At 52.0% G+C, this 110163-nt stretch overlaps 1 protein-coding gene and 1 long non-coding RNA gene across 4 annotated transcripts; one reads left to right on the top strand and one right to left on the bottom strand.

Moving 5' to 3' along the window:
- Positions 1-29411: 29411 nt before the first annotated feature.
- Positions 29412-103490, top strand: SMAD6 (SMAD family member 6). 3 transcript variants are annotated; one of them, XM_064485493.1, is made up of 5 exons: positions 29412-31301; positions 38780-38836; positions 42419-42496; positions 91090-91155; positions 102926-103490. In XM_064485493.1, the coding sequence occupies exons 1-5, from the start codon at positions 30476-30478 to the stop codon at positions 103465-103467; spliced, it is 1569 nt and encodes a 522-aa protein (XP_064341563.1). In that variant the 5' UTR covers positions 29412-30475; the 3' UTR covers positions 103468-103490. The 3 variants fall into 3 exon arrangements, with proteins under 3 accessions (XP_064341563.1, XP_064341564.1, XP_010983421.3); XM_064485494.1 differs by lacking the exon at positions 91090-91155 and having other exon boundaries at positions 42419-42484; XM_010985119.3 differs by lacking the exon at positions 91090-91155 and having other exon boundaries at positions 29415-31301.
- LOC135321263 (uncharacterized) lies at positions 90651-95970 on the bottom strand. Its single transcript, XR_010380817.1, has 2 exons — positions 95708-95970; positions 90651-91135 (listed from the first exon to the last, which is right to left on the bottom strand). It is a non-coding gene; the product is annotated as an uncharacterized LOC135321263 (long non-coding RNA).
- Positions 103491-110163: the final 6673 nt, after the last annotated feature.

A 110163-nucleotide genomic window follows, 5' to 3' on the forward strand; every position in this document is an offset into this window, starting at 1 on the left:
GCCGCCTGCCGCTGGACACGTCCCCTCGCATTCCACATGGACTTCCTGGGAATGACCAGGGGCCTCTAAGCGGTTCCTGTTCCCAGCGGCTCACAGTCGCCAGGCCCAGGGAGATAAAATGTCCCTGAATGTGGTGGGGCAAGGAACAATATGGGGGGGTGGGTGGGCGGAGGAGAGTCACAGGAAGCATGGGAGGGGACAGCCGGGGAGCTGGCCACGGGGCTGGGGGTGACTCAGGGACTTGTGATTTGATAAGGTAAGATGACTCTAAAGGGAAACAGCAGAGTCCAGGAGGCTGCCGATACAGCTAAATGGTCAAGGTTTCTGGTACCTATTCAGACATCAGTTCTTGAGTCCTCAGTGTCTTCACACGCAAAGGACCCTGAATACCATCCAACCAGACGTGTCATAGTCATCGACCCTGAGAGGTAGATGTCCCAACTTCACTGAAAAAGAAACTGAGGGTCAGAGAGGCGAGATGACGTGCTCACAGACACACAGGAATGACACTGGAGCCAGGATGTGCAGCAGACATCTCTGACCTCAGAGCTTGTGTGCCAAGCCAGGCTTCGCGGGAGCACTGCCCCCCACCCCACCCCCGACTACCCCCAGGAACCAGTTACGCCCCCGTATTCCAGCCCAGGGCCTCTTCCTGGTTCTCCCCCTCCTCGCCCACAAAGCCAGTATCCCCATCACACCCCTTGAAAAGGTCCCCCAACAAATAGGGCCTCTTCGGCCTTAGAGCGTAGGACAATGTTAGAAACTGGGAAAAAGAACACATCTTGGCTCCTAGATGCAACGAAAACACTGCAGATGAAATGAATTATCACAGTAAAAATCATATTCGCTACAGGATCCGTAGGATTCATATGCCTTATATGGGGTGTGTGTGTGTGTCTGTGTGTGTTCAGGGGGCATCTCAAAAATAAGAGTGCTTGGGGATGAGAAAAGACTTCACCACTGGTCCTCCAGCCCCTGAGTGAGCCTTCCCCCCCTACCCCGGGGGTGTGCTGTGGCTGGGGGCGCTGTCAGCTCTCATCCTTGGAGCGGTAGTCACTTCACCTTTCTCAGCCTCCGTCCCCACTCCCCAGCCCACCCCGTCTTCTTTATCAGTAAAATGGGACCTCCATCACTAGCTTACACTGGGGTGATGGGAGGGTTAAAGAAGATAAAGTGTTCAGGGGGCCCTCCTATTGTTCTTCCCTCCTCAGGCTGCCCTGCCCAATTTCAGGAAGTCTTTTTTGGCCGGGGAGTTCTTAGGATGAAAGAATGTTGGAGGGAGAAGGCACTGGAGATAAGGCAGAGCCAGCCTCTCACGTGGGAGGCTGACCCGCAGGGTCTTCATCTCAGTTCTTGCCCTTGCTCCGCGCTTACACCCCGCCCTTCCAGCCCCAGGCTTTGATTAGGTTACAATGCGCAGTCCTCCTCCTCGTCCCCGTCCCTGCAAGGGTGCTGGAAGCAGAGTCCAGGGCAGAGTTATCTCTTTGTTTCTTTCTTTCGTGGTTTAAAAACAGCTCTGTTGAGATGCGGTCGACATACAAGAAATTGCACGTCCTTACAGTGTACAACGTGATAGGTTTTGACATATGTTTACACTCATGAAACCATCACCATAATCAAGAAAATGAACACGTCCATCAGGGCCAAAACTCTCCTCTTGCCACTTTGTAATCCTTTCCTCTCTCCCTCTCTCTCCACCCCTCACCTGAGTCCCCCCAGAAACCACCGATCTGCATTAGGTCCTTATACATTAGTTTGCATTTTCAAAAATTGCACGTAAACAGAGTCAGACAGTACGCATTCTTGTGTGTAAAGCCTTCTTTCACTCAGCACGGTTATTTTGAGACTCATTTATATTATGCATGTATCAATCGGTCATTCCTTTTTTTGTTGACTATCCCACTGAATGGATGTCCCCGAATTTGTTTATCCATCTGCTGATGGGCATTTGGGATGTTTCCAGGTTTTTTTACTCTTAGAAATAAAGCTGTTATGAACATTCGTGTACAAGTCTTTGTAGGAATATAAACTTTCACTGGTAAATACCCAGGGAATGGAAGATTCTGTCATATAGTAGATGTATGTTTAACTTTTTAAAAAAACTGCTGAACTGTTTCCCAGTGAGGTTGTACTGTTCTCATTCCAGCCAGCAGTGTGAGAAAATAAGAACTATTGTTCCATATCCTTGTCACACTAGGAGGGTGGCAATGTGTGTGTGCGCGTGTGTACATACGTGTGCAAAAGTGTTTTGTCAGTGCACGGAGCACCTTACTTCTCTGAAATGCCTCTCACGATTAGGGGGGCAGAAAAGTGAATGTCAAGTTCGGCAGACTTGACCCATGGCAACGCCCCATCCTTACTGAGTTTCTTAGGTCTATCTTTTTCTTAAAAATTCAAATAGCTTTTGCTTGATTTTCTTGATTTAATTTGGTTTAACGATGTTACTTAATATTTGTGCTATTTAAATAAAGATGATGTGTTTCAGGTAACTTATGCTCAACAAAGCGTGACAGTGGGGGAGAAGGGTCATATTTATTTGATTTCCAGGCCCATGGCTACCAGGATGAGGCGAATACCCCACTGTGAGAAGCAAGGTTGGGTTGAATGAAAACACGATTCAGAGCATGTGTGAGATGCCGGGTTCTGACCTCACTTCTCAATCTCACCTTCCTGCCCTTCAAAATGGGGATGTGAGTCTCTTCCCGGGGGCCTCCCACTGGGGATTACTGAGCTATTGATAACAGGTGAAACCTGCTCTGAGGGGCCACTCTCTTCTGCTCAAGCAATCGGCTGCAAGTCCTCAGCCGACCCCCATGTGTTCTTTCTGTGGGTTGTGAGGGGCGTCTCTGAGGCAGCGAGAGGTTCATTGTCTCGCCCACGGTCACACCCTTAGTAAAGGGCAAATCCAGGCTTTGGATGCAGGTCCTCCAGACTGCAAAGCTAGCACTCTTATTCCCATGCAGCACCTGGAGGGGCTGCTTACCTCCGCCACTCCAGCCTCCAGCACTAGGGATTTTGAGGGAACAGAGGCCCAGACTGTCCCACTGTGCAGGTTTTGGGGGGCTGCTTCAATGATCTTACAGATACTGAGGAATGAGGAGGTTTGAGGAACAATCTGAGGCAGAATAATGCTCCCCTCCCCCACCAAGCATCCACATCCTGATTCCCAGACCCTGTGACTTTGTTAGGTTACGAGAAATGGAGCATTAAGTTTGCAGATGGAACTAAGGTTACTCTCAGGGGACCTGAAGTTGGGAAGATTATTCTCAATGATCTCGAAGGGCCAAAAGAGTTCTTACAAGGGGAGCGGTGGGTGGGTGGGGGGAGCAGAAGAGAGTCAGAGAAAAGAGACATGGTGAAGAAAGCAGAGTCAGAGAGGAGGGGGACTTGATCTGCTGTTGCTGGCTTTGAAGATGGAGCAAGAGGCCACTAGCCAAGGAATACAGGAGGCCTCTAGAAGCCAGGAATGGTAGTGGGGAGGGTATAGCTCAAGTGGTAGAGCACATGCTTAGCAAACACAAGGTCCTGGGTTCAATCCCCAGTGCCCCCTCTTAAAAAATTTTAAAAGGAAACCTAATTACCTCCTCCCCACAAAAAATAAGTAAATAAAAAGAGGCAGCTAGGAAAGGTAAGGAAGTGAGTTCCTATCCTAGTGTGCCTAGAAGGGATAGAGCCTTGCTGATATTTTGATTTTAGAGGCCCATGTCAGACTTCTGGTCTACAGAACTGTACCATAATCCAGTTTATGTCATTTAAAGCCACTAAGTTTGCAGCAATTTGTTACAGCCGCAATAAGAAATGAATACATCCCAGGAGCTCTGGCCCTGCCAGCTCTCTCCCCTGTACTGGACACGCCAGCACGTTCAGAGCCATAGGCTCCACCTTGGGCTTCGTGTCCACCAACGCTCCGTGTGTTGACTTTGCTGTGTGCTGACCCTGAGGCCCTGCAGGCCTGTGGGTAATTGGGAAGAGATGCTGGCCAGCCCATGAGGAGGCCAGAGTTCCACCCAGGGCCCCGGTGGTAAGCAGCCCCTCCAGGTGCTGCATGGGAATAAGAGTGCTAGCTTTGCAGTCTGGAGGACCTGCATCCAAAGCCTGGATTTGCCCTTTACTAAGGGTGTGACCGTGGGCGAGACAGTGAACCTCTCACTGCCTCAGTTTCCTTATCGGTAAAATGGGGAGAGTGGTACATACCTCATAAGATTGTTAGAAAGATTAAATGAGTTCACACAGGTAAACCACTTAGAACAGTGCCTGACGCGTAATAAAGACAAAAAATGTGAGTTATTATTTGTATTAAGATGACCATGACATTTTTGCTGTCTTTAGGTGAACGATCCAGTGGGAAGGCACGCTTTTGTGAGCCCACAAGTGCAGGGGCAAGATGCAGAACACAAAGCAGGAGGCAGGGATTCTTTCTCTTGGGGATGGGGATTCAGGAAAGGAGAGGTCCAGTGAGGCTTTGAGTTTCCCCATCTCACATCCACATTCCTGTTCCTTTAGTCATTCAACAAACCTTGACTGAGTTCATACTATGTCCCAGGCGTGGTGTTGGGAGTAAAGGTTGCAGCTGTGAATGAGATAACGTCCTGCCTGAGCTCACGGAGCGGAACTCACAATCTGATGGACAACTCAGATAACAGAGATCAAGAAAGACATGCAAAATGTCAGGGGGACACAAATGCTGTGATGACAACCACAGAGGGTAATCAGTGGTGGGAGGTGTGCCTGGAGAGGCTTTTTATACTGGATGGTGAAGGGACGGGCAAACCATTCAAATAGGCTGAGTTGAATACCAGTTTCACATCCTAGCTCTGCCACTACTGTGAGGCCTCAAGCAAGCCAGGTCTCTCTATGCCTCAGTTTGCTCACCTGCACAATGGGGGTAAGAATAGTTATCTACCTATAGGGTTGTGGAGAGGATTAAATGACTTAATATATGTGAAGCCTCAGTGCCTGGCACATGAGTAAGGGCTACAAGTGTTGCCTTCTCCTACTTTTCTAGCAAAGGGAACAGCAAGGGTAAAGGCCTTGAGGTGAGAAAGGGCGTGTAATGTTTCCAAGAAGAGCCAGAACGTCAGGAGTAACCACGGGCAGCGGAGCCAGGGATGGAGTCAGGGAGGCAGGGGTCTGGGTGGGCTGAGGCAGCTTCCTGTCGCCGCTCCATGGCTAGTCACCGTCCAGGTTCAGGTCTGTCGACCCTCTCACTGCTCAGAAGCCTGCATGGCTCCCCACTTGGGCTCCGGTTCCCATGGCAGCCAGCGCTCTGCGCTTAAAAGTTCCTTGGGTTACCTCCTCCCGGTCCACCTGGCCTGGGCCCTTGCGAGGGCACAGCCATTTGGGGTTGGAAAACGGGCCCCAAATACCGGGGTGTCTCAGACTGAGCAAGGGACAGCTAAGCCCTGTAGACAGAGCCAGTCCGCTCGGCGTCGGCCCCGCCCCTCCTAGCCCCGCCCACGACAGGTCCTGCCCCCATCGAGCCCCGCCCTCCGCCGGCCCCGCCTCCCCGCAGCCTAGTCCGGCGAGTGCGGCCGCCTACCTGGCTCCGCTGGTCTGGCTGAGTCAGGCTCCAGGTGCCGGCAGAGTGACTAGTCATGGCTGGGACTGGAGACAGTGAGAAGGAACAGGAGAAGGAGGAAAGGGTGTGGGCAAGTCGGGGAAGGATCGCTGGACCAGGAGGCGGACCAGCCGGGCTCCCCATGGCGGCATAATCTTGAAGGGTTGGGCTGTGTGACCCAAGGAACTTGCTGAACCTCTCTGGGCTTCCTTCATTCCACGAAGGTTTACTATAGACGTGGAGTGTGCCGGGTGCTGGAGATGTGGTAGTGAACAGGAGCCTCGAGGCAATACAAGCCTTGGTTAACAGTGTGATCCCTGAATCTCTGCTTTCCATCCTACTGACTGGGCGACTTGGGGCAAGACATTCAGCTTCTCTATGCTGCCTTACCCTCGTCTGTAATTTGGGAGTACAACACCCACCTCACAGGGTTGCGAGGATTAAGTGACTGTGTACTTGTAAAGCCCTAGGAATTCCTATTAAGTGCGTAACATGCTTCATTATTAATTATTATCTTCACCCTCTTGGAACTTATATTCACTGACTTCGTCATTTTTATTTAAAATTTCCTTTTCATTATGAACTATTTCAGACATATAAAAAAAGAATAGAAACAGTGTCCCCATCACCCTATTTAAGAAATAGAGCATTATAAATATATTCTCTCTGTTCAGCGTTAGTCAGACTCTCATATCCTGTGTCCTGGAAACCTCTAGAATTTCCTTCCCCGACCCCATCCTCTTACACTATGAGTCTGTGAAAGATCCAAATACTAGACAATTTAGATCCTGCCATAATTCTGCTTGAAAACCTCCGTTTACAAACTCAAATAGATCCCCTTGACGTCCAGGCCCTTTGCTTCTGACCCACAACTGACCCTTCCCGTTTGGTCTCTGCCACCCGAGCCCAGACTTCCCCTTAGCATTTCTTAAGTGTCCCTGCTCTTTGCATATGCCAGCCCCTCTGCTGGGGGCCCTGTGTATTCCTTTTTCTCTCTCCTTCACTCACTCCAGGAGAAGCAGCATCCTTTGGTCCCCCAAGGCTCCCTGAACACTGTCCCATGGAGATATATGTGTGTGAGACCTCCCCTAGGCCATAAGCTCCTGGGAGCAGGTCCATGGCTGACTCATTTTCATCTGCTCCTAGTAAAGGAAAGGCATGCACTATACTCCACAGTTGTGGTTGAGTGTATTTGGGGCGCCGAGCTGGGGTGCAATAGGGGTGGTCCCCTCCAGCTCCATGCTTTTCATGGGGTCCATCAGCTTTGAAACTCTGGGGAAGAATACAGAGGTCATTAAGTGGCCTCATTTTAAAGAAACTCAAGCATAGTGTGATTTCTTGCAGTGCTCACCTTCCCCCTCCCAAGCCACTTCCTACTCCTCCCCTCTTCTCCCTCATTCCCTGTTTCCTCTCTCGTGAGGATGAGGGGTTCCTCACAATGAGTGGATCATCCCCAGGAACTAAGATATGGGATATGCAATGACCATGTCATCAATCCAAGAGGTTTGTGGGTTTGGGGACACCAAGTGGATGCTAAGCCTGGCTCCAGACAGCCTCGGTTCTAGGAGCAAAGAGGAGACGCTTCCAGAGTCAGGGGTCCTGGCCTGTGTTCATACTCTCAGACGTATTTGCAAAGCAGGTTGTCTTCACAGAGAGAGAGGAGTCTAAGTCTGCATTGGAAGTCAACTGGTAAGTGCACTGATTCCAGGGAGGAGGCTGGGTGCCTAGCTGGGGGGTGGGGAGGAATTTTGTACTGGGGAGAAGAGGGTTGCTTGCCTCTATGGACATTCTGAATTTTGTACCATATTCACATCTGACCTATTTTTGAAAAATGAAAACATACATTGGATGGTAATCAGAAGAGCTGGGTTCCAGTATTGTAAATACCAATTACCAGCCTGGTCACCTGGGTCTCTCTGAGCCTCACTTTAATGACCACCCAGTTCTCAAGCTCAAAGAGTAGGCACAAGGAAGACCTTTGTACACTAGACGGGGCTGGGTGCACTTAATTATTATTTACTCTTCACTCAGTTCATTTCAATAGACAATAACCGAGGCCTTCTCTATTGGCCATAATGTGTGGGTCTCTGTATACAAGTTTGGGTGTGTATGTCTGGGCGTGAGGGTGTGGGTCTGGGTGTCTGTGTGTCTGGACATGTCAGGGTGGGGTATGAGGTGCCTATGAAGTTGACCATCACAGGGTCCTTGCCCCAAGGAGCTCCTGGGGCAGCAGGACAAGTGGCCAAACAAACAACTTCCTCTGGCACTCCTGAACTCTGCTAAGGGCCAAATAAAGGGATGAAAAACGTGGCTGCACAGAAAAGGGAACGTGAGTTCAAGCAGTGGGCTTGGCCCTGGCCGTGCCATCTGCTTGGAATGCTGTTCCCGAGGGTCCTCAAAGCCCACCCGCCTTCAACTCTTTGAGCAAATGTCACCACCTCAAGCGGGCCTCCTCGACCTCCTTATTTAAATAGCAGCTCCACCCTGCACTCCCCAAACGCATCCCTGCTTTATTTTTAGCCAGAACCCTTACTTTCAATGATAGTAAAGTTACCTGTAATAAAACGAACAAAATGCTCTGTATTTCACTCACTTGTTTTGTTTAATTGACTGTTTCCCTCGCTTCCTTCATTAGAATGAAAGCTCCCTGAGGGAAGGGTCCTTGTCTGTTCACTGCTGTGTCCTCCCCCTGCCCCTCACAGTGCTTAGAGCAGTAGCTGAAACAGAGAAGACGCTTTTATATATATGTATTTTTAATTTATTTTAAAAAATCATTATTATAATTATTTTAATAGACTTTATTCTTTTAGAGCAGTTTCAGGTTCACAGCAGAATTGAGCAGAAAATACAGAGTTCCCACATAGCCCCCCCTCCCCACACATATACACTCCCCTACCCTCAACATCCCTCATCAGTGTGGCATTTTTGGTACAGGAATCGATGAATCAACATGGGCACATTATTATCCAAAAGTCCACAGTTTACATTAGGGTTCACTCTGATGCTGTACATTCTATGGGCTTTGACAAATGCGTAATGACATGTAGCCACCACTACAGTGTCATACAGAATAATTTCATAACCCTAAAAATCCCCTGTGCTCCGTCTATTCATTCCTCCCTCCCTCCCTCTCCTCAAACCCCTGTAAACCACGATCTTTTTATTGTTTCTGTAGCTGTGCCTTTTCCACAGTGTCATTTGGTTGGAATCGAAAACCTGAGACATTTTGGGGGCCATTCTGTATATCCCAGATTCCAGCTCAGCACCCATCCCTTCCCTCCACCACCCTGAGACTCAGAGCCTGCTGATGCGGGGGAGGTGAGATGTGAGGGCCCTGCTGGTTGGTTGGGGGAGGTGATGGTGGACCCATTCATGAGAAACAAAGGCCATCAGGAGGTCCCCTGGCTAGGAGAGGGTACCTGTGGGGGTGTGGGGGGTGCATTCAGAAGGGAGGAGGCAGCAGAAGTCCCTGAGATGGAGATGGCGGTGGCTCGGTGGTAGAGTCAGGGAGAGCAGAGATCTTTCTGTGAGTGTTGGGGAACAGAGAGCAAGGTTCTGACAGAGAGCACTTTTGGGACCAGGGGCCAGAGAAGAGCCTGAGCAGACACTGGGGCCTGGTTGGGAAGGGCCTCGAAAGCCAGGCCAAGTAGTCAGGATAGAATCCTGGGAGCTCCAGGGACACGCGAGGATCTGGAGCTGAGAGTAGGAGGTGGCAAAGGGAGGAAGCTATATTCAAGAAGACTTGCCACTCAGGGGTCTTAATCAGTGTGAGTGGTCCAAAGGAGAGGAGGAGACATGAGCCTTGTAGACAGAGGAGGAGGACAGAGTGGCCATTTCACTTCGGTAGTCCATTTGTTTATTTACATTTTATTAAGCACTTAATGTGTGCTGGACTCTATGCTAGGACCTGGGCATGCCACAAAAATCAGTCCTGAACTTTGACCTCATGCAAGGGAGAGGGTACCCCAAGAAGGATGTGTTAGGTCCAAGGAGGCTATGGTTGTACCCAGCTGGGAGACCAGAGAGGACTTGCAGGAAGAGGAGGCATCTGAACTGGGCACTGAAGGATGGTCAGGGGTTTGAAAGTCAGTTGATCAGGAGGAGAAGACATTTTAATCAGGAGCTCCCAACCAGGGGATTTTAATGTGTGCTATTTCATTTAGTTCACCCAGCAACTCTGGGAGGAGGAAGCCCAGGCAGAGGAGGTGACTTACCTTATAGATAAGATAAAAAAGATCTTGGGATTAAGCCCAGAGAGTGCAAGTGCCCAGCCCCAGGTCAGCAGCCTGAAAGCAGCAGACTTGGGACTGGTACCCAGGGCTGTTGGGCTCCCGGCCAAGTGCTCATTCTGTGGGTCCATTGCTGCCCAAAACTGGTTGTTTTAGAGATGGTCTACCGACTCACTGCTGCTTTCCAGTGCTGTGGGAGCTGGAGAGGAGCTGCCAGCCAGTCCCGCACCCCTAGGATCTTGATCTGCCTTTGTCTGACCCTAGAAAGAATCCGAGACATGGACCAGCAACCCAATCCAGGCTCATCCATGGTTGGCCGAGGGCAGGCAGTGGCTAGGATGGAAAAGGATTCATCAGATTTTGAGTCTGAGGGCTTGAGGCTGGTCCCAGCTGTGCTGTGTCTTGGCTGTGCAGGGTGAGCAAAGCACATCACCTCTCTGGGCCCTTCAGTTTCCTCCTCTGTCAAATGGGGATGCTGTTCACTCCAGTATCTGCCACCTCCAATCAGTGGAGAAATTGAGGACATAATAGGTGTGACCGTCCCAGATAAAAGCTATTATTATTTTAAGGGACCAGGGGTCGCCTGCACCACTAGAATGACAACAAGAATGGTACCACACTGGGCCTGTGCAAGGTAACTTTTTCTGAGTCCTTACCAGGTCCAGTGCTAAGTACTTTACATGCATTAGTTCATTGAATGGACTGTGGATTGCAGAACACTAGATGGGAAACTATCATCAATGTGTATGGTCTGTAAAGATGATGAGGAGGAGGAGGAGGAAGATAAAGACATCTTGCAAAGCCATGGAATTAATGGATTCAGAAGTCTTTGAGAGTCCTCGAGGCTTTGCAGACTGGGTGCCCTGGCCCCTTGGCACAACTCTGGGCCCTTGTTTCCTTCGTCTGAGCGGCTAACATCCTCCGAGCACGGGCAGCCAGCCCCCCACCCTCAGCCCCCCAACCCCTGGATGAGGTGTGTAGGCCCCAAGATTCCGATTCTGGGGCAGCTCGGCTGCAGCCCCAGGAGGGCAGCCAACAAGGGGCCCAGCGGCTTATCGCTCCGCAGCGACTCTCCAGCGGGCAGACTGTCTCCGCTGCCGCTGAGCCAAGCTGATAAAGAGGACAGACCCTTGTGTTTACAGTGGCCGGGAGAGTGGGGCCTCCTGGGGGCGGCCCCATCTCCTCTGGGAACAGACTGTCTGTTTGCTGAGATACCATCGCATTCCTGCAGCCCAGGATGGATGGGGGCGGGAGGGTGTGGAGATGGGAGGGGAGGAGGAAATGTGACAGCTGCCAGCCCTCTGTTCCCCTGGGACCCGCACTGAGAAGGCGGACACTGGGTCTTCAAGTGGGTCTATGGTTTCGAGCCTGATTGTTAAGCACCTCATAGAGATCAGTATTAGCCAATGTGGGCACTGCACTCTACAGTTTATAAAGTGTCTTCTCAACATTTATCTTTCTTGCTCTTCCAGATAACCTTCCATTTAGGTAGGTTGTGATGTTTCACAGAAGATGCCTAACAAGGCTGGAGCAGAGGACCAACGACATGGCCCGACACTGGGCCAGGGGCCCCGTGTGACCCTCAGCTGACCAGGCTCCCCACAATAATAGCTACCACTTACAGACTGCCTGCAGTTTGGCATTGACTGTCAGAAGCACTGGAGCTATATTAACTCATTCAGTCCTCACAAGGGCCTTTATGAGGGAGATGCTGTCATTACATATTTTACAGCTGAGGAAACTGAGGCAGAGGCAGGTTAAGTGACTTGCGTAAGCCACATGGCCAGAAGGTGGGAGGGCTGGGATTTGAACCCAGCAGGATGACTCCAGAATCCCCAATTTAACCACCGGGCTGTACTGCCAACTTAAAGCCAGCCAGACATATGTACGTCTCTGCCCTGCTTACAAAGGCCGTGGGTGTTTGCTGCTGCAGAGGCAGGAACTGGCTTTGGAATTAGGCCTGTGTTCAACTCCCAGCACTGGTGCTAATGACCCCTGAGGCTGACCCTCACCTCTCTGAGCCTCAGTTTCTTCCTCTGGGAAGTGGAAACAGGACCTGCCTTAGCATGGGTGTCAGAGATGTTGTACATGAAAGGTCTGGCACACGGTAGATTTTCATTAAATAATTACTTCATTAAATAATTACTTATTACTTTGACGGCCGAGTTGGGGAGGTGGCCTGCCTAAAACTGACGCTTCAGAGGATTAGAGGAGTATTGTTTAAAAAGAGAGGCCCAATCACTCAGCTATGGGAGCACAGGGAAGGGGTGACATCTATTGGAAGGAGCTGGGTGGCTTCAGAGGAGGCAGCAAGAGCAAGTGGTTGGGACTCTTGGCTTCAGAGTTGGACAGACTTGCGGGAAGGGCATAGCTCAGTGGTAGAGTCAGTGCTTAGCAAGCATGAGGTCCTAAGTTCAATCCCCAGTACCTCCATTAACAAATAAATAAGTAAATAAACCTCATTACCCCCCCCCCCAAAAAAAACCCAAAAAACTAACAGAGTTGGATTCAAATTCCAGTATCCAGCAGTTACTCACAGGATAGACTTGGGAAATTTCTTCACCTTTTTGAGTCTCTAAAATGAGAATGCTAATAGAACCTTCCTTGCAGGGCTGTGAAGAATGGATGAGATGGTTCAGGGAAAGAAGTGCTGGGCACATTGGCAGGTACATGGTACGTGCTCAATAAATACTGCTCATGGGGGTGAGAGCGGGGGTGGTAGACAGAATAATGCTGCCACCACCAAAGACGTCCATGTCCTAGTTCCTGGAACCTGTGACTGTGTTAGGTTCCATGGCAAAGGGTCATTAAGGCTGCTGGTGGAATTCAGGTGTCTAATCAGCTGACTGAGATGGGGAGATTATCCTGGATTATCCAGGTGGGCCCAATGTCATCACAAGGGTCCTTATAAGTGAGAAAAGGAGGGAGAGAAGGTCAATGTCAGAGTGATGTGAGTGAGAAAGACTCTACCAGCCATTCCTGGCTTTGAAGGTGGGTGAGGGGGCCATGAACCAAGGAATGTGGGCTGCCTCTGGATGATGGAAAAGGCAAGAAAATGGATTCTCCTCTATAGCTTCCAGAAAGGTTTGCAGCCCTGCCAGCGCTCTGATTTTAGCCCACTGACTCCCATTTTTGTTCAGACGTCCTGAACTGTAAGGTAATAACATTTGACTTAAGCTGCTAAGTTTGTGGTAATTTGTTATAGCTGCAAAAGGAAACTAATACAGGATGTGCGTTGGTCCTTGAAGACTGGCAGGATGGAAAAGGGCAGAGGTGGGACTAGGACACACAGAAAGAGGAAACTGTACACCCAGCGGCCTTTAGGTTGGAAAGCACAGGACATTTTGGGGTTCAGTGTGTGGTTCTTTGCAAAAGCAGACACAATTCTCCGTCCTTGGCTGTTTCCCCTTTGCAGTGTAACTAGGCAGCTCCCCCAGTGTTGGCTGGACCTCATGCCTCGCTTGTAATGAATAGAATACAGCAAAAGAGATGGGCCGACCCTCTGATATTAGGTTGTGAAAAGACCGTGTGACTTCCATTTGCTCTCCCTTTCTTGCTTTCTTGCTGGCTTGTTCTGAGGGGATCCAGCTACCATGATGTGAGAGCCCTGTGGAGGAGCCTAGATGGCATGGAAATGATGTCTCTGGTCAACAACCAGTGAGGACCTGGAGCCAGCAAAAGCCATGTGAGTGAAGTTAGAAGCAGATCCTCCCCCACTGGAGCCTTGAGATGACTGAAATCCTAGTTGATACCTTGCTTGCAGCCTTGTAAGATGCCTGGGGCCAAAGATACACAGCAAAGTGGTGCTTGGATTTCTGACCCTCAGAAGCTGAGAAGCTATAAGTTTGTTGGTTTTAGCTGTGTAATTTGTTACGCAGCAACAGGTAACTTAACATCACCAGGCTAGCCTGCTGGGTATGAGTGACATTTGGCTCAGTCACTTCCTTTCATCCAGCCAGCAGTCAGACAACCATCAGACACGAGGGAGGCTGTCCTAGACCAGCTAGCCCCCAGCCAACCTGTTCGCTGCTTGCAGATGTGTGAGTGAGCCAAGCTAAGATCAGCTGGGCCTGGCCCAGATCAGCAGAACTTCTGCTGACCTTAGCCGCGTTAGCAATAATATACATAGTTGTTTTAAGCTACTGGGTCTTGGGGTGACTTTATACCCAGCAATAGCTGATTGATATATAACCTGAATAGCCAGAGGGTTATGGGTATGGTAGCAACTAAGGCTAGGAAGCTGGGTAGGGGCCTGAATATGGAGGGATTTTGATGCTAGATTAAGGTGTCTGGAGTTTAATTTGCAGGCATCAGGAGCAAGTTTTTGAGTAAGAGACTAAGATCATGATTGGAGCTGTGGGTAAAGACGTTTCCTGTGGCAGCAAGGAATGGCATGGATCAGAGCAAGGGATCATTTAGGAGGCTGCTGTCAGGAGGCAGATGAGCAGCAATGGAGGCCTAAAGTTGGGTAGGAGTGAGGAAGGGGAGAGAGACAGCAGAGGTGGAATCAGTGGAACCTGTTCTGGATTGGGTGGGTTGAGGGCAGTGCAATGGGAGAGTGGAAATCAACACCTAGGTTTCAGTCCTGGGAGACTGAATGGTTGGTGGTGCTTTTGACAGAGAGGGGGATATTAGCAGGTGGGGTAAGGAGATGCATGCTGTTTGGAATGGATAGAGGGTCAAGTGCTAAAGAGAGCTTCTGGTAAGAGGCCCAAGGGACAGTGATTCAACACTGCAAAGGGAGCTTTATCCCCACCCCAGTGTATCCTCAGCTCTAGGGAAGAGTAGAGAATAGCACATTCAGGCTGGGCAACTGAGAGAGATGGATAAAGGACTATTTACAAAGGTTCATGAAGGGTTTGGCATTGCTGGCAGGGTGGTGAAGTACTTGGGGCTAGTGATGGTGGGGAGCTATTATCACCCCCTAGAATGAGAAGGCCCCAAGGGAGGGAGCAGGAACCAGAACCAGGAGAGGGTGTGGTACTGAGAAGGCTGCATTACAGGAGCTGTGGCCTTTGGTGGAAGATGCAGATGGCCCATGGCAACCCAGCATGGGGGACATGGGGATTGAATACCCTGACTGTCCCCTCTTCCTGTTATGGGAGCACTTTCTGGTGTCCCTTATTGGCTGAGTCCAAAATGAAGTCAGAGAGTAAAGTTGCCTATTGACGCAGCCCAGACACATTAGGACACAGAGAGGGTGGAGAAGGATAAGATGAATGGAAGATATTTAGCCACCTAACAAATGAAATTTCTTTCTTTAAAAAAATAAATTTGTCGGGGGAGGGTATAGCTCAAGTGGTAGAGCACATGCTTAGCATGCAGAAGGTACTGGGTTCAATCCCCAGTACCTCCTCCAAAAATAAATAAACCTAATTACCTCCCCCCTCTGCCAAAATGAAATAATTAAATAATACAATAATAAATAAATAAAAATATTTCAAAAAAATTTTGTTGAAGTATAGCAAATGACATTTCTCTGGCTTAAGTCAATCAGTGACCCTGTTCTAGCAAATGAAATTTGAGGGAAATCTGCTAGGGAGTTTCTGGAGAAAGATTCTTTACTTTTAGAAAGGAGATACCAGGAGAATTGTTCCTTATTGTATCTGATGTGATGTCTGGAACCACAGCAGCTATCTTGTGACTGTGAGGGAAGCCAGCCTAAGGCAAAACTGACCCATTGAGAATGGAAAAGCAAAGAGATAGAAAGAACTAGGTCCTTGATAACCTTGTGGGACTGCTCTGAGAACCAGCTCTCTTTCTAGGGTTCTTTTATTTCATGAAATAATTAAGGTTTTCATTGTTTGAACCAGTCTGAGTTGACTTTCCAGTTACTTGCAGCCCAAAGCTTTCTAATGGACATAGCTGCCATCTGCCATCTCCAAGCCCATGTGCAGGCATTCTTGGCTCCTGTAGACTATAGGCAAGTCCTCCTGTTTTCCTCTGCTGACCTCAGGCGGTACTAGGTGAATCAGATTCGGTGCAGTTTCAAATGCTTTTCAGTTTATGATGAAAGAGTCAGAAGTAGGGGATCAGCTCTTATCTGCTATGCTGCCCTGTAGTTACAGATGGCTCCTGGTAGTAGCAATGACGACGGTAAAGAGACTTCCATGGAGGCAGGTAGTATAGGGTAGTTGTGGGGGCATAGGCCTTGCAGGTTATCAGAACTGGCTTCAAGTTTAAGTCTGCTGCTTTCTAACTGTGTGACTTTGAGCAAGTTAATCAACCTCTCTGAGCCTTGATTTTCTCATTGGATGCAGTAAAGGTTAAATTAGTGTTTTTCTGTTTTTCTTTTATCTAACAGAAATCCTAGACCTGAGAAGCTGCCCTCAAAGGCCTTCATCTCTCACTCGTCCTATCCCTTTCCGCCTCTAGGTTGGATGTGATGGAGTTTGGAAAGGGTCCAAAAGGATGTTGGCAAGAGAAGCAATCCAGTCAAAGGAAGGATGTGAGCTCCCAGATAGCCATTACTTGACTTGCCACATAGAAGTCTCCCCCTTCCCTGGGTATTTGAAATATAAATGTATTGAATGAATGAATGAGTGAGTGAAAGAAAAAAAAGGAAAGAGTGAGTAAGAGGGCTAAAAAGATGAAGAAATTTTACCCACAGAGGAACAGGGTGAAGGAGGGCTTTATAAATTTCCAGTGGTCAATATCCTGGGTGCAGATGGCCTATCAGTCAGGATAAGCTAGATAATGCTGTGGTAACAAACATCCCCCAAATCCCAGTGGCTTTACAACAGCCATGTTTACATACTACAGGGTGGGTTATCAGGGTGCTGTATTCTTCCAGATCACTCAAAGATCCAGCTGTAGGGAGCTCCATGTTGCTCTGCTTCCACAACAACAGCTGCCAGGAGAATACGGCAAATCGCACACTGGCTCTTAAATCACCTGCCCAGAAGGGTTTCACATCACTTCTGCTTATATTTCATTAGCAAAGCAAGTCACATAGACACACTGGAGTTCAGTTGGGTAGAGAAACACAATCCTACTGTGTTCCCAGAAAAGAGAGGGCTGGCTGGAGGCAGCCTTGGGCTGAATGCAGCTTAGACATGATTTGTTTGGCTTGTTCAACTTTAAAAATAGTTTTATAAGGTTTCCAGCATGTATGACATCAGCTATGTCATATACATATCTGTATAATCTGGCTTAATTTGAAAAATTGGACTAGCTGGTGATAGAGAGTCCAGGTGTATTAGTTAGGATTAAGTTGGGCAGATTATAACAGAAAAGCTCAAAATAACAGTAGCTTAAATAAGCTAAATGGTTTTTTCTCATATAAAAGGAGCCAGGAGATAAACAGGCAGCCCTGGGGAGGTGGATTCAAAAAGCCATCAGGGGCTTAGGTCTCTCTCTCTGCTTTGATGTCTGCAGTGTATAGCTCCCACTTGCACAGGTTGCCCCATGGTCCATGATGGCTTCCAGAGCTCCAGCCATCACATTCACATTCTAGGCCAGAGAGGGAAAAGTTGAAGGCAAAAAGGAGAACTCCAGCTGAGCCAGCTCTCTTGATTCAGCCTTCCCAGAATTCCTACACAAACTTCTACTTACAGCTTATTGTCCAGTTAGTCACATGGCTATACTAACTGTGAGGGAGGATAAAGATAGTCATGTGACTATGTTCAAACCAACCAAAGTTGTCTTTTTCCCCCAAGATGAAATTTGCTCAACTAAAAGTAAATTGTCCTTCTGCTTTTCATAGAAAGGGGAAGAATTGAGGTTGCCCTTTAATAGTCTCTGCCAGAGGCCTGCAGTCCCGATTGTCTGGAGTGGAGTAGCAGATGCGTCATTCACACTGGGCCTGAGCTCACCAGTTTCCCACAGACCCCACCACTCCCTGATGCCTCTCCAGCACTCAGTGTCAATTACTATTTTTTCCTTTTAATTTTGTTTTTTATTGAAATGTAATTGACTTACAATTTAGGTGATCAATTGCTATTTATCATTAAGCTTGTGTTGGCTTTTGTTTTTCTTAGTGGACTCAAGAGGAAAAAGAAATGTTTCCTACACTATGTCTCTATTAAAAATTAAAAGAGCAAAAGCTATACTAAGACAGTCAAGTGTTTCAAGAAAAATGAGACTGGAGGCATATTTCTCTGGTATATATCATGCAAACAAGGTATGTTGAAAAAACACAACTTAACACACTATTATGAAACAGCTGACTCACCACTCTGGCCTGGTAGGTGTTTTACTGATTGTGCAGCTCAGTGGGCTGCAGACAGCGGGCCTGAGGTCCCCCTGGTTCTGTGTAGCTCACCCCTCTTCCTGGGAGGAGAACAGCCCTATTTTGTCCAACCTCTCTTATCCCTCTCGGATCCCGCCCTTCTTTGTATTCAGTACTTATTTCCAGCAAGTTCAAAACCGTCTTGCAAAGTTCAGGATCATTACGGCAGGCAAAAATGCAGTGAAATAGCACACCACTGTCAGTTAATTACTAAAAATCCTTTAATGGCTGACATTATTATAAATGATATACCCATTATGACAGGGACAATTGGGCTCTCTGTTTCTCTCGCCCTGCATTGGAACCCCCAAACAATGCCGTCTTGTTGGGGAGAATGACCTGGATGTACTCGGAGGCAAGTTGGGAGTTTTCATGGGCTACCTATGCTGACCCCAGCAGCCGGTGGGCCTCCGAGGACACCCTGTTGCTAGGTGGGGATGAGGCAGCTGCCTGACAAGAGCCAAACTTTCTCCATTGCTACCTGCTTCCCCCACGGCTGTGGCTACAAGTCTCTTCCCCATGGGCCTCTCAACTCCATCTTCCCTGTTGCCTGTTCCTCCCCCTTGTCTAGACTGAGCTCAAAGAGCCCCTCTTCCAGGTAGCCTCCCCTGATTCTCCTTCCTAAAGCTCCAGGCACCTGGTATGTTGGTTCTCTTGTTTTTGTTTTTGAGTTGGGCGCATAAAGTACACGTGTTAAGTGTGAACCTTGATGATTTTTTACACATGTGTACACTGTGTAACCCCCTCCCAAGTCAAGATACAGAATATGGGTCTTCTCTTGACTCAAAAATATTTCTGTGCATGAGAATCCCCTCTGAAGGATGTGAAAAATGCAGCCAGCCTCTGGCCTAAGCTGGAGATGCTGACTCAGGGGCTCTAGGGTGGCCCAGGAGGGCAGATTAACAGCATCCAGGTCTTCAAGTGGAGGGGGCCTGCAGCCCACCCTTGGAGAAGCCCACTCAGCGCTTGCTGGGGACGGTCCCCTGTCTTCTTCATTATTCCCTGGCCAGGTAGGAGCATGTTCTGGCCCCTTCATCTCAAGGCCCAGCAAGGTTCTGGTCGGAGAGCGGCACCCACGGGGGTGGATCCAAGCTGGGTGCAGCCTGAAGCCGTGCAATTTAAGAAGCTGTCCCAGAGAAAAAGGACATGTTGGATGCGGGGCCTCAGAAGGGCCTCCTGCAAGTGACAGTGACCCCACTTTCAGTCTACCTCTGGCAGCCACTAAGAGGTCATGGTCTTAGAGATTGTTAGGGTGGAAAGTCATCTGCTGGACAAGACAGATCACTCCCCAGCTCACTCCTTCCATCCATAAGAACGGCCGGGGCACTGCTCAGCCCTGCCCCAGATTAGAATCACCTAGGGGAGCTTTAAAAACACATACCCAGGCCCCACATCAGATGTTCTGATTTGCTCGGTCTGCGGTAGGGATTGAGTTTTTAGTATTTTTTAAAGCTCCCAGGTGATTCTAAGACACAGTCAAGGTCAAGAAGCCCTGAGGAGAAGCCTGGCTCTGAATTTTCATCTTTCTTTTTTGGCTCCAGACTTGTACCAAGAGTAGGTCAGGTGACTGTGCCTCCTCCCACCACCTTCCTTCCGCCTCTCCTTCTGAAGGAGCCAGACTCCTGAACGTCATCGACGCCAGTCACCTCTCTAGCTCACCTCCAGAGCACCCGCTCTGTCTAATATCTGGCATATACATATATATGTTATTTCTAATCCTCATCGCAACATTGCATTTCAGCAGGAAGGAAAGTGAACTCAGGGGACCTTAGTGACGGCCTTCAGAGCCTCCGTGGGTAACTGTTGGAGCTGGGATCACATCCAGGCTTTAGGCATCCGAAGCCCACGTGCATTTCCCTGGCCAGGCTGCTCCCGGAAACAGTGCCTGTTTATTGAACCCCGGCCGTGCCCAGGGCACAGGCCTGGGGCCCACTTATCCACCAGGTATGGCAGACACAGAGCCTAGGGCCTACAGGGTGATTTCTTTTTCATTTTGTTTGAAATCAGAAGGAAAAAAAAAAATCATAATGATGAATATCTAACAACGAATCCAGCCTGGATTACATTTGTCTTGGTGCCAGTACACTTGTAAAATGTACTTTTTAATACGTATTTTTTAAAATAGTGTCTAAGGACCATGGAAGTTGTGGTGCAGCCCGGCACACAGTCCTGGGCCCTGGAAGACGCTGACCGCTGTGTCCCCCAGCCCCTTCCCAGAGCGTGGCCAGTGCTAGTGGGGACTGAGGCAAGAAATGCTTACAACATACCTTCTGTATGCCGAGCTCTGGGAAGTAAACAAGATCACAAAGTATGTCCCAGTCTGGCGAGGAACTGACAACGTGCACACAGGAAACCAAGAGCAGGACAAGACAGGATGCCCTCTTCCACTGCTATCAGTTCTTGCTTCTGCCTCTTCTTGTTTTTGTCACTCATTTGTCACTTAATGTCCTGCTTTGCAGGTTATTGAACTGTTTCACGTATTTAATTCCTCAAACTATTCTCCTGTTGATTTTTTCCTTCAACAAAACTGGACTATTTTAATAATAGTTATTTTTAAATATTGGATTTAATTGTTTTTGAGTGAGTAATTCAGCCCACGGTGCAAAAACTCAGATGGTTCTAAAGAAGGCTAAAGGCAGGGGAGAGAGACAGGGAGGGATGGAGGCTTCTTTTGTACCGAACCTTTGGTCCTGTTTAGATTTTGTACCATGTGCAAGCATCACCTACTTAATAGAATGGATGAAAACAAGCGAGCAAACAAAAACCAAACAGGTCTGGGTTGAAAAGTGAATCTCCCTCTCACCCGGCTTCCAGCATTCCCATCGCCCCCACCTCCCCAGTGACAACCGTCTTTACCAGCTTATCGTGTGTCTTTCCAAAGACATTTTATGCAAATAAGCTTTTAAAAATTTTTACCCAAATTGTAGCACACAGTACACATTATCATTAGTCAATATCATTTTCATTTATAGGTTATTATAAGGTGTTCAACCTGGCCCCCTGTGCTATACAGTAGATCCTTGTTGCTTATCTATTTTATGTATAGCAGCGTGTATCTGTTAATCCCATACTCCTAATTTATCCCTGCCCCCTTCCCTTTCCTCTTTGGTAACCATGTTTGTTTTCTATGTCTATGAGTCTGTTTCTGTTTTGTATATAGATTCATTTGCATTATTTTTTAGGTTCCATGTAAAAGTGACATCATATCATATTTGTCTTTCTCTGTCTGACTTATTTCACTTAGTATGATAATCTCTAGGTCCATCCATATTGCTGTAAATGGCAATGTTTCATTATTTTTTATGGCTGAGTAGTATTCCACACATATACTACATGTTCTTAAGCCAATTACCTATTGATAAGCACTTGGGTTGTTTCTGTATCTTGAATATTGTAAATAGTACTGCTATGAACATTGGGGTGCATGTGTCTTTTTGAATTAGAGTTTTCATCTTTTCCTGATATATGCTCCAGAGTGGGATTGCTGGATCATAGGTTAAACTCCATTTTTAGTTTTTTAAGTCACCTCCATACTGTTCTCCATAGTGGCTGCACCAATTTGCCTTCTCACCAATAATATAGGGGGGTTCCCTTTTCCTCCACACCCTCACCAGCATTTATTATTTGTAGACTTTCTTATGATGGCCATTCTGACTGGTGTGAGGTGATACCTCACTGTGGTTTTGATTTGCATTTCTCTAAATTAATTAGCGATGCTGAGCATCTTTTCATGCGCCTGTTGGCCATCTGTATGTCTTCTTTGGACAAATGTCTGTTTAGGTCTTCTGCCCATTTTTTTCATCAGGTTGTTTGTTTTTAGTCACTTAAAATCTTGATCTTTTCATGGCAAAGGCTGCCTTATTCTTGTTCAACAGCTGGATGATATTCCATAATTGATTTAACTAGGTCCTCTATTGATAAGGTTATTTCCAACCTCTTTCTTTTTATTTTATATCTTTTCTTTTCTTTTAAAGTAATCTTACGGAGCATAACTCCTCACTCTTTCACTTGTGCATTAAGTAATTGGATTTATACGTAATTTCCCTCATGTGCAAGTACGCATGTGTGGTGTATGCATAAAGTCAACAGGTGTGAGCATGGCTGCAGGGAGGGGAAGTTGGGACAACTTCCATGGGGAGGCCAATTTGGCCAGATTTATCTGAATGAAATCCCTTCTCCCCAGACAATTTCTGGAGCACCTAATGGGTTCTGGGCTCGTAGTACAGAGGAACACTCAGGCTTTGCTCTTGGGGTGGGTGGGGGCTCTCAGATAGGGAGGATTCATTCGCAGCCCCGGGAAGGAGGGCTGTACAAATGCCGGGACAGTGCAGAGAAGACAGCCACGGACCTGTCACTCATGAGAGAGAGGGAAAATGTTTGCTCAGAGGAAAAAAGGAAGGTCATGGCGGGCAGGTGAACCAGCACATGCAAAGGCTGGGTGTCTGGATGCAGTTCACCTCTGGGGTGTTCCAGGGAGCAGACCTTCTCCTGTTCAGGGTCCTTGTGGTGGGAGGGGAGATGAGATGGGCCTTGCACCTATCAGGGCTGGGAAGCGACTCTTTGACCTGTTGGTTACAGGCTCCACTGAAGGGTTCTCAGTCTGGGAGCCTTGTGGTGACAGGGAAATTCTAGAAGCTTCTCTCTGGCCCTGGTGTGGAGGGATGATTGAATGCTGACATTTCTTCTAGTAAAATCCTAGTCCCTGAAGGGCAGGCTCCCTGCACTAAAGGCCTTTGGCCCATAGCAAGTGCCCAGTAGAAACAAGCAGTTGAATTACAGCCAAAGATGAAAATGAGCCATATTCCCGGGCACTGTGTCTGAAATGAGAGCTCCTGTATTCCCCTGAAGGCTGAGGGTAGTGACGTTCCTCCAGGATGCCTAGGGTCAGGTCTGGGGTCAGGCCAGGGTCAGGTCTGGGGTCATGGTCCGATGCTGCTCACAGTGATTGTAACATTCTTCAGAAGTCTCTCATCTCCGTTCAACCCCCGACCTGAGTTTTACATTCTAGTCCCTAATACATCTAGGTTAGCTTTCCTTTTAAAATGGGATATATTGGGGGGAAGGTTAAATACCTCAGTGGTAGAGCATGTGCTTAGTATGCACAAAGTCCTGGGTTCAATCCCCAGTACCTCTATGAAAAAAAATTAATCAAATGGGATGTATTACCAATATAATATAAAAGTAATTTCCCAACATCTTTGAGTCAAATTAGCCCTCCAAAAAACCCTTGACTCTGGGGGCCCCCTGCTCACCCAGTTTGAGAAGAAGGGGTGCAGGCAATTTGCTTTCACTGCAGCAATGCCACAGTCCTCACTCTGGTCTCCGTGCTGCAGCCGCCAGCCCTCTTAACGACCAGGAGACGTGCTGCCTCTGTTCACTCATTCACCTGGTATTTCTGAAGGCTGATCGTGTGCAGGACGTTGCCCTCTCTCATGACATCCACAAGGAGCAGAGTAACAGTAGCAGCTCTAAACGCACACGTTATCTCAATCAGTACTTGCAATGACCCTATGAGGTAGGTACTGTTATTATTAAACCCATTTTACAGATGGGGAAACTGAAACTCAGAGAGATTAGGTAAAGTGACCAAGGCCACCCTGCAAGGGGCAGAGCCAGGATTAAGATGCAGGCAGTCTGACCCCAAGCCTGCCCTTTTACCTCCTCTACTGTGCACACTGCGCAGCTGGGGTAAGAAGCCTTAAGCACTGGGATAAGGGGCAAGAGCCCTGGGAGGCAGAAAACCTCAGCTCAGCTGTGATCTTGGGCCAATCACCCTCCTTTCCTGATCCTAGAATCTCCCCTGGCCCCCCTCCCTGCCCTGTTCTACTCTGAGATATTTAGGCTATTTAATGATTTTGTTGTTGTTGTTGGGGGGGAGGTAATTAGGTTTATTTATTGTTTTTCTAAAATGGGGTACTGGGGATTGAACCCAGGAGTTCAATCAAGCACTCTACCATTAAGCTATACTTTCCCCCCCATTTAGGCTATTTACATAGCGGAGGGTGCAGCCCACAGGGTGTGACCAGTAGCACTGGGAAGGGACATTTCACTTGGTTCCCTGGAGATGCTGACTCCCACAATGTGCCAGGACCTTATTCATTCAACTCCCACCACGGTCAAGCAGACCCATTTCATAGATGAGGAAACTGAGTCTCTCAGAGATTAAATAATTTGTTGTTAGTTCAGTGGCTTAACCTGGTAACGACTGACTCCTTGCTCATTTCACTCATAATAGCTCTCATTTACTGAGCAATTATTAGGTGCCAGACACTGGGCTAAACATTTGAATCTTCAAAACAACCTCCTAATATTATTATTACCAGTGAAGTCCCAGGCTCCCCATCTGTAATCTCTAACCTGGGAATAATCATAGCACCATACTGGACGTTGTTGTAGGTGGTTGGGTAAGTTGCTCAAGGTCACACAGCTACAAGGTAGCTGAACAGGATTTGAAGCCAGATCTGTTGGGTTCAACAAAATCATGGTGAAGAAACATTACTCTTTGCTGCCCAAGCACGGGCTCCCTGGAGTGGCAATAGGAAAGCCAGCTTTTGATTCATAGGGACAATGGTAATAGGTCTCAGGAAAAATCCATCTCTCCGAGAGAAAGTAGTAAAAAGCAAGCAAACAAACAAAAAAGCCTAAAAGGAGGGGAGATTAGGAACTGGTTAAACCGGTGTTCCCAACATTGCCTGTATCCAGGTGAATATCAGGATAATTTCAGGGGATACACAGATACACTTCTTATTTTGTGATTTATTTTAAAGTGATAAATGTAACTAGCGCATTTGTGATTCCGTGGATATTACTCCTAAATAAAAGTGGTTAACTGATTTTTAAAATGAAGTAAGAAGCATCCATAAGGTGTGTACACCGTTCAGACGTTCTGTCACACTCTGAAATAAGTAGCAGCAGGTCATCTGGTTCTCGCCTCACACATGTCCAGGACCCGACCTCTTCTCCCCAAGCCCATTAGACTCTTTGAGCTCAGGAACTTCTGCGTTCTGTTTACTGCACAATCCTTAGTCCCTAGAACGTGGCCCGGGGCCCAAAGGGAGCTCAAAGAGTATGTGTCGAATGAATGAATACAAAGTTCCATTCATGTATGTGGGCACTTTCCAAGAGAGAGAGGGTCCACAGCATTCATCAAAGTCTCAGGATTGTCTACCACTGAAGGGTGCCCCAGCTCCCCCATTTGGGGCCATGTTGGCCAAGTAAGTTGCCCCTTCTAAAGGGGCAGACAGTACCAATTAGCCAGTTGGACTGAGAGTTAATAAGTGAGGCCTTGGTTTACCCATTAGTTTTCCGTGAAGTGGGTTAGGATGAATGTCTTCCTGTCAATCCATCTGACCACAGCAAGAGGTGGCCCAGACTCCCTCTGGGACCTCTCCGTTCATAAGCAGGGCCCCCTACAGCCCGCCTCTTCCCACCACCAAGAAGCAACCTCTGCCTTGTATGGTTCCTGCTGTTTCATACTTTGTTTCTTCCCAGCTAATGTGGAAACTTCCCAAAGGCAAAAGACCATGTTTTCTTTTGTAGGACCAGATATTAAGAAGATGAATATTCATCTCTTAATATCTCAATATCTTAATATTAATATCTTAATATCTTAATCTCAAGCAGCCCTGGGTTAAAGTCCCAACTCAGCCACTTGTTGGCTGTGTGATCAAAGAGGAATTACTTCACCTCTCTGTTTCCTTCTCTAAAAGAGTGGATCTTGTAAGAATAAGAACTTCATTGTGTTTTGGGGGGGATTTGCTGAAATAGTGCATGTTGGGTATAGGATGATGATGAGCATGGAGCTTGGTGGAGCAAGAGATTTTAATTTAACCGTGTCAATATTAAGTGCCCACCAAGTGACAGTTGTTATGCTAGGGACTGGGGAGAAGAAATGGGGGTGGGTGCTCTTATGTAAATTAGCTTATATATATTTGATGGTATCTGACTCTAGTCGCTGAGTGGGGCTGTGGGTGGCCACACTCACCATCTCTTACTATCTCTACCCACGTGGGGCTTACATTCCAGAGGCAGAGGAGAACAGATACAGGACTGCATAGTTTACGAATTGTGAGAAGCACTGTAGAGGGGAAGCACCCAGGGGCTTTGGGGGAATACCAGAATAATGGGGAGGGGGCAGCTTTGAATCTGAAGGGTTAGAGTTACTTCCTGGTGAGTTACTTGGTGAGTGACCTGGCTGTGGAGACCTGAGGAGCAGCGGCTGGGGCACCACTTTTCTCCTCTTCTGCACCCCCAGGGGATTGGAGCTTTTTCTCCAGAGGGGCAGTTTAGGAGGGTGCCCTTAGGCTGAAGCTCCGAGGCCCTGCCCTCTGGGCACTGCCACACACACCCTCTAGTGGTCACAAGGCAGGCAGGCGCGAGGCTGGACGGGCCCAGGGAATCCAAGGACAGTGGTACTGATTGTCACCATTTTCCCCTTTCTGATAGGATCTCCATTGAGACACAGTCTTCCTGGAATGAGGGATGACTCTGGGACCTCAGGTCATTTAATTTTGGTAACCATCTTGAGCCTGATTCCTATTCCCATTTTACAGATGAGAACTCCGAGGCTTATAGAGCTGAGGGGGATTTAAGTTGGGTCAGTACTGAACTCAAGCTTATCAGACTCTGGTTTCCAGGCATCCATCCAGCTGGCACCTAATGGGACCCCACTCACCATGCCACATCTCTGGGTGACCAAGAGCAGAAGGCAAACTTTGTCTGAATCACTGTCCAGGGAAGAAGGCAGCTCTCCCCAGGAAGGCTACTGTTTCAGTCTCCGCTTGGCTTGAGGCGCCAAGCCCAGACCTGACATCCCTCAGGGTGCTCCCCCAGGAACCCTGCAGAAAAGGATGCCCTCGTACCTGAACCTCAGGGAGGTATCAGGGACAGAGAGGGAAGGAGCCACAGTTCACAGATTTGCCTCCAGGGGTAGATGCTAAGCACTGGTGGAAGCCCTGAGGGGTAACCCATCTGCCTGCAGTCTTCCCTTTCTCTTTGCTTCCCATCTCTCTCTCTCACACACACACACACACACTCCTTCCCCTTAGCCAAGCTGGCTGGGTGCAAATCCAACCTCTGCCACTAACTACAATCTTGTACAATTTACTTAAGGTCTTTGTGCTTCAGTGTCCTCAACTGTAAACTAGTGGTTATCAACCATGCCTACCCCAGAAGTGTTTTTATATGGAGTCTGGGGCCTCACGGCGTAACACTTTGATTAAGCAGGTCCAAGGGACCACATTTGGAAAAACCATTGTCCTAAAGAGTGTGCTTGGGCAATGCAGACCCACTCAGCTTTCCAGCTTTTGGGATGAGCGCACATACTGGTTTCTGCCTCTCTGGTTTTAGCATCTTAGCACTTTCAAGACTATCTTCATTTCAGTGGCAAATTAAATGAGCGGGTTTCCGTTCCTCAGTTTCCTCATCTGTAAAATGGAGATAATAGTACCTATCAGGGTTGTTGTGGAATGACTGAAACCGCTGTAATGCTTGGAGCGTTGCCTCCCCCACAGTAAGCGCAAGCTATTATTGAAATTCGCAGATACTCTGATGAATGAAAATACTTTACATTACATTGAGTTTCTCCTTGTATTTTTTTAAGAGGCAAAGAAAGTTTCATAGCTACACTGCTACAGGCAACAGCAGGCTACGTAGAAGTGCCTGTGTGAGCCTCTTCTTGCATTTCAAGATGAATTTCCCCCGGGGCGAGAAGTGAACGAAAAGGGGCCACAACAGGGGCTTCTCGGGTGCAGGTCTGTTGTCCTCTACGTATTGGTTACACAGGTGTTTCGTTCACTTGTGGAAATCCACCCTGCTTGCGAACTGTCCACATACAATGCACTATCTCCAAGGATCTTCATGGTTTTCTGAAGAACGCAGGTCAGGCATCATCATCCCCGTTTTTTAAACAAGAAACTGAGCCCAAGGCAGCTGTTTTGATTTGGCCAAAGCCGTAGGGGATGGAGGTTGGGAAGCTTCTCAGTCGGGCCCTCCACTAGGGAGAATAACCGCCGCTCCCGGAGGGAGAGGAGACAACAGTACCTGGCTCCAGGTAAAGCTCAGCAAAGGGTTCTGAGTCCTCTCTTGCAAACACCGCCCTTCCCCCAGCGCACACACAACTCGGGCCCGCCTGGGGAACTCGCACCACCGCAGGCTCACAAGGCCAGCGCCACACGTGGGAACCCCCGAGGGAGACCCGCGCGCCGGCGTCCCCTCGGCCCCGCGGGGGAATGGCGCCCAGCCCCGGGCCAATGAGGGTAGCGGAATTTCTTTCATTCAGTGCGGGGCCGGGATCTTGCCCGGAAAGGGGCGGGGCGCCGCGCCGGGGGCGGGGCCGCCGCGCGCCGAGGAGAGGGCGGTGCCCGCCCCTTGGCCCGGCCAATCGGCGCCGCGCCCGGTGGGGGAGGGGGGACCAGGCCTTTTTTCCCTCCGCGCGGGGCCAATCCCGACTTTACAAGCTTGAACTTTTGCCACCCTCGGACGAGCGAGCGCGCCCGAGGAGGTACCCCGCCGCGCCGGCTCCAGGGGCAAGAGCGGCCTTAACCCTTCCCGTGCCGGGCGGCCGGCTGCTGCCGACGCGCCCTCACCATCTCGCCCCGGATCAGGCGGGACCTAGTCCCCTAACCCACCCTCATTTCCTTGGTGAAATGTCGTTGGTGAAGTCACGAGCCCTATGCATATCCCCTCTTCGTGATGCAGAGAATAAACTGGGAAAGGTAAAGGGGTGGAGGAATCACCAGGCCTCGAGGGGGCCCGGGACTGCTGGCGGCCTGCCTAGCTCCGGGGAAGAGAGACTTGGCGATCGAGAGAAGGCATTCCCCGCCTATTCCCCACCCTCTGCAACTTTCTACCTCGGGCAAGCCTGGAGTCCCCATGCACGAGGCATCTCACTCCCCTAGCTGGCTCAGATAACCGACCCCTGACTTTGCGCAGGGGGTGTGGAAACCTCGTGCTATCATGGAAGACCCCGGTGCCCCAACAAATCTGCAGCCCCTTGCTCCCAAGAGACGCAAGCCAGGAAGGCACACACGCACACCCACTTTTACTAGCTTTCTCTGGAATGGGGGTTTGTACCAACCCCGAAGTGCAGTGTGTTTGTAAGTTTGTGCACAAGCCAAGGAGAGGCACAGCACCCCGCTTGCGTCCGAGTCTCAGTGGGTCCGCCGAGCCCTCGCGCCGCCCGCCCGTGGTTTGTGTGTGTATGTGTGTTCGCTAGCATCTGTGCCCGCGGCGCACGCGAACCAGAGAGCGGGCCGTGGGCGCTGTCAGGCCCATGGCGGGGGTGGGGTGCCGGGGCGAGCATGGGGCGGGGGCCCGGGCTTGGCCCGCCCCGGGAGCCGGCCCCTTGGAGCCTCGGGCCCTGCAATGGGACGTGTTCTCCTTTAAGAGTTAAGAAACTTGAAACCTTGTTTGCGCAACAATCAGCGCCGCGGAGCCGCCAAAGTGTCTAGACTGGCATATGATGGGAGGCAGCCAATGACTCCGCGGCGCTCCTCCGGGGGCCCTCAGTGTGCGTTTGAGGAGAACAAAAAAGAGAGAGAGAGAGAGCAGAGCGGGGGAGCGAGCGAGGGAGCCGAGCCGAGAGAAAGAGCCGCCGGGCGCTGCCTCGCCAGACCTCGCAGGGACCGCGGGGCCACCAGGAGGCACTTTTTGGGGAGGGGGGAGGGGGGCGACCTCTGCAGCCGCAGCGTCCGGGGCGTCCTCGGGCTGCGACCTCTGCCTCGGTGGATTGCATTTTTAATTAAGGATTCCCAGCAGCTCTTTGGGATTTTTACAGTTTCCACTCATGTGTTGACACCCGCGATCAGGAGAAATTCGCTCCAAGTGCATCTAGCGCCTGGGACCTGAGACGGAGTTGGCCTTCCGTGCATGCAATTCCAGGGATTTTGGTTTAGTTTTGGGTTTCTTTTTCTTGCTTTCTTTTTTTTTTTTTCTTTTTGCAGAGAGTAAGAAGGAAGCCAAGTGTATCAACAAGCCTGCCTTTCGGATCCTGCAGGAGAAGCCCATGTAGTGAAGCGCCTGGGTTTTAAAGGCAGGGCTTCCTAGACACATTTGAGGGGTTCGGCGCGAGCGCTTTGTGCTCATGGACCAGCCGCGCAACTTTTGAAGGCTCGCCGGCCCATGCGGGGTCTCTCTGGTGGCGCGCCGCCTGCCGTCTCTCTAAAGCGCCCGGGCTGGAGTTGCTGAGCCGCCCGGCCGCCGGGGTCCATGTAGCCGCGGGCCGGGCGCGGACTGCGGCTCAGCGTGCGCGCATTCCCCGCCGTCCCGCCCCGGCGATCTCCCTCATGTTGCAGCCCTGCGGCGCCCCTTCGACGACAGGCTGTGCGTGGTCTGCACGGCGCCCGGCGGCAGAGCTTCATGTGGGGCTGCGGCCCGTGCAGCCGGCGCCTCGCTGAGGGAACGGACCCCCGGTAACCGGAGACCGCCTCCCCCCCCACCCCCGGCGCCAAAGGATATCGTATGTTCAGGTCCAAACGCGCGGGGCTCGTGCGGCGACTTTGGCGAAGTCGTGTGGTCCCCGACCGGGAGGAAGGCGGCGGCAGCGGCGGCGGCGGCGGCGGCGGCGGCGACGAGGATGGGAGCGTGGGCAGCCGAGCTGAGCCGGCCCCGCGGGCACGAGAAGGCGGAGGCTGCGGCCGCCCCGAGGTCCGTCCGATAGCCCTGCGGCGGCCCCGGGACGCGGTGGGACAGCGAGGCGCCCAGGGCGCGGGGAGGCGCCGGCGCGCAGGGGGCCCCCCGAGGCCCTTGTCGGAGCCGGGGGCCGGCGCTGGGGGCTCCCCGCTGGACGTGGCGGAGCCTGGAGGCCGGGGCTGGCTGCCCGAAAGTGACTGCGAGACGGTGACCTGCTGTCTCTTCTCCGAGCGGGACGCCGCCGGCGCGCCCCGGGACGCCGGCGACCCTCTGGCCGGGGCGGCCCTGGAGCCGGAGGGCGGCGGGCGGAGTCGCGAAGCCCGCTCGCGGCTGCTGCTGCTCGAGCAGGAACTCAAGACGGTCACGTACTCGCTGCTGAAGCGGCTCAAGGAGCGCTCGCTGGACACGCTGTTGGAGGCGGTGGAGTCCCGCGGCGGCGTGCCGGGCGGCTGCGTGCTGGTGCCGCGCGCTGACCTCCGCCTGGGCGGCCAGCCCGCGCCGCCGCAGCTGCTGCTCGGCCGCCTCTTCCGCTGGCCCGACCTGCAGCACGCCGTGGAGCTCAAGCCCCTGTGCGGCTGCCACAGCTTCGCCGCCGCCGCCGACGGCCCCACCGTGTGCTGCAATCCCTACCACTTCAGCCGGCTCTGCGGGCCAGGTGAAAGCGCCGCGCCCGGCGGGGTCCCGGGCTTCCCCTCCAGTCCCCTGCCCTGGGCTTCTCTCTCTTGGGGACACCTCGGGCGGGCGGAACTGCGGGTGCTCTCCCGCGTGCTCTCCCAGGTGCCCCTGAAGCGTGAGAGCGCCTTACCCTGGCAGAAAAGCCGACGAATGGGTATGTGGGTGCACACATCAAACGGCAACTTCATCCTAAGGCTCCGGCAGACTCAGAAGGGAGATTTCTCTGTGCAGCTTCAGACACCTGAAGCAGGCTCCAACTTCTTAGACCGTGGAAGGAGCGGTCAGGTCTAGGAGAAGTCAAAGACAGGAGTGCTACCCCCCTACTCCCAGCCCATTTAGCATTTGTGTGCACGTACCTATACCTACGGAATACTTTGTTGTATCGAGGCAGATGTAAGTTGTGAAATTGCAGACAATTCATGGCTAGAGTCAAAAGTGTCGTAAATGGTCTCACTTGTTCCTTTCTATACTTCGGAGCAAAGTTTTTGCAGGGTAACCCCTCTCAGAGTGGAGGCCACCTTCTTGTCCTGATTGCTGCTGGCATCCCGTGGGTGTCACCTGCCAGGGCTCTCTGTCATCATTTGCTATTCTGTGCCCAGCTTTTGCAGAGGATTGAGGGTCCTGGAGGTGTCTGAGTAGGCAAAGAGGCCAGGTATTTTATTACCTCTGAGAACTGCCCCCCTTCTTTGTTCTCTTCCTGGGATTTCCTGCACACACACCCTCTTCCCAGCCCTGCTTACCTGAGTAGGCCCTGGGTGCCGAAGCAGAGGTGAGGACAGGTGGAGACTCCTGGTAGGCCGGAAGCTCGCACTCCCCCCACCCCACCCTGCACTGCAGAGATCATGCATTTTAGCCTGTAGCATCTTCTGGATATGTGCATCTTGGGTGGCACTGGGGGTTCCCCAGGGGTGGGACTGCCAGGGGGCTATAGCTATTGGGCCTGGGCAGGTTCTCAGTGCCTCCAGTCTGGCCCCTCAGGAGGGGGTCAGCACCCAGCCTGGGGGCACATAAGAGGGTCTGATCACCAGGTCTCCTGACTCCCAGTGTGGAAGGGGAGGATGGGGCTAGGAGCATGGATTTATCCCGGGTGTCTTGTTTGTGTCTGAGGTGGTGGTGGCTGGAGAGGGAGGACGATGCCTCAGTGATGGTTCCTGAAGAGAGAGCACTGATGAGGGGTGGGAGGATGAGGAGGGGGCAGCACTGACCTGGCTGCCCTGCTCCAGACATGGTCCCTTCAGGCCTGATTCAGGGGCTTTGGGCTGTCCCTGACCTGTGGCTCACTGCCGGCCCTCTGTGCCTCTTGTTGCTCTTTCTGACAGCTTCCCCTGGAAGTGGCTTTCTCCCCTCTTCCACGCTGGCTCCTCCCTGCCTCTGGGGAAGAGAACCCTACTTGTGGTTGCTCTGTCCCTAGTTCTTTATCCTAGTGGGAGAGAATAGGTGGGGCCCCCGTCTGCTCTCCTAGAGGGCCCCACCGGGCATTTTCTCTCTCACCGCATCTGTCTGACAGCAATTGTTTGCTGAGCACTTACTCTGTGCCCGGCACTATGCTGGGTGCTGTAGCAGGGAGAGGGGACATACGAGTAGGATCAGTGTCCTCGAGAAACAGAATCTTCGGGTGGGGGTTGAGGGAGAGATGGGGCAGTGATGGGGGGAGGAAGGGCCTGGCCAGTGGGGATGAACTCTGAGAGCGCTGTGGGGTGTGCATGTAACAGGAGCACCGCCCAGAGCCTCATAGCTCTAACCTGGAACACGGCCTTGGAGGATGGATGCATAAGAGGAGGTGGGTGTCGAGGGGGAGGAGGAGAGGGCCGGCTGAGCATCAAGGTGCCAGGCAAGCTCAGGTGTGTGGGCGGGAAGGGGTGGTGACAAAAAATTGGAGAAAACAGAGAGGACCCACCGCTGCCCCTCCTCCTTGGATAAGTCATTTTGGGCCTTGGTTTGAGTTTGGTGGACTTGGGCAGGTTTCAGTTAAAGGGCACACTGCACTGGAATGGTTCTTACCCAAAGACCTGGTCCTAGGCTCTGCCCTGCCAGTAACGACAACTTGACCTTGGAGGAGTAACCTCGTCACTGAGTCTCCCTGTGGGTCAGTGCGGGTGGCTCTAGAAACATTCTCCACATCTAATTCTAGACTAAGCATTGGCATTCGCCTCCCCTGCTCCTCCCAGAAGGAGGCGCTATTGCAGGCGCTGGGTTTATTCTGCCTCTTCACTAGCTCAGGGCTCCCCCTGTCCCCCATTCAAGCCACCTGAGGGCACTTGGGAGGACTGATGGTCTGGGAAGAGTTTCGGGTAGGCGCTAGGTTGACCCTCTTGCTTCATCCCCTGCCTGATGGTTTGGGCCGCCAGGACTGAGAACTAGGGGAGCCGTTTGCTGCCCACCCCACCCCTGCCTCCTGGCCGCCAGCCTGGCTCCCGGAGCTGGGCGGGTGCATAGCTGGAGCTCAGCCGTGCGCGTCCTGATAAGGAGACCGCTCCTTCCAGGGCTCTGGGGGAAGAGGGCTGGGGCACCAGGGTAGGCAGACAGGCAGACAGACCCACATACAGAGCAGGCATGCATCTCGTTGGAACACCCAGCAGGCCAACTGAGGGACACCCACCTGGCACTCTGGCCTCCCCAGGGATCCCTAGTGCCAGGAGGCCCTTTTCTCGGCAGTTCAGTCCCTTGCTGGTTGGAGCAAACCCTGCTCCATCCTTCAGCTTGCTTTGGGGCTAGTCCCCTTCTTTAAGCCTCCGTCCCCATCTGTAAAGCAGGGGGGTGAACAGAATTCCTGGAGGTCTGATGTGCAGATTCCAGGTGACACAGGCCTGCCCTCTCCCCCATGCTTGTCTCAGAAAGTGTGGTCCCCTGTGCCCAGCTCTGCCCCGGGGCCTCCCGCTCCCGTGGGAGTCAGGCCTTAGCTCTCCCTCCCTCTTGTGTGTCTTTCTGTCAGTTCACTGAGCTCGGTGCCTATGTGGACGGAAATGTGGAGAAATACTTTAATCACAGTTCTAACCTGTGTTTATAGAGCTCCTTTCTCCTGAAAGTATCCATTAACTTTGGAATAAATCTCCTGCTCTTTGCTTCACCACTTTTTTTTTTCTGTAATTATATTCAGTAGATTACTATTATCCAAATTGCGCCAGGGAGAGAGAGACAGAGCTAGAGAGAGAACTTCTAAATGACTGAAGGAGGCCGCCTAGGAAAACACAGGGTTCCCAGGCCAGGACTATAGGAATTAGAATGGGCTAGAAAGTTTTCCTTTTATTTGGCCTGGCATTATCCCTTTGAAATGAGATCAATTTCAAGTTGGGCTTCCAAGCCCCCGCCCCGCCCCTTTGGCGGCCTCTCGGCCTGCCCGCCCTGCTCCTCCGAGCTCCTCCTTGGAGGTGAGGAAGGGGTGATAATGTGCAGTTTGCCTCTTGCTGGCGCCAGCCGGCCGCGCTGTTTATCTGGCTGCCGGGGGAATCTGGGCAATTAGGCTCCGCCGGCCTTAAAGCGCCAGGAGCTTCTTTTCTGTGCCTCCCACCCCAGGGCTTGGGGTTGAGCCTTCAGGTTCTAGGGGGTGGAGAGGACAGGCACTCGGGAGACCACCCCTTGGGAGGATGGAAACTGGGAGGCTCAGGAAGGCGTGTGGATCTTTCCTAAGCAAGATGCTAGGCTGTGCAGATGGGAGTAGAAGGTAATGTCTCGAATTGAAACTTGACCAGGCACTGGGAGAGGCTGTGAACTCTTCTGGCTTTAGATCTAGGGTCTAGATCCCAGAAGGCTAAGTACCCCCTGGGGGCTGACCAGAGGCATGTCTGGGCTGAGCTGAGTTGGGCCGAGCGCTAGCCTTCTGGTACACTTGGCCCCTGGCTGACTGCTCTCCCTTCTGAAGGGAATTGGAGGAGATTCCTGAAGTTGATGCCTGAGGCTGGACGTCTGAGGGGGCTGGAGTTTCTGATCTGTCTCCCCCCCCTCCCTCCTTCCCTCCCTCCTGCCTGTGATCATTTCTTTCCAGGGGCTCTAAGAGGTCTCCCCTTAAAGTTTAGACCACGTAAGTTGTCATTTAGAAATTAACACAACTTTTGCGAGTACTAAGATAGCTTCTAAGAGGGCAGGAGACAGAGGGCCTGGAGGTAGCTTACACTTTCTTTTCTGATCGTTTGTCCCACCTGAGTTAATGTCCTGGGGCTCAGATCCATGGTGGGGTGGTGTGTTAGAGTGAAAAGAGGGGTACCAGTTAAAGGTTGCTTGGTATTGTTCATAGTAACGTTATTCCTAAGAGCCAAAAAGTGAGAACAACCTGAATGTCCATTAGCTGATGGAGGAATAAACAGAATGTGGACCATCATTCAGCCATAAACAATGAGGAAGTTACCATAGGAGCTATAGCAAGGATGAGCCTGGAAACTAGTACGCTGAGTAAAGGAAGCCAGGCACAAAAGGCCTCATGCTATATGCATCCATTTGTGTGAAATATCCTGGAGAGGCAAATCCCCAGGGATAGAAAGTAGATTTGTGGTTGCCTGGGATGTGGGCATCTGGGGGGATAGGGACTGACTGCTCATGGGGACAGGGTTTCTTTTGGGGTGATGAAACCATTCTGTAATTAGATGGGGGTGCTGGTCTCACAACTCTGAATGTTCCATGAACCACTGCACAGTGCACTTTAAAAGTCAATCTTAGAGCATGTGAATGATAACTATTTTTTTTAAAAACAGGGGTTTTTTTGGTGTTGATCCTCATCTGGACTCCCTCTTTGTTTAGTTGAAGTAGAATGACGTCTCTTCCCTTCCTGTGTGGCCTTGGGCGGGCCCTTTACCTGGCTGGACCCCAGCTGCCCCATCAGTTAAAAAAGCAGTTGAGTAAGTTAGTGATGAGTTTGTAGTCTCTACAGTTGTTACACAGTTCTGTGCAAGTCATTTTCCTGGAGTGAAGAGTGGGGGCGGGGAGGGTACGTAAGATCCCTCCTGAAAGCGTTGCTCGTTCTCACTGGCTGAGGGGTGACGTCTCAAGTCTGTGGATCTCACTTTTGGTCTCACTCATGCACTAGAACCCCCCAGCCCAGGGGTGGCCATGGTTGATGGGTGTCATAACTCAAGGCGCAGGGGGCTCCTGTCGGGGGGATCTTAAGGGCCTCCCCTCCCCCCATTCCGGTCCCAGGTAAGCAGCCTCTGGAAGAGATGCTGGGGTCGATTACAGTGGCTTAACTCCAGCCACCACAGCCCATGGCTGCCAAGTTTCACTTTTGGGGACAGATCTGGGGGCAGATGTCCAGAGTTCCCCACCATGTGTGGCCTGGGCCTCAGCCAGTCATGTTTGCAAAAGGAACCCTGACACAGGAGTTGCAGGCCTTCTGATAAGTCAGGGGTCGTGGAAAGGGCATGAGGCTGGTGGTCAGGAGACCTGGCCCCTGGTTCTGGCTCTGCACCAGCTCCCTGTCCGGCCCTGAGGGAGTCACTTCTACTGTTCAGGCCTCAGTCTTCTCCTCTGTACAGTGGGAGCACTGGCCTCAATTCTCTTTCCTCATGGAGCTCTAGCCCTACCTGTGTTTTGACTCTTGTCCTGGGAGTCTGGTCCTCACTCAAGTCTGGTCTCTAACCCCTCCAAGGCTGGTGGTGGATAAGGGGGCTCCTATTGAAGGCAGATGGCCCCCTCGTTGAGTCTTGTTTGAGGTCTCCCTTGGGCCACCCCTTTGGGCCCCCAGGTCCTCTTTGTCCACCGATGCCCCCAACTTTACCTTCATTCTCATCACCATGATCTTTGTCTGCATATGTTTACCGAACACTTTCTGTGCATGTGATGTACTGGACCCAGCTGGAATGCAGGGGTGTAAGACAAGGTGGGTCTTGATTGCTTGTCTCACTGTGGTGGAGAGCAGAGCCAGGCCAGGGCTCAGATCCCCGCTCGACCAGGATTGGCTGGGGGGGGGGGGAGACACTGAGCAACTCAGTTTTCTCATCTGTAAAATGGGAATAATAATGGCCATCTTATTTATTTCTGAGAAAGGATGAAATAAAAGTTGGTGCCTGGTGAGCATAATTAACTACTCTGTACCTGAGGTCCAAAAGAGTGAAAAACAATGAAGGAAATTGAAGAGCCCCAGCACAGAGAGGGACACAGGGTAGGCATTCAGCAAATGTTTGCTTCGCTCCCAGTGGCTTCTCCGTGATTCATTTTCCTGCTCCCTAACTCTGGTCCACAAAAGATTCCCTGTTTCGAGCCCTCAGAGCCTTCACTTTGTTGAAGTCATTTCTAGCTGGAAGAGCCGGGGTGGGGAAGAGGTGAAGCTGCTTGCTCCTTCAACTAATTGTGCCTTATTATAATTGCGAAAAACACTTATTACCCCTTGTGTCATTCCTGATACCTGCCTAATAATAGTTATTACCACTTTACTACCACTGGGAGTTTGTTTTAGTTTGCGATTGGATGGTGTTTAGTTTCATTTACAGAAAATGAAGGGTCATTTCATTCATGCAAATTGTTACTTAGTTTAGCAAATTGTTACTTCCCAGAAAGCAAGAGGCTAAGGAATTCTTCTGAAGACAAAGTATATGTTTTTAAGGAGGAGTATTTTAGGCAAATGAAAGGAAACCCAAAGAAAAATACCATAGATGATAAAGAATCACAGAGGGTCTGAGCTGGAAGGGTAGTGTGTTCTGCTCTGCTCTTTACAGACAGGGAGACTGAGCCTGGCAGTGGCTGATTTAAGGTCTGCCATCTAGAAAATTGGGTTTGGCTTCCTGGGTTCCAACCAGTCCTGTCCTCCTCGCCCTGAAAGATGGTCTAATGCAGCTCGTTTGGAAACAAGCTTCTATGTCTCCGTGGGCCTCCGCACTCACACACAGTTCTGACTGGAGTTGCCAAATTTAGCAAATAAAAATACAGAAAGCCCAGTTAAATTTGAATTTCAGATAAACAGCACATAATTTTTTAGCATGAGTATGTCCCAAATACTGCATTGAGCATACTTACAGTAGAAATGTTTGCCATGTATTTCCAAAATTCAAATTTAACTGACCATCCTGTATTTTAGCAGGCCACTCTGACTCTGACTTTCCCTGTCCCTGTGTTTCTCTCATTATAATAATAATTATTGCTGTTTGAGGAGGTATTTTCCTGCACTAGCAAGAGCTCTGTGACCCTAAGCATTTAACGTACATTGTTTTCTTTTGCCCTCCTGGCAAATCTGGGAGTTCCATATGGTTATTGTTCCCATTTTAGACTTGAGGAAATAGGCTCAGAGAGGTGAAGTAACTTGCCTGAGGTCACACAGCCAAAGGTGACAGAATAGGGATTGAGCCCAGGTCTGTACTCCAAGTCTGTGGCCCTTCCTGTGGGCAGTGCTGTTCCGGGGGACGTGGGCAGCAGGGGTGCTGGTTTCCTGGGAGCTGGGTTAATTATTTGAAGAAACCCATCATCCAGAGCACGTTAGAACCCAGATGTGTGAACTCTTGCATCCCAGCAGTGACGTGTTTGTCTCCTGTCTTCCAGAATCACCGCCACCCCCCTACTCTCGGCTGTCTCCTCGCGACGAGTACAAGCCACTGGGTAAGTGTGTCCTCCTTCTGACCCTTGGGGAGGTGCACCCATCCCCAGCACCCCCCAGCACCCCACCTCAGTGTCAGAGGGCTGGAGAGGGAGGGAAAGGGGAATGCCAGCTTGGCTGCCTTTGAAATGGGGTGAAGTTTTACAAACACACCCTGAGTTGGGCTAGAGCAGGCCCTGCCTCAGCGCAGGCTATTTACATCTTGAAATTCCTCGCTCATCATTAACCTCTCTGTGACCTTTAAACATGGGCCTGTAGGAGACGAATGGGTTTTGACTTCAGCATCTCGTTGGAGGTGGGTTGGTATTTCTGTCTCCTCCATCCCTCTCCCTTCCTCCCCAGCCTTAGTGGTTCTCCTTTAGTGTGGAATAACTAGCACTATGACAAATAGGTTGAGCTGGAAGTCGCTGTTTAGAGGAGCTGTATGTTTCCCCCACTTTTAAGCCCGGAAGTTCACCTGGGCAGAAACAACAGAATATTTAGAAAGCAAATGTCTTGGTACCCAAAGCCCCTGGCATGGGCGGTCCCCCTGGGTAGTCATGTCCTTGTCGCCAGGTCCCATTGAGTGTGTTTTCTGTAAAGCCTAGGGGCTAAATGAGCGGCTCATATCGTGGGGTAGATGCATGTGGTTTGAAAAGTGGGGATGGCTTGTTCCCTGGGTCTCCTGGCCCTTTCACTGGAGAATCTCAGTGGTGGGGGCGAGTCAGTGTGGCCTTAATAGTACCAGGAGAGCAACTCTGTGGCCCAGGCAGTTCCCGTGGGACTCAAGCTTTAGAAGTCAGATGGCGTGGCAGTGATGCTAACACATTCCACCAAGTGACCACAAAAAGTGGGTTTTGTTTGGTTTTTGGTAAAGGCCTCTTCCCGGTAGCGTGTGTCAGCATCGTCTGGGAGGTCACTTCTAAGTGTCACAGGCTCTCAGGCATCCAGTCCAGTTTTCTTTCCAGCCCCCTCCCCCCATGGAGTCCAAAGTGCCCCCCGGGTTCCTGCAGTCGTTTGTCCTCCTCAGTCTAGGAGGACAGAGGCTGTCCCATGACGGTGTGTGAGTCAGTGTCTTCACGAGGGCAACTTTCTCATTGTTTTTCCTGAACTATGGTCATCCCGTGGATGGAGGAGCTTTATTTAGCTCTCTGGGGGAACTGGGGAAGTCATCTGGTGGGACTCTGCCTCTTCATAGATGAGGACTCAGGAAGGACGTCCCAACTGCTGAGCAGAAAGGCTGAGGAGGAAGCCCAGAGCAGCCCCTGATCGGCTCAGCAGTGCCCCAACCTTCCCCACCAGGCCTGTCTCCCCATTTTCTAAGTTAACATAATTGCACTAGGTGCTTAGAAGATCCCTAACTCCATTAGAGAGGAAAAAAGAAAAAAAAATGTTCTTCGTAAATGTAGCACCTGAGTTTGAATGTCAAGCCTCATTGCCCTGAGGAATCGTGGGTCAGCTCATGATAAAGCCGCAAAAATCAGAACACCATCCAGCCGGGCAGAGTGACCATCTGGAACCCAACAGGTGTCCCAGTTATAAAATAACTGGGACAACCGAGACGGAGAAGGAGGAAGTGACACTTGCTCGTGGTCCTATAGCTCAGGGGTCTGCAAACGACAGCCCACCATTTGTGTTTGCATGGCTTGTGAGCTGAGAATGGATTTTTTTAAAATGGATTAAAAAAAAAAAAAAGACCCAAAAGCAGACTATTTCGTGACATGTGAAAATTATATGAAATTCAAATTTCAGTGTCTGTAAAGAAGTTCTGCTGGAACCCAGCCACGCTCACCCATTTCCGTGTTTGCTGTGGCTGCATCCACAGGACAGCGGCCGAGGGGCATTGCTGCAGGGGAGAGCATATGGCTCGCAAAGCGGGAAATATTCACCACGGGGCCCTTTGCAGACAAAGTCGTTGACCCCTGAGTTTGCCAACTGGTAGTGGAGGTGGGACTCGAAGCCCGGGCTCCAAATTCCGGATGGGGTTTCTCCTTAGGGCTCTGAGCGGGGGTCAGAGCAGTTCACCAAGAAACAGGGTTTAGCCTGGGATGTTGCCACTTAGTGGCAGCAAGACTCGGGGCCTGAACACTTTGGGAAGATTAGGAATTAAAAGCAAAATTCTTTTGAGAAGTTCCCACCCAGGCCTTGAGGTCACTATTATTATTATTATTTTTAAAGAGATTTTCCATCTCTCCTTACTTGCCTTCAAATGCATTTGACCAGCAGATAACTTTTGCATACCCTGGTAAATAGTCCGAGTTATTTTGTGTATTATTTTGTTTTCCTTGCATTGTTACTTTTTCATAAGCACAAAGTCAGTTCACTTCTAAGCCGCTCTGATCACATGAGACCAAAAAACAAAATAAAACTCAGAACCCCCAGTCAGCATCTGGCAAGTGGAAAACGAAAAAGAAAGAAAAAGGCCAAATTGGTTAATGTTTCAACTTCCCACTCCCCAAGCCATGTGGTAAAAGGAAAAAATTCCTACAGGATGGAATGGAATCCTAGCTAGCTAGGGCCTAGGCTGATGGTTTTTGTCCCAGGAATCCCCAGCTTAGAGCGGCCCTCCTGGAGCCAGGTGGGACCAAGCTGAGCCAGACCTGGGTTGTGTTGGGTGAGAAGATGAAAAATGCTCCAGGCCTCACAGAAAGAACATGCCTTCTGACTCCTGGACAGACCTGTCCCTTAACGGGGACAACGCCCCACTGCTGGTGGCAGAGGCACAGGCCCAGGAAAGACTTTCCAAGTCGGCCTGCCCCACGAGGCATTGGCTTATCCAGCGAGGAGCTCGGTGTTCAAGAGAAAATGTGCAGAAGCCTTTCCCTTCCCCATCTAAGTGCGCTGCAGACAGGGGAAAACAAAATAGCACATGCCATATGAAATGTTTGCAACTATTTAAATGACAACGAATGCCTTAAAACACACACGCGCGCGCGCGCGCGCGCACACACACACACACACACACACACACACACACACACACACACACACAGTCACACAGTCCAGGCATTGAAAGTTGCTCTGTGAGCAGGTTTGGATGTGAGGGAGTAGGGGAGGGGAGAGAGAAAAAAGTTAATCTGGGAGCAAATGCTTGAGCCCTTAATTAGAGGGGTGTAAGCGGGACAGAGTAAGGATGGCTGGTAACTTGTTAAAACAGTTTCCCCAGCTCCAGCGGGAGGAAGGAAGGAAGGAAGGGAGGAAGGAAGCAAGAAGGAACATCTTCAAGAATTTTAATGGTTGTAATTAAGTACAGCAACTATGAATTGTTTAGGGGCTTAATTTAACCTTACCCAAGGAGGCTCCAAGTTGTTACTTGCTCGGTCCCCTGAACTTGGGTTATTTCTGTGGTCAGAGCAATTGAAACTTTTTCAGGTGCCAGGGCTGCAGCCGTCAGCATTTTCCAGGAGAGTTCCAGGGTTGGCTGGCCTGGTCGTGTGTGATCGTGGGATGGGGAGTGGCAGCAGAAAGCTGTGAGGGGCACGCCGCCCTTTGCAAGTGCTTGCATGGTACATATGCATGCGCACACACACATACAGACATGCATGAGAAAGAAGAGAGGATCAGCCCACAGGCCGACTAAGTTCTCTTTCTCTTTCCCCCTGTAGATCTATCTGATTCCACATTGTCTTACACTGAAACGGAGGCCACCAACTCCCTCATCACGGCTCCAGGTGAATTCTCAGGTTGGCATTTCTCTTTTTCCTTGCATGCTGCCGTTGTGTTGGACTTTACAGGAGGGGGCTGGTGGCAGGGGCTTGACAGAGGTCCTTTTGATGACCGCCCCCCTCCTTTTCTTTTCCCTTGGCCTCCCACCCCTCAAGGAGAAGACTGCCAGTGTCTTCATCACTGGTGTCCTGAGGCTTAGGAACAGTCTGTAGGAATGAGACCTCAGGGTGAGAACTTTGCAGGAGCCTGTTGATCACGTGGTGACCAGTTGTCTCATGTGGAAATGCTAAAAACCCAGCAAAACTCTCCATCCCCATTTTTAACAAGGGATCCTCTTCTCCCGGCTACAGGGTGGTGGCGGCAAAATAGATGTGTTTGTTTACATTTATCTTCGTGGGTTTCTCCTTCTGTCCCCGCTCTGGGGAAGGACCGATGTGAAGGGTTAGAAGAGGGGGAGATGGAGTGGGTAGAATGAGTGCGGGGAAGGGGTCTAGCAAGCGAGGAATTTTCCAGAGGCTGCTGGTTTTCCTGTCCCTCCCTGAGCAGTGGATGCTGGGCTGGGAAGCAGAGAGGTCCTCCACCCGCTGCAGTTCAGAGTTAGCCATAGGGACCCCCCCCCTTACATTCTGAGGAATACCTAAATCACGCTTTCCTTAAGAAATGAGAGGTTGGTGGTGACCTTGGGGGCACTGAGGGCCAGGAGGGACTCAGGTGTCAAGGTCTTTGGGAGCTTGGTGGGCGGGGTGCACTGTGGGGACAGCTGGGGCTTGTGGCTTGGTTCCATGTTGCTTGTGGTGACAGCCCCTTGGGCTGGAGGTGCTTCCTGAGCCCTTGTGGCTGGATCTCTGTGAGAAGACCCCTGTCTGTTTCTGAACTGTCCTTCCCCGACCCTACACCCCTGTCATAATGGCAACAATAGTAATTGTAGCTATTTATTGAGTGTTTACTTTGGGCCACATCCTGTACTAGGTAGGGCCCAGGGTCACATCGTAGCAGAGCCATCTGCCGCTATGTCACTGTTTCGTCCCCCACTTCTCTGCAAGAGCTGAATGTGCCTCCGATGAACTTATTTTGCACGGAGTTCTGTCTGTCATTCGTGCTGTCTTTTCCCCGTGACTCTAAGGGTGTCGCGATGTTGGCTGCTCTCAGCTGTCTGGCCAATTCCTGTGGCCAGAGAGCCCTTCCCCATCCATTCCGTATTCCATCACAGCCACGGGAGATTACAAGAATATGTCTCTTTTGTAGACAGAGAAACAAGAAGCTGGAGCAGGAAGTGACTTGCCCAGGTCGGGGGCACAGTGGGGCTCATGGTACAGCTGGTACTGGGGTCCAGGTCTTCTTTGTCCCCTTGTGGCCTCTGGTGGCCCCTCTGATTGGGCCACTTTGTTTTCATCTCTGCTTTTTGGTCCTACTTGTTAAAAAAGTCTCTACTTTGGAAGACCTAGCCAGATGAACACAAGAAGTTAACGTTTTAATCCATTCTTTTTCCCCTGGGCCTATGTGGATGGGAGCCACAAATAATTTTGAAGCAAGAGGCTTAAAAGTATTTCTGACTACATGATTCTCTGTCCCTGCCCACCCTCAGAGCGGATTGAATTTAAATGGATTGCACTGGCGTCGGTTGTATGGACAGATGGGTAATTTTTCAACGTCCCCTCCGCCTTGTTACTGGTAGGAACCGTGTGCCGAGGTGCCTTACAGATTCATGGTCTCTTCTGATCTGTCACCCCAGGGCTGGCCTGACGGATGGCTCGGGCTGGAAGGAGCAGACCCCAGAGCACTTGCAGGAGGCCCCTCTGGTTCCCAGGAGAGAGCGCCCCCTGGAGGCCGGGAGGTCTCCGCGACCCTGAGGCTATTGGTTCGGGCTGCCCCTGGGGCCTGGTGGGCCTGTTTGGGATTCCCACCTGGTGATCTCCGTCCATCTTCGGCATGGGCCGCTGTGGCCCTTTACTGTGGATGGGGACTGTGCAGCTCTCATGAGAAAATCTGGCCTCCAGTGTTTAGAATTCCAAGGGGCTGAAGGAACTGGAGAGGAAGTCTGGGATTTCCTTGTGGGGGTTGATTTGTGTGAGCTGCAGGTGGTAGGCGAGTAGAGAATTCCCCCATTATGGTCCTCCAGGCCCCTCCCAAGGATGACGCGTGTCTCCTCCCGCTCTGGGGGGCTCACTGCTCAGCTCTTCCAGCTTCCTCGTGCTGTGGGGGAATCTCAGGACCCATGGGTTGGCACTGCCTCCGCCTCCTGGGAGCGCACAGACCTGGGGCTGTGGTAGCCGTTGCCCTGGAGGGCAGGCTTGGGGAGGGAGGCCCTACAGGGTGAGAAGAAGGCCTGGAGGGGTCTCAGTGATGGTGAAGGCAAGACTCATCCTGCAAAGATGGGCGGCAGGGTGGGACGTGAGGTCAGAAAGGTGAGGGGCACAGACAGGTGGACTGTGTTGGGCCAGGCCAGGTGTTTGATGCTCAAGGACAGGTGATAAGGATGCTGGTGCTGGTGCTAACATTTATTTATTTAACATTTTCCGACATTCACTACTTAGCACTTTGCTAACTTCTCCATCTCACTGACTCCTTACCACAACCCGGTGAGACAGATGTGATTCCCCCTGTTTTGCAGGTGAGGACACTGAGGCTTATTGCCCAGCCAGCTGCCCAAATTCCCACACTAACTGGCACGCTTGGGATGGGAGCCTGTGTAGGGCTCTGTCCAGCGTTCCATAGCGTGGGCCCTGTCCAGCGTTCCATAGCGAGGATCCCATCCTCTGCCCTGAGCCACACCTGGCAAGAGGAGTGTTCAGAAGGAACCTCGGGCAGCCTGTCCTGATCGCAGGACCAGGGATAGGGCTGGGGCCTGGCAAGAGGCACAGGGCTCTGTGCTCATCCACCTCCCTTGCAGACACCCAGAGACCACCCCAGGCCCCTCTGTCTCCCTGCATCCCGGGAACCCACCATCTCCGAGCGCCTGGCCCCTCTCAGCATCTTGGGACCGGTGTTGCGGGAGCAGGGTGTCCGCAGCCCCTGGATGGAGACCGCCCTCGTTTGTCTCACACAATGACAGTCCCAGCACCTGGCTTGAGGCTAGCTATTTTTATCCAGCTCCAAGGTCTCTGCTTCACTTCCCTGTCCTGTTGTTGAGGCCACATTATGGGGAGTAGGGGGAGTTTTGAGCCACAGCTGGGGGCAGTCGAGGACGCCTCGGTGGGCAGGGTAGGGGGCAGCAGGAGAGGAGATGGTCTTGTTTCAGCCCTCTGCTGAATGCTTGGCAGAGCCCTCTCATCCGATCTCTGCGTCGGCTCTGCATGTCGCTACGTGATCCCCACTAAACAAACAAGAAAACCAAAGCTCCCGAGGACAAGTGACCTCACCAAGGTCACTCTGTGAGGGGCAAGAACTCAGAGCTTCCATTAAGTAAAGATACCCCTACACCTGGAGTCTTCAGTGAGATTTGGGAAAAATTGAAAGCCTAGAAGTCCCTTCTGAGGTACCTTGAGATCCTTGACACTCTGGTTTCCTTGCCTAACTGCTGCCCCCTGACTGTCTAAAGCCCTTTCGGTTCATCCTCTTCCTATCTGCAGCATCTCCACCCCTTTCCCATTCCCTTGATTTCAGTTGAGTTTGAGGAGGAAAGCAAGATGAGCTAGTTAAATTCATACTAAGGTGTGAGTGGCTGGTAGGCAACTCTTCTTGGCAATTTAAAGGCAGGACTTCAACAAAATTGCAGGATGAGGGGTCACACGGGCATGGCCATTCTGAGGAGGGCTGGGCTCTCTTGGCTCTAGGCTAGAAGAACAGAAGAAGCATGACACAAGGGGCTTTATGCCCTGGATGAAAGAAGGAACGGCCAGGCTGAGTGCTGGGTGCTGAGTGAGCTCTGGGCCGTTGACCAGAGCCTGAAGTGGTGGGTTGCTTTAGAAGCCAGTCCTGCCTGACTCCAGTGCTGTGGGGCTGGGGAGTGGAGCACCGACAGGCTTCTTCAGGAGCCAGTGACTCCCCTCTAATATCCTAATGGGTAACTATTCCAGTGCTTTATTAAGCACCTGCTGTATGCAAGGCATGGTATAAGCTGCTTGTCATGGGGACCAGGCTGTCCCTTTGTCTGACCTTGGATATGTGTACCAGCATCTGAGTCCTTGCAGCCTGCTGGTTTCTCTAGAGCTGCATCAGTGAGGACGAGCCCCGCGTTTTGAAGAGAAGGCCCAGGGAAGGAAGAGAGCTACACAGGACTATGTGGAGAATTGGGGGCCTTAGCTGGATGTGGGTGTTTTCCCTCTACCAGCCAGACTGTAAGCTCCTTGAGGGCACAGATCAGTCTCCAGGATTTGTGCATTCTGTAGCTTAGCAGAGTTTGGGAATAGAGGCTCAGAGAGGTTTGGTGAGTGGCTGGGGGACACACAGCAAGCAAAAGCAGGTAAAACCAGGTCACAACCTAGGTGGGTCCATGTTGCCCACCCACTTGCCACCTGTCCTCTCATTGGTCCCTGACGAGGTTCCCTTTAGGGCTGGTGCTGTCTGGTGTGCATCGTCAGTGCCCACAGAACCTAGGAGAGCAGTGAGTTAGTACAGCATCTCTTCCTGCTGCTTCCTGATTCCAGGGCACAAGCCGGCGCTCCTCAGAGGCCCTGTTCCTCGTTCTCCAACCAGGGTTCTCATTCAGCTCAGTCTCTGTGAGCTGAGCCTCCGTAGCAAGCTTGGCTGGAGAGCATGGGCTGTGGACCCTGGGTTCAAGTCCCCGCTCTGCCGTTTTGTAGTTGCGAGACTTTGGGGCAGCCACTTAACCACTCTGACCCTCAGTTTAGTCACCTATAAAATGGGGTGGTTGATAACATATCACCTTGTGGTGAGGATGAAATGAGATGATGCCAGGTGAGTCAGCCAAGGCCTGGCGCACACGTGGTAGGTGTGGCCATTACAGGTGTGTCAGGCACTGTGCTTGAGCTGGAGGCACAGAGATAAAAATTACATCACCTCTGCCCTCAGGTACTCACTGACAGGTAAAGACACAAACAGTAATAATGAGAAGTGGTGTAAGAGGCAGTAAAGCGGAAGAAAGGATTAGTAACTGACTCTTGTGGTGGAGAGGCAGCCCAGGAAGACTCCCTGGAGGAGGTGATAACCAAGTTGGGTTTTACAGGACAAACAGAAGTCTGCCAAAGAGATAAGATTTAGGTGGTGGAAGATGCCTTCCAGGTAGAAGGAATATCAGGTGCAAAAAGGCCTGGGGGTGTGAAAACAGCCTGAATTGAGAAACCAAAGATTAGAGGGGTTGGGAAGCAAAGCACCTGGAGTTGGTGGGAGATGAGGTATGAGGAGGCCAGGGCCTGGGTAATATTTTTTAAAAACTTTTTACTATCATGTACAGAGTGCACAGCTAAGTGTTCAGCTTGTTGAATTTTTACAAACTGATTGCACCTCAGTGACAGGTAACTTCCCTGTCACATGTCAGGTGCTCAGTCCTGACACATAACAGTGCTCAGTGCCTGTGGGTCTAGGGGTGCTCCGTGCTGAGTGAGTGGTTTAAAAGAGAGAGTAGGACCGCAGGGAGTAGAGTTTTAGCTGAAAAGAGGGTTTCGATTGGCTTTGGAGAGCAGAAGGATGTTTTACCCGGAGTTTGGAGCTGATGGTGCCCTGACACAATTTGCCTTGAACCTCGATCAGTCTGCGTGGGTTAAGAGTGGCCTTGGGTGTGGCCCCCTCCTGCCCCCCTGGGTCAGGCTCCGGCTTGGACGTCTGTGGACAGGTTGCGGCTGAGCTCCCAGACCAGGGCCAGCTTGCCCTTTCTGATTCAGAAATGGCCGCCGACTCCTTGCCTGTCCTTAGGGTGGGGGTTGGGGAAGGGGATGCACTCACTTCTGGTTCCAAAGTGAGCAGTATTTGGATCTTGCATCAAATCTGCCTTGTGTCTTTGTTTTTGTTTTAGCTTTAACCAACAAAAGAAAAGAAAAAGCCTTCTTCCCTCTTTAAAACCTCCCAGGTGTCTCACAGAGGGACCCATTCTTTCTGGGATGGTTGTTTGGGGCTGGGGTAGAGGTGATGAGGGGTCAAGGGCAGGAGTGACAGAGGTGACCCCAGTAATCCTGGGAGGACCAGGTAGTTGTGGAAGGGGTCTGGCCAACCTGGTTTGCCAAGAAGCACATGGGGTGGTGAGCAGCGCCCCCGAGCAGGTTCCAGGCTTGGCCTTGCCATCTACTCTGTGCTGTGACGTCCTCACCTCTCTTGTCTCAGTTTGCTCAGCTGTATATTGGGGCTATTAGGCCATTGATCTCAGGGGCCTCTTGATACTGATGTGTTCCAGGCAGAGGGTACCAGCTCCTGGGCCTTGAGGGGTGTATGCAGAGAGCTGAGGCTTCTGGCCTACAGCATCTTAGCTTCTCATCATTGTCCCACAGCAAAACTAAGGCCTGGGACAAGGCCATGTGGAGGGTGTCCTGGACATCATTCCCCCCGCCCCAGAGCACTAAAGCCTGGGGATTGGAGTGGGGGTATACTTAACCCATGAAGAATCTGAGGCCCAGAGAGGGTGACTGATTTGTCAGAGGTCACACAGCTCTTACACCCTTCAGGGTCCCGGACAAAGGACCCCTGGGCTGGTGTGTTTCCTGACTAGGCTTTGGGGTGCCAAGTCAATGTATTGACTGCGAGCCAGTGCAGATGATAAAAAGTGAGGAAAGCTAGGACCTTCCCCTTCAGGAGCTGCTGCTCTGGAAGGAGAGGTAGACAGCAGGTAAACCATGGTGAACGATTGTCCCAAGTGCTGTGGAGACGTGGGCAAGGCTTGGCATCAGCACAGAAACAAGAGCAGGAGACTCTGTTGTGGGAATGAGGTGTTCAGGAAAAGCTTCAAGGAGAAAGTGATTCTGAGTTGGGTTTTGTAGGGTGACTAGGAGTTCACCAGGAGGATAACGGGGTACAGACAGCCTGTAAGAAAGAGTAGCTTGTGTAGAAGCAGAGAGGTATGCAGTAGTACCGTGCGTTCTGGGTTTTGTCTGTGGCTAGAAGGATAGATAATATGTGAGAGATGGGGAAATGGGTTAAGGTGAATACAGAGATGTCCTGAATCTGGAGGAATGAGCTAGAACAGAGAGATGGTGGTCAGTGGGGCCTGGGGAACTTTGGGACATACTTGGTACTTGAGGGGCTCTGGACCTTGTCTGGCATCCAGCACAGGGCTTTGCCAGTAGCTGAAGGTCATTGTGGAGTAAATGAATGAATGAATGAATGAATGAATGAATTTTTGCCTGACAAAGAGATCTAGAAAACAGAGAGAACACATAAAAATAAAGACAGAAAGATCATAATGCATTTAATAATCACAGCTAACACAGAGCCCTGTGCCAGGCACTCTGAGTGCTATGCTAAGCGTTTTTGTTTGTAAATCGTCCCAGTAGTCTAGGAGGTAGCCACTTTTATTAGCCAAATTTAAAGGAGGAGTCCCTGGGGCTCAGGTTAAGTAACTTCCTTCCGCCCAGCTAGAAAGCAGTGGAACTCGGATCAGAACCCAGGCAGACTGGCCCCTGTTGGGCTCCCCGGGGTCTGGTGTGGTACCCTCTCTGCCCCCTGGAAGATACAGGATTCATGTGGTTCTTGCGCATCTGGAGCTTCGGTTTTCCTGGGTACCTGAGTGTCAGCATGAGCAACAGTCACCAGGCCCCAGGACGGCTCCGCTCATCGGATGGTTGCTGGATGAATTAATGAATGGCCGGTGAGATGATGGGCTGGTGGGCTTCTGAAGGGAGGCAGCTGGACCAAGGGGGAGTCCTGTGGCTGTCCAGGGCTGTGTGCCCCTGAGCTGGAGGCCGACGGCCCCTGTCCCTCACTCCGCCTCGGGTGGCCCACATGATGGGGAGAAACAGCAGGTTTTCTGAGGAGACCTGAAATTCCAGAAAATGCACTTGGTTTCATCCAGCCTAATCACAGCCATCTGTCTGCTGGGCCCCACGGCTCACCATCCTCCTGTCCCCACTGGCACGCTTCCCTGGGTGTCTGTAACAATTGGGAGCCACGCTCAAAAGTTTCCTTGTCAGGGTAGAGCGCCTGCTGCCAAGAGCTCCTTCTTTGATGCAGAAAATACATCCTGAAGGTACTTTGTCAGATGTTTTTATATGAAACATTCTCTCTCCGTGGCCCATGGCCCCAAGGGAAGCCGAGAAGCATCGCTTTTCCAGTTGCCCTGTGTGGAAAGAATTCCTCGTGTTCACAGGCCCTTTTCCCATGCCTCCCCACCTTCCTCACCGCAAGCTGGGGCCCGGCACCCCCAGCCTGAGAGGGTAAGGCCCAGAGAGGTGGCATTTCTGCAAAGCCAGGGCCACCCTGCCACAAGGGAGGGACTCCACCCTCACCCTGTAGTAGAGGTCTCTCTGGGTTTGGAAAAACAGAGGTCTCGTGTCTGCAGCGGACATCAGAAGCTCTGCCCCAGACTGCAAGGTGAATCATCGCCCAGGCTTTCATTGATCTTTAAAAGGAGAGGGGGAGCTCGGAGACAGGAGCCTGGAAGCCGTCTTACTCTCTGAGTCGTCCAGGGCAGCGCCAGCTCTGGACAGAGCAGGGGGGAGCCGGGCTGCCAGGCCTTCTGGGCCAGAGATGGGGAGAAGGTGGGGAGGTGGGCTCCAGCACACAGTCGTCAGCCAGCCTGAAGTCAGGAGGGGAAGGGCCGGGCAGGGCCAGGCTGGGAGCTCCAGGACCCCTGAGCAGCCCTGGGAAGCCGCTTGTGGCTGGTGGGGGGGCTTTGATGGGCAGATGTAGTGAGTGGGGCGTTTTGGGAGAGGGATGGGGGCAGAGTGCAGTACCCCCTGGCTCTGGCTCTGGCTCCGGCTCCAGCCTCTTTGAGTCTGGGGAGCACAGGCGCTTGGGGAGGCAGACCCCATCTCCTCCAATGTGGCTGCTCAGCTGTGTTTTAGCTGCCTGCCCTCTTCCTCACAGGGCAAAGGTCAGACAGAGCCCCAGGGCCTTCCTCTGAGTCTAAAGGTAGTGCCACACCTGGCCTCGGGGCTAGGAGACCCAGGTTCTAGTCCTGGCTCTGTCCAACACCTCTTGGTGGAATCAGATCGCTTCCACTCGGCTTCTCCATCTGTAAAATGGGTCAGCCGATCTCACTCATTGATTCCCAACCCTCTTTGCACATTAGAGCCAACAGAGGAGTTTTAAAGAAGTTCAGACCCCAGGAGGGAGGAATGAATAGATGGAGCACAAAAGATTTTTAGGGCAATGAAATTATTCTGTATGATACTGTAGTGGTGGCCACATGCCATTATGCATTTGTCAAAACCCATAGAATGTACAGCATCAAGAGTGAACCCTAATGTAAACTGTGGACTTTGGTTGATAATAACGTGCCCATGTTGGTTCATCAGTTGTACCAAAGACGCCACACTGATGAGGGATGTTGAGGGTAGGGGAGTGTATATGTGTGGATGGGGAGGGCTAGTGGAACTCTGTATTTTCTGCTCAATTCTGTTGTGAACCTGAAACTGCTCTTAAAGAATAAAGTCTATTAAAAACTAAAATAAAAAAAGCTCAGACCCCAGTTCAGAAATGGTTGGGGAGGGACTGGACATCAGGGTTTTAAAAACTCCCCAGGTGATTCTCTAATATGCAGCCAAGGCTAAGAGCCCAGATCTAGACGGACCTAGAAGGAACCTAGAGAGTCTGGGCCATCTTCGCGTCGAGGCATGAGCCTTGTCTATATCTAGGCCCCCAGCCTGTACTCAGTCACTCCTGAGGGTGGGCACCCATGACATCTTAAAGCAGCCTGTTCCGCATGTGGGCTGCCCGGCTCTGGTCCCGCCAGCTGCCCTTTGTGTCTCTGGTTAGTGGTGGGAGAGCGCCAGTGAGGTCATGTCTGACCCTCCCTCTGAAGGTCACCAGAAGGCCTGCACATTTGATTCTCGACACAACCTGTTGAAGTGGGTGTTGGGACCTCCAGTTTTCAGGGGAGAAATCTGAGTCTGGGAGGTGGTTAAAGCGATGCTCAAAGACACTCAGCTAAAGGCGAGCGTTGGACCAGAGCCTCTGCGGGGATGTTGCCGTCTTCATCTTCTGCAGGAAAGTGGGCTTTCTGTGGTTGCTCAAGAAAGCTGGGGCAGCCCCATCTGAGCCCCGAGTCCCTCCTTGTTGCCCTGATGCCTCCTTTGGGTCTGAACAGCTTTACTGAATTATAAAATGAGCCACTCAGCGCTGCCCAGCCTGCTTCTAGACCTTGGAGTACGATGTGGTGTGAGGGGTTTGGATGACAGGATGCTTGGGGACCCAAGAGGGCTGGGCTGAAAATCCCAGGCTTTGGGGCCAGCAGACCTGCGGTTTAAATCACGTGGCCTCCCTTTTGTAGCCTCACTTCACTCCACTTCTGACAAGTGGGCTTGGGACCTCATGGACCCCGTGGAGTTCCCATATGTATCGTAGGTGGCCTAGTATCTGGTGTACATTGAGTTTTCTGTCAGTGGTAATTAAATGGATTGGTAACTCGGTATTAGCATGCGGGATAGGATTATGTGAAGCAGAAACCCAAGGTAGGGCCTTCTTGGGAACCTTAGGATCTGATTGGAAAGATTGAGGGGAAAATCACTTCCTAGAGAGGCAGGGTAAATTCTGTTTCCTAAACGAACAGTGGGGGCTGGGAGGCAGCCCCAGGGTGGCTGCAAGGCATGCTGGGAGTGGGGCTGGGTGAAGGAGGCAGAGGGGTGTCACCAGACTGAGGGGGAAAGGGCAACCCAGGCCCAGAGGAATGCTGGCCAGAGGCAAGACAATGTGAAGATGCTTGTTCTGGGAAGGGAAGGATCCTGGCAGGGCAGTGAGAAGTGAGGCCCATGGGGAGGGCCTTGAATGCCACTCCGGGAGGGCCAAACATTCCTCTATGGTGGGCCACGGCTGCACATCCCGGAAACACTTTGGATTGATCGGTGGATTGACTGTTGCTTTAGGGAACAGGCTCTGTCCTGACTTGGAACATCGTAGGCTAGTTTTCCTGTTTTTGAAGCTGCTGCTTCAAAATGGAAACATACACTGTGGGTTTCTTTCTTTCTTTCTTTCTTTCTTTCTTTCTTTCTTTCTTTCTTTCTTTCTTTCTTTCTTTCTTTTCTTTCTTTCTTTCTTTCTTTCTTTCTTTCTTTCTTTCTTTCTTTCTTTCTTTCTTTCTTTCTTTCTTTCTTTCTTTCTTTCTTTCTTTCTTTCCTTCCTTCCTTCCTTCCTTCCTTCCTTCCTTCTTTCCTTCCCTTCCTTCCTTCCAATATAATTTAAACAGAACATTGTATGAGGTTTATGTGTACAACATAATATATGTATGTATTGTGAAATGATTACCACATAAATTTAGTTAACATCCATCACCTCACAGAGTGGTAAATGTTTTTTTTTTTTCTTGTAATGAGAACTTTTAAGATCTATTCTTAGGAACCTTCAAATATACAATACTGCATCCTTAACTATAGTCACCATGCTGTACGTTAAGTCTCCAGGACTTACTTAGAATGGGAAATTTGTACCTTTTGACCCCCTTCAACCATTGTCCTCTGCCCCCACCTTTGGCAGCTGCCAATCTTGTGGCCTCTTCTTTAACATGACGAAGTTTGGGGCTCACCCATACTGTTGTGAGCACCTGTGATTGCTCATTCATTGCTGGGTAATAGTCCATGGGCACCACCATGGTTCTCCTGGCCTCGTGTCTCCGTTTCACTCCTGATGGGCACTTGGGCAGGTCCCAGTTTCCGGCTTGTACCCATGATGTTACTAATCAGAATTCTCAGGCAAGCCTTTCTGTGGACACAAGGTCACGCTTCTCTCGGGTATATACCTGGGGGTGGGCTCGCTGAGCTCTACGTCAGACAAGTGGTCAGCTTTCTTCCCTGCTCTGCTAGACTGTCGTCCAAGACCACAGCCGTCAGGCAGAAGCACTTCTAGGAGCGTTTGGTTCATCCCACACATGGCACAGATGAGACCAGAAAGCGGCGGTGCCTGTCCCTGGCTCCACAGCTCCCAGGGGACAGAACATGGTCCATACCTGGGGTCTCCGCAGGCCATGCACGGGTCTCTGCCCACACGGAGGTGGTGCTCAGCCCGCCCCTCGGATGAGTTCAGGTCCCATTCCCCACCTCCCTGCTTCCCCTCCCAGGCAGGATTTTAGCTCCATATCCTTTCTGAAGGCCCTGGGCAGTGCACTCTGGGAAAAACAAAAAGGAGAAAAGAGTGAAAGGAAACCAAACATTGGAAAAGAAGTGTGTTTCCAATAAACTGGGCCTTTCACCGGTAGCCAAAACATTACATTCCTGTACCCCGGGAGCAGCCGGCCGGGTTTGCTTCCCCGGGCTGTAAATCTTGCGGGCGTCGGGTTGGGACTCTCGCCTAGTCCGGGGACACACAAACAAGCAGTGTCCTTGGGGGGCTATGGATGCCTGGACTTCGGGGGACCTGTCGCTTTTTTGGTGGGCTGGCCGGGGCCCAGCGGGGCCTCTGACATCAGGGCCGCCGGGCCCTTCTGAGGGAGCAGTGTGTGAGTTACCGTAAGAGATTTTCCCCGCTTGCCCACCCCTTCCCTTTCTTGGGTGCTTTGATGGGTTGGAGGTGTTTATAGGCTTGATTCACGACCGAGTTACCAGGGTTTTCCACGGAAATAACTTATTAAAGGGGCCGTGCACACAGCGACATTGAAGTCTGGAGAGGGGCACGCATCAAAGGCGGCCCGCGGCCCCGCCAGGCAGCCTCCACTGGCCCGGAGCTCCAGACTCAGGCCAGGAGGGGCAGGAGGGGGCGGGCCTGGGCCGCAGGAAAAACACTTGGGCTTAAGAAAACACTCCCCAGACAAACCCAAATTCAGGTCCCTGGAAAAAAAAAAGGAGGTGGGGAATGAAAACCTAGCATCCCAGGGCAGCCCTCCAACCGACCCTCCTGCCCAGATGTGGGGACACATGTGGGTACCTGGCTGACGCATGGTACCCGGACTTTCTGCTGTCATGCCTGCACCTCCCCTTGGCCCAGGCCTGTTCCTTGGGAGGAAATGCCGAGGCTGTGGGCTGCCTGCTGGGTTTTGCTAGGGGTGGTTGAGGGAGAAGGTAGGGGTAGAGGAATTTTCTGGTTCTCCTCCTTCTTGATAGCACCTTTCCTTTGATTTAATTATATCTGATTGATCCTTTGAGGTTCAGTAAAAGCCTTCCTTTTCCAGGAAGCCTTCAGGGATTACATGTTTCCAGAAGGCTTCTCTCTTTTCAGAACTTCCAGTAGTTTTCACCTCTGTACCACTCCCTGGCCGTGGGTTGATTTTGCACTCAGCTTACCTGCTGTCCTCAGCCAGGCTGTGAATGCCTTCTGGGCAGAGTCTGGGCTTGCCTCTGCCGGCTAGGGAAACTGCTGGTCCTGGTGTCTGGCATTGCCCACCTCCTGCAGGAAGACATGGATTGAAGTCATTCCCTGTCACTCAGCCTTGGCTCTTTGACAGTAAGAATGACAACAGCAGTAGGAGAAGTAATTATAATGGCTAAAATTTGAGTACCGCAGAACACGTGGCAGGTACTATCCTGTGTCTCTTATTCCTTAAGCTCAGTCAGTCCTAGTCATGTAGGCTCGATTAGGACTTGGCCTCCATTTTCCAGATGAGAATACTGAGGCTCAGAGAGGGGAAGCAGTTTGTCTGGGGGCAACAAGCTAATAAGTAGCAGAGCTGGGATTCGAACACAAATCCACCTGACCCCAGAGCCTGTGTCCTTGGACAAGTTACTTTACTGCTCTGGGCCAGAATAACCCCCACATTCTATTAGACTGTTTGTAGAAGCAAGACAAGCTCTCTTGAGGCTGCTTGGGTTGATTTATTAAGATACAATCTATACCCAGTAAAGCTTTTTGACAGTGTCCTGTTCTATGAATTTTGACAGTTCCGTAGCGTTATCATATATTCAAGATACAGAACATTTCCATCACCTCCAAAAGTTCCTTGGTGCCCCTTTGTGGTCCCCCCCCCCCGCTTACCCCTCCTCCTGGGCTACTGGCAACCACCCATGTGATTTTTCTCTCTCTGATTTTACCTTTTCCAGAACACCCTACGAATGTAGTCATACAGCAAGTAGCCTTTTGTACCTTTTTCTCTAACTCAGAATTATCCTTTGAGATTCAACTGTGTTGCATGGTTGGACATCTGGGTTATCTGCGGTGTTTTTGGCTATTTAAGCTTTTGTGTTCAGGTTTTTGTATAAACTTAAGTTTTCACTCCACTTGGGTAAATACCTAGGGGTAAGACTGTTGGGTGTATCGTTAAAGGTATGCTTGACTTTATAAAAAATTGCCAACTACTTTCCAAATTTTGTACCATTTTGCCATGCAGCATATGAGAGTTCCAGTTACTCCATATCCTCACCAGCCCTTAGTATGGTTGGCTTAGTTTTGAGTTACTCTAATAGATGTGTAGTGGTATCTTATTGTGGTTTTAATTCACATTTTCCTAATGATTACTGATACTGAGCATCTTATCATGCGCTTACTTGCCATCTTTTCAGTGAAGTGTCTGTTCTGATCTTTGCACTTTTTAAAAAAAATAATATCACTTTATTTTTATTAAATTTATTTTTTGGTAGAGGGAGGTAATTAAGTTTACTTATTTACTTATTTTTAATGGAGGTACTGGGGATTGAACCCAGGACCTCGTGCATGCTAGGCACGTACTCTACCACTGAGCTAGTCCCTCCCGCCCCCATACATTTTTTATATTAGGTTGATTGCTTTCCTATTGAGTCTTGAGAGTTTTTATATAATCTGGTTATCGGCCCTTTAAGGGATATGCGTTTCGTAAATGTTTTCTTCCAGTCTGTGGCTTGTCTTTTTCTTTTCATAATGGAGTCTTTTGAAGAACAGAAGTTTTAAATTTTGCTGAAGTCCAACTTATCATTCAATTTTTTCATGCTTTTTGTGCATACGAAGAACTCTGCCAGACCCAAGGTCACAAAGATTTCTCCTGTGTTTTCTTTTAGAAGTTTTATAGTTTTCGGTTTTACAGTTAGTTTTAGAACCCATTTTGAGTTAATTTTTGTACAAGGTGTGAGATAAGGGTCAAGTTTCTTTCTTTTTTTTCTTTCTTTTTGCCTAGGGAGGTAAAATTTTTCCAGTACTGTTTGTTGAATAGATTACCCTTTCTTTTTCAGATTATGTTGGCCCCTTTGTCAAAAATCAGTTGATCATTTATACGTGTTCTCTTTCTGGACCCTATTCGGTTTCATTGTCTGTGTCTGTCCTTTTACCAGTGCTGCACTGTCTTGATTATTGTAGCTTCATCGTAAGGTTTGAAATTGGGTAGCGTGAGTCCTCCACTTCCTTCTTTTCCAAAGTTGTTTTGGTTATTCCAAGCATTTGCATTTTCATACTAATTTTAGAATCAGCTAATGATTATTATGAAATCCTTCTGGGATTTTGATTGGGACTGCATCAAATCTATAGATCAGCTTGGGCAGAACTGACATCTAGGCAATATGGAGTCTTCCAATCAATGAATATGGTATATCTCTCCATATATTTAGGTCTTTGATTTGTCTCGTTAGTGTTTTGTAGTTTTCAAGCCATAGATCTTGTACATTATTGTTAAATTTACACCAATGTACTCCATGTTTCTTGTAAAACATTTCCCAATTATTTTTCACTAGTGTCTAATTTTTATACATTGACGTGGTCTGCATAGGATTTTAATGGCTATGGTGCTTGGTGCTGGGTGCTGGGTGTCATGTTTCAGAGGAAGAGTTGCAAAGTGGAGAATTTTTTGCTCCTGGACTTTTGGGAACATCACCTCTGCCCATGATAGTCCCTAAGATAGTCAAGTATGAGTTTATCCTACCAAGACAGATATGACATTTTGGGCGAGTCACCCCAGGCTTCGGTTGTCAGTTTCCTGTCTGTAAAATGGAAGGCAGTGGAGAGAACTGGGTCAGATGACCTGGTGAGATCCCTTCCAGCTCTGAGCCTGATGTTTGTTCGCATAAACCACAGGCAGGGAGATTTGGAAGAGAGCTGAATCCCTCCCTCAGGGAACCCTCTCCTTACTTCACAGACCCGAGAGGGCAGGGGACTTGCCCGAGGTTGCACAGGAGCTAATGAGAGGACAGGTCTCCTCTTCCCAAACTCAGGCCCTCAGCCCTGATTTGGACGCGGGAAATACAGCCCCACATTGGTGACTGGGCGGTGACTCCACAGCCGGGAGGGAGGGAGAGGCTGGCGAGGCGGCCATCAGTGCCAGCAGCCAAGAGGCCGCCGGGAGCTGTGACCCTCAGAAGTGGCCAGTTCACGTTTGGCTGTTTTCAAAGTCTGAAAGCACCGTGCTTGGAAATGCGGGTTTTGGCTGACCTCGCCCCGAGTGTGGAGTTTAAAGGCCTTTGTAACTCTTTGGTTTGGAACCGGGTCTGGGCATGGCTAAGGGAAAACACTGGAACCCTTTAGTCCTCGTTCCAGTTGCTCTGCCTCTGGGAGAGGGAAGCAGCCTCCTCTTTCCTTAGCCACTGCAGACAGCCCCGGGACTGAAAGGGTACAAGCTGGGAGGAGAGGGGAAGGGGGGGAAAGAGCATCCCCAGCCACAGAGACCCCAGCCCAGCCTGCATTTAAAAGAGCCAGGAGCAGCTCAGCATTCGATACCCATTAGCTTTGGTTTTCATGGCACCTTTGAGCTCTTATCCCATTTTACAGATGAAGAAACTGAGGTTCAGGGTCACACAGGGAGCCAGTGAAGGAGCTGTGACCCAAACCCAAGTTTTCTCTGAGCTCAGAAGCTGGCCTGTGGGGAGGGGCTGCTGATGGGCACAAGGTTTCCGTTGGGGTGATGAGAAAGTTCTAGAACTAGATAGTGGTGGTGGCTGGCTGCACAGTGTTGTGAGTGTCCTTAATGCCACTGAACTGTACATTTGAAAATGGTTAAAATGGTTAACTTTTATTGTGTCTTTCATCACGATTTTAAAAAGAAAGCTGGTGTGCCTTTTCCCCCATCCATGCTACCTCCCGTTGAAGCAGGCTCCTCGGTGTGGAAGAGGGTGGACCCTTGCCGCTGGGCCTCCTGGTTGGTGGGACTGCCCAGGGTCCAGGCAGAAAGCCGGGTGGGGACTTAGGCCAGCGGGTAGCCACGGCTGGGTTGGCCTTTCCGTGCCATCCCCTTCTTTAAGAATAGAGAGACACTTAAACCCTGGCAGCGTCCCCAAGAGGATGCTGGGACACTGTCCCAGAGCTCTTGATCCACACAAAAGAGGTGGGACCTGGGGTGACCAAGGCCTGCTGGCCACCAAAGCCACGCCATAGTCCAGGGCTGGGCTGGAGCCAGAGTAGATGGCCTGGTGCCCGCCTGGTTGGCCTCTGGTCTCTGTCCCTTGGCACCGCTGGAAACTATGACTCTTTTCCCCACAAGAGCCTTCTCCCTTTGGGAGGGAAAGCAGGGAAGGAAGTCAAAACCTTAGCTGCTCACATTTTTTTAGAGATGCATAATGAAGGATGTAGGGGGAAATGATAGGCGCTACTTTAGCCAAAACAAACATGCAAATAATTAAATAAAAGGGCCTGAATGAAGCAATCTTAATAATTGTTGAATCCGAGTGAGAGTCAGTCTAGTCTGGGGTCTGAGAAACAGAGCCTGAGATGAGGACTGGGACGCATGCAGCTGAAGGGGGGGGGGGCATGTTCTCGGGAGAAGCCAGTGAGGGCAGCAAAGATGTGGGCGCAGCTGGAGTCCAGCCTCAGCCTGACCCGCGGGGAGCTCTGGAACGGGAACTGCACCTCGGAGTTGGTCACACCTTGAAGCGAGGGGTCAGCCTTTTGTTCCCATGTCCGTTAGTCACTGGCTGTGGGCGGGCGTGCGCTCACGCACTCTGGGAGGGGGACTCTAATCGCCTGCCCCAGGACAGTTCTCCCAGGAAGGGGCATCTGTGAACCATTAGCAGCCCGCACCTCCCAGTAGCTGGGGACGGAGGGATGCTGGGCGGGGCGTGTAACAGCATCCACTCCGTGGGCACACAGGAGTTTACTGTTACTGTTCTTCCTACTTTTGCTGTATGCTTGACATTTTTCATCGGGAAAAGAAGATCTCTACTGAGACCGGGTTCTGAGAGGAAAGGAAGAAGAAAGTAACTTTCACCCACTGAGTACTGGCTTTAGGCCGAGTGTCTCGCTGCCTTTTTTCACCTGGGTGACAAATGGAGATGTTGATTTGGGATATACTTACACTGAAGTTATTTGTGGTTCATCTGAAACTCATGTTTTAACCAGGCATCTTGTATTTTACCTGACAGCCCTCCCTAGGGCACATAACTTGTAAGTGGTGGACCTAAGATTCATACAGATGAATGGGGCTGACACCAAAGCTTATGTTTTCCAACTCAGATGGGTCCAGCACTAACAAAAGGTTTTGGGGGGCAGTATCTTGCTTCAACAAGGCATTGCCTGACAGCAGAGTCTATTAGAATCATCTGGCAGCTTTGAAAAATGCTGAAGCCCAGGCCATTCAGTTTCATTGATCATGAATGTGGAAGGGAATACACCAGAGACCAAGAGGGAACCCTCTGGTACCTGAAAGTCCACAGAGCCCCTGCCCTGGCTTGGGCCGGGGAATGTGCTGGGGAGAGGCAGGGAGCCTGGGCCCCATTCATCGCCTCCCCAGTTCGGCGTCCTCCCACGGCTCCCTGCCACCAGCAGGCGGAAGTCCAGCCTGGCACACAGGCCCTACCCCGAGCTGCCAGCACGCCAGGCTCTCTCACAGCCCCCGAACTTTCGCTGCTCCCTCTTCTTGGAGTGCTCTGCCAGGAGGTTTTTATCCACTGGGCCAACTCTTCCTTCCCAAGGTCCAGCACATGCCACCTCCTCTCTGGAGACTGCCCTGGCCCCCACAGCAGAGCCGGTCACCCCATCCTCCATCGACTCATGGCATAGACTCAGTGATAGCAGTTCACGTCTTAGCAGGGACCAGCAAGGGGTCTGCCAGTCCCTTTCACTGCTAGCTCGATGCTTCTCCGTGTCCGAGGGCGGTGCCTGGCACGGGGAGGCACATGGTAAATGGGCATTGAATAGGAGGGAGAAGGGAGGATTTTGTTGAGGGAATTGGGGGGGAGTCCCATCTTCCCTTCTCACCCCATTGTCCCTAGGAGGGTACCCTTTTCTTGCCACTCCTCGTGGCTGGCACTGAAGTTCGTTTGCCTGGAGCCTAGGCCCTCTGTAGCCCAAAGGTAAACAGGTTTAAATGACTTGAGAGAGGAAAAAAAAAAATGCAAGTGAGCCAGGAAGTCATGCAGTGCCAGCTCTGGACCTGGGTAGGTGGAAAAAGGCCCCTATGGCAAACCCGGAGCCTTGGAGCCGGGCCCCAGCCAGCCTGGGCTGAGCCTCCGCTTCCCAGAACTCCACTCCGGGTAAACACGGAAGTGAGGAGCGCAGCTGCCCCCCTTTAGAGATGGGCCACGGCCCAGTGGGAGGCAGAGGAGCTGGGGAGGAAGGGGGGCCAGGACCCCGCTGGGAGAGGGAGCCCTAAGACCCTTGTTCTTTTTGGCATTTAAAAAAAAGGCTTTTTAAAAAATTGTTGCAAAATACACATAATATAAAATTTACTGCTTTCATCATTTTTTCAGTGTCCCATTCAGTGGCATCAAATACATTCACGTTGTTGGGCTCAGTCACCAGCCAGCCACAGACTCTCTTCATCTCGCAAAAGGAGAATGGCTTTTTAAAGCCTGGTGTTAAATTCTGTTGAAAATATACACTGAGAGGCTGTTTTCGCATCACTGGCTGGGGACACAGATAAATGAAACAGCCCCTGGCCTGTAGGGAGCTCTTTCTTGTGGGACAGATAGGACCAAGATGCTAAGGAAGGTTGGACACAAGAGAGTGGTGAGGGCACAGCTGAAATGTGTGTGTGGTGGGGAGGGCATTGCTGGTCTTAGGCTTCGAATGGGACACCGGATGATTGTGTACACGGGCCACTCTTATAAATATATCTGTTCATGCCATTGCCATGAAAATTGGGGGGGGGGTGCATGAAACGAGTATGGCGATTAACAGGGAGTTCAGAAATAGAAAAAAGAGAAACCTCCCTTATGCAATTGCCATGCTCCGTTTCCTCTCTGTCCTTGAGTATCTTGTCTCACCAGTGGGTTTTTGTCACGCTGCCGTGGCAAAGAAGACAGTGTTCCCTCCCTGCCCTCCTCACCTAAGGTCACCTTAGGACTACTTTTCCACATGGCAGCCCCCAGGCATCCATGTGGTTATGAACAACCCTGCTTTATTGAGGGAGCAGTCCTCCTGATCGCCCCCTCCAAGTGGCGGGCTGAGTGTGGGAGTGCTGACTACATCTGGGGCCAGAGCGCAGGTTCAGATAGAGGGGCTGAAATGCAGAAGGTGTAGCCCCGGGGCTTCAGGGCTTGTGGGGCACCTTGTTTTTGGAGCAAAGTCGTGGACGGTAGACTCCGGGAACATTTGTGCAGCATCTTTTGAGTCCATGCGGTGCATTCTCAGGCGTCCATCTCTTGGTCCTGTATCACCTGTGGGGAGCTAAGGCCCTCCCCTGGTGGCATAGGGAACCCAGGTGCAGATTGCTTAACCCATCAGCCTTCAGGACCCTAGAGGTGGCCAGTGAACCCGCGGGATTATGTGTCCATCTTCCCTGGGGCATCGGATTGTCACCCCAGGACCTCCTGGAGAAGAGAGCCTCACTCAGGTTGCATCTCCCCGTGCAGCTCCTTCATCCTTGTCTGGGGGTTCGGCAGCGGCATCTTTTTGGTTCGCTTAAAACACACCTGTTTGCTTTTGTTTTTCAAAGAAGCACATGGCTCGCTCTAGAAAATGTGGAAAGCATAGAAAAATGCAAAGAGATCATTCTTCCCTGCAGAGATAGCCACTGGGAACGTTTTTGGCTTATTCTGTTTAAATGTTTTTTTCTGTTAAAAAATACAGCTTTGTATTCCGCCTTTCCCCCTCCGCATTACGTAAATATTTCCCCGCGCCGTTACCACTCTGCGTAAACAGTGTTTTTGATGGCTGCATCCTATTCCAGCCTATGGCTCTCCCAGGGCTCGGCAGCTGGACACCTGGCCTGCTCACAGGGCGGGCAGTGCTTCTCGATCCTTCCCTGAGCACTTCTCTGGGCTGTGTTGCTCCCTGTCTGGGCCTGGCCCAGGGAGGTGGACACCCAGCTCTGCGAGCGTTAATGACCCCTTCCTTGGAGCTCCGCAGCCCTGGGTGCACATGGCGTGGCCTTTGCAGGTTACCTTCTCGGAAGCCTTCTCTGGCCAGCCCGGCTTGGGGTGTCCAGTGGGTGTCTGCCCTCCTCTGTCAGCTCCCAGGAAGGAGGAGCCTTTGCACATACGCCTAGGTTGTGTGTGCCCACAGCGTGGGCATCGTCCCTGCCACGTTTGGCCTCTATTTTAACTTGCCTCGCAGAGTCCTGGCTTTAGAGGAAGGCCTTACTGTTCACTAGCTGTGTGCTTTGGGGCAAGTTTCTTAACCTCTCTGAATCTTGTCTGTAAACGAGAGTGGTAATAATGTCCAGTTTGTTTGATTGCTGTGTAAACGAAAAGAGATAATATATGCCAGGTGTCTTGTGCTGTCCAGGAGGCTGCTGGGAGCCTGATAAGGGTGGGGGTTATTCTGAGTGTCACCGCAAAGTTGTACTGCCCTGCCATCTCCCCGATCACCCACAGGAGTGAACCGCGCAGTGGGGAACGTTTGACCCCAACTATGCTTGACTCAGCTACGGTTGAATGAACTCCTTTTCTTCTGCCCACACTCTGGTTGGGGAAACTGAGGCCACCCTGAAGTTCCGCCTCCACTCGGTGACTCTTGGCAGATCCCGTGAGGGTGGCGTAGGAAACGTCTTTGGAGATTCAGGAACACACTGGATACATCAGTTGGTGAGCCAGGGAAATTAGCAGTAACGAGCTCATTTCGATAGCAATGAGCTGAGTCTCCCTCCAGCTGCCAGACATTTATGAGGCTGGCTGGGTGCCGGCGGCCGGAGGCCTCCAGTGGCCCTCATCCCTCTGCCTTCCGGCTGGAAATAATTCGTATTTAAAAAATAACAATAATAATAATTTAAAAAAATCGCTCTCTCCTCTGGTCTTCTGGTTCCTTTGGGTCCAGGTGGGGAGGGGGTGGATGCCTTTGCCCCGTGAACTCTGTGTGGGGCAGTCAGACAGGAAAGGATCTTGCAAGAACTTTGGGTCCCTTTTTTTTTTTTCCCCCCGCTTCGAGCCTCAGTTTCTCCATCTGTAAAATGAGGGAGGAGATTGATGGCAAGAGTGTGACTTTCAGACCTAGCCTCACATGGAAACCAGGGTCCCAGAGTTGAGTGTTTCCAGCCCCACCTGGGAACCACCATCACCCACAGTACTGCTAAATGCAGACTCTCAGGCCTGGGCCTCCTGACTGAGGAGCTCCAGGGTAGGGTCTAGCAGTGGGGGCAGTTTTTAAAATTGAGATTAAATTCACATAACATGAAATTCACCATTTTAAAGTGTACAGTTAACTGGTTCTTGCTGTATTCTCAATGTTGTGCACCCATCACCACTAGGGAATTCCAGAAGGAATGCACACTTTGAACAAATGCCCCTAGAGACCCCAGTGCCACCCGTCCCTCTGGGACTCCTGCTAGGTTCTGAGGCGTTGATTTGAACCCTTGGGTACCAGGAGGTCAGGCTGCACCCTGCTCGAGTTCCCTGCTAAGAGAATCAGGTGCTCAGGACCTCCATGAATTAAGATGAGGGAGTCTCTGAGGGGAGGAGGCCAGACTCGGGGAGAAGCAGTCCTGTTTCCCCACAATTTTCCAGGGGAGCAGAGGGCCTCTCCCCATCACTGTCCAGTGTACCCACAGCCTGCAAGCTGCTGAGCAGTCATTTACTCAGATCTGGTGACCCTTTAACCTCTGGCCTGGGGTTTTGGGGGCAACTTGGGCAGCTTTGGGCTCACAGCCCAGATGGATACACAGTGATGGTCCATGAGGCTCCTCCCACCCCACGGATGGCCGTCCTCTTTCTCCGCCCACTCCTGGTGGGGATCGGTGTCCTCTTGCTGTCCTGATCAGGTACCCCTGCTCCAGACCCAGGGGCTGGGGCACTGTTCCTTGTAGTCCTGCCAATATCGCACCCTCCGAGAATTCCCCTCCAAGCAACTTGGGGCACCTGGAGATTCCCCCACCTTTGTGAGCCTCACAGAACCTGGAGGAGGGCAGTTACTTTAGCTCCTACCTTGTCAGTGAAAGGGATGAGTTCGCTCCCCATGTGCCCTTAGCCCCCTGCAGCTGGCACAAGAGGCTTCGCCCTGGCTGAGGGCGTGTCTGGTGATCTTAGGCAGCTCCCCCCCGACGCCCCCGCCCCTGCCACCACAAGGGTCTCCCCAGGCAGTGAGGCGGTGCACAGGGTCCTCTGCGGCCCCACTGTCTGTGGTCTCAGGGCCCCACAGGGTGTCCAGCCGGCCTCCTGGGCAGTAATTGGTAGTCCCAAGGATGGGACTTGGCCATGATGCTCTTGCTGGCTGACCCTCCCCCCGGGAAAGGGGTGGCCCCCTGGCTTTGTGCCCCTTCCTGATGCAGCTGGTGGTTCTCAGGTCACCCCTGGTGTCTCTGACCCTGTTCACAGTCGCATCCCTTCCGGAGCCCCCAGCCTTACTTAAGGAAGCCAGTGGGATTGGCACATGTGGCCTTTGCTCGGGACTGCCCACTCGGCTCTCTGGCCCCAGCCCAGGCTCTGCTTCTGGCTTTGGGTGGGTGCGTATACTGAGTTCTCACCTGAATCCTCAGCCCTGAAATTCTTTTCCCTGGAGATTGCCCCCAGCCCCCCGACCTGGAGGTCCTGCATTCTAGAGCGGCTGGCCCTCCGTGGTCAGCATGTGGTAGGGCCACACCCTGACTGTGTGACTTTTCCCTCTGTGGGCCTCAGTTTCCACATCAGGACATAACTGTGCTCTGCCCTTCCATGAGTCACTCCTGCCCCGGCTGTGGCAGCTGCCCAGGGAAGGCTGAGCGAATGCATGGACGCACCCACCAGCCAGAGACCCTGCAGGGCCTGTTCCTCTGAGATTCTGAGAGTCCCCTGCAGTGTGCAGTGAGAGGCTAGCAGCTGAGAGTTTGCATTCTTGGAAGGCTTGGTGGCTCCACGGTGGGGCAGATTTCTCTTAGCTTCCCACCCAACCCCCTGCTCCCAAACAATCCCGCAAGGTTGACGTGGCCTGAGTTCTCTTGGGGTGGCTGGCAGTGCGGCTTGGATGGTAAGCAGAGGCCTCTGGGCTGGCATGGAGTCAGTTTGTGCACCTGCAAAGTGGGTATCCATCTGAAAGGGCTTTTGTGGGTGTGGAATTGGATGGTGTATGCCAACACTGGCGCAGGTATTGTCTTCCTAGAAGTCAGTGTCACTGATGTCCTCCTCAGACAGCTGAGCAAAGGAGGCTCCCACAGACATCAGATGGCATATTAGTGGCGGGGGAGGGGGCAAGCCACGCCCCAATAGCATTTTCTTTTTTTCTTTTTTTTAAACTAATGCATGATTAATGCAGAACATTTAGAAAACAAGAAAAGCACAAAGAGAAAGCAAATTACCCTTAACTTTACCACCCTGACAGAAAATCATTATTATCATTTAACTAGCTTGGAATATTAATTTTCTTGTCATCATCTTTCTTAGCAAAACCTGGGAAGTAGAAATCTGCTATACACACGTATATACGTATTTCCAGATGAAAAGAAGGGGCTGTAAAAAGTATATACAGCTGTTTGTAGTGCCCTGTTTTGCTCTTAGCAATATTGAGAACATCTCCTTAATTCAACATATATTCTGTGTGTTTTTTAAGGTGTGCTTAGCATTCCATTTCATGAATGTGCCGTATTTACTGACCAGTCCCCCAGGGCCTGGACATTTAGGTTGTTGCAGTGATTTAAAAAAAAATTTTTTTTTATAACTATCATGAACATTGCCTCCTGGCGAGCATCCTCACGCGTATGTCTTTGTTTGCATCACTGGCTGGTTCCTTAGGATAAATTCCTAGAAGTGGGAATATTAGGTCAAAGGCCATGCACATTTAAGGTCAGAGTGCTCTCCGGAAAGGCTGTATCCGTTTTCTCTCCCAGCAGCCGTGGAGGAGAGGGCCCGGATCTTGTAACTCACAACCCTTTGCTATTTCCAAACCACGAGCCCAGAAAGAGTTGGAAAAAAAAAACAAAACAAAACCACCGTGCTGGGAGCAACTTCCTGCCAGAGGAAGGGAGGCATTTGGTAAATAGTCCACTCCCAGGTTTTGAGTGGATGCTCTGCCTCGGGCCAGACCATTTGGGAGCAGAGAGAAGAGCTGAGACCTGGTCCCTGTCTCACGTGGCTTCGCATCCACCTGGACAGGGAAGATGATGGCCACCTGAAAGGCCACGGGAGCGTGAGCCCAGGGCGTGTGACAAGTTCAGGCTCAGGGCAGGGCCACCACGGCGCCTTGGCCGTCCTGGCGTCTGGTTTGGGGCTCGCGGGGACTAGACCTGCAGTGAATGTTTGTCAAACAACAAAAAGAAGCTTGTTAGCAGCAGAAGCTGATGTGAGCTCTTTGAAGTAGGGTTTGAGTCTTGTTCACAGCCGGCTACACCCCAAGCCTAGAACCGTGTCCGTGCTCCATAAACACTGGCCAGGTGAACGAAGGCCCTGTGGGACAAGCGAATCCAAGAACATGGAGCGAGGAGTGGTCCAGGTCTCTGCAAGAAGATGGGTGAACCGTCATGCTGCTTGGACACCCCCCATACCTCCCGTAGGTGCTGAAAGGCACTGGACAGGGAATCTGGGTGCCAGTTTCATGCCCTGGCTCCTGTGTGACCGGCGTGGTTGCCGCACTGAGCCTCAGTTTCTTAAGGGACTAGACTTTGTTCCCGGGGGCCCCCTTATGGCTCTCAGGCCAGGAATCTGGGAGCCCATGGTCAGGATAGGGGCGGGGAGGTGTCAGTTGGCAAGACTCTGGCCCCACACATCCAGCAAGATGGGGATCCCCCTGATGACCTCTGGATGGAGGGCAGCTGCTGTCCAACGCTGGTCTCTGCCACTGTCTCCTACCTCATCCTTCCGCAGGGCCCTGGAGGTAGCTGGTGGCACTCCCCTGGGGAGAGGATATGGAAGTAAGGTGATGGCCCTTCCCCCAAGGTGCCCCTCTGTTTTGAATAAGGTTGTGGATTGTTTATTTAAGAGAGAAGAGGCCCCAGCCAAATATCCTGCTTTTAAAATCCGGAGCTCCAGCCCCTGGCCCTCGAGCCCCACCCCTCCAACCCAGGAGGCCCCTCTTTTGCGTCCTGGGCTGGCATGCCTTCTGCCCCTCAACTTGACTCCCCCATGCCCCACCATCTCCCTTCCTGTGCCCCACAGTAAAACAGCTCCTGGTGGCTCCCTTCTCCCTCCTGTCCTGTCCCCTCCACTCCTTTCCCTGAATTTCCCCTTTGCTCCAGCTAAGAGAAGGGCTTCCTACTCCAGGGGGCACTTTTACTTTGGCAAAACACTTTCCCATCTTGAACTTGTATCTTCAGGGACTGAATGCTGAATCCATTTTGTTGGTGGGGTCACTAAGCACCAGAAAAGTGAAGCCCCCTGCTCAGGGCACGTGGTGTATCAGCAGCCTAGCATGGGACAGGGAGTCAGGCTGGGGAAGCTGGGGTTCCAGCCCAGCCTCTGCCTCCAGCTTGCTGTGTGACCTCAGACAAGTCCCATTCCCTCTCTGGGCCTCAACTCGCTCATTCACAGAGCGAGTGGATGATCTCTTGAGTGCCTTTCCACCTCTGCTTCTCTGTCACTAGGTGAGGATCACATGACATCAAGTGGGGAGGCCCCTTGTCGTGTCTCTGGGGCCTGCTGGCACCCCCACCCCTCCCTTGCGCCCCACTTCCCTCAGCCAGTTTGGAGCCAGAGACAAAGGCCTGCTCTGGGCGGAAGGTGCGGCCAGTGGGGATGTGTGCTGGTGCCTGGCTGTCGGGCCCTGATAAGAGGCCAAGCGAGGCTCCCCGTGAATCAGCTGGAGGTGCTGGGGGCTGGGGGAGACAGGGCAGGCTGGCACCGGTCTCACTGGCCTCTGCCCTGCCCACACCCTCTGGGGCCTCAGACAGGTGAGAGGTTTCAGGACACACGCTGAGAGGAAGGGCCTCCAGCTGCTCTGCAGTGTTGGTGACTCTTGTCCTATTGTGTGTTTGCAAGCCTGGGAGTTCTCTGGCCTTAACAAACCTGGGAATCTTCAAAAGGCCACGTGACGCTGGGGCTCTCCCGGTATGTGGGACAACGTGTGGGATGGGACGTGTGTGGTTTCTGGAAGTTAAAGGTCTCCCTTCCCGGCGAGCCAGCTCTTTGTTCCACATCCTCAAGGACCCTGACTTCAGCCTATTGTTCCCGCTGCTGACACAGAGGCTCCGAGTTCCTCTCTGGACTTGTGCTGGGGCAGGGGGTTCCTGGTGTTGGTGGTGTGGCGGGGAGGTGGCTGCGGGCTGGGATCTGTGCATACCTGCTTATGAAAAATCATTCGCACGCTCAGGGAAAACATCATTTGGGGACACCCTCTTGGCTGTGTGGGTGACTGAGATGGTGACCGCCGACGCTCTTGTATCTTGAGTTTTGTCAGCCTGAGGCTGGACCACTTAGAGCTGTGGCCGGTTTTGTTGTCCTTGGTGGGTGTGCTCATTAAACTGCTCAGGCGGCCGGTCAAGGATGAGGTTCAGTTTGATGGTGGGGGATGGAGGTAGTGCAGAGAGGGCTTTCTTCTGAATGTGACCGTTACGGTGGAAGTGAATGCAGCAGGTCCCCCCAGAGTGGCTTCATGGGGCATTCGAGTCAGAGTTAAGTGTGAAGAACTGAATTCTTCAGAGTTGGGAGGGTGATCCCAGGATGCACAGACATTGGCTCTGAAGGGTTAATCTTGTTTTAAAATATAAGTAAGGGAGGGTGTATTTAAGCTATGCATTTGGACGTTTAGTATGTCAGTTATTGGTATAACAGTGCTAATATGCAGAATTCCTTCTGGCCTGATTTGCAATTGACAAAGAACAACCCAGCTGATCCAGTTGGTCTTCCCCAAGAGGATCCAGCCAGGAAGACAGAACTTCTTAGCTTGGCTCGACGGTGGGGAGACTGAGGCTTGGCAAGTTGCACAGTTTGCTGAGGGCATGCCAGTGGGGTGTGGATGGGCCTGGGGTCTCTGGCTGCTGAGGCCTGGCCCTTGCCACCACACCTGCCCTTGACTTGAGAGCCTCTTCTGCCCCTTCTAACTAGTTCGTCCTTGACTGGGGCCCCCTCGGTCAGAGGGAAGCTCTGACCACACTCCTCAACTTCCCTGTGGGGGACCCAGCCTGCCTGTCCCAGCTGGTCTCTGAGGGTCCCTGGCCCCGTCTTCTTGGCTGTTCCCTGCGGGTAGAGGGATCTCATGGTCAGGGGGCTGGAGATGCTGTTTACAGATCCCACTGGGCCATGGCCACCTCCCCATCTGCCCACCAGCATTGCTTCTTCACCTGGAGATTATTCACAGATAGTTCTTAATTCCAGATTAGCTTTCCCTCGACACTGTGGTTTCCCCCTTAGTCATATATGTACATAGTAAAAGTTGAAAATGAGCAGCGTAAACTTGACAGAGGTTGGGCTGCAGGGCACATGCAGGGGACTTGGGGATCATCAGACGTCAGGGGTTATCTGTGGTGGCGACTTCTGGTCCAGCCACCATTTCCTCCGAGGGCTGACTGCAGCCGTCTGTCCTGTGTGGGAACCACTAACTCACCCTTCTCACCCCTGCAGCGGTGGCCTAAAGTTTCCCGAGAGCCCTTTGGTTTCCCCGCCTCTGCCCTATCACAAGGCGGTGTTTTGGGGGGGCACACAGCCACCCCCCCCATATCCTAAGTTGCCCCACTGCAGCCAGACCCCTCCCCAAATCATGAATCCTGCCGGGGCTCCATAAATCACCCTAAGAGCACATTCCTTGGGGGATTTGTAAAATAATCAAAATATTTGGGGAAAAGACCTTAAGATTACTTATGGCTATTAGTGGGATCCATATATTTTGGCACCAAGCATGGCTTAATTGGAAAAATATGTGAACTTGGTGATTTCTTTCTTTCCATCTTTTTTTTAAAATTTTTTATAAGGAGTAGGCCCAGAGAGAAGAGTGGTTAGGAAAAAAACCAGGGAGGAATTGAATATCAAAAGGATTTGTGTGGAGGAGCTGTTTACAGAGTTGTGGAAAATATAATGCTAAATGGAAAGTCAGCCCTGCCTGTATAGTCCGGGATTATTAATAGAACGGAGTTACCAGGCACATAATGAACCTTTTAAGAGACCAGGGACAACCTTCCCCGTTGCAAAACAAGTTTCCTTCGAATAGCACCATTCACGCAGCTAAGGGCATTGGGTTACAACAATAAATAAAAATGAACAGTGCCCTGAGAAATTTAAGGAATGCACAAACGATTCAGTGATTTAGTATGAGAAAACACCACTTAAACATTTAATTGAATCGTGTACTTTCATCTTTAAAACGTGAGCGTTTGAACTGCCACCTGGGTCTCTCGCTTTCCCTTCATTAGATGGCGAGGCTCCTTGGGGGGAGGGGTCACACGGCTGCCCCTCCCCGGGTTTTTCCCCTTCCCTGCTGCGCCCTCACTCTCTCTAGCCCGCTGGAGATCATCAGGAAAAGGAGACTGGCTGGGAGTTTCCTTGTGAAGCTATAGGGAGAGGCCTGTTATGGGATGTGTTTTTCCAAAAGCTTTATTTGCCCGGATTTGGTGTGCGCTTTGAAGCTGTGGGTCAGTCACCGTCCCTCCTGGAGACTCAGTCTCCCCTCTGTTTACAGAGGGACCTTTGTCACAGTGCCCGTGCCTGGTGCCCAGTCTGATTCAGTGGGTTCCCCGGGTGCTCATGTCGTGTCTTCCTGGTTAAAACTTGCCAGAGTCGGAGCTCCTGGGGGCCCTTCCCGGTGTAGCAAACCAGAGGGCGGGGACAGAGTGACCACGTGGTCCTGGGGCTGCGCACTGCCTCACTGAATCCTCTGGGGTCTAGAGGCTTCTCGATTTTAATTGCAGGAGGTGGGCTGGGCTGATACCTGCTGGAGGCCTGACCCCAGGTGATGTCCTGGAGCTCAGTCTCTTGTGTGCGGACAATGATTCTGAGATGCCGGGACGGTGAAGCTGCCCTGCCAGGCTGGGTTTGGCGTCCAAGAGAGAAAGGGGAGATCACGGGCCTGCAGCACAGCTTCCAAACCTGGCCAGTTGCTGTTGTTCAAGGTTAATGTGTACACCTGGGAAGCACACACGGGCACCCAGTCAAATGTACGCTGTGGCCAGGGCTCCTGGCCTTTCCTCGGAGATTAACCAGTGGCCCTTTTTTGATTTCTTTCGTGTCCGGGGCACATAGCTGAGTTGCTATGGGGGACGCAGAGGGGCTCCCCTCAACCCTGACTTTGAGGAGCTTGTAATCTGTTTTCACACTAAGACAGAAGAGCCAAAATTCAGTAAGACCCATAACCTTTATCCAGATGCCTGGAAAAAAACCCCCTGCTACCAGATTCCTCTCTCTTTCTGTGAACTGTTTTACGTCTCATCTCCCAGCTAGACAGGGGACTCTCCGGGACAAGGACGAGTATTCCATGTGACCACTCAGTGAGTGAGCCACCTCATGTTCGTTTTGCTCCATTTACCGGCCCCTCCTGGGAGCCCAGTCTGCCTGGTGCTGGGTTGCAAAGCAGGCAAGACCCAGCCGCAGTTCTCACAGCACTTCCCGTCTCTCTAGGAACTTGAGCTTGGGAATGGCTCCCATCCCTACGATTAGTTTGGTGCCAACGCAAGGTTTTCTTACTTTGGGGGTTCCCGGAAGCATACCCTGAGACAGAAATTTGAGTGCCCGATTTTTTGGGGGCAGGGGGTTGCCCAGGAAACAGTGGGGAAGGGAAGGCAGGAGGCCAGCGCAGGGAGCATTATATGAAGCCAGTGACCTCTGGGGCACTTGGAGTGGAATCCTGCTGGGGACTTTGGGAAACAATACGGAGCTCACCTCAGAGTTCCCTCTGCCCCTTCGAGGGGCGAGGGAGCTGGGGTACTAACCCGTCACTCCTAGGGGGTTCATTCCTGGTACTTCCCAGCTCTCGCAGAGCAAGCCCCCACAGCCAGGGCATGTCCCTGGGCAAGAGCAGGTGCTGGCGTTTGGAAGCTGGGCCACGTCCAGAATTGGTGCGGGCTGTGGGGATGTGGGCAGAGCCCCAGCGGGGGTGTTCGTGCAATTCATTCACCCAGTCTTTGTTGGGCTCCCTCCATGACCCAGGCTGACGGTGGCCCTGAGACCCTGTCTCGGCTTCCTGGAGCCGTAGTTTGTTCTCAGCGAAGGAGAGTCTGACAGGCCCCTGCGCTCTGGAGGGCAAGCACTGAGATGGGCCGTGTGTGTGTGCTTGTCTGGGTGAGAGTGCTTTGCACATTGTTGAGTTCTGTTCTGCAGGGGTCAGAGGATGATGGTGGGTGAGCACAGCTCTGCGTCAAGGGCTCAGACCATCTCACTCCAGAATCAGAAGACAGGCCCAGTCGGTAGCCCTTGACTGGGCTGTGACCTCGACCTTGCCGGCTGCCTGTGAGCCGTAAGTGGTACCCAGATGCAGGGCTCAGCCTGCTGCCTGGCACAAAGATGCTCAAGAAATGGTCAACCCCGCTCCCATCCCTTACAGGCTGATAGTGCGTCCCTCCGCCCATGCCCACAGGCCATCCTGTGGTCGGCGGGAAGGGATCTGTTGCTGCCTCTCTCAAAATAGGAAACTGAGGCTCGTAGATCGAAGCCCGGGTCTCCTGAGCCCCTGGGCCATGCTGCTTTCCTGACATGACCGGCGCGTGACAAGGTCAAAGCAAATCACAGAGCCAGCCTGGGAGCGAGGAGGAGAGAGGCCAGCCGTGTGCCCTGGCTGCGGCACTCACCAGTCTTGAGCAGATCCTTGCATCGGGGTATTTAGCTCCTGATCTGTGCACGCTGCGTCCTCAGCGCCTTGACCGTGCTGGGCACGGAGCGGGATGTTGGTGCCGGAGGGGCTTTGGCGGTCAGCCAGCCCAAACCTTTGTTTTGTTGGGAAGAGGAAACAGTCCCAGAGACACCACTGACTTCCCCGAGTCACAGTGACTTATTGACGACCAGAACTGAAGCCAGGTCCTGGCTGGCCAGTGTGCTTTCTTCCTCCTCCTTCCGTAGGAAGCTGCTATGTAAAGTATGTTTTATTATAGTTGCTTATAAACATAATAAAAATCCCTTACATTTCATGGTGCCTTTAAAAAAAAAAGTGGTTTACCACCCAGCTTTTCACTTGCTCTTTAGGAAACCCATTGAGGGGCAAACAGGCATCACCCATTTTCAAGCTGGAGTAATTGAGGCCTGGGAAGCTTGCTGGGCCCTGGAGACTCCCAGGGCATGGTCTTTCTGCCATACTCAGACTCTAGTGGGTCAGGACGGCCAGGGACAGTGCCCGAAGCCTTGGCTGTGAGGTACCCTCCCCACTTTCTGACAGATCACAGACCTTATTGGGGGAGGGCTTCTGCGGAGAGAGCCCCAGGCCAGTGCTCAGAAGGGTTCAAGGTCACCTCTAGCCCTGGCTCTGGCTTGCTGCGTCACTGCGGGAAGTCACATCACCTTTGTGCTTTGAGTTCACCCCACCAGCTCTGGCCTCTTCCCTCAATGGGAAGCAGATACCTAATTAAAAATTTACAAACAGAAATCTTTATTATAAAAACCTGAACAGATTGCTCTGGGATCCCAGCAGGGGTTGCCTAGGTGAGTGTGGGAAGGCTTCACGGAGGAGGTGACATTTAGCCCTGGGCTGGGGACAGTGAGGGACACTCCAGGGAGAAGGTGTAGGGGGATGGCAGTAGTGTTTGCCAAACAGGTACCACGTGTGCTGTGTACTGACTTGTTGACTTCTCACGACGAGCACCTGGAAAGGTTGTTTAATTATTGCCATTTTGCCAATGAGGTCATTGGGCCCCAGAGAGGGGAGATCGTTTGTTTGGGGTTGCATGGAGTGGGTTTAAAGCCCTTGTCTTCCTTCCACCTCTCCACAGCCTCCTGTGCCACTGCCACAAAGGCCCGGAGGCCTGATCAGACCTTCCCACCGCTTTCAGGATTTGAGATCTGCAAAAGGTGATGAGGCTGAGTAGTCCTGTAAGACAGTGTGCGCAGGGTGGGAGTGGCCATCCCAGTGCCCACCTCAGTACCAGCAGCCTCGTCCCCTGCCCTGCCCGTGTATCATCCCAGCTGTGGGATCTGGGCAGAGTTGGGCCTTCTGTGAGTCAGCCATCTCCAGGGGGCCCCAGGGGCTCCTCCCTGTTCCCAGATCCCTCAGTACTGCCCCCCAGGCACCATCTCTCCACCTCTGCCCTCTTCCTGCCTCGGCTCCCTGGGGAGGCCTCCGACCTGCACCAGGGCCAGGCAGGTGCGGCCAGGGTGGCCTCGGCATGCCTGCTCCCCTCCCAAATCTCTAGGTGGCCTTTTTAAGGGTCCTGGCTTGTGGGCCTGGAATATCAGGGGTCACTCAGCTCAAGATTTCATTGCACAGATGGGCTGGCCGAGGCTCTGAGAAGGGGAGGGACTTGCATAAGGGCACACTGTATTAGGGGCTGGGCCAGAGCTCCTGGTGATCCCTGGCGAGGGGTGGCCGTGGTGGACCCTGTGGCCCTCTGCCACGCCGAGATGGCTGGCGGAATCCTTAACGTGCTCCCCTCCTTACACAGCTCGGGCCCCCGACCCCAAAGAGCCTCACAAACTTGAGATGGAAACTTAGAATCTTTTTCTCCTCTTGCTACAAGGGCTTCATTACTCCATCGGAGATTTGTGGGGACAGGGTCTTGCTGGGGGAAAGCGCCCCAGCCGGGTGACGCTGGGGCTCCATTCCCTCACCCAGCTTCCTGGCACTGCCCGCCTTCCCCACCGGAGGGCGCTAATGGCAGCTTGTGGGATGCTCTGGAGTTTCAAGCTCTGGGGTCAAATGTCAGCCCCACCACACTCACCGTGGGTGGTCATGAGCTCATTCGTCCTCTGTAAAAGCAGGGGTAATGGTAGCCCTACCTCAGGGGGCTGAGTTAATAACACACAGGGAGGAGATGCCCCATGAATGGGCGATATTGTTATCTGGTCCTCAGAGACAAGGGGACATCTTTCATCCCTCCTGTCTCCCCATCTGACTCTCTCGTGTTCTCCGGACTCGCTCAGTCACTCTTACTGAGTGGCCTCTTGCTCATGCGCTCCTTAAATTAAGGCAGGGATCAAGCTCAAACTCAAACTTGCAAAAAGGTCAGAGTTTGCTGGGGGTTTCAGGTGACACTGACTGTGGAGTAGGTAGGTCCTCACTGCGCTGCTGGGAGACTTGGCTGCAGTTTGCACTAAGCAGGGATTCACACCCACTTCTTCCCTGAATCTCCCACCAGCACACGAGCATGCGCAGATCACCCAGCTCCCTCGGGTGATGTACAGCCGATGGTACCTGGTAGGAGTACCAGTAGGAGCTGGTAGGAGCTCAGTAAATGCATGTGCCCATTTTATTTTCTGTCCTTCAGCGATGAGGTGACCAGGTGGGTGTCTTCCGTGCTGGGCATTATAGTAAGTGCCTACTAGCTGTTCAGCACAGCACTGGGCATTTTACAGAGTGTTCTTATAACCTGTAATCCTTATAACAATTGTGGGTGGAGAGGGTATAGTTAATTATAATCCCCATTTTACAGGTAGGTTCACTGAGGCTCAGAGGAAAGGTACACGTCAACTTAAGGTAACAATATGGGGTTAAAAGTTAATCTGAGACAACAGTGCAGAGGACAAGATGGGGCCCTGTGGCTTCCTGCAGAGGCAGCAGTGGGGAGGGGGGAACAGGGGAAGGCTCTGTGGTTTGGGGGTGCAATGTGTCTCATGCAATGTGTCTCACCTCACTAAGGAGGTAAGACTTTAGTTGGGATAGGCTGGCTTTTGGGGTTTTTTTTTCTAATTCTATTTTATTGAGTTATAGTCAGTTTACAATGTTGTGTCTATTTCCAGTGTAGAGCACAATTTTTCAGTGATACATGAACATACATATATTCATTGTCACATTCTTTCTCATTGTGAGCTACCACAAAATCTTGTATATATTTCCCTGTGCTGTACAGTATAGTCTCGTTTATCTATTCTATATATACCTGTCAGTATCTACAAATTTGACTTTGAACTCCCAGTCTGTCCCTTCCCACCCCCCCTCCCCCTTGGCAACCACGGGTTTGTATTCTATGTCTATGAGTCTGTTTCTGTTTTATATTTAAGTTCATTTGAGGGATAGGCTGTTTTATTCTTGTCCCTAGTACCCCTCTGCTGTTTTTTGCTGTGTGACCTTAGGCAAGCCCCTTTCCCTCTCTGGGCCTAAAAGAACGGCACATTCATTCACTCTGTCTTTGGATTTTCTGGAGACTGGCAGCCGATCAGATGTGCACGGAAAGGAGCTGTCTCTTTATTGGTTCCAGTGCTGTTCTTACTCTTCAAAAGCTCCTTAGGACTATGAGGGTCATGGCCCAGCTCTGGGAGTCACCTTCCTGTTGAGTGGTCACCCCCAGGCTGGGGAGCTGGCAGAAATTCCTGTTTGCTCACAGGAAGGTGCCAGGCAGACCCTTGTGGATTCACAGATGCCATCACATGCAAGCAGGGCCGCACTTTTCCAGAGTCCCCATGTTCCCTGAAATCCACAAACCATGGTCACTGATGACCATTGCTGGGCGTCAGTTCCCCCTTTTGTACCGGGAGAGGAGAGGAGCCAGCCTGGATCTGTGGTTTTCAGAGTCTTTCAGGAGCTGCTCCAAAGCATGAGGGAGGGGGCAGCTGTACTTTCACATATTTTAGACCCTGGGATTGACAGTTAGATTCTATATGGGGGAGAGAGGGTGGTGGCTATTCCACTGCTAAATAAGAAGACAAATTTTAAGAACCAAGTAGGTGATTCCTTCCTGCTCAAGTCTCTTATGCTGAGACTGTTATTATGTTAAGGTCATCCTTGGGTGATGCCCCAGGGAACCCCAAAGGGGGAGGATGGGCTGCTGCATACAGGGTGTAGGGCAGGATCCTGCGTATGAAAAGCTCTGTTTGTGATTGCCTGCCAGTCCGTGAAATCTCACTGCAGTCATCTGCTTCCCTGCAGTAGTGGCCCTACCTGGGCTCCAGGTGGAAGAGCCCACGGTGCGTCCCTGGGCTTTGTGGGTACTCTGTGGTTCGCAAGGGGCTCACCGCTGATCTCCCAGCACTAGCCCGGCCAGGGCAGCTGTGGTTATCACCCCATTATAGGGATGAAAAACTGAGGCTCAGGGAAGGAGGAGCCTGCCCGCAGTGAGGGGCTGGGTGAGTGGCAGGGCCATCTCAGTGGGGGCCTGGCAGTCATCTCCCCCTCCCTGGACAGGGCTGGGCTTGGCCCCTACCTCTGCATGGGGCTTCCAGCCAGGGGAGCCCACATTGGGGTTAAACAGAAAGGCCTCCTGGAGGAAGGGAAAGATTCCCAGAGTTCTGTGCTTCAAGCCATTTTGGTAAAAAAAACCTAATTAGAGGTGACAATGGTGACTTTGTCTGTGTGCTCACTTTTTCCTCCGTCTTCCCTACACCTCCCCCTTCTCTCTGTCCCTCATTTGTTACATCCATGGGAAAACTAGGTAACATTATAATTACTGAAAATATTGTGGGTCCGTGGAAGCTTGGGGGAGGGGTGTGCCTGGGAGTGCAGGAGGCCCTTTTCAAAAAAAAAAAAAGAATTTTTTTTTTCAGGTTTTATTTTATTTTTTTCCTTTCGTTTGGAAATGGAGCCCTTTGCAGTCATGCTGTCACAGTTAAAATAAGGTTTAAATTACAGGCCAGCCCGTGGCTTTTCCCCTTTCTTTCAGAATTTTTGCCAACTTGCAATTTACTTAATGAAATCCTGCTATTCCGTTTAACGGGGATATTTTTTGCAGATGTTGATTTAACTTAGCTTTGCAAAATATGTGAACTGTACCGTTTCTTTTCCTATTTTTAACGGTTTCAGGATTCTGGTTCAGCAACTCCACCGGCCCCACCATGCCAACAGTGGTGTTTACTCCCGTCCCTTGAAAATACTTGTTTTCCATTGCTCTGTCTGCCCTCCCCTCCATCCCACATGCCCACAAAGGGGAGGGGTCCCGTACACAGCAGAATCTTCCAGAGGAGACTCTATCAGGTTTAGTAATGGACAGAACTGGACTGAAGGGACCCCAGAGTTTCTTATAGTCCAGCCCCCTTGTTTTGAAGGAATAGAGGCTCAGAGTAGGGAAGTGACTTGCTTTAAGTCACACAGCAAATTCCGAGCATAGTGGCTTGAGGCGTAAGCAGGGTCCTCTGGACAGAGGTGAGAGTGGGGCGGAGGGGGTTCTTGCCTTGCGGCTATTTTGACTGATTCTTCCCCCTAGGAAGAGAGAGACCTTTCTCCTTCCCCCTCGGGGAGCTTTGGGTTTGACCCTCATGTATTGGGAGGAAGTTTTGCTTCATATCTACCTGGGACAGCTACAAACCCACAAGAGTCCTGAGACTTGGGGTTGTAAGGAAAGGCTTCTGCTTCTTGACTGGGTTCTGTGACCTGGGTAAATTGCTTCCTCTCCCCGAGCCTCAGTTTCCCCATCTGTACAGTGTAGGTGATAGTCCTCGTCTCCTATACGGTTGTAAGGATCTAAAGGAGGAGGGCGGTGTGGGAAGGTCTGGCATGAAGCCCAGCAGGTGTCCAGGGAACGCTTTTTTTAAAATTACATTCTCGCACACCGGTAACTCCGATCCCCACGGGAGGACGCAGGTGGAGGGATGTGACAGGCGAGTGAACCTGGTGTCTGTGGGTGCCCAGGATCCACCTCAGGCGTAGCAGGACATGCTCCTCCGTTTTCAACTGGGGACCTCCAACAGCCACCCTTTCCTTAATGTGGAGTCACCCAGAATGACAGGGACTCATGTGGACGTAGGACAGAGTGGGCAGATTATTTTGCTAGGCAGGGCACTGGCCCAGAGACAGCAGGGGACTTGCCAGGGGCAGCGCCTGAACCCAGGGCGTCATCCCTGATGGTTCCCGAGGTGTGGTCCAGCCGCCGAGGATGGGTCTCTCCCTGACTCCCCAGGTCAGGGGCTGGTGCATCCTGATCCCGGCCCTTTCGTGGCCTCGCCCCCAGCCTCTCTGAGGGCTTGCCTGGCTTCAGCATCCAGGCTGATGGAAATTGTGGAGGTGGGGCTGGCAGGGCAGGAGCGCGGGGGCAGCGGTTCAGGGCTGGAGGGCGCCGGGCTGGGCTTGCCCCGAGCGCCGCATTCCTCACACACACCCTGGATGCCGGAATGTCCACTGAGCTGCGAAGGAAATGCTGGCAGGACAACAGAGCCTCGGGCGGGCGGGCGGGCAGAGCGCGATGGGCCGGGGCACCGGGGATCAGGCCCTCTGCAGACGTGGAGGTCGCTCGGCTGGGGCCAGGAGGGAGGGACGGCCGCCTGGCACGCCAGGGACCTCAGGGAGCAGTTTTCCGCAGCCCTGAGGGGCCGATCTCTGATGAGGCTGACTGAGAGGGCCAGGGACCCTCCTCGAAGCCGACTCCACGTTCCGTAAACCCCATTGCTATCAAGTTGTTGTCTTGCGTGTGTCTACGGGTGGAGGCGGTGGGAAGGAAAGTGTGACTGGAACTTTCGTTGCCTGAAGAACTCATCACACGGATCCCTGTATATTCATGACCCTTGGTTCTTTAACACGCTCCTTTTTATTACTAAATATAAAGTCACGTGTCATCACGCAAGCAATGTAGTTGTGGCCTTTTTATATAATGTTCAAAATGTACTGATAAAGCCGTCGTCTCTGTTTCTTCCCCATCCCGCTTTCCTCCTGAGAATTAACTACTCTTAAACTTGGCAGGATGAAAAAAGTATCAAGACATGGTAGGTTAAAATGCATATATACAATGACGCGGCAAGTCCGAACGCTAGTGACAGTAAGTGTCACAAAAGCTCTCAGACTGTGTTTTTAAAAATCCAGCTCTATGCTGGATTTCCAGGAGATACACTCCTAAACAGAATCCTACAGGAAGGTTGAAACTATAGAGAATGGGGGAGAAAAGACATACTGAGTCAGTGCTAAACAAAGCGAAGGCAAGGACAGCGGTATTAATATGAGGTAACATAGTTCCAAGCAAAAGAGCATTAAAAGGAACAAAGAAGTAAATTTTACAAAGATCAAGGGTTGGCAGACTTTCCATAAAGGGCCAGATAAACATTTTCAGCTTTGCAGGTTGTTCAGTCTCTCTCCCACTGCTCAGCACTGCCCTTGTGGCATCCACAGACGATACGTAACACAACGCAGGTGACTGTGTTCCAGTAAATTTTTAGTTACCAGAGCAAGCGGTGGGCAAGGTTTGGCTTTTGCTGACCCCTGACATAGATCAAAGCTAAGATGGTCAGGAAGACAGGACAGAACGATCAAGAGTCTCTATACACTTAACGACATAGCTTTGAAATCTCTAAATCAAAGATAGAAATAAAAAAGGGAATTTAACAAACTCACAGAAGAATGGGACTTTATAACAGAGCTTTCAGAAGTTGGCAGATCCAGGAGAGAGAAATAGGGAGAATTACGAACCGCACTGCAAGCGTGTTGGGACGTATATGTGTGTATCCTACAGGTGCTTGTCCCAGTGTGCTCTGCCAGGTCCTTGCTCACTCCTTGGATTTTTTTTAACTCGAATAGTCAGTCTGATCTCTAAATGGGCTTGACAAATAAAGAGGAATTAGAAGGTGCTGCATACAGTCTGAGTTCCCACTTGTAAAGTCCACCTGTCCCCCAGCATTAGCCACGCCCAGTTGTAGGCGGGTCCCTGCCCTGAATGAGCCTTGGTATGTGGGGTGTGGGATGTACACCCATGAAATGGGGGAGAACTGGCCGGGTCCTGACCCTCTTTGCCGACCACCTCTGCGTGGCTCCCTGTGCCCGCAGCATGCCACGAGGGCTCCCGCAGCATGCCACGAGGGCTCAGCCTAGCCAGTCCTTGCAGACTCTCCTTCCTCCGCGAGCCCTTCCGTGTTCTGTGATCTGGCCTCGGGAGACTGTTTCCACCTAGACTTTGCCCAGCCCTGGAGCACCGCTTTCCCTCCCCATCCCTCCCACTGCCCCATCTTCCCACTCAGCATCCTCCCCTGCTGGGTGGAAGCTGGGTTTGGTGGTCCAGCCTTCTCCCTGCTGCCCCTCATTTATGATGCTCTTTGTGGTCCTATCCTCTCTTCCCCTGGCTTGGAGCTCTGAGGGCGGAGGTGTATCCGGACCCCTGATACCCCAGGAGACCAGCACTGTGGGTCTGGGCAGTGCCCGTGCATGGAAGGGGGCACCTGTGGAGAGAGAACCTCCCTGCCTGCTGTGCACCCCGCCGCAGTGGAGAGGTCAGACTGCATGTTTGTGAAGCCCGGAACCACCCTTCACCAGTTGGTGACCTGGGATCGATCGGTCAGGAGGCCTCAGTTTCCTCCTTGTCTGTCAAATGGACAACTAACAATATTTACCCCCAGGCTTGTGGGAACTAGGTGGCACACTCCGGCACGTAGCCAGCTGGCAGGACATGTCAGCTGTTGGTGCGGTGGTTCCCCCTCGTCCTGGGTGCCCTTGATCCCACTTCACAGATGGGGAATCGGGGGTCCAGAGAGGCTGAGGCCATTTGTCCCTGACACACAGCTAGGAAGTGGCAGAGCTGGGATTTGAACTGAGATCCTTGATGCCGACTCCTACGAGGAGATGCATGCTGTCCCCAGGGCCTGACCTCCAACACACCCAGACGCACTGAGTCAGGGCCATCCGCGGTGGCTCCAGAGTGTCGCCTTCCCTGCTGGTCCCCCGGCCTGGCGCTGGGACCGCCACGTCCGTCCTATGCTAGGAAGTCGATCTAGTTTGGTCTCCTTCCTGCCCGTCATCCCTCCCTCGAGGAAGCCAGCTCCCTCACCACTGTGCCACGCAGTTGAACCCTCCGCTCATGGGATCGTGACATACCAGCCAGAAAAGGGGCCTCTTAAATCTTGTGAAAAACATAGATTCCTGGGCTCCACCCAGGACCCATGAATCAGAATCTCCAGGGGCGGGGCCTGGGAATCTGGACACAAGGGCCCAAAGTAGGGGAAACATGGCTCTCTTAACCCTTTTATTTTTTGGTTGAGGAAGCCAGGCTTCACAGAAGGGTCTGCGTTGCAGGGAGGCCCAGTGAGCCTTGGGGGCCTGGAAAGCCCTCTCTGGACTCTTCCCGGGGCTGCAGCTGCTGCCCCCTCCCAGCACTGTCCCCACGCCTCCCTCCTCATCCCCTGGCCCCGAACCTCTAGGAACCCTGTACAATGGAAGTGGTTGCAAATGGGTGTGCAGAGACCTTCTGGAAATGCAGGCTCTGCTCGGAGACTTCCTGTGTCTTACAATGTTATCTTCAGAATAGGAAACTTTGCCCCATTTTTGCAACGCACATCCTTCGCCTGAGAGTCTGTGGTGGTGCCGGCCAGCCGGGGCGGGTCCCTTCTCAGGCAGAGGCGGGGAGTTGTTCTGACAGCCGTGCGAGGAAGGACTCTCTCCCTGCTACCCACAAGAACAAACAAACAGACCCTTTTGCAAAAATAATTCATGTTGGCCAGACTCATGAGGATTATTTGTTCCTTGAGCCCAGTGGTATTGAGGACCAAGTCATTCGTTGAGAGACAGGAGCCCTCGCTGTGAGGCCCAGCCCTGCTGCCTGACCTCCGGCAAGTGATTTCTGCTCTCTGAGACTCAGTTTCCTCTTCTGTAAAGGGAGGCAGTGGGGCTGCATGAGCTCTAACTCTGACATTGAGCGGTCCCCCAAAAATCCCTTGGATTCCCCTGACCTCCTCCAAGCTTCTCTTTGAAATAAGCACGATGTTGCTGTTGGACAGAATGTCCCCGGCACCCTGTAATTTTCTGAATTTCCACCAATCCAAGAGTGGCATGCCCCTTCCTCCCTCAGCCTCAACTCTTGAGACAGTCACATCACCCCCTGGGGTTGGCGGGTGGATTCCCCAAGTGACAGGTTCCATTTTGAATCGGGAGCGGGGAAATGCCCCTCCGAGCTCCCCGGGAGTGGGATTTTTCTGCAGGCTTGCAGTTAGTGACTGGCCCGGGAGAGCACTTGCCTCCTATAGGCCAGCTGCAAAGAATGTTTACACTGTTTCTTTTATTCCCCTCAGGCTGGAAGTCTTAGGGCTATTTTGGTTTGAGGGGGGAAAAATGTGTGTATAGCCCACTGAATAACTTGGAACTGACCAGAAGGAATGGTGTTTACAGAAACAAGAGCCTGTCTGATTTCCTTCGACACCGCCACTATCCTCTCCCCACTTCAGCCTCCGGAACATCCCTCGCCACAGAATTATGCGTTCTTCCAGGCGGCCCGGGTTGGTGTGCCCTTGCACACAGTAGGCATTTAGCGAGCGTGAGAGAGGAGCCCCGCCTCCCAAGCACATGCTCTTCTTGCCTCTCATTGGCACTTGTGTTGGCTGGACCCCAAACCCACAATGAGTGGTTCTTGAAAACATCCTACCCACTCTTTCCCCTCAGGGAATTTGCTTTCAGGGTTTTCAGGGTGGGGCTCCGCATGTTCCAGGCCTGGGCAGGGAGGCTCTCGTGGCTGGCCAGGCGCGGTCAGGAGGGGGCGCTCTGTCGGGGGAGGTAGAGATGGCCAGACGCTGGTGTGACGGACCTGTGGTTCTTGGTGGGTCTTTAGAAATAAGCGAGTCCCAGGGTGGGTATAGCTCAGTGGTAGAGCGCGTGCTTAGCATGCCCAAGGTCCTGGGTTCGATCCCCAGTACCTCCACTAACAACAACAACAAGAAAAGTAAAAGAAAGGCATGGGTCTGCCTGCCTGTTTTACAGTAAAGGCCATGAGGAGGGAGAGGGTTAAACCAAGTGGGTACCCAGATTCCAAGAAGATCTTTCTGGTCAAACTGCAGGTCAACTTCAGAACCCATGACGCTGTGGCAGGACGTCCCTCTGTGGGCAGGACACATGCGTGAGGCAAGCCCCAGCATCTGTTTTTGTTTCTCTTACCTGATGGCAATTTTTGAAGCCCAAGGCAGGGAGGGTGCAAAGGGATTGGAAGGGAGAAAAAGCATTGCCAGTACACCTGGCTTTCCTGCCCCACCAGATGAATCTTCCCCCACAAGACACAGCAGAGAGGCCCCTGCTAGCCTCGGGAGCACCTCTGAGGCTGGTTCCATCACCCAGTGGGTGCTCTCAAGGTCTTGGAGTTCCAAGATGCGCAGAGGGCAGTAGCCACAGGGTGGTGGTCTGCCGAGCAACTCCAGAACTAGGAGACAGAAGGTGGAGGGAAAACAACCATCTTTCGGCCTTCGGCAGGCTGGGTCTGACTTGTCGCCCACAGTCAGTGCCACTTGGAGGGGCTCTGCCTTCCTCTGGTGTCCTTAGGCTGGCGGGCTACAGGGTAGTTCCAGGACAGAGGCACCCTGGGGAGGCTGTCGGCTCTGGGTCTCCCTGGCACAGCTCCAGCCCCCACGTGCCCAGAGACATAGGCGGTTGCTCCTGACTCGGTGGCCTTGGGGACCCACCCGGCCGGAACCTGCCATTCCCCTGTCAGTGCCGCCTCCCCGACTTGGCAGGGCCATCTCCTCGAGCTGGAGCAGCCTTTGGTATTTCCAGCTTGGCCCTCTGCCCGCCTCTCTGGGGCCTCGCAGTCTGTCCTCTCGGGCCAGGACCAACACACCCTCTCAGCATGACGGCTTCCCAGCCTTGTCCGGGCCTCTTCCTGCCACCGCATCCTCCCTACGCGGAGTCCGTGGTCCCCTCACCTGGCCTGATTCTCAGAACACATTAGTGACCCCGCCAGAGCCGAAATGTGCTTCCTCCTAGGGAGAGAACAGGGGGCCTGGCTCATGTGGAAGTCACCAAGGAGCCATAAACAACCGGGGTTCCCCGACTGCAGGTGATGCCTGAAAGGTTTCCATATGGGGTGGGGCCCCTCCCCACCTGCTCTCCCGTGGAAACGCCCCAGTTGGCTGGGTCCCCTGGCCAAACGCCTTAGGAAACGCCGCTTCTTTCAGATGGGCATGGAGATAACTGGGTGGCACGATGGCTTGCCAGAGCCAAGGGCCACCACTCTTTCCTGGGTGGCCACAGGAGGACCTGGTGGTGCTGGAGGTGCAGCCGTCGAAATGGCTTTCCCCCCCAGATGCACAGAAAGGAAGCACGGACAACTCAGGACTCCTCACCAACTCAGGCGATCAGGTGATGGGTGATTGGCAAGGTTACTGTCTAGAAACCCAGTTTTGTGATTTTCAAATACACGATGCTAACCGGATAACGTTTCCTGTTAGAGGTCATTCGGAGATCTGCTTTAGTGAACAGATAAGCGATTTGTAATTGGTATTCCCGTTGTTTATACAATGCTAGTAGCATAAACAGTCCTCCTGAACCTTATTTATATTTTGCATTTGTTTATCAAAACTTTTTTTTAAACTTCAACCCAGCTGCTTTCGGAATTATTGCAAGCTCAGGATTTATGGGTCCTAATTCACAGTACTTCATGTATGTGCACAATAATTTATCTCAGCAGTATGCATGCTTTATCCAAGAGCCTCAGTGCTTAGGGTGAGGAAAGCCAAAAGTGTCCCTTCCTCCCCAGAGTGTCAGTGTTACAGGAAGACACAGGGGGACAAATCGTTTGCCTTATCTGATCAAAAGCAGACAGGTTATGGAGCATAGATAAAGCATGAGCTTTCAAAGAGCTTTCCTAAACTGTACCCTAATGTGTGAAGTCCCCAGAGCTTGACTGAGACTCTGCAGGTGGGGCTGACATACTGTGGGGCGTGTACGGGGCCAGTGGAGGATGGAGGAGAGGAGGTGACCAAAGGATTCCTGATGGCAATTTCCAGCAACCCACAAATATTTATCCCTTCTTAGGACCTGATAAGTTCCCTCTGTCATTCTGTACTTCACCTATCTTACAGCTCACCCTTGATTGACATCAGCACTCCCACGTTGCCTCCAATCAGGAATTAACAGGGGAGGGTATAGCCCAGTGGTTAGAGCACATGCTTAGCATGCACGAGGTCCTGGGTTCAATCCCCATTAAACTAACTAAATAAATAAACCTAATTACCTCCCCCTACCCAAACGAAAAAAAAAAAAAAAAAAGAAAAAAAGAAAAGGACTTAACGGTCCGACTTGGCCCAGGGGTGCAGCACTGATCTCAGGAGAGCTGTGCTCTGATTTCACAGTTGGATCTCCCTGTCATATGGGGCTACGTTTCACACCAAGCCTGATCACCTGGTTCTGTTGCCCTGCACACTCCTTGTGTCTGCAGAGCCTTCCCGAAGACTTGACCCAGACAAAGAGGGGCTCACAAGTGTGTCCTCTTTGCTGACTGCCTGGTGGAACCAGTATAGGCTAGAAGTTGAGTGCCCCCCGGGTCACACGCTGCAAAAAGCAATGGAAGGAAGAGGAGGTGTGGAGTCCGGCTGCCATGGGTTCAAATTCTGACTAATTGGCTGTGTGACCTGGGGTAGAGGGCTTAACCTCCCTGAGCCTCCATTTCCTTCTCTATCAGAGGACACAGGTAACCCCAAAATCACCTGAGCCACTTCACTAAACCTAAACTAAACTGCAGCCTCTCCGGCCCTGTGCTTACCCAGCTGTCGATCATTTTTCTTCATCCAGTGAGGATAAAGCGAGCAGGTGAAATTAGAAACAGGCCTTCCCCAGCCCAGCCTCTCGATTGCCTCTTAGCTCTGTTTTGGTGTCTCTCTGGGTAGTGAGAATTCTCATAGGGGAGGGCTCACTAGCTACCCCCTTCCTACGCGCACACACACACAGCAGCTTGCGTGTTGGGTGAGCGTAGCCCCATTTCACAGATGAGAAACTGAGGCATGCCGGGCTTTGACAGTGATGGTTGCACACAGGTTGGGTTGGCGCTGTGGGATGGAGTTGGGAAAGGAGACTCCTGGGTGTTTGGGGTTTCTGCTGTTATTTTTAACTCTGGTTTTAAGCGTCCTTTCTTGCAGCTATGGCCACAAGATAGGCCTGGGATGTTGTGAGATGCTTGATGTAACTCAAAGGGCCTGGCCTGTGAGTTCCTGACCGAGGAGGAAGTGGTTAGGTGGCCAAGAATGCAACCTGCACCTCCCAGATTAATTAATAATTGAGTGCTGGCCCCCAGCCAGGCGGAGCCGCGGGAGATACAGTGAACCAAGAGTGGTTAACTACCGTGGGGGAAGGAAAAGTTTGACTTTGCCTGTGGCTAAAAGGGAAATTCACAATGGCCATGATTTATGGCTGAATTACTTCGGATCCTCCTTAGTGGGCCCAGCTTGGGCATGTGCTCCAGGAATGCAGACGCTGGCAGCCTGCAGGGCCATTTGTGCCCACGGGGAAAGGGGAGGGGACAGCAGGGCAGGCGCCAGCCTCGGTGGAGGAGGTGTCACACCCGTGGGAGACGGCAGGGAGAGAGACTGCGCTGACTGCCTGATGGAACCAGTATAGGCTAGAAGTTGAGTGCCCCCCTACCCCCATCACACGCTGCAAAGAGGGGTGGAAAGAAGGGGGGGGCGGTGGAGTCCGGCTGCCCTGGGTTCAAATTCTGGCTAATTGGCTGTGTGACCTGGGGCAGAGGGCTTAACCTCCCCGAGCCTCCATTTCCTCCTCTATAAGATCTACTCACCTCCCAGGATTGCTCTCAGTGTTAAATGAGATGGGGGTGTGTGGACAGACAGCGCCCAGGAGTAGCTGGATTCCCATACAATGACTGGAGGTGAGGCCTCAGTCATGGCAGAATCACCACTTAGCAGAGCTCTGCTAGTGTTTGCTGGGCCCATGCGTGCCAGGTGTGTGCTGCTTGCTAAGGGAGACACGACTGATAATTTAACTTCCTGCCCCAAGAGCCCCTTCAAGCTTCCCCGTGATTCGGGGAAGGCACTCCTCCCTCCCCATATCCACACAGGTCCCTGTGGCTGCAAACAGCCATCCGGAGCCTTCTAGAAGGCACTTGGGTCTTGCCGTCGGTGGGGCTGAGCCCACATGTCTCCCCGGGGCCCCTCGTCTTTCCTGGAAGACGCTAAGGATTATGGGTTGGATCGTGGCACATAAACCTCATGCCCCTCTCAGCTGAACAGTCAGCCTTGGGAACAGAAGACCAAACAGAAAGCACAGTTGACAGTTGTGATGAACTCTCCTGCGTTACTGCTGCACTGACTTGAGTTGTGCAGCGTGTATCCAGACAGGGGCTAAAGAATTACTTTGAGAAATAGGAAGCCATTACTGAACTGGCAGCTGGCTTTCCCAAGACGCTTGGCAGGAGGCAGGGACAGTGGGAAGGAGTACCTTTGGCCTCAGCAGACGTGGATGAGTCCTGATCCTGCCTTCTGGTTAGTCCTGTGGGCAGTCACCCCGCCTCTCTGAGCTTTTTTATGTTCCATAACCTGAAACGGGGTCATTTATGAATGGGCTGGGAGAATTGGAAGACCCCCCCACCCTCCACAGTTAGAAACAGCATCCCAAGGTCACCTTGGATGGGGGTGGAGTCTCCTTCTTGGCGTGGGCTACAGGGGCGGTGGGAACCAAGCTTGGCTTCCTTTTGCTTTGGAAACCGGTCTTGATCTTGGGCTTGAGGCATGGGGCGCAAGTCTGTGGGGCTGTGTCTACCTGCCAGCCTGATGGGATGGGTGGACTGCCTGGCCCCCTCTCTCCTCCCCACCTGCTGCTCCAGATCAAACAAGCCACCCCTTTGCAGGCAGCTTGGAGCTTGAGCATGGACTGTGTGTACTAGCTTCAGCCGCGCACAGTAGCGCAGCCACGAACAGGGGACCGGTTCACAAGGGTGAGCCGCTGCCAAGCCCTAGGTCATTTTGCAGCATTTTTGCAGGGAACGTTTAAATCTCATGTTACTGTGTCCTTTACAGCAAATATGAGTATTTATGCTTAATGATCTCTCCAGTCAATATTAGCCTTTTGCTTATTATAAAAGCCCTCCTGTTTGTTCCAGAAATGAGTAAGAATGATCCAGGCAACCCTCACTTTAAGAAAATCCAGTACGTAGGACTCTGCATTCACAAAAGAGGCGTGGATTATGTACCTTTGTGTTACAAAAGGTTATTTTAAAGGGAAGGATTTAATGCAAGGATTACTTTTCAATTGAATGCCCCCAGCCCTGGGACCTTGATTTGGGGGAGTTTAATCCCAAAGTGCGTCTTTAACGTAAATAAGGCAGGTGTATTTGACTTGCAAAGCTCACATGACACTGACTCGTTAGTAAATAACAACAGGCTGGTGCTAGACGAGGCTTATTTTTGAGAAGTTTGCAAATAAGAAAAACCAGCTCCCCACCCTGTTTTTGGCTCTTCCCTGTTCTGTTCACCTTCATAGACTTAGCAAGCCTGAGACATTAAACCCACTCCCAGTGCCAGATGAGATGAGTCTGGGCTTTAGGCAATTTTTTTTTTTAAGCCACTGAAACAGGCCTGGCACGTAGCAAGCTCGTCTGGCATTCCACTGGCCGGGCTACATCCTGAGGGTCAGCCAGCAGGGATGCAGGATGCCACTTCTCCCTGTCAGTGTCCTGGCCTCTGAGCCTCAGTAGTGTCATCTGTTCAGTGGGAACAGTTCTGCTGCGTCTTTTTCACACGTGGGGAAAGCCCGATGATTTCCCAAGTGCCCTCCCAGCTCTCGAATATGAAATTCCATTCAGGTCCTGCTGTTGAGAGCACCCTCGTCAGCCAGTGTGGTGCCGGGCCCTGGAGGAGGAGGGGCAGAGGTGAGTGACGCCTCATCCCAGGTCAGCCTGCTCGCAGGTGGGTGCGGTGGAGACACATGCCCTCTTGGTGACAGCATCAAAGAGTGCCACAGAGGAGGGGCCCTGTGAGTCAGACCCAGGGACTGAGGAAGGCTTTTTAAAGGAGGTGACGTCAGGGTCTTGATGGTTGGGTAAGGGTCTGACAGACTTTGGGGGATGGGGAAGGAAATGTGTATTCATCAAGTGCCAGTTACTGTTGTTAGGCCCGTTGTGACCCCCACCCCCACCCCACCCCACCCCCACCCACGCCTTCCAGTGAGTTACGCCGGCTTCATGGGTGTCCAGCCTGTGCCCCACCCAGGGCCCCCGCGCAGAAGGGGCCTCCGCTCAATTTAATGCTCTTCTTTCACCATTGAAATCCTGAATAAGTTCACTTGTGTCTTTTTTTTAAGATTCCCCATATAAGTGATATCATATGGTATCTGTCATTCTTTTTCTGACTGACTTCACTTAGTGTGATCATCTCTAAGGCCATCCTTGCAGAGACAAGCTGCTATAGATAAAGTAGATAAACAACAGGGGCCTACTTATAGCACAGGGAACTATATTCAATACCTTGTAAAACCTGTAATGAAAAAGAACATGAAAAGGTATATATATACATAAAACTGGACCACTGTGCTGTACACCTAAAACTAACACAACATTGTAAATCGATTATCCTTTTTTTTTTCTTTTTTTTTTTTTTAATAGAGGTACTGGGGATTGAACCCAGGACCTTTTGAACAAGGGGCCCTGCATTTTGCACTGGGCACTTTGCACTGGGCACCCCCCAAATTAGGTAGCTGGTCCTGGCACTCAGAGATAGAATCACCTGCCCACAGTAATCCAGCTGTTGGGATCTGCACCAGTTGACCTCTCTGCTGCCTGGGGTCTGAGGGAATTTTCTAGATCAAGAGAGAGTGGGATGGACAAAGTACATACAGAGTGGGGTGTTCAAGTCACAGGGAGCTATGGGATCCCAATAGCAGGGGGTGGTGAGGGCAAGGATTTGAGGGGCCTGGGCTATGGGGGCCTCACCTGGTTACCCCCTAGGATATTTCTGCGCCGGTGTGAGTTTCTTCCCGAGAGGTGATGAGACAGGCTGGTGGAGGGCAATTGTAAGGTACTGGGCTTTTATGGCTTTACACTGTGTCCAAGTAGAAAGTCTGAGGCAGGAGGTTTGCCAATAAAACTCAGATTGTATTTGGAAGTAAAAGAGAAATGGAGGTACCCCGAGTTCCCCCAGCTCTGGGAGCCTGCAGGGCAGGACTGTGCCTGCACGTGGGCTCCCTCGAAGCACCCCGCCAGCTGCCGCAGACCAGCTTCCCTGCCCCTCTGACGCATGCCTGGGCTGTCCCCGTCTGACCCCCAAAGGGCCAATTTTGTTCTCTGGGGTCTCAGATTCAACAGGGAAGTTGAATTGAATCAGCGAACTTTGGCACTTGAAGCCTAAGGTGAAAACCCGGGCTAAGACAGGAACCCCGTGGAGCAGCCCCGGGGCCTGGTTCACACGTGAATTCAGTTCAGCCCTCAGTGGTGCAGACCTGCAGGCGGGGAGGATGTGGGGGGCCTCTTTCCTCGGGACCCAGGTACCCAGCTGCAAGATCTTGCACAAACAGCGTTGTTTTAGAATCTTTCCAGGGGCAGCATGAAAAGCCATGCTTTCCCACCCCAGGGGGTCTCTGAGGACGAAAACAAACAAACTTAACTCAGAGCCTGACTTTGTGATAAAACAAAAGAGGACTTGGAATGGGAGCAAAGTTCAGAGTCTTTTGTTGCAGAAACTGGTTCCCTCTTGAAAATGCGGACTGATTTTATAAGCTGCTTATAAGCCAGCTCTCCCCTCCCCTCGCAGACAGACACTTTTCACGGTCCTTCCCTCCAGGGCGCAGGGAACCAGAATTCTCCCACCCGCACTCGGTTCCCTGCCAGAGATCTGAGTGGTTTCCCCGCCCTGCCTCTTTGAAGTTTCATCTTTTATGGTTGTTGGGGCTTCCTTTACGGGGGTCGGGTCGGGCTAGGCAGGGCACCCCAGTGCCTCTGGGGTACAGTCTGAATGATCAGGGCCGGTGGAGATCAATGCAGTGGCCTCAGTGTGGCTCTCAGAAGCTGTAGCTGCCTGCAAGGTGTTTTTAAGAAGGGAGCTTGGACTACAGGGCACTGAGGCCTGGGGAGAAAAGCCAGTGCCCCTGGGCCCAGGGGACCTGGAACAATCTTGCCGGGGCTGCAGGGCAAGAAAGATGCTGATGGAAGCAGGGGCCCTTGCCCACTGGAGGAGTACATCCTGGTAGGTGCTGGGGAAGCAGCCTGTGGGGGAGACCCTGAGCACGCCTGCACATTAGGGCCCCCGGTAAAAGCTTGTTTTATGTCAGGATTGCAAGAGGAGCTCATTTTTTCAGGACTGGTCTGAATCCTGCATGAGATAAAAGGATGGAAACCTTACCCACCTCAGCCCGGGCCTCCACTTTGTTCCACTGGAGACGTGGGGCCAAGCAGACCAGGGTCAGGGCGCCAAGGCCGAAAGAAAGTCCTTCCTGCGGGGCCCAGCAGGCCTCTCCCTGGAGAAGGTTGCTTATGACCCAGCTGGGCGGCCACTGACTCCTTATACTCCCCTCCCTCTAAACCCCTCCGGGGTTGGGGCCCCAGGGACTCCCCCAGAGAGCACAGGGAGCAGATGAGGCAGCACGAAGGGCAGACAGAAAGTGGTTCCGAGTCAGGCCATCCGGTGAGGATTCCCACACTGCGTTGCTGTGTGGCCTCTCTGACTTGGGGTGTGTCCTCTGAGAATGGAGTTATTTAATTCTCCCTCCTGGACTTGGGATGGTGGAGAGGCAGACTGGGTGAAGAGCACTGAGCATCCTGCACCTCCCATCCTCTGGGGACTCAGGCAGGGTGAACAGCCCTTTCCCAGAATCACCCTCCGTTATTTGCAGGGCATTTAGAAAATACTGTGTGTTGTGGTGGTGAGAGTGCATGGAAGAAGCTATATATATACATATATATATATATATGTATATATATAGCTATAAAAGTGTGTGCATTTGCAGGGCTGCATAGGGCCATAGGTAGCTGTTATAGGCATGGTTTTTGAAAACCCACTGCCTTCCCCGAAGGTGGGCAGCATGTGTTGGAGCAGTGGTCCCCACATTGCCACATCCCAGGGCCCCTTTTAACGTCCAGCCTATAGGTTGCAACCCTGAGAGAGTAATGCAAAGTCCCTGTCTCTAGAGAGATGTGAGCTTGACTCCCAGCTTTGCACTTCCTAGCTGAGGACTGTGGACACACTACCTGACTTTCAGGACTTAGCTCTCCTTAAGTGGGAATCACCAAGAGGATGAACAATTGAGATCGTGCATTTAAAGTGCTTTATACTAGCAGCCTAAATACCCATCAACAGATGATTGCATAAAGACGCTGTGGTGTAGATATTTCTACAGTGGAATACTACTCAGCCATAAAAAAGAATGAAGTCCTACCATTTGAGCAACGTGGTTGGACCTAGAGACTATCATACTAAGTGAAGTAAGTCAAAGACAAATGTCATATGATATCACTTACATGTGGGGTCTAAAAAAATGATACAAATAAATTTATTTACGAAACAGAAATAGACTCACAGACATAGAAAACAAACTTATGGTTACCAAAGGGGAAAGGGTAAGGAAGGGATAAATTAGGAGTTTGGGATTAGCAGATACAAATTACAGTATATAAAATAGATAACAAGGTTGTACTGTAGCACAGAACTATATCCAATAATTTGTAATAATGAAAAAGAATATATTTATATAACTGGATCAGTACACTGTAGACTGGAATCTGCCACAACATTGTAAATCAACTATACGTCAATAAAAAATCTAAAAATTAAGTGCTTCATCCTCTGCCTGGAATTTGGTGAAGGTTCATTAAGTGTTGGCTGGTATATCAATACGACTGGCTGGTTTATTTTATTAATATTACTACTAGTTCTACTAATATTCCTCTTAGTACGATTTCCCCTCAAGTCTCAACTCTGTTGGCACATTTTATCTTTGCAGATATAATTCTAATTCTGATATGAATGCGAATACTAACATGAATACCCTTATGAACTATACAGGCTGAGTCAATCTATTAAATAATTTATACAAATAACAGAGATAAGACTGGATGATGATAATAATATTAGTTTAAAAAAAAACCCAGTAAGTTACTTACTGAGTGCTTAGTTTTGAATTGGGCATTATTTGATGCACTTGAAATTACTCCCAACAGCTTGAGGCAATAAACTCTGACTGCATCTCCATTTTACAGATTAGGAGACTGAGGCCCAGGAGATTGAAGTCACTTGCCTAAGATTTCACAGCTGGCGAGCGGCAGAGCTGACATGCACGTGCAGGCAGCCAGCTTTGCTCTGGTCCATGCGCTTTCTTTCTCTTTTTTTTCCTCCCATGCGCTTTCCTAGTCTAGCCCCTTGCAGGAGAAACCCAACTGGTCCGAGCAGCCCTATTGCTAATTCCCCCCCGGTAACCTTGGCAAGTTACTTTACCTCTTTGGGCCTCAGTTTTTGCATCTGCAGAATCGTGACTTCTGGCCACATGGACTGCGCGTTTCCTGGCCTCCCTCCTCCCCTTGCTGTCATTCTTCCTTGGTACTCCCGCTTCTTAGGGGGTAAACCACCCCCCAAGCAGAGCGGCCGGTCAACTGTCCAGAGGGTGGTGGCAAAACACAGCCCTTGGCCCCAGAGATCAGCGGCTGAAAGGGCCCCTAGGTGGACCCAGTACAGGCGGCGGCGGTGGCCAGACCGCCCGTGATGTAATGACCGATTAGGAACTTCCTCTTGGAAGCCTGGCTTCCTCTAGGGGCCAAAGGTGCTGGAGCTGAGGTGGGGGTGGGGAGGGGCGGGTGGGAGCGAATAAGAGGAAACTCCTGTCAGCTGGGCCCTGCTTTTGGAAAGAGTTCAGCGGAGAGGCTCGTTCTAAGCTGTTGACCATTAACATGGCCCTGTGTACATTCCTTCTCTGCTTTTACTGCCGGAGCCCAGTGGATAAAGGACTAGTCTCCCCCTCTCTTGACAAAGAAAAAAAAAAGGAGCCTCTAATTAATGCTGCATCTCTGGACTTGCTGCAAAACCTGAAGCCATTTCTGCAGCTTAAAATGACAAAGGAAGGTTAAGTGGAAACTTCTTTTTCCCCCTTAAGTTTGATAACAAAAACTACTTATCTAATGGGCAAACAAGGCTTTTAAAGGGGTGTTAGGTTAACCAGATGCAGGGCTACATAATTACTCCCAGGCCTGGGAGCCGCAGATGAAAAAGCTGCCGGTTGGACGGGAACTTAAAGCCACAGGCATGACATGGGACAGAAGAAAGGCGTTTTCCAGGAGGGCAGGAGGCCCCAGCGGGGCCCTGTGCGAAGGGGATCGGAAAAGCCAGCCCTCGGCCCCTCTCTGGCTCTGCCACCAACTTGCTGGGTGACCCTGGGCGAGTCACTTAACTTCTCTGGGCCTCTGAGTCTCCGAGTCTCCCTTCCCAGCTCTCAGTGGGGTCTGCTGCTGCTTCATTGCTCACTGAGGTGTGGCTGAGCCAGCCCTTTCCACCCAGCCCCAGGAGAGGCAGAGGCTGCTGCGGCCCAAGGCAGTGTGAAGCAGCAGCCAGAGCTTTGAACTTGGAGGAGGACGAGCGATCCAGCTCATGCAGACTCTCTGAGCCTTACGTCGACCTTCCTTCAAGTCTAAGGGGTGGGAGACTTGAATTTGGGCGCATCTCTGGTTCGCCTCCCAGGATGGATGAGTCCAAGGCAGTCTGGCCCACTGGAAAGGGGGGAATCACAAAGAAAACAAGCTGCCTTGCGTGCACGCAGGCTTTGGGAGCGTGCAGCCCACGGGAGAGCACAAAGGAACGTTCCTGCCCTTTGTTTTGACAGAAAACTGCTGATTCAAAGAAGCTAAAGGCTTTTCTTAGGATTTCAGCTCTCCCCGCCTCCCTCAGGCTGCAGTTGGCCCCCTTGGTGCCCCAGCACCCCCACAAAATTACACGTTGGGTTCACAGCACCCTCCCTGGGCAGAGAGACCACGAGGAAGGAATGCCAGCCATTGGAGGGGCCAGCTCCAGTGCAGGGGAGAGGACCCATTGGCAGGCCAGCCGTCTCCTGCCCACCGCAGCCATCCACCACCCTCTGGTGGCAGGAATGTGGGTGTCCCCAGGAGGCCAGGCCAGGGTGGAAACGCAGGGGCTGTCCCCTGCGCTGCTTCGGAGCGCTGCTGGGGCCACTCCAGGACGGCCACGGAGGGCTGGCCTCACAGTGCACGTCCAACTTTCTTCATTGTAATTCTTTCAAGGCATCCTACCTACAATGAAACACACACAGCTCTCTAGTGACAACCCGAGTTCCTATTGTACCAGTCAAGATAACAGATGTTTCCAGCACCCCGGAAAGTTCCCTTATAAAAGCGCCTTCTCCATCACCCCTGCTCCCCAGAGGAGTATCTCTGCTCTGATTTCTGTCACCATAGGTTAGTTTCGTCTACTCAAGAATTTCATATAAACGGAAACAAACAGCACATTTTCTTTCGCTCAGCACAGTGCATCTGAGATCCACCCACATTGTTGTGTATTTCAGTAGTTTTCCTTTTATTGGTGAGTTGTGTTCTGCCGTATAGATGCACTTTATTTTTGTTTATCCGTTGTCACAGTCTGGGCTGCTGTAACAACGATACCATAAATTGGGTGGCTTAAATAATGCATCTATTTCTCACAGTTCTGGAGGCTGGGAAGTCCAAGATCAAGGTGCCCCTGGAGCTGGTAGTGAGAGCCATTTCCTGGTTCATAGATGGCTGAGTTCTTGCTGTCTTCACATGGGTGAGGGAGCTCTCTGGGGTCTCTTTTAAAAGGCACTGATCCCATTCATGAGGGTTCTAGCCTCATGAACAATCACCTCCCAAAGATCCTACCTTCTGTCACACTGGGGGTTAGGATTTCCAACATGTGAATTTGGAGGGGCACAAACATTCAGTCCATAACATCCATCCTCCTGTTAATGGGCTTCTGAGCTGCTTTCCAAGTTAGGGTGATGACAACATTCACGAAATCACAGAAACGTAGAACCCATTGTTCAGATGGGAAGACTGAGGCCAGGAGAAGGGAGCTAACCTGCCTGGTCAGGGCCAGGAGGCAGGACACCTGGCTGCAGGACTCCTGAGCCCCAGCCTGGCGCTGCCCTGCCAGATCGACGACCCCAGCCATCGCACCAGACCGCGCCCCTCCTCTCCCTCTCCCCCTCCCCCCGGAACCCTCCCCGCCGGGACCCAGAGTCTGGCTGGGAACTAGGCCAGGCCCTGAGCAGGGGGTAGTGAGCAGGAGTTTCGGTCAGAGCGCGGTCATCTTTGATGTTGTTCACTCGGGTCTGACTCCCTGGTATTTATTTGCAATTAAGGAGCTGGTTCCTAATTAGGCTGATGGCGGGACCGCAGCCTTGGAGCCACGAGAAGAAAAAGATCCTCTGCAAGAGACGGTTCCCTTGCACCCTGAGGGGCAGCCCAGGCTGCAGACGACGAGAGGCGTGGTGGGTGGAGTGGGGCTCTGCGTCTGTGGGAAGTGGAGGGGGGACGGGACCCTGGGTTTGGGGGCACCTGCCTTCTCGCTCCCAGAGAGCATGTCAGCTGGTGTTGAACATATGGCATAAGGTCTGAATACGTGTGTGTGGGTGTGTGCGTACAGAGTCCCAGGAGCACCCATCTTTGTTCCACACAGTTACTCACTGCTTCATCCCTCACTCCTTTTCTTACAGAGCACGTCTCTGCCCCTCAGGTACCTCGCTGGGAGCTAAACCTTAACATGTGTAAAGTCCTTTACAGGTTACAAAGGGCATTGCTATCTACTGCCCTACTGTCACCTCCCATGGTGATGCCCCTGGGTCATGACCCCCGACACCCCTAAAGAGCCCTGGCCCCGGAAGGGTTAGGCCAGCGCTGGGACGAATAAACAGCAACTTCTCTCTGCTCCCAACCGATCTGCTGCCGGAGTTGTCCATTTTACAAATGGGGAGACTGAGGCTTGGGGACACCGAGTGGCTCATTCATGGCCACACATCCAGTCAGTGGTGAGAGCTTAGGTCTGTCTCACTCGGAAAGCTTTTGGATCATGTGACATGCATTAGATTAGAATTCTGGGGTCTTCAGTTCTGCCACCCAGTGCTGTGTGTCCTTAGGCGAGGTACCCTGGACCCCCGGGTGCCATCTTTGGGGCACAAGGACATGGGACTCACTTGGTGGTTCCCACAGGCCAGTCTCGGGACTAAGTTGTCATTAGCCCACAGTGAAAGAAAAGAAAATTTCTTAAAATCTAAATGTATGAACTTTAAATTTCTGACTTAGGTCCTACATCTTTTGTTAGTATCAGATTATACTTTCTTTTGTGTAGTGACAGGAGACGGTCGTGGGGTTTTTAGTAAATCTGTACGTGACAAAATAAAACCGTGGTAACCCTGTGATGTTCCCAGCCCTTCCGTGAAACAGTGTATTGGTTGGTCTGTGAAAGCCCAAAGCATTGGGGCTCCCTGGACGAGATGATGCCAGAGGGGACCCTCAGCCTCTGGAGCCCCGAGACCCCAAGAGCTAGCTGGGGATGGGGAGCCCCCGAGCCTGGTGATGGCCTCACCTGCTGGCTTGCTCTCTCCGGACCAGACCTGAGACACTGGTCCTTGCCCAGTGTCCCCCTGGGCCTGAGGCCATCGGCCCCACCTACTGGGCAGGATTCCCATGGCAGGTAGGGGTGAGGGCAGTGTGCCAACACTTGGGGTGTATTTTATTTCCTTCCTCCTCCCCTTGTAGCATGTTCCAAGTGCACCCAAGGGGTATATGCAGACTTGGGGCAGATGCAGAGAGGATTGAGACCCACCCCTTCCTACATGAGAGTCGAGGCCAGCCAGGGGCACTGACCAACAGCACAGACACCTGCTCAGGCCAAGGGAGGGGCTGCACTTAAGGCTCTAGGTGCACGGGACGGAGAGGTCAGAGAGGGCTTCTCAGAGGCGGCAGTCTATCTCCTGGAATTTGGACGACTTGGCCTGCAGCCCAGGCCTGATGAGGTGTTACCCAGTGTGCTCAACCAAAGAGGCTGTGGGAGGTGAGGCCTGGCCCAGGGAAGCGTCCCTGAGCCAGACAGTTGGGGTAGGCTGAACCCTAGGGCACAGGGTACCATCCCCGTGAGGAGCCCTGGGGCAAGGCCAGGACACAGATCTTGATGAGGTGGGAGGAGAGGATGGGAGGGCATTTGGCGGGGCTGGGGTGGGAGGTACTGAGACTCTGAGGGGGACAGGAAGGCACACTTGGCCTTGAATTAAAAGCTTTAGGAGCTGGGAGAGAGGAAGTGCCCTACCCCCTCAGTCCAATTACCCCACACTCCCTGACTGTTAAACTGCCTCTCTGCCTTTTAACAATGGAGTGGCTACACCCTGGGACAGAGCTGCCACCTTCAGACTAGGGCGCCCCTCTCTGAGCCTTATCTGAAGGGGGGAGTAGCAGGAATCCCCCCCTCAGTAAGACTGTGTCTTCAGGAAGCTGGTGGGTAAACACCATGAGAGCAGCCATGGTTACAGAGAGGGAAACTGAGGCCTAACAGACTGGGAGACTTGCTTGGTACATGGGTTTCATGGGGAGCCTGCAGGGAGTATGGAGGAGGGCTCCCCTCGCGAGTGAGGCTCCAGCACTCACTAGTGTGTACCCTCGACCCATATAGCACCTCCCTGGGCCTCAGTTTCCACTTCTGTGAAATGGGGTGATAACAGAGGTGGACCAGGGCTGGTATAAAGAAGGCACCCAGCTCATGGAAGGCACCCCGGGATGCCTGTTGCCCATCTCATCACCGAACGTTCTTCGGGCACAGCGTCATTGTTTCCCCACCTCTCTGTGCCCACGGCACTCATGGAATTCTTGTTGCTGGGGGAGAAGGTTGGTGCTGCAGTTTCATGGCCAGGGATGGGATGGTGGTGCTCTCCTAGCTCTTGGGAACGCTCAGGCCAGTGCCGGAGGGATGGGTGAAGAAGGGGGCAATGGTTTGGGGTGTTCCTGGCTGCCCACCTGCTGGGACTGGCTTAGTGTCCGCACCTGCGTCAGCCACCGAGGGCTAGAGCTGTCTCTTTGCCTGCTGGCTAAGGAGGAAGTCAGCTGAGGGCAGAGAGCAGGGCGTCTTTCCAACCCCCTGCCCAGAACATCAGTTGGAACCATGAGGGGCCTGGATGGGGACTGTGAGACAGAATGATACGTCCTTAGTGGGGGTGGGGGCAGAGGGGGGCTGGGGACCTGTGGCTGGGACCTTAATGCCAGGCAGAGGGTGAGGAGCATGCCCTCTGGGGCTGTGCCGAGGCCCCTCAGGAGGACAGTTTCCTGCCAGGGGCTAGGAGGGCCAGCCCTAAGAGGACGTCAGGGGCCCTGTCACCCTGCGGCCCCGGGGCTTCCAGACGGGGCTGGGCTGAAGGCAGACAGAGCTGACCTCACCCAAGCTCCTGCATGAAGTTGTCAGCAGTGCTTTCTCCCTTGGGTTTGACTGGACTTTGATCAGTTTCACTTGGAGAAGCCGCGCCATTAAGGGCCTCTGGCAGGTCCTCATCTGGCCTCCAGCAGACCTCCTCCCTCTGCAAAAGTCCCAGCCCAGCCTGTGTGGGAACCCATCACCCCGCTGGGCAGTCATGGGTGCCCACCTGCTTCTCAGAGCCGAGAGCTCAAAGGAGAGGCCAGATGTCAAAACCCTGCAGATCCTGAGAGCCGGCCACACACAAAAGGGCAGTGAGGAGGGGGCTGCCCTTCAAGACAGGCCCCGGCTTCTGTGTGGTTTAGGTCTGCGCTCAGAAGACTCTTACATTCACACAGACAGGCAGAGCTGCCCCGAGCTGGAGTGAGAAGGGATTCCAGGCATCATTCCAGACATTCCTCTTGGCTGTCTGGGGAAACTGAGGCCCAGAGAGGAGCCGCACACCCCTGTGAGGGCTGGCGACCTGCAGCCCTTGAGGAGCGATTTCCTTTAGCGCTTAGAGGCCCTCAGCTTCTCTGTCTCACAGTGGGTGCTGTGGTTCTGGTGGAAACCTGCACTTCCTGCCAACAGAGGAAACTCGAGGACCGGGGGTTGGGGGTTACTGGGAGACTCCGCAAAATGCTCAAGGCTGAGGCTGAGACCACGATTCCGGGCTGGAACAGATCGAGGAGGCCGTGTTCCTGACTCTACCCCGCCCTGAGTCCCCTCTATGGGGTGATTTAGGCCCCCGAATAGTTCAAGTTGAGGCTTGGACTGACCCGGTGCAAATCCTGGTTGGTGCCCCTCACTGACTGTGTGGCTTTGGGCAGGCTGCTGGTGTCTGCCAAGCCTTGGATCTTCACCTGTAAAATGAGAAGGTGGCCTCCTCAGAGCTGTGGGAGGACCCAGTGAGTCCCCTGTAGACGGAGAAGTGCAGGGCACAGCACCTGGAACGGTGGAGGGGCTCAGCGTTCCTCCCTCCTTTGGATGTGTGGGTGCACGTCCTACTGGCGTGTGTTGTGTGTGTGTGTGTGTGTGTGTGTGTACCTACAACATCTGGCGCACAGTAGGTGCCTTGCCTTCTCTGTAGGTCCTTCGTGTGTGTCTGGGGGTGGGGGGCGCCCCTGTGTATTAAATTTGAGGACAAACCGGCAAGCGGTGGGTGCTGAGTACTGGAAACCCCACCCACCCCCTCAGCAGCCAGGCCGACGCCTCCCCACCCGGAATTAACATCCCCGTGCCCTGTGCTTCGCCCCGCAGACGCCAGCATGTCTCCGGATGCCACCAAGCCGAGTCACTGGTGCAGCGTGGCCTACTGGGAGCACCGGACACGTGTGGGCCGCCTCTACGCGGTGTACGACCAGGCCGTCAGCATCTTCTACGACCTACCTCAGGGCAGCGGCTTCTGCCTGGGCCAGCTCAACCTGGAGCAGCGCAGCGAGTCGGTGCGGCGCACGCGCAGCAAGATCGGCTTCGGCATCCTGCTCAGCAAGGAGCCCGACGGCGTGTGGGCCTACAACCGCGGCGAGCACCCCATCTTCGTCAACTCCCCGACGCTGGACGCGCCCGGCGGCCGCGCCCTGGTGGTCCGCAAGGTGCCCCCCGGCTACTCCATCAAGGTGTTCGACTTCGAGCGCTCCGGCCTGCTCCAGCACGGGCCCGAGCCCGACGCCGCCGACGGCCCCTACGACCCCAACAGCGTCCGCATCAGCTTCGCCAAGGGCTGGGGGCCCTGCTACTCCCGGCAGTTCATCACCTCCTGCCCCTGCTGGCTCGAGATCCTCCTGAACAACCACAGATAGCGCCCCGCCGCCCGCCCCGCGCCCCGCCGCGCCCCGCCGCGCGCCGCCGCGCCGCCGCTGGGGCTTAGGGCCCAGAGACGCAGCCCCTCCCCCCGGACGACCCCCCCCCCCCAGATATCATCTACCTAGATTTAATATAAAGTTTTATATATTATATGGAAATATATATTATACTTGTAATTATGGAGTCATTTTTACAATGTAATTATTTATGTATGGTGCAATGTGTGTATATGGACAAAACAAGAAAGACGCACTTTGGCTTATAATACAGATATATTTTCTTTCTTTTCTTCCTTCCTCTTTTTTTTTTTTTTTTTTTTTAAGAAAATGATACAGCAGAGCTAGGTGGAAAAGCCTGGGTTTGGTGTATGGTTTCTGAAATATTAATGGCCCAGACAAAAAGCTAATACCAGTCACACGTTGATAATAAAGTATTCGCAATATAGTTTTTTTTTTTTTTTTTTAACTGTCTTCTTTTTAACAAAGACGGGTGTGCAGGGCTCTTCAGTGGGTTTTTGACCCATCAGGCATCCTGAAACTTGGTTTCAGTCTTTTACCGGATAAAGAGGGACAGGATTCAGGGGGAGGAGGGAGGGCCATCCCGGGTAAGGTCTCGCCATCATCAGTGGGGGGGCTCATGCTTTGGCCTGGGGGAGCTCTCAGTCTGATGGAGATGACTCAGGTCACGCCTCCCACCTCTGAGCTAGAAGAAGACACTGATTCTCACCACTTTGGGGAAATGGCCTGAGGAAGAAAGACTGAGATGGTGGGTCTTGGACCCACCTACCTGAGCCCCAGGGTGAAACCCCCTTTAGGACCTAGGGAGTCTACCCTCCCATCCCCCCACCAAACCGCTCAGAACCTGCCTGTCTGGGGCTGTAGTCATGATTTATGCAAAGGCAGGTGGTTTCTTTCTACTCTATAAAAGGGGAAAGTTGAGGTCCTGGAAGGGTAAATGACTAGCTCATGACACAGATCAAAGTTAGAAGTTACATCTAATTGTAGGACCGGAGCCACATTAAATCAGTTTTCACTCTTGAGAAAACTCAAAAAAGAAGGCCTTGTTGGCCAAATAACTAAGGGGAATGCTACATTGTATATCTTCTTTCTTGGGAGATTTACATTAGCCTATTAAATGCTCTGAAAAGTCCCATGTATTATCTATCGCTGCAAAATAAATTATCCTAAAACTTGGCAGCTTGAAACAACCAACATTTATTATCACACAGTTTCTGTGTTCAGGAATGCAGGAGCAGCTTGGCTGGGTGATTCTGGTTCAGGGTCTCATGAGGCTGCAGTCAAGCTGTCGGCCAGGGCTGCAGTCATCAGAGGCTGCAGGACCCACTTCCAAGCTCACTCACGTGGCTGTTGGCTGGAGGCTTCAGTTCCTCGCCACGTAGGCCTCCACGGGGCTACTTGTGACGTGGCTTTCCCCAGGGCAACTGATCCGAAAGAGAGCCCAGGAGTGAAGCTGCCATCTTTCGTAACTTTTTTGGGGAGGTGTCGCGCCGCTGTATTCTACCGATCACACAAACCATTCTTGTTGCAGTGTGGGAGGGGCTGCACAAGAGTGTCGTTGCCAGGAGGTAGGAATCAGGGCCACCAAAACGTCCAAGAACTACACTACTTTGTTTCCGGAAGTTATTTGCCAAGAGACCCTTTCACCACTCCTGCTAATCCTGTCCCCATAACCAAGGCACACTGGTGCCTCTCGGCTGGCCACGGCTGACTGCTGGACACAGCAAGACACCCCACACTGAAGCCCTGTCTTGAAGATGCTAGCTGGGGATGCTTGCCTCCCTGGTGTATTCTTGGTGTGCGATCGGTCAGAGTGGGAGGCATCCTGGGCTCAGGCACTCTGGAGCCGGGTTGCCCGGGTTCAGATCCTGGCTCTGCCACTTACAGAGTGACTGCAGGGACTTCTCCATGTGCCTCAGTATTATCATCTGTAAGATGGGGACACAATTGTTCCCACCTCAAGTGAGTGCAGATTGGGAGAATTAAGCACATCCCACAATACCTGACCCCTCATCAGTGCATATCAGCTGTTATTAATACATGGCTGGGGCTGGAAAGGGAGGCCGAGGGGCCCTCGGTGTCAAGATGAGGAGCTGCCATGTGGGGGTGGGCTGGTGTCCGAATGGGTCAGGGAGGTGATCAGAGCTGGGCTTTAGGAAACTTCTAGAGGCTTCCCAGAAGGAGGGCCAGGCTGCAGGTAGGAGTTGGTCAGCTGGGCCCTGAACCCATCCTGGCTCTCCAGGACACTATGACCACTGATGCCAATCTTCTGAGAGGGACTTCTTGCCCTCAGAGGGAGCAGCCAGTCACCCCTAATCTCTGGATGTGGAAGGGGTGATCACAATCCCGCTTCATCAAGGAGCAAGAGGGACAAGGGTTGACACTCCCATTTTATAGATGAGGAAACTGAGGCCCAGGGCAGGGATGTGCTTACCTCAAGCCTGTAATCACGGATGCTCAGATATGACCCAGGCTTCCTTCCTCCCACCACGGGGTCTACTGGATGTGGGTCAAACCATGACAGCCTCTCCCCATCTCCCAGATTCTCAAAGAGGGGCCCACTCAAGCAGATGACATTGGTTCTCTCTTGAGTTAAGCCTCAAGCCTCTAGGGCTGGCCAGCCCAGACCCTTTCATTCTACTCCACCACCCTCGGGCCCAAGCCTCCTGGGAGGCCCCACCCCCTCTGCTGTCCCCTGTCCAGGCCTTGGTCCTCCTGGGGAGCAGTCAGCTGAGCTGGGCTGGGCTGTGCTGTGTGAGGATGGACTAGGAGTCACTACTTTTGTCTTCTTTCCAACTCGGTGACTACTAACGCTAACTCATGGTTGGTGAGTCCTTGCTACCCAAGAAGCGACTTTTGTGCATCTCTGATCTTCACAAGAACCTCTGATGGGGTGCTCTCGGCTACTCCCCTCTTCCAGTTGGAGAAGTGGCTGCTCACACGATTGCTGTGATTTGCGTAAGCTCCCTGGGGGAAGGACCAAGCCTCTGTCTCCGATGTCAGCTGGGGGCCCTCTTGTGTTCTGGCTGCGTTCAGCTTTGCTGGAGTGGGCCTGCCCCTCGGGGACCATCTGTGAGCCGGAAGGGCTGAACTCTGGAGGCCCAAGGGCCTCAACCTCGAAGCAATCTTGGCCCAGGCCTGCCCTGTCCTGAGGCTGAGTAACTCCCTGGGGTCCTCGGGCAGCCTCGAGTGTCAGAGAGAGGCCCTGTGGCTGCCTTTCGTCATGGGGGTCTGAGACTCCAGGTCTAGCCCCTGAGTTCACGTGGGGAAACCAAGTCCCAGAAAGAACAGGCTGAGTTGCTGAGGTCATCAGTGGCAGCAGGACCTGCCATCCTCCCCTGTTTCCCAGTCGTGGTGCTGGCAGTGACTCTGTGGTTTCCCCCAGACCACCCAGCGATCTGGTGACTCAGGCCCCAAAGAAGACACTTTCTAAACAAGGGCTGGTCCTTGGAGAGTGTGGTGGGAGCCCGGTCCCTGCAGGCCCTGGGAAGCGAGGTGGGCGGGGCTTACTGCCCCCAAACCCAAGTCCAGGCGTGGAGTGGGGGTGGGGGGAACGGATTTCCTGCTCTTGACTAGGTCTTTGGAGAGGGGTGAGTCCCTCATTGCCCCTTCCTCTCCGTTTCGCAGCCCACCCCCATCCAGTCCCTTCCCTGCCTTAGTCTCTGGGGGTGTCTGGGGTGGGGGGGCTGATCTAGGACTGAGAGAAGCAGAGCTGGGAAAGGGGGTGGTGCCTGGAGATCATGTGTTCTCACTTCAGGTGAGAAAACCCGAGGCCCAGAGAGGGGTAGGAATAGCCCAAGGTCACACAGCAAGTTCATGTCTCAGGATGCCTGGCCCAGCTGCTTCCTCTGTGTCCAGGAGCAGGCTCCCTCAGTGCTCTGGAGGGCGTGCACACACCTCTGTTCACCGCTGGGAACGCCCCCATTGCCTCCCTCCACCTGGCCTGGAAGCCCCCATCCTACACACACATTTCAAGCAACTTAGTTCCAGCTGCTCCTGGCTGCAGCTAGCTGCCTTGTTGTAATCTGTATGTGATCTGAGGCAAGTTACTTAACCTCTCTGTGCTTCAGTTTCCTCATCGGAATAATAGTGAGTATTTCTGTCCTAGGGTTGGCAGGAGGATTAAATGTATGAATGCATGTTAGGCGCTCGCAAACTGGCATGTGGTAAGCTCTCAGCAAGCGCTCCCTAGTATTATTTTGGGGCCTGGAAGGTAGATCTGGTTGGTGAGAAAAGCTTGAGTTGACGTCTCGGCAAATACGAGGACTCAAATCCATATCCCTTACTTCGCTGTTGGCTTGGGGCCATCACCTGGCCTGTGTGAGCCTCAGTTTCCCCAGTAAGAAAGTAGGGTCAGTGAGCCACTGGGGCATCTGGAGTCGGAGATGCCAGGGTCTCCGCCTGACAGCTGCTGTGGCCTCTTAACTGGGCCTCCTCCCCTCTCCTGCCCCCTCCAATCCACTCTTCACCCAGAATCAAATCATGGACTGCACCCAAATCTGCACGCGACAGTGACCTCTCTGAGGTCACAGATGGTTTTTAATGTGCTCTCAGGATAAAGAACTACCTCTGAGAAGATCTGGCCCTGCCCCGACTCTACCTGGCCAAACCCCTTCAGATACCACACTCCAGACCTCCCTCTCTCTCTCTCCCCTCTAAGCCTTTGCCGAAACTGTCCCCCACTCCTGACTAGGCCCCCACCTGCCCAATCCAAGATCTGACCACACCGCTGCCCCATCTCTCCTCCATGGGAGTCTCCTAGAAGCCAGAGATGTCCTAGGTCCCTGTGCCGGGCACAGAGGATGGGCTCCCTGGATATTTGTAGGATTAAAGTGTCATGGAGGTAATGGATGTGGGCGTGTTTTATAAACTCTAAAGGAACAAGCGGGCATCCAGCAGGGCTGGAGGAAGAGGGTGTTTATTATTATCATGCTTCTCCATGACAACCCCAGCCGGCTTTTCCTTACAGGCCCCTAAGGACCCTCACCCCCTCCCCTAACCTCAGGCCCAGGTTCTTCAGGTTCCTGTCCTACAGCCTTTTCTACTCTCTTGGGGGTGTGGTAGCCAGAGTTCTTGGTTTGGGAGAAAGAGTGTCCCTCTGATGGTTTAGAACACAAACTCAGAGAACATCTAAGTTGGGAAGGAATTAGAGGACATCTAATTCATCACTGTCAGGGAACTGAGGCTCAGAGAGTTCAGGGTGCTAACCAAGGTCACACAGCAAGGCAGTGGCCAGTGAGGGCCAGACCCATGACTTGGGGCTCCTTCCAGAGCTGACCTCTCAGAGATGCTACAAAGGCTTCTGTGAAGCCAGCATCAGCCTGAGCAAAGCAGTGAAGAGGCAAGAAGGGTAGGGGTGCAGATCATTTTTTTGGTTTTGTTTGTTTTTAATCGTGGTAAAAACAAATTATACATAGCATAAAATTGACTAATTTGGCTATTTTTTAGTGGACAAGTCAGTGACATTAAGTACATTGGCATTGTACAATCGTCACCACCATCCGTCCCTAAAACTTTCTCATCCTCTATGCTTTTGTCGTGGTGGTAAAATATATATAACATAAGATTTACCATTTTAACCATTTTTCAGTGTTCTGTGGCGTTAAGTACATTTTCATTCTCTATGCTTTTTCATAATATTCTTTTTAAAATTTTTATTGAGGTGCAGTTGAGTTACAATGTGTTAGTTTCAGGTGTGCAGCAAAGTGATTCAGTTATACGTATACATATATATTTACATACGCTTTTGCAGATTCTTTTCCGTTATAGGTTATTACAAGATAGCCCTATACTTTTTAATAAAAGCCAAGTGAAGACAAAGTTTTAAAATTCTTTTCCCTGGGGATTTTGAGGACTTGGCTGACTTCCGGCGGCCTGGATAACCCTGAGGAAGTTGTGTGTCCCCCTGGCCTGGTCAAGGGGTTGGTGGATGGTGCTGGGGAAGGGGGTGTCCTGTCCAGGCTGACCATCACTAGGGATGGAGGCTGGAACAGCTTCGCAGCCTTACTGTTTTCAACTCAGGTCACAGTGAGGCTAGTGGAGTGGAGATGAAATGCCTAGAATTTCTGAGTGTTGAGACCGGGAGCTCATGGGCTGAACAGAGGGCACAGATGGTTTTTAATGTGACCTCCTTGGACTCCCTGGGGGCGGCATGGGAGACCTGGCTGAGTGATGCTAGGAGATTCCCCTCCTTTACAGGGCTTTAATTCCCTCTCAAAAATGAAAGGGCTAAGCCAGATGGCCTGATGGTGCCTTCTGGTGGGGGCCCAGGGGCTCTGGAGAGCCCCCACTTCTCACCCCCAAGTCTTATGTCCCAAGAGAGGCAGCTAGGGTGGACTTTCATATTAGAGCTGCTGAGAGGAGCTGGGACAGTTGCTAATAACAGAACTCTTACTTTGTTTAGCAATAATAATAACAGTCATCATTTACTGAGGAACTTGTCTACTAGGCACTTTGTAGCATCTCATTTAATTCTTCTCCCTGTTTTAGAGATGGGGCTCAGGGAAGTTAAGCAAGTTGCCCAAGATCACACAGCTTGTAAATATCAGATCAAGGATTCCCACCCAGATCTCCCTGGTTTCAGCTCCCGTGCTCCTACTCCCCAACCCTGCTAAGTGATGGCAGCACTTCTGAACTTGACTTTCCATGACTGCGGAGCACACAAGCTTTAGAGGC

Source organism: Camelus dromedarius, chromosome 5 (assembly GCF_036321535.1).
Source record: "Camelus dromedarius isolate mCamDro1 chromosome 5, mCamDro1.pat, whole genome shotgun sequence".
In the NCBI taxonomy this organism is placed as follows: domain Eukaryota; kingdom Metazoa; phylum Chordata; class Mammalia; order Artiodactyla; family Camelidae; genus Camelus; species Camelus dromedarius.

Excerpts from the sequence above, each read along its gene's own strand:
- SMAD6 (XM_064485493.1), top strand. The coding sequence starts at position 30,476 with ATGTTCAGGTCCAAACGCGCGGGGCTCGTGCGGCGACTTTGGCGAAGT. Across the intron at positions 42,497-91,089 it reads GGCTCCAGGTGAATTCTCAG|GTCCTGCTGTTGAGAGCACC; the intron begins GTTGGCATTTCT and ends AATTCCATTCAG. Across the intron at positions 91,156-102,925 it reads CTGGAGGAGGAGGGGCAGAG|ACGCCAGCATGTCTCCGGAT; the intron begins GTGAGTGACGCC and ends TTCGCCCCGCAG.